This window comes from Branchiostoma belcheri, unplaced genomic scaffold (assembly GCF_001625305.1).
Source record: "Branchiostoma belcheri isolate BF01 breed outbred unplaced genomic scaffold, Haploidv18h27 scaffold29, whole genome shotgun sequence".
Lineage (NCBI taxonomy): Eukaryota > Metazoa > Chordata > Leptocardii > Amphioxiformes > Branchiostomatidae > Branchiostoma > Branchiostoma belcheri.
In genome coordinates, this window is record NW_017803898.1 from 1,720,748 (window position 1) to 1,863,230 (window position 142,483).

Here is a 142,483-nt window from a genome sequence, read left to right on the forward strand (position 1 = left end):
CTTCACCCGTCACCATGGCAACTTCCTGGTGGACAACATGGAGTGGTACGAGCTGATCGAGGAGCTGGCAGGGGTCATGTGTAAACAGGACCTCTTCACTAAACCTAAGGTCAAGGCTTTCAGGTCAGGTCAAGATCAAATTCTTCCTGAAATTCCCATACTTCTATATCTGTATCTGTCTGTATCGGTATAGCCGGTATAACAGCCCTTTGGGGTAACACACCAGCTTCTTACTTAATATCCTCTTCATCCCTTGTGAGACATAAGGCCAAGACGTTTCCCTTCATCTGGGTCCATCCTTGGCCACCTTTACTGATAGCCAAGACAGTCCCATAGATTCCTGGTCATCTGACAAAGTTCAGTCTTCCGCAACTTTCAAACTCTTTCTGACATGCTGAAGTGCTAAGCAGACAGAAGTATTCTTTTAACATTTGCAGGGATCTATAGTGTTTATACTATACTCAATGAAAGTTTTAATTTACATCATATGCTGTTCAATTTCTTTTTTCCAGAGAGACAAAGTATGCCATCAGTCTGTCAGATAAAGCCTTCCAGTACCTACTGAGGTACCTACAGAGTGATGACAACCTCATTTTACTCAGACTGTTCAACACCTACTTACATGTAAATGGTAAGTTTCAAAGATTTCATTTGGTAGAATTCAAGAGCTGTTAAGTCCCCTTATAATCTTGTATGGCTAGTAATGAAAGTGCAGTTTCATCAAAAGCTGAAAGGGGGCTCTTTTGTACTATGCAGGTACCAGTACTTGCAATTGGTTGCAAGTATCTGTCAGTTACAGAAATGTCATACAGTATTTCATTTTTCTAAAATCTGTTGAAGTCACTTCTATTTAAATTCATTATTAAAGCAACTTGTACATTATATTTTTCTTCAAATATTTATAAATGTTCTAAAAGTATTGTCAGTGTTATTTTCTAATCACAACTTATAATAACTGTTACTGTACTTTTTTTTCAGTGAAACCGACACAGAATGGAGACCTTGACCTGTATAGCGACAAGCGGGGAGGGGGACACGATGTTACCATGGCAACCCCGCCGCACACGCCCGACAACAAGGCGACGCCCGGCGACGTGACCCAGGTGTCTCTACAGGACTGTATCCGGCGAGTTCGGGAGGGAACGCCATACCTGTCGTCTGTGTGTCTCTACAGCTTCCATAATACTTTCCAGGGGTGGGTCTTCATTATCTTCATTAGATAAATAAAGAATGAAATTATTTTCACTTTTATCATTCAAGTAGTTTTAAGATCAAAACCACTTGCTAAAGTTACAAGAAATAGAATTCTTTGTTGTCAGTTTGCACACCTTCCATATTATAACACATTCCAAGGATAGAGGTCTTGTAGCCATATTTGTATGACAGAAGGTCAAAAAGGATGTTGTAACAGTTACAATTTTTGGTTTAGGGATTCCAAATTTTGGCACATTTCGCATTGAAATGTGTGTTTTCTCGGGTAGATATGATATAGATAATATACAACACAGTGTATTCTGCATCACTCTCAGTCCCAGCCCTTCCACGGGCTTGTGCCATAATTGCAACTACTTACATTGTATTTTTACCTCCCACCTTAAAGATTAAACACGGCATCAGTGTCAGATGACTCCAGGTTTGTATGTGGAGGTTTTGATGACTCCACAGTGAAAGTCTGGAGCGGCTTGTCCCGGAGACTGAAGGCAGCGCATCACACAGTCAACGTCTCACGGATCAACCTGGCTGGAGACGTGTTAGACGACAAAGCCAGAGAAGACAAGTATGTACGGTTTAAAATGTCTAAGACAACCACCCAGGGGACTGATAAAAAGTGGTCTTCTTAGACAAGTGGTCTTTTTATACAAAGCATGGCAACAAACAGAGAATCCATTGTTTCCTTAAAGTGTAATACAGACTGTTAAATAAACAGATATCAAACATGTAACATATGTGCTAAACAAAATATGGAACCCTAACTACGCTGTATTCATTTAGCACCTACATGTATTAGCATAACAACACTGCAAATGCTAGGAGTGCTAACTTAAAGATATATCATAGTGCTCCTAAAATTTGCATACATATAGGATATAGATCCTATATAGAATCTGTTTGAAAATTATTACATAAATCATAACAATTTTTGCTGGCTCATTTCAATAATCTGAGAACCAATGAATCAAATTGGTGGTGCCTTAAGTAACCAATCTTCATTTCTTGTATATTTGCCAGTGTTGGCCAAGAGGTGAAACACATGCGAGGTCACAGTGGTCCAGTCTACGGAACTTCCTTCCTCCCTAACAACACCTTCTTACTCACCTGCTCAGAGGACACCACAGGTAAGAGTCTAAGTCTGCCCTTAAGAATATGACTTGAAACCAATGAAATTCCTTCCTTCTATCAACAATAACTTGCCAACCAAAAATCATGAACATTCATTTACAGAGTCACAAGAAAAATGACAAAAACAAAAGGTCCACTGCAGTGATGCAGGGACCTCCCATGAAGCCCGTTGTTGAACTTAACCTTGGTCTCGCCAACGGTAACCTGTCTACCAAAAATCATGAACATTGATCCAGGCCTTATCCTTTTGAGTTATACCGCATAAATACAAAGTCTCAAACCCAAACCGTCTTCAAATGGTAATAACTTGCAATTGTATGAAGTCACGTCAATGTGTTGTTTGCTCTCAAAAGAGTGTTATATACCAGTTTCTGAAATGGCTGTCGGTGGATAGTGGTAAAAAAAGTCTGTATATCCATTAAACCAAGATTTTCAGATATAATTAGTCTGACTTGATTGTATTTTCTGATTGTGTTGTGTTACTTTCCAGTACGACTATGGAACCTGTCCACCTTCACAAATGATGTAAATTACAAAGGCCACAGTTATCCAGTATGGGACATCGACACTAGGTCAGTAGTACATGTTTACAGTACTTAAAAATCTCATATATTATAATTGATGTCACATGTAATTGCATAATTCTTTTAAAGTCTTTAATTCTTTGAGAAATCTGCTGTACACTGTAAATCAGCGATTATTTAGATCATTAACTAAGTCTGCCAATCGCTATGAGTTCTATAATCCAGTGGGAGACGTAGGGTGGGACAACTACATAAGTACTACACTTTTTTCTGTTATAGAAAGACACTGGTCTCGCAGGGACTGCTCTAGTGTCCGTCATGAGGGACAGGGTGTATTGGAGTAACTTTACCAAGTGTAATCTGGAGGCATGATTATGATAAGTTCTTATAATGATGTAAAGAAAGGTGACATGATGATGTTCTTCTCCTATGTTCTGACCACAATCTTACCCTGACATATACACCCACAATGATGTATTTATGTTGAAAATTTGTTCTTCCCCTATATCCTCTGTAGTCCATTGGGTGCGTATTTTGTGAGCTGTTCCCAGGACAGAACGGCCAGACTCTGGGCGCTGGACAGAACCTTTCCACTCAGGATATTCGCTGGACATTCTCAAGATGTTGATGTGAGTTAAATTTTTTTTTCCTTTTAGATTTATTTTTTTACAAATGTGGTGTTGCAATTGTTAGATCTGTGATGCTTGTATTTCTCATGTATGTTTGAATAATTTAGAGGAATTTCCTGCAATTTTATTCTGGTAGTATTTTTCTTGCTTTTTTCTGTTACTTTGTAAACCCCAGATGTTGTATTTGTAAACATAAAGTAGGACTTACTATATGGTACTAAATTAAAAGTTTAATAATAACACAATCATCCAGGAGAAAACATAGCCTGGTACGAAACCTATTTTATCTCCCTTTCATCCTCTCTGCAAGTATGAGCCAAAATAGGTCTGGTAACCAGGCTAGAGAGAATAAACATTTTAATTTAACATGTTGGTTTTTCAGTGTGTGAAATTCCACCCCAACTGTAACTACATCGCCACTGGCTCTTCTGACCGCACGGTTCGACTCTGGAGTGTTCAGGACGGGAAATTTGTACGCATCTTTCACGGAAAGGATGGACACAAGGTAAGTACTAAGGTCACAAAGGAAAATTTTGTTATCTTTGCATGCAGTCCTTCAATAGAGTGGTTATGATATAACTGTGATAGTTCCATGTGTAATTGTTACAGATTCATGTAATACATGTACTATAAAATTTGGGAGAAGGAACATGCTTCAGGGCTGTACAGTGACTAAAAAAATTGTGATGCAGGGCCATTTTCAGATTGCACTTATTGTACCTATTGTAGTATATTATTAGATTATATCTAACATGTATTTTGTACTTGTATATTGTGCCTTCATGTACTATATTTTATCTCTTACAGGGCACCATATTCTCCCTTGCCTTCTCACCAGATGGGAAACACTTGGCCTCTGCAGGTGAGTTAGGACAAGTTACAATTCCTAATATTTGCATCATAAGGCTTCTGATTGTGCTCTGATGTCAAAAGGCAGCCTCTCAATTTCAACACGTTTTGATGATGATTATTTATTTGCAAAGGTACCAGCCACATGCAGAACTACTGTACATCCTTGTCCTGACTTGTCTAAATTTGTTTCCTTTTGGACTTTCAAATTTATCTTCAGTTATTTGCATATCAATCAATAGTTCGTGCTTATAAACCTGCATTTCTCCTGCAGTCTCTTAGTGTTTGTCACCGACGAAAGGTAGTGGATACTAGCTGAAACGTCTGACCGTTTCCAAAATCATATCCAGTTGCTTGAGTAACTGCTTTTTGGTGTATCGTATTACCTGGATGTCTAACCTTTACTGATGAATCCTCCATTGTTCAGGAGAAGACAAGTGTGTGCGTGTGTGGGATCTGACATCAGGAGACATGTTGAAAGAACTACGAGCCCACACAGAAAGCATCTACAGTATAAGCTACAGCCGGGACGGTACTATGTTGGCCTCGGCGGGGGGGGACAGCATCATCCGGGTGTGGGACATGAGACCCAACATACCAGACAAAGAGTAAGTTATGCAACAACCTGCATTATATAATATAGGGTCTAGGAAAGAAAATTGTTGTTTCCTGTTTCCCGATCAACCCTAGAAAAAACTGACGCCTGCAAGGAACATAAATTTTTAGAGCTTATCAACTTTTTCTAGTTCCATGATCCTTAGTGATAAAATGATGTTCGTTGTACAATCGGTTTCCCAACATTGACATTGAAAACATGACTTTTTAAGTGCTCTCATGCAGGTATTAATTTGTTGAACTGTATTGTGTAAGTTGGATCACTTGAGATTGCCAAGTCTAAAAAAGAGAAAGAAAAAAAACATCATCCTTTCCTAGGCTTCATGTCACCATCCAAAATGACAATTTCACTCCCTCAGAACATGTACAAGTTATAGTGCCAACACTGGAATCGAACCACCAACCACTCATCCACCTTCAACAATTTTTTCTCTACCATTGTCACCCAGGTCAGATGGACAACCACCAGAGCTACTCCACAGTTACCCTACCAAGACCTCCTCCCTCCACATGCTGAAATTCGCCCCCTCGGATTTACTGATAGCTGCAGGCACCGCCAAGGGGGACTCTGTCTGATTGGTGCAGGGCCGTGCACCTATCAGTGAAAAATACTGAGGGGAGGGGTGGGGCAAGTTTTAAAACACAAACACCTATGACACATAGTATGACGTCTATACTGTACATACAACATACATACATGTATATCTGAACTGCTACTAGTATTTCCTCATGTGTCAAGGGAGACATCTAGTGACATTGCCGATAACTGCAGGTTCCTCATTGTGTCAGGAGAGACACCTAGTGACATTTCTTATAATTGCAGGATGCATCGACGTAGATGTGTAAGGTTCTTATGGCAGAGGAGAAAGATTTCTCCCAAACTGGGCTTCCTATGACTGCCACGTGGAAACAATCTATTCTGAATCAGTCTCTTAGGGACATCATTGTATTGTTTAACCATTTACCTGCTACCTAACCCAGTACCTAGTACTCAACTTTTGTGCCCAAAACTTTACTTAACATGGGGAAAGTTAAAGTCTGGACTGGAGCTAAAAACAGTCTGAAATCAACAGATTGACTGTCAACTTAAGTTACAGTAACTGTACATATTTGTAAATACTAACTTCACTTACACCAGTTTTGATACATTTTTGTATACAAAATAAAACCTGTGAAATGTATTATGGCAGAGGCTGATTTCTTAAAAACTTGGCTTCCTATGAAACATATTGAAAAGCATAAGTATATTAGAATTGCAAATGTTACAATGCAATGGGATACCCAGGCAGCAATGATCATTGTTGCTTTACCAATACTCAGAGAAAATAATGACAAAGTGGAGAAAAATTTCAGCAAATTCTATATCTTTATTTTCTTGTCTTTAACTCATTCTGATATTTGTGGCTATCAGAATCTTCTTACATTCTGGAGTTTAAGTATTTATTTCTTAATTAACAAGACACCACATTGTAGCTGTATACATACAATAAGACACTGAAGACACAAATACACATACAAACAAGCACCACTATTTGGTATACATGTACATGTGTATGGTTGAGATATATTGTAACACCACGACTTTGAGAAGATCTTCTAAACCTCCAGTTCTCTTGTATTTGTGAGGGCAATATATTCCTTTCCAAAACTTTGCATAAATATGCAACTATTTTAATAGTATGTCAAGCAGAAAAAGATTTCTTAAGACTCATATGATGAATATCTCTCTCTATTGGTTAAAAAAATGGTTATGAAAAATCTCTTGAATGGTCATGCAACAAAATCAAAATACAAAAATAGTAAACAAAAAACTATGTTTTTTCTCTAGATTAAATACTAAGCAAAGACTTGTAGCCTGTATATAGTGCAACAGATAATACAAAATATGGCAAGCATTGGCACAATAAAGGTATGACAAAATAAAAGTTAGTGAGAATATGATGCAACTACACAATCATGTAAGACTTACTAATACTGACAATACTAAGTATTCATGTAGTATTGGTATATATCGTAATAATTTCCCAAACACAAAACTTGTTTTACATGGCAAAGTATTACGATAAAAGAAACGTTAAGCAACATTTTCTAGCACAAATAACATTCAGAATGCCAGCAAAAATAATAGAAGAGAGCAACAAATTTTCTTCTAAGTTTCACTAGAATCAGGTTAAGTTGAGCTCAGTCTACCAAGACTATTGCATATCACAATTCACATTATTGCTATTTTATAATAGCTTAAATTCTCTCCCATTTGTAGTATTTTAAACCAACATTTTGCACAGAAGTTCTACCCAGTTTTGTGCACTAGTAACTCTTCACAATACAGCATGAATAGCCCTACTTTATTAGGCTAAGCTTTGTGGCACTTTACATCAAATTCACCCCATCAAGTTTTATATATCCATTCAGTAGGACACACACCCATTACCATTTCTATCATCAAGTGCACATACAAACATTCAACAGTTTAAATTTTATCCCTCTCTAACATTGACCAATCAAAACAGACAACACTATGATCGTAAGTCAACAGGATGCTAGCCCTAAATGTATCAGTAGCCCTGATTGGATGAACTACAACAAGTTCTTTTAGCATTAAGTTTTTGGAAAAAAAAAGCGGAAATTTCTGCAAGAAAAAAAAATTCCACTTAGCATCAAGTTACTTTGAAGAAAATTTTGCTGACACAAATTTCGAGTTTGTCACAATCTGTAATGCTCTAACCAATCTTGACAGTGCAATTCTCAATACAAATCAATGGGGAAGGGGGGTGTCAGATTTAAAAATGGGTGAGAACATAATTATACATTGTGTAATCATATATCCTTTTAAAATGGTTTTTGCATTCGCTAAAGAAGGGGAGGGGTCAAATTTCTATCATGTTTCCATCTAGTACCCCTTTCAGCTTAACATTCATTTAATAACTTCGTATTTTCACCATTGACATCAAAACTGCACCGAAACTGACTGCATACACTATACACTGTATATATAAATGTGCTCTATATAAAGTCCTGCACAAAGTTTGCATACCATAAAATACATCACAGAAATTCTCCATTAAAAAAGCTGGACCCTAGAAAACGGGGACAGTTCACTATACATGTTTACGAAAGCGCACAAAATACATGTTACATTACATATTACATGTGTACACGGCTAGGCCACACCAATTTTATTTGTTGGTTCTCGGATTCGCCTCTTCACTTTTTTCTGATTTGCAAAAAAAAAAAAAAGATTCTGGTTCTTAATCAACTCAAAAATGCTCATATTTCCCCCAACAGTTGAGGAAAGTCATTTTCTTCCTAGTTGTTACAGTTTTTCCATCTATCAATGCAGTGATTTGATTAAAAGTTTATACTTTAAATTTTAACCCAGGGTTTTGTGTTGACATCATGGATTGTACTGTCGCATTTGGGGCTATAATAGGATGCCTGGACCTGTTTTTTTTTTCGCCCTGTCGCTTCATATTTTTCCTTAAAAAATCCGAGAACCAACAAATTAAATTGGTGTGGCCTTAGGAACCTTTTTCAACAACTTTGGTCCATTTTAACACCACATTGACTTTAAGGTAGCAGTGAGCCACACAATTGACGTTTGTAAACAGCTAACAGCATTGGGACAGACTTACAACTTGTCGCTATAATCTTGAGTCAAAACGTGTTAGAGAAAGTTTAACATCAACTTTTGAATTTAATACTTATGCAAGGTACCCTAAGACTTTGACAATGACATTAAGAAAAAAAGTGTTATGAATTCTTCAAAAGAATTTGTTCAAAGCCTGGATATCTTAAGTATGCATTCCCAAATCGATGTTACCAAAAAAATCTAATAAACATTAGTTGATCTCTTTAAATTCAATTTATCTTTGATGTAATGTCTTTGGGTACCTGTCAGAACTATGATGACAGTTCAGATGCTACAATGAAACTTCAGCCCTAAAAACTGTTTGCTATGCAGTGACACAATGTATTCAAATGTTCACCGAAACAGAAAGTAGCTTGTGACAAAATTGTGTATAAATATTGACCGAAAAGAGATTTGTCAATCCAAAGTCTAGACTTGTCAATTCTTACATGGATGTGAACTTGAAAAACAACTTATGAGACACACAGCAACACAGCAAGTCACACAAATTTAAGCTGTCTATAGTTACAATACTCCATAGAAATACCCTCAATATTCTCACTTATAAGCCATACATGTAGGTACATGAATGGCTGTACATGTACCTAAAATTTAAACCCTACTTTAAATTTCCAGACATGTTTTCTTTGATTTTTGACAACTGCAAATCTCACAGTATGCCCTTAAAATACCTTCAATCATTAGAGATGTATTCTCAAATACAATGTACATGTAGGTACATGAAGACCAACAAACCTACATGTATGTAACTATGTGTAATACTAAACTTTCAATGGACAATGACAGTAATTTTCTCTGAGAAGTAACCACTGTACAATCACAGGATTTCTAAGTTTCGATTTCACTCAACTGTTAACAGTTAATTTCCTATTAATAGCATCATACATGTAAATATATGCACATTAAGACCTACACTTGTCTGAAAAAATTAGTAAGCAAAATTTAATGATCTATCAATTAAGCCATTGATAACAATTAACATTCATGGATATATATAAGCATCTACTGGTATACAGTACAACTATATGTAAGTTAATACTGCTTTTCTTAGAGTTAGATTTAAAACAAAGGACAACACTTAATTCTATTAGTAAATAAATCGTTATGATTTTTTTGTCTACTAGTAGATCAAAATTTTTAGGAGAAAAATACATAATCATGATTTTGTGCTTTAAGCTAAAAGATGACATTTTCTTCATATTTGTTTAATATGATAATCAACTATCCTTTCACAGCAGCATATTATGGTCTATAGCATTCTTTCAGTAGTTTAGACCACGTGATGCTCTTAACAACATTTTAACAACTTTTTTTCAGGACACAAAATTGTACTTTTTTTTTGACGTTTCAACACTTGGGGCATCCCAACATACTGTACACATTTCACAGACTGGTAGCTTGTAATGTGTAGTACGAATGTGCCACTACCTTTACTTCCAGATCTGAACACCCACTAAAACTTGCAATCACACACATCTGCTATTGCCATCTAGTGATTGAACAATTCGTGCATCTTTCTTACAAAGTATGCTAGAAAACTGTTACTCAAACAACTGACTTTGAAAACTGTCAGACATTTCAAGCTGGTGTGTTACGCCGAAAGGCTGTTATACCGGCTATACTGATACAGAAGCTGGTGTGTTACACCAAAAGGCTGTTATAATACCAGCTATACAGATACAGAAGCTGGTGTGTTACGCCGAAGGGCGGTTATACCGGCTAAACAGGTACAGAAGCTGGTGTGTTACACCAAAAGGCTGTTATACCAGCAATACTGATACAGATACAGAAGTACAGTAGCATCCACCATAATGCACTTTCTCCACTGACGAAAGGTAGTACATGCTACCTGAAATGCCTTAACAGTTCCCAAAATCTACCCAGTTGCTTGAGTAACAGTCTTCTTGCATCTCTCAATACCTGGATGTCTAACCTTCATCGACCGCCTTTAAAAGGATATTCTGAAGCTTGACTGCAACCGGTTTATATAGCGTTGGGGTTGATAGCAGAATCATAGGGGGGAGGGGAGCCCTGTTCGAAGTCGGGGGAACCGGCCGCAGCTTGAGCTTCGAGTTTCGCTATCCGGACTTTTTCCTGGCCCTCCTTCCAAAGCTTCCATGTCACGTAAGCTCCAGCGATGAAGGAGATGGTGGCAAGGAATCCAAAAGCCTGGAAAATGGAAAAACATCAAGTACAAAACTTTAAACCTTTACGATGTAGTCTGTTTAAATGTATGTTAAAGTTATTTTGTGTACTTAGTACTAAACTACTTGTATTTGAACCCTGTAAGATAATTGATTAGGCTAAAGGCCAGTAAAGGGTATTGAAATAAATACCATAATTATTATCATTGGTTTATTGAAACACACAATACTACATGTATAACAGCACACCAATACAATACACAATGCCATCACTTCTCATGATCAGCCATTAAGGCTGAATTGTGTGTGTGTGTGTGAGAGAGAGAGAAAAACCTGCCACACTGCTATTTCAAGGGAAAAATGACAAATTATCCGATCATTTCTTGTGAGCCTGTCTACAGTGCTTCTGTGGATTGCTAGGTGTTGCACATACATTCGTACAGTAAGAAGGGACTAAAATACAAAATGCAATTTCCCAACTAGGTCAGTGTTACTCACCGCGGCGGCACTCCCGGTGCCATCGTAGGCCTGGGCTGCCAGGATGATGGAGGCCAGCAGGTTCAGACCAATCACCACGCACGTACCAATGAAGTCCTGGGGGGAAAACAAGTAGAGCAGAGATGTGATCATTACTAAGCTGAAGCTACCTAAACCTGGGTAAAATTCCCTCTGTTGAGGCTCTAGCAAGATGTACATGTATGTCCATAGCAAGATGTACAATGTATGTAGTAGAGCTGTATAGTACACTGTTACACACTGTCAGTAACTTTTCAAGATCAAGACCTTACCACTTTCTCCCAGCAGACTCTGCTGATCTTCATGTAGCCATGTGTGAGGTACCAGAGGAACGTCCACAGCTCATACAGGAGCGACGTGATGGTGACGAAGCTGAAGAAGTTGTACTATACAGCTCTACTACATGTACATACATGTACACCTTGCTACATACATTTTGCTAGTAGAGAACCTTACCACTTGAGTAGACTCTAAGACTCTACTATCTTCATGTATCCATGTGTGAGGTGCTGCTGGTTAGTACAGGTCCAGACCTGTACCTACATTTTTGTAAACCTGGGTACCTGTACCTGCAACTAAAAATTATGTACACAGCTCTAAAACATCTTGCGACAGAACCTTACCACTTTCTCCCAGCAGACTCTGCTGATTTTCATGTATCCATGTGTGAGGTACCAGAGGAAGGTCCACAGCTCGTACAGGAGGGACGTGATCGTCACAAAGCTGAAGAAGTTGTACGCTCCACAGGTCCAGAAACACACACCGATCTCTGATAGCAGGAACGCCATGAAACACAGGAACTGGGGAGAAATTTAAACATCAGAATCTGTTAAGGGAGCCATGTGACAAGCCTCACTGGGTCAGTCTACTGAGGAAGACCAGAGTGACTGGTCAAAAGCTCTAGGTGAGAGAACTTCTTTTAGTTGGATCTAAAGTTTTAACTTTAAACATGTAACTACCAACACAGATGAACTTTCATGATAGTATCAGAATCTGTTATTTACAAGTTTGAATAAATGAATGCATGGATGGATGGGTGGATAGATGGATGTCATGATGAATGAAGAAAGGAACAAATGACAGGAGGGACGCCATGAAACAGGAACTGGGGAATGAAATAATCTGTTAAAGAAGTTTGAATATGAATGAATGAACTAATGAATTACAGGAAGAACATGGGTGTGTGGGTGAATGGATGGATGAATGGATGGGGTGAGTCCATTTCATCAATGACCAAGGTTGTCTCCTGTTACCAATGCATGTGAGTAACTGGGTTTTTTTTTTTTTTGCCTCCAGGATGAACTCACCATCTGCACCAGTTTAAGGACTCCAGGTACAGACTTGACAAACTCCTTGTCCACAGTGAGCCCCATGCGACTGCGCACAGTCTGTGTTGTGCTCTGACTTCCATCTGGGAAGGTGGTAGTGGTAGTAGACGTCTCCCTAAAAATGACAAAATGGCCAAAAAAAACAACAAAATTTTAAATTCTAGGATTTAGAAATATGTCATATCCCCATGGTGTAATTCAGGTAATGCAATCCTGCTAGTAGTAGTTGTAGTAGATGTCTCCTTGAAAATGACAACAAAAAAATGGCATGAGAAGAAAATTTGTAGCAATATTCAAAACTGTAGACTGTGTCTCGATGGCTGTTGCTGTAGGGGGTTATGTTCTTTTGTGTTTTCTTGTATACAACACAACGAGATAGCAGTGAGTGGAGTCCAGCTTTGTTAGCTTTGGTCCACTCCCTGAAATTGTTGGCTGGGTAGTGGATCTAACAAGGCAGCTGGACTAGTACTCAAGGTTGAACTCAAGAAGAAGTGGATGGTTGTTATATTTAGTGGATGGTTACTAGTAGTGGCAGAAAAAATGAAGATCTGTGCAATATGCAGCATAAGGAGATGGCTAACAAAGTCTTCCTCTCAACCTGATGTAACCGTAGTTAAGTATTTAGAAGATGGGGATGATAAAGCTTGACACTTCAGTTCAAGTTGACTACAGAAAGTGTTGGACGATGATTCAAAATTGGTCTGAACAACCATGAACTGTCACTAGTGTCAGCTGCCATACTAGACATAATATAAGCATATGAACACATACACATTTATAACTACTGTCACAACTGTGAAATGAACTGAACTAATAAAATTTATCCAGGCCAATGATAATGAGGATTACAATAGAAAAGTAACAATAATCTATATCTCAGTGCTTGAAATACTGGGTTACTTATTAATAATTTAAGCACTTTTGTACACCCCAAAAAAGGCAGCTGACCTCGATATTTTGCTATATTCAGAAATTTCCACACATGAAAAATTTTCAACCACACGTTGAACCAGATAGTTCAGTACATGCGAGTATGAACGAGAGCCAAATTCGTTATCGTCCAGTCAATTAACGACCTAATTTCCAAAGCAGGCACAATCTGTATTACGTCAATTCTTGCTCACTGGTCTGACGAAAAACACGTTCTTTAAGCCTTAGTGGAGTGAAAAGCTTTTTCAACACTACGTATGTAGGATGTCGATCAATTTCGATTTAGCGTGAGTCCTAAAACGATTGAGGTGTACATCTTCGCACTGCCTGTCCTGACTGTGTAATTGAGTACACAATTATGCAATCATTTAGCACAGTTTTAGCACTGGGTTAGAATACATTCAAAGACTGTGACTTGTAACGTAACAGAATATTTTAACGAGTTAAGAGGGTTGCCGTTTTCAGAAGACTACCAGAATTTTTTGACAACAGTACCCTAGCCAGAAAATTCAAGACAAATGTATGTAAGGTCAACTCAACTAAGAAATGAACCCCTATATTATAAGACTGGTAAAATAAATAAAACCACTGCAGATATTCCAAGATTTACAGTATTTGAGTGAACAGCAGCAGCTAAATGAAGAGGAAAATATTTCTTACAAATAATATTAGAACTTAGAAGCACGATATGTTATTTCAATTTTGTGCGGCACATCTGGGCAAAACACCATTGAACCCCTATACTATAGCCTTATTTTTTCAATCTGCAAAATTGCATATGCATGTTGCTTAATTTTTCTTCTAATATATTAAAAATGTCTCCACAAAATGCAGACTGCAGGTGGGTATTCCTAACACTGATTGTATAACTGCCATGGTAAACTAGCCATCAATCATACACCTACACACTGACAGACTGACAGTGACAATACCGCACCACACCGACAATGCTACAAGTACAACTGTACCTATTGAAGGCATCATGAGATCGTGAATGACTTTTAAAAAAAGAAGAAAAAGGAAGATAATGATCATAATCCTTATCAATCGACCCTAATTTTTTTCAGGACTGAAACAGGATACAACATTTTTTTCCTAGTTACCTTATTTCAATTTGCTCCATGATTGTACATTGACAGAACGACAGTGTAGGATACAATTGTACAAAAATGTAGCAACCTGCTTGTCCTCAAATTCAAAATGGATGCCTAAAAATAACTGGTTGCTCAAGTAGTGTCAAATATATAGACTGCACTGAGCAGTCTTGAAACATAAAACTGTAACCTATCTGTCATACGCCTGCGAGCTGACAGACGACAGTGACAATACCGCGCCGCGTCGATTGTTCCTTTATCAGCTCTCAAACACACGTTGTACCTGCCGCTAGCGCTCGCCTACACAACGACCTCGTTACAAAACCCAAGGTCACTCCAACAAGCTGCTGTATTGCAGGGAAGATCCCCCGGGACAAGCTTAACAAACCCGGCCACATCTCAACAATTGTGTGTGCACGCTACTGTAAATCCTTTAAAAATACCCACAGGAGTAACACAGTAGCAGTATAAATAGAAATGCTTACACAGTTACATTTAAGAGCAACATGTCTTTTACACAATTACAGTCTTGTATATAGTAATAATTATTATTATAATGATTTAGTATTTCAGAGAAACAGTTTAAACTGGTGCACTATTTCTGTATTTATTTAAATCTAGACCTTGTGTGTAAATCTTTTAAAAATATCCTCAGGAATACACTGTAGCAATATAAATAGAAATGCTTACAGTTACACTGTTACAAAGAGCAACATGTCTTTTACACAATTTACAGTCCTGTATATAGTAATAATTATTATTATAATAATTCAGTATTTCAGAAATGTTTTAAAAACTGGAGCATTATTTTTTTACTTCTTTAAATCTAGACTTTGTGTGTAAAGCTTTTAAAAATATCCTCAAGACTACACGGTAGCAATATAGATAGAAATACAGAGCAACACGTCTTTTACACAATTACAGTCTTGCATATACTGCTATGGGAGAGAGTGAGTGATATACTGCCACAGGGACATAATAATTAATATGACTACAAATTCTGTAGCCGGTCAAAGATATGATTCTAAATTCTGTGAGTTTGCTGAATTATGGATTTTACTGTTGAGTTTCACTATGACTATGAGCAGGCACCGAAACTATGAGTAATTCACCAGAAATCCACTGGAATCCAGTCTAGGGTGTGACACAGGAAATCAGGGCTAGTTCAACATGCTAGTACAGTACTTACAGTAAAACCTGAAATCATCGCATTGATTTTATTTTCATAGCAAATTCGTGACACCAGAAAAATGTGTTCCTAAATAAATAAAATGTACTACTTGAATAAGTCTTGCTGCACTAACAATCTGTCTCAACTGCAAAAATTCCTTTGACTACTAATTTCTACTGCAAAATTAATTAATACAAAGCAAAAATTCATGCAATCTACAGTTATACAATACTGTAAATTCATACATATGCTCAAAAACTCCAGATAAAAGAAATGTTTTCAGTCCTGAACTAAACAAGGTCTTGGCCTTTTTTTTACCCTGACTGGGGCACTAGTGATAAATTTATAGACTAATGGACCTCCAGTTATGTCAATATTGTCCCCAATGTTGACACACCATGTTTACTCAGTAAACAAAGATACGTTTACTTGGTAAATCACTACATGGTCCTTAGATAAACAACATAAAGACCATAGCTGGTATTAGTTTGAGGTCTTTTTGAAATAAGATGGTAGCTTTTGTTGAAATTGTTCAATATGGCAGATAATACTTGAAATCTAGATCTGTGATAGTTGTATTGAAATTCTAGAAAAAAAAGGTTAAAATAAATGAGTTTAAGTTATTTCATACTGTTTCCCATTCAGTGACTGTGTAAGAAACAGGAGGAGCGAGTAGAAACAGATAAAAACACGGGCCGGGGTTCGAACCCATGACCTCCCGAGCACCAGCTTCAAACTCCAACGCTCTAACCACTCGGCTAAAAGGTCTAGACCCATCGGCCGGGTCAGTTGGTAGCACTTACAACTGTGTTTTCTGGAAAGGTCAGTATGACAAATAAAACATGCATAAATAGCTGTAACTTGGTAAGCTCAATTAACCCTTATAATTCATCAATGTCATACAGCACATTATAATTATATATAGGTGTGACCTGCACCTGACAAATATAATTATGGTAATATCAAGAATATGAAACAGAATATATTTCACTTCTAGCACAAATTGCAAAAACGATTTCACGTAATTTCTCTCCAATATGATCAGTACAAATTTCAATTTTTAACAAAAATGAAATTAATTGCCTAAGTCTCGTATCAAACTTCACAAATTTTTTTTTCTGGGCGTGATATATATGATATTTTCACCATCTTTTAACCTTAAAATGTGGAAAATTAAAAGAATAATATAACCAAAAAAACGGGCAAGCCCTTAGCAATATGGTAGCCTCCATAACAGGCCAAAAACTGGGGGTTTTGGGGGTCTTCAGGGTCTTTTATGTGCTATTTTCTGAAATTGCATATAGACAACATAGCCGGGCTGGTTGAATTACCACCGTTTTTAGAACTGGGCTAATCAGAAAACAGCCGAAGGCCACCAAACCCCCAGTTCTACGGAAGCTAACAATATGGCCCTTAAAACATCCCTGCAGAGATATTGAAAATGATAACACCATATCGTCAACGCCCCCCACCCCTCCACCAAAAACCGGCGACAGAGAAAATTATCCTTCCACAAAATATTGACAAACCAGCGAAATAAAAACACACAATAACCATTACCTGTCCTCGACGACGGCCGGAAACCACCACAGTAGTATCGGCATGGTTGTTCTCGTTTTTTAGAGCAAAAAAGAGCCGAAAATTTGAAAGGTGAGTTGAAGAAGACAGGTTCGGAATACAGGAATGTCTTCTGCTCGCGATCACGAGTGAAAGTAGAAGTGAACTTCCGGAACGGTGCATTGTGGGTGCTTTATAGGAAACACCTTCTTCCTTTTTTCCGCGAACTATTTTTTGGCAACGCCACAGGAAAGTTTCGAAATTTTGGAACCGCTTTCTTCACTAACTATATCTACATGTAGGTATGTCACAATTAGGTTTTGGGGTGTCTATAAGGTAAACGTGAAGGTGAACGTGAACTTCCGGTACAATGCATTGTGGGTGTTTAATAGGAAACAGACGACACTTTATTTTTCTGCGAACTATTTTTTGGCAGCGCCGCAGGAACGGTTCGAAATTTTGGAACCGCTTATTTCACTTGTTGTAACCATATCTACATGTATGTATGTCACAATTACGTTTTGGGGTGTCTAAAAATGATATTTTTCAAAATTTTTCATAAATCGTGATTTATTCTAATTCAAAGTAACTAAATACTTTTAATAATTGCTGTTTTTAACTGTTTTAATAATTGCTTTTAATATCTGTTCCAACCGTTTTTAATAACCTGTGTAATGCAGCAGACTGTACCGTACAGTCTGAAAGAAATAAACCAGTATTATTGTAAATGTTTTTTTTTTACAATTTTTGTATTGCCATTGCTTTCCTATATCAATTCAAAGTAACTTTGGAAAATCATGAATTATTCTAATTTGATGACGTCAAAATTCATATGAAGGTTTTTAATAGTCCAGGGGGGGGGGCTCACCTTATAAATATTATATATAAACCTTTATAGATATTATATATAAACCTTATATATATCTTCTGATCAAACGTAGGTCACACGTGGATTTACCCTATCTAGACGGGGGGGGGGGGGCTAAAAGTGCCCGCGCCAACGACTTGCGCTAGGGCCACCAAACTTGGTTACTTTTCCTAAACCATTGTTGGCAACAATTATGTATCAGTGGAATAAGATAATGTTTTTTTGTGTTGCCATGGTTTCTGATGGGCATTTTTGACTAAATTTAGTAATTTTCGTTTCAAGAATAGAATTTTAATTTTTTGTCAAGTTACACATGACTAATATTATCAATAATATCTCATGTAATTTAATGTAAATTTCATTATTAATAATGCATAATTTATGCTAATTTGATAACGTCATTGGCCAAAATCCAAGATGGCGAACCACATCATTAGATCGGGTTTACCTCTATGATATAATCAGGTTATTTTCCTTAAAATTTCATCATTACTTCCATTTCTTTTTACGTAAAAGGTCCATATGAACGTCTTTAGTCCATCTTAAATGTACGTGTGTTTAGTCCTTATCTTAAAAAAATATTAAAAATTCAAGATTGATGATCCAAGATGGCAGATCGCTTAAATATGCATGACGTCATTTTACGACGTCACTAGTATTGCTATGGGCAACAGAAGTCTTAGTAGACCATGCTTCTATTATACAGACTTTTTGTTAAATTTACGTTATATATCATTGAGTTTTAGGGAATAACCTATCTACACGGTTTTGGCCCATAAAACAACATTAATGACGCCATAATGACGTCATATTATGTCATAACGACATTGAAATTCTTGTGATTATTTTTTACTACTAGTCCATCCGAAGAAAATTTGGTGGTCATGCGATATACCCTTCGCGAGTTCTGAGGGGGGTACCTAGTTATTCAGGCTATTTTTGCATTTCACCGTGAACTATATCATTATAGCATAAGCATATAAAATACATTACGTATTATGTAAGTACTAAATTATGTGAGTACTAAATTATACCATATGTTCACTAAATTATGTCATATATTCCATAGGAGATATCTGTATACTAAATTATACCACATATTCACTAAATTATACCATATATTCCATAGGAGATATCTGTATACTGAATTATACCATATATCCCATAGACAATATCTGTATATTAATAATACCATATATTCCATAGGAGATATCTGAATACTAAATTACACCATATATTCCATAGGAGATATCTGAATACTAAATCATACCATATCTTCACTAAATTATACCATATATTCCATAGGAGATATCTGTATACTAAATTATACCATATCTTCACTAAATTATCTGTATACTAAATTATACCATATTACCCAAAGACAATATCTGTATACTAAATTATACCGTATATTCCATAGAAGATATCTCTATAAAACACTCACCAATTAGTAATTGTACTACAAAAACTTAAATGTTGTTGATCCAATGAAATAGGAATAATCAATAAGTAATCATGGGATCTATACATCATCAAACTAACGTCACGTTGGAACTATTAAAAAGTGAATAGAGGAAAATAGCTGGGGGGAGAAACAACAGTTAAGTGTTGTTTGTATCGACTAAATTTAACAGAAAAATATAACATTTATGCAATTTAAACGTACACTTATGTAAGTTCATCTGTGTTGGTACAAGTCATTATGAAATAAAGACTCTTGGGACGTTCCAGGAGTAGACAAGTCCATTCCGTGAACAAGGTTGATGGAATCAACCAAAAAAATTGGGGTAAGTCCCAATTCATTGCTCAGTCTTTATTTCATAACGTTTATACCTTATTGTTTGTAAAAGCTATAGACTAAAACATTTGTTGAAATATTCTCAGTAGCATGCTAGGAAAATAAAAGATTCACATCACAGATAACTAGGAAAAATAGCCACAGAATGATTATCATAATCAGTCACTATAAGCTGCCCTTCCAGTCTCACGGCCACGCCTTGTATCCTATGTTTTATAACGCTTATAGCTAATTGTTTGTAAAAGCTATAGACTGTAAAATATTGCTTTTGAAATATTTTCAGCAATATGCTACGAAAAACAGAACATTAACATCACAGATAACTAGGAAAAATACTCACTTTAACCACAGATAACTAGGAAAAATAGTCACTGAATGGCTGTCAAGCTCAGTCACTACCAGCTGTCCTTCCGGTCCCAAGGCCACGCCATGTGGCTGAAACCTAGTCTCAAAGGTCCGGACATACTCGCCGTGACGTGTGAACATCTGTACCCTGTGGTTCCCAGTGTCCGCCACGATGATGTGACCCGAGTTGTCTGTACAGATGCCGTGGGGATACCATAGTTGACCTTCACCTTTTCGCTGACCTCCAAACTTCAGCAGGAACTTCCCGGACTCGTCATACAAGTAGACAGAATGACTGGCCCAGTCCGACACAAGAATGTTTCCTTCCCCGTCCACAGTGATGTACTGCGGGTTTCTCATCTCACCCTGTGGATGTCCGAACCTCCGCACCAGAGAGCCGTCCGGACGGAACACCTCAACTTCCTCACGGTCTGCATCAGTCACCAGGATGTGGTTATTGCGCATGTCCACTACAATCCCGCGGTAATACCCGGTCTTCTGAAGGTGAAACTGTGCCATGGCGGTCCCGTCCGCGCTGTACTGTACAACATGATCAGCTGATTTACCACGCCCCACTACCCACAGTGTGCCGTTACCGTCCATAGAAACATCAGATGGCTTCATGTCCTTGTCCTCTGTACCCGGTACGACTGTTGGGAAGTGGCGGAGGTAAACCCCCTTTGTGGTGTGGACTTGGACTCGCCTGTTGTCTTCATCAGCCACAAATATCTCGTTACTAGATACCACAACGCCGCGTGGGTACTTAAATTTCCCTGGTTCTGATCCGAACCCGCCATAAGTGATCTTACCCTGTCTGAAGTCTTCAGTAGTACGAGGTGCCGCTCCCTCTGCCCCTACTAACGTGGGTCGCTCTTGCTCTGCTAGTTTGTCCACATTTTCGTCACTTTCCGTGCTCTTCTCTGCGTCCTTTGCAGTTGATTCCTCTCTTGCGGTTTCACCCGAATCTACTTCCTCCCCTGCAGTGCCCTCCCGAGCCGCTAGGTGTGTCTGTGTAGCTTCATCTGCCTTCTCGACCTGTGGCCAGCCACCAGGAGGCTTCTCTCCCCTGTACTCCTGTAACCAGCCGCCAGGTGGCTTCTCTCCCCTGTACTCCATCACGTGAGAGGTGACCGTCTTAGCGGCTTTCTCGGCGAATTCTCGAGCCTGCTGGAGCTTCTTTTCAAGAACTTCTTTTGCCTCAAGAGCTTCCTTCAACCTGTTCTCTGAAATGGTCAGCTTGGAGCGCAAGGTCATGATCGTGTTGGAATCCACTTCTGCCTTTTGGATGAGCCGCTTCATCTCTTGTTCTCTGAGATGATCCTTCTTCTTTATCTCTTGTTCTCTGAGCTGATCCTTCTGCACCAGAGCCTGGACCAGGCTATAGGAGAAGCCCTGGTACTCCAGACTCGCGGCTACCTGCAGATGGAGGGGCAGGGCGTCCGAGAACAGGTTCAGAGCGGACAGGCGGGTCCAGTTCCTGGGCGCCCTCTGCTGCTTGGTTCGGGTTCTGCAGCCCATCTCGATATCATCGACGGTCTGCTGTCTCTTTACATCTGTGATGTAAAATCGCATTGAACGTTATTTCACACAGTAAAGTAATTATTATACTAAATGAAACCAAATAAACTTTTAGATCGAGGACGACATTTCAGGACCGCTCAATTTATAACTGAGTATTTATAGTAATATATTGAGCGTATGTGAAATTTGAAAGGTCTAACTGCTAATCCCAAAAAGCAGTTACTCAAGCAACTGGATTCGATTTTGGATCCAGTTGCTTGAGTAACTGCTTTTTGGCCTACCTTATTACCTGGATGTCTAACCTTTATCGACGTACCTTACAGCTTTTCATTTTGATATCTTTAGATTTGTACAGGACTACCGAAGGATTCGTTCTACATACCCTTAAAAAGCGCCCCCTGTGCGACTTCCAACGGTGCTTCAGCGTCGATCTGCAGTGTCTTGACGCCCATGAATACAAGTCTTGGGTCAGAGATATTCGCCATGAGCCTCAGCACCGCTGTGCTCTCCCGCGGTATGGTGTAGTGCATCAGGATACTTCTGCCTTTCTTGTAGCCTCTGAACTTGACCCGTGACCTCCCTGTGCCACAAAGCGATCGTAGATTGTATCTATAACGATCTACGGTTTCCTGGATCATGTGTCTTTGGCCGTGAACGACTAAGTAAGCATTTGCTGTTTCTCCTGGAAAATGTACATTTGAGTTAATATCAATTTTTGAGCAGGACAAAAATGGTAAATTTTTCAGAATAGATAATGATGACTATTACTGGGGCAATAACATTTTCTAGATGAAGACAAACATCAAAAAGTCATTTAAAATGATAATAACTATAATACAACAACTTTGTCCATCTTATCATTAAAAGCAAACATCTTTCTAAATCGATGCCTTACATCAATTTCAGTGGGAGCTGTTTAAAGAGAACGTTTTGTTTTTTCTTACCATCTGCGCTTGCACCATCAGTGCTTGCACCATCAGTGCTTGCACCATCAGTGCTTGCACCATCAGTGCTTGCACCATCAGTGCTTGCACCATCAGTGCTTGCACCATCAGTGCTTGCACCATCAGTGCTTGCACCATCAGTGCTTGCACCATCAGTGCTTGCACCATCAGTGCTTGTTCCCGGTTCTAGTTCGGGGTTTTCCGGAACTTCTCGGTCAGGTGGTTGGAACGGCCTCAGAACGTCCCTCACCAGGTCTGGTCTCCCCATTCTTTCCAAGATCTCTTCAAGAAAGTCCAAGTTCTCCTGGTCTATCTTGTCCAGTTCTATCAACTTGTGGAAAACCTCAAGTGCTTGATTAAGTCTTTCTGCAATGCCCTTTGGAATCAAATGACTACAGTACAACTTCAGGAGATTCGTTTCATCCATTATTAGCTCATCGGATATACGTTGTAGCATTTGCACGAAATCAAAATGGCGCCTGTCAGCCTCTGTCACTCTGCTACGGATCGGAGCTGCCATTCTGAAATAAATTTAAACGGTTAAGTAATTTGCATACGCACTAACACAATGTGTTAACAGTAAGTACGTTTTTTACTGTTAGTATGTTTTTATAATTATTTTGTAAGTTAGTTGGTCTTTAGGTCACCACAGAAGATCTACAATACTAGATCTAAAAGGGTTTCTGCATAATGTTTCACCAGCTCTAGGCACCATCTTTACCAACCAACTGTGGAGGTCCTGTGTATCACGCTCATGTTTTGTTACTATGTGCACATCTTGTGTAAGTTGATAAATATACTTAACACAAATATGAATTGTGATGTACATCTAAAGATCATTTGAAGATTAGTAGTGATTAAGTATTATGGTGGAAATCTATCAAAGGATAGGACTTTCACACATACAATATATGGAGTCTATCCGTATCCTAAATAAGAAAGAAAGTCGCAAGGAAACAAAAAATTAAAAAAAAACTCTTTCAACTATATTTTTGTCGAATTGTAATTTGAAGAAGGACTTTTTTTCTACATGTACTTAGCCTTGATTTTTTCCAACAGGTTAACTTTACAGTCAGCCTTAAGCTGTCCCCGGCCAGTACAAAGGGGTAAGGTAACCTGATACTATCTCGGATTTCTGCATGTCATTGTTAGCTCCAGGCTCCCCTGGCGCGAGCGCGTGGCGTCGGTAACCCAATACCTCCCTAGTTATAGGCACTTAATAGCAACCGGTTTCCATGTAACATCGAACTTGTCCTTTGTTTTGTCAACACCTATCCACAAACCACATTTCATAACGATTGATAGCTTCTTAAGTTATGCTTTTAGCCAGAATCAAACGCTACCGAAAACATAATGAAGACATAGGTATGGAGAGTTAGACGTGTGCATGTACTTAGCCTTGAATTTTTCCAACAGGTTAACTTTACAGTCAGCCTTAAGCTGTCCCGGGCCAGTACAAAGAGCTAGGGTAACCTGATACTATCTCGGATTTCTGCAGGTTATTGTTACCGCCAGGCTCCCTGAACCGAGCACGTGGCGCCGGTAACCCAATACCTCCCTAGGTATGGATACTTAACATAAGGTAGCAACCGCCTGCCGTGTATACTCAAACTAGTTATGGTTTTGTCAACACCAACCCACAAAGTACATCTCATAACAATCCATTAATAGCTTCTTAAGTTATGCTTTTAACCACGAACAGACAAACGCTACCGAAAACATAATGAAAACATAGCTATGGAGAGCAAGACGTCAACATGTATATGTGAAGTATGCATACTATACAATTGAACTTTTAAAAATTTTTAGAGTGGGTTTTTCTCTAGATATGACAATATCTCTATTGAATTAATCTGCTTAGTGAGTTTTTACAGTAAGCCCTAGGCAGGCCTAGTGTTGGCCGTGGGTGGTGGTAACCAAATACCCTCCTTAACAATGGCAACGTGAAAGGAGTAGCCCACCATTCAGATTTTTTTGTGCCAAGTTAACTGCCTTGTACCCCTCCCCATTAAGAATTAGGGACACATTTCTTAAGTTTTGTGCCAACTTACAACCAATTACACAAACTGTTCTTGGTTTCCCAGCATTGTAAGAAGAAAGGCCGTCTTAAGTTGGAGACAATGATACATTGTAACTTCAAGTCGTTGCCCTACAGTTGCCACTCTTCTGTACCGCCACGTCTAAAATATAGCTCACCTGTAGTCGTACTGAAGCTCGTTTGAAGACTTCTATCTGCTTGACGCGATCTTCTATGAGGAAAGTAACCCTTACCTGGATCAAGTACAGACGCTGCGTTATCCACAACAGAATACGTCAAACAAAGTCGCTGGTCTGACTGCTGACGTCACAGTAAATATGGAGGACCGAGAACAACAGTGCGTTACCTGTTGAACTTTGACACGGCTGACCTTGGGGATGACGTGTTTGTTTTTCTTCCACCTGTCGTGTTTTTATGTGACGTCACCGGCACCCTGCTCAGGTTGCTGGTTGTAGGTAACCAGTAGAGTCGTTCCAACATCACTGAATATGGATGCCGTTGTTAACTGTATATGACCACTTGTATAGAACAAAACTCCATTGGCAATTAATCAAAGACAAACAGCTTTGCTAAAGTTGCTGTTTTTTTTACCTTGTGGTGTGATTCCAATATCGCTGACTATGCATGCCATTGTTAACTGTATATGACCACTTCTATAGCAAAAGGCTCATTGGCAATTAATCAAAGACAAAAAAAAGCTTTGCTTAAGTTGCTGTTTTTTTTTACCTTGTAGTGTGATTCCAACATCACTGAATATGCATGCCAATGTTAACTGTATATGACAACCTGTATAGAACAAAACTCCGTTGGCAATTTATCAAAGACAAACAGCTTTGCTAAAGTTGTTTTTTTACCTTGTAGCGCGATTCCAACATCACTGACTACGCATGCTATTGTATTGTTAACTGTATATGACCATCTGTATAGATTCAAAGTCCATTTTTCAAAGACAAACATTTTTAGCTGTAAAAAGTGTTCAGATTTAAGTACCACCGTGACGATAAACAGTTTTCTTCACATTTATGATTCAACATAGTGAATAAAACCAAATAAAATCAACTGAATCAATAACTTACAAGAAATCATATTATCCATGCAGCTAATAGTTAAACATGGGCACAATGAAATCAGTTTGTTTTATTAGGATCTCCAACAGTTGTATTTTACTGTACAATATGGTTTTGCAGCTTAGTAAAATGCAGTTACAGTCATTATGCAATACCTTTTTATAAGAAAAACACATTGCTCTGGATTTTCTTATTCTTCTTCAAGCAAATAAGCTCAGTGACCTGAACCAGGCGTCTGTCACCATGGTAACTGGTGCTGTAGCAGACACCGTGTGGTTATGAATTACATTGTCATTATGTGGCAAGTTAGAGGTGCTACATGTGGTCATCATATACATGTGTGCGGTAGTTTGTACAATAGTTTGTTAGGCTGGACCGTGTGAAGATAAACTTAATACCTTATGATTTGCTTACCTTTCTACTTACATGCAGCTATTATTTTCGGTATTTCAATGTGAATATATCATTATAATGCTACAAGTACGTAAAAAATACACCACTAATTTATACAAGTACTACATTATACCATATTCCATAGCCGATATCTGTACGAAACCCTTACCAAACAATTAGTAGTTGTACTGCAGATACTAATTAATCGTTGATCCAATTAAACAGCAATAAGTAATAATATGATCTAGACATCAGCAAGCTAACGTCGAGCTGGTACTAACTTTAAAAAAAAGGCAGAGAAATAGCTGGGGAAGAAACAACAATGTAATATTTGTTTAAAGTTAAAACTTTTGATCCAACACAACAAAGTTCTCTCACCCATGTACGATTGTCGAGCAATAAAGTTCATTCATTCATTCATAGAACTTTCGACCAGTCACTGGTCTTCTTCAATAGACTGACCCAGCTAAGCTTGTGACGTAGCTTCTTTGAAGTGTGACGTCAACGCTGGGTCAAAGGTATCTGGTAGAGTGTAATATTGATTGTATCGACTAAATGTAACATGGTTTATGCAAATCAAACACGCTTATAGCTTATTGTTTGTAAAAGCTATAGACTGTGAACATTTCTGTTGAAATATTCTCATCAGCATGCTACGAAAACAAAGCATTAAAATCACAGATAACTGGGGAAAATTATCACTGAATCGTTATGCCAATTAGTCACTACCAGCTGTCTTTCCGGTCCCACGGCCACGCCTTCTGGCTGAAACCCAGTCTCAAAGCTCCGGACATACTCGCCGTGACGTGTGAACATCTGTACCCTCTTGTGCCCATAGTCCGCCACGATGATGTGACCCGAGCTGTCCGTACAGATGCCGTGGGGATACCGCAGTTGACCTTCACCACTTCCCTCACCTCCAAACTTCAGCAGGAACTTCCCGGACTCGTCATACATGTAGACAAAGTCAGAGTCCCAGTCCGACACAAGGATATTCCCTTCCCCGTCCACAGTGATGCACCGCGGGTATCTCATCTCATCCCTTGGATGTCCGAACCTCCGCACCAGAGATCCGTCCGCACGGAACACCTCAACTTCACCACGGTCTCCATCAGTCACCAGGATGTGGTTATTGCGCATGTCAACCGCAATCCCGCGGATATACACGCTTTTCTGAAGGTGAAACTGTGTCATGGCGGTCCCGTCCGTGCTGTATTGTACAACATGACCAGCTGATTCACCCTCCCCCACTACCCACAGTGTGCCGTTACCGTCCATTGAAACATCTTCTGGCGCCATGTCCTTGTCCTCTGTACCCGGTACGACTGTTGGGAAGTGGCGGAGGTAAACCCCCCTTGTGGTGTGGACTTGGTCTCGCCTGTTGTGCATATCAGCCACAAATATCTCGTTACTAGACGACACCACAACGCCGCGTGGGTACTTAAATTTTCCGGGTTCTGATCCCTGCCCGCCGTAAGTGATCTTACCCTGTCTGAAGTTTCCAGCAGTACGAGGTGCCGCTCCTTCTGCCCCTGCTGACGTGGGTCGCTTTTGCTCTGCTGGTTTGTCCACATTTTCATCTCTTTCCGCGCTCTTGTCTGTGTCCGTTGCAGTCAATTCTTCTCGTACGGTTTCACCCAAATCTTCTTCCTCCCCTGCAGTGGCCTCGTGAGCCGCTAGGTGTGTCTGTGTGGCTACATCTGCCTTCTCAACATGTGCAGACCAGCCGCCAGGTGGCTTCTCTCCCCTGTACTCCTGTGACCAGCCGCCAGGTGGTTTCTCTCCCCTGTACTCCGTCACGTGAGAGGTGACCTGCTTAGCGGCTTTCTCGGCGTATTCACGGGCCTGCTGGAGCTTCTTTTCAAGAACTGCATTCGCCTCAAGGGCTTCCTTCAACCTGTTCTCTGAAATGATCAGCTTGGAGCGCAAGGTCATGATCGTGTTGGAATCCACTTCTGCCTTTTGGATGAGCTTCTTCATCTCTTGTTCTCTGAGCTGATCCTTCTTCTTTATTTCTTGTTCTCTGAGCTGATCCTTCTTCTTCATCTCTTGTTCTCTGAGCTGATCCTTCTGCACCAGAGCCTGGACCAGGCTATAGGAGAAGCCCTGGTACTCCAGACTCGCCGCTACCTGCAGATGGAGGGGCAGGGCGTCCGAGAACAGGTTCAGAGCGGACAGGCGGGTCCAGTTCCTGGGCGCCCTCTGCTGCTTGGTGCGGGTACTGCAGCCCACCTCGATGTCATCGACGGTTCGCCGTCTTTTGATATCTATAACAAACGTTTTTTTGGACATTATCAAACTCGTTATATCATAATTAAACAAGACATTATGGGAAAGAAGACTAGATAGTTAGAAACTGAATGTCAAGGAAATGTAAATTGATTTCTAAAATGCACAACGTCATGCTTTTTTAAAAATCTTCAAACAAGTTTGTAAGGGAATAGCAAGGGTTCAGTTTAATATATATAATTATAATTGGTTTATTTCAAGTTAGCAGCTGGCAGCTGGCATGTAACTGTGTGTTCGTACAGTTACATGGAGAGGTAAACGTGCACAATATTATTGCCTAAAACCGCAATCAACATATTGAATTAGTTAGGGCTAAGGTAATAAAAACTCTGAACAATATAAATTCAGTATTACAATCACAGTCACATACATCATTCAAAGTCATAATTGAGTAACAGATTACCGTTGAAAAGCGCCCCCTGTGCGACTTTGATTGGTGCTTCAGCGTCGATCTGCAGTGACGTGACGCCCATAAATGCAAGTCTTGGGTCGGAGTTACTCGCCATGAGCCTCAGCACCGCAGTGCTCTCTCGCGGAATGGTGAAGTGCATCAGAATGCTCTTATGTTTCTTCCAATCTTTGAACTTTACCCTTGACCTCTTGATGCGAGATAACTTCGCAAGTTTGTTTCTTACACGATCTAGATTTTCCTGTATCATGCGAACTTCGCCGTCCAGGGCCACGTAGACGTTTGCAGTTGAACTTCCTGCAAGTATTAAAATCATTGTTCAACCATAATGCATTGCTGTAAAATACTCACAAACATTAGAAGGGCACGAAACACGTTCTTATGTTCTAACTTTTATGTAAAATACCATAATGTTTCGAGTGTTAGTAATGATTTCCTTGTTACTTGCCTTCCTCGTCGGTACCTTCGCTGCTTGTTCCCGGTTCAAGTTCGGGATTTTCCGGAATCTCTCGGTCGGGCCGTTGAAACGGTCGCAAAATATCCATGACCAGATCCTGTCGTCCGATTCTTTCCAGAATCTCTTCAACAAAGACCAGATTCTCTCGGTCTATTTTCCGACGCTTTTGGAGCGTAAGAAACACATCAACTGCTTGCGATCCTTGGAGGTCTCTATTTGGAACAAGGTGCATGCAATACAACCTCACCTCTTTTGTTTCCTGGTCAGTAAGGGCTTTAGAGATCTTTAGTAAAACGTCTATAAAATCAAAATGGCTTCTGTCTTCCTCTGTGATTCGGTCGACGTCCCCGGTTGGACCCGCCATGCTGAAACGAAAAGAAAGCAATTTTAGGTCAGTATTACTTGTACAATTTTATTCTTTATAACACTTGGTTTAAACTTAACAGTTTTATATTACCTAACTTTGTACACTCACATTCAAGCTGATGTAGATGCATTTTTGCATAAATACCATGTGATTCCTTAGTGGTAAAAGATGGACATTCTCATATCAAACTTGCCTCTTTTTGTAATGTGTGTGTATAATTTGTCCATATTTGTGAACTTTAATGAAGTCCAGCTTTTAATGAATTCCACCTTTTAGTGAATTCCTTATTTTGAAATGTAAATTGGTTTTAATTCAGTGGCAACACTGCGATTTCCAATAAAGAGATCTTGTATCTTGTATATGTGTAAGGCAATAAAAACTAAACACCAATATGCATTTTTTTATGTAAATGTGAAGGTCACTTCTATAATTTTTTATGATGGAAATTTGCCATTGTATCGGTATAACCGTTAAAACCGCCCTTCGGCGCAACACACTAGCTTCCGGCAGGCACGTAGCGCGGCGGCTGTTGCTATGTTACGCTGAACGACCTGTTACACCCAATCTTTGTGCGTTTAACTGCAGTTGTTGTTATTATTAGTGCCACCTGGTTATTTGATACCTCTATAGAAATGCAAATTTCATGATTCGACATAAACCAAAAATAGCTTCTTGAGTTATAATAATACACCACAAAATCGCAAACACTTCCAAAATATTATTGAGACGATACAATGATATATATATTGCTGCACAATGCTTTCATTTGACATGACAGCCCTTGGCCCTCCCTGTACTGAACGCGGTATGCTGGTAATCCGATTTGCTGGTAATCCCCCTATGTACCGTCCCAACCAACTGTGGAGGCTCTTTGTGTCACGTTCATGCTTTGCAACTACAGTATGTACACCTCTTCGTTGCAAACGTTTTTAAAATGTGTCTCCGGTAACCCAATACCTCATCCTTAGTTGCTGATGCGTTACCAAACGTCCGCAGTACTAGTATATAATTGAACTAGTCATTTGTTTTGTTACGGTCACTTTTCCACATACCATCTTTAATCATTAAAAAGCTTAAGTCCCTAAAATCATGCAACTAAACGACAAAAAAGCTACTAGTAAAACAAAATCAAGACAAGGTTTTGCACAGTAACGAGTATAAGCTAGCTCCCTTTGGTTTTTTGAATGGTTGTCTTTCTATGTGTATTACTACATGTACTGCATGATTGAATAGCTATTCAGTTGTTTAACAACCTGATGAAATAACTTACGTTGTTACAGTCAACAATAGACCAGCCATGTACTGTTAGCCTGGTGTCTAACCTTGTCAGCTTTGGTCCGCTCCCCAAGATCCGCTGGTAGTTGATGAATGTACTTTATGCAGTGCCATGGTTACTCGATACCCTCCCTACGTACAGGAATGTTGCATTACTATTCAACTGTAGAGGTCTTAAGTGCCCCGTTCACGCTTTGTGACTTCACCTCCTTGATTTTGGTCGATTTTTGAAATGTTATAAACTTCTTACAGTCCTACTGAGTACGTTTGGTTTCCTAGCATGGTAAGTAGAAGGCCTGGAAGTCTTAGGTCTGAGACCATGATTATAACTTTTGACGAATTGTTTGCACTACAATGGCGGCTCTTTTGTGACGCCAGGTTTTACAACATACCTCACCTGTAGTCGTACTGAAGCTCGTTTGAAGACTTCTATCTGCTTTAAGCGATCTTCTGTGGGTAAAGTAACCCTTACCTGGATCATGAACAGTCGCTGCGTTATCCACAACAGAATACGTTAAACAAAGTCGCTGGTCTGACTACTGACGTCACAGTAAATATGGCGGACCGAGAACAACAGTGCGTTACCTGCTGAACTTTGACACGGCTGACCTTGGGGACGGCGTGTTTGTTTTTCTTCCACCTGTCGTGTTTTTATATGACGTCACCGGCACCCTGCTCAGGTTGCTGGTTGTAGGTACCCAGTAGAGTCGTTCCAACATCACTGAATATGCATGTCGTTGTTAACTGTATAAAACCACTTATATACAACAAAACTCCATTGGCAAAGGCAAACAGCTGTGCTTAAGTCTCTTTTTTTCCTTGTAGTGTGATTCAATTGTCACGAATATGCATGCCGTTGTTAACTGTATATGACCACTTGTATAGAACAAATCTACATTGGCAATGAATCAAAGACAAAGATCTTCGTTCAAGTTGCTGTTTTTTTTTAATACCTTGTAGTGTGATTCCAATATCACTGAATATGCATGCCATTGTTAATTACATTGTTAGCTACATTGTTAACTCCATTGGAAATTAATCGAAGCCAAACAGCTTTGCTAAAGTTGCTGTTATTTTACCTTGTACAATGATTCCAATATCACTGACTATGCATGCCATTGTTAACTGCATATGACCACTTGTATAGAACAAATCTACATTGGCAATTAATCAAAGACAAACAGCTTTGCTCAAGTTGCTTGTATTTTTACCTTGCAGTGTGATTCCAATACTACTGAATATGCATGCTATTGTTAACTGTATATGGCCACTTGTATAGAACAAATCTACATTGGCAAAGGCAAACAGCTTTGCTTAAATCTCTTTTTTTCCTTGTAGTGTGATTCCAATATCACTGACTATGCATGCCATTGTTAACTGTATATGACAACCTGTATGGAACAAAACTCCATTGGCAAAGACAAACAGCTTTGCTAAAGGTGCTGTTTTTTTACATTGTAGTGTGATTCCAATATCACTGACTATGCATGCCATTGTTAACTGTATATGACCACTTGTATAGAACAAATCTACATTGGCAATTAAAGACAAACAGCTTTGCTCAAGTTGCTTTTTTTTTACCTTGTAGTGTGATTCCAATATCATGGACTATTGCATGCCATTGTTAATTGAATATGACCACTTGTATAGAACAAAACTCCATTGGCGATTAATCAAAGACAAACAACTTTGTTAAAGTTGCTTTTTTTTTACCTTGTAGTGTGATTCCAATATCACTGAATATGCATGCTTAGCATGAAAGTTCATCTGTGTTGGTACAAATCATTATGACTATGCATGCTGTTGTTAACTGAATATGACCATCTGTATAGATTCAAATTCCATATTTTAAAGACAAACATTTTTAACTGTCAGAAGTGTTCAGATTTAAGTACCACGATAAACAGTTTTCTTCACATATATCATTCAACATAGTTTAGAAAACCAAATAAAATCAACTGATTCAATGCCTCTGAAGTAATCATATTATCCATGCAGCTAATAGTTAAACATGGGCACAATGAAATCAGTTTATTTTATTAGGACCTCCAGAAGTTGGATATTACTGTACAATATGGTTTTGCAGCTTAGTTCAATGCAGTTACAGTCATTATGCAATACCTTTTTATAAGGAAAACACATTGCTCTGGATTTTCTTATTCTTCTTCAAGCAAATAAGCTCAATGACCAGAACCAGGCGTCTGTCACCATGGTAACTGGTGCTGTTGCAGACACCGTGTGGTGATGGATTACATTGTCATTATGTGGCAAGTTAGATTGGTTACATTTGGTCATCATACACATGTGTGCGGTAGTTTGTACAATAGTTTGTTAGGCTAGACCGTGTGAAGATAAACTTTATACCTAAGTCCTTATGCTTTCCTTACCTGTCTAGTTACATGCAGCTATTAATTTCGGCATTTCAATGTGAATATATCATTATAATGGTACAAGTACGTAAAAAATACACCACTAATTTATACAAGTACTAAATTATACCATATTCCATAGCCGATATCTGTATAAAACATCCACCAAACAATTAGTAGTTGTACTGCAGATACTAATTAATCGTTGATCCAATTAAACAGCAATAAGTACTAATGGGATCTATACATCAGCAAGCTAACGTTGAGCTGGTACTAACTTTTAAAAAAGTGAAGGAAGAAAATAGCTGGGGAAACAACAATGTAATATTGTCTGTATCGACTAAATCTAACATGGTTTATGTAAATCAAACACCCTTATAGATTATTGTTTGCAAAAGCTATAGACTGTAAAAGATTTGTTGAAATATTCTCAGCAGCATGCTACAAAAAGATATTAAAATTACAGATAACTAGGATAAATAGTCACTGAATGATTATCAATATTAGTCACCACCAGCTGCCCTCCCGGTCCCACGGCCACGCCTTCTGGCATAAACCCAGTCTCAAAGCTCCGGACATACTCGCCGTGACGTGTGAACATCTGTACCCTCTCGTTCCCACGGTCCGCCACGATGATGTGACCCGAGCTGTCTGTACAGATGCCGCGGGGAGACTGCAGTTGACCTTTACCACTTCCCTCACCTCCAAACTTCAGCATGAACTTCCCGGACTCGTCATACATGTAGACAGAATCAGTGTTCCAGTGCGACACAAGGATGTTCCCTTCCCCGTCCACAGTGATGTACAGTGGGGTTCTCATCTCACCCTGTGGATGTCCGAACCTCCGCACCAGAGAGCCGTCCGGACGGAACACCTCAACTTCACCACGGTCTGCATCAGTCACCAGGATGTTGTTATTGCGCATGTCTACCGCAATACCGCGGTATGGTCCGATCTTCTGAAGGTGAAACTGTGTCATGGCGGTCCCGTCCGTGCTGTACTGTACAACATGCTCGCCTGATTCACCATGCCCCACTACCCACAGTGTGCCGTTACCGTCCATAGAAACATCATGTGGCCCCATGTCGCTGTCCTCTGTACCCGGTACGACTGTTGGGAAGTGGCGGAGGTAAACCCCCTCTTGGGTGTGGACTTGAACTCGCCTGTTGTCTGTATCAGCCACAAATATCTCGTTACTAGACGACAACACAACGCCGCGTGGGTACTCAAATTTCCCAGGTTCTGATCCCTCCCCGCCGTAAGTGATCTTACCCTGTCTAGAGTCTCCAGTAGTACGAGGTGCCGCTCCCTCTGCCCCTACTAACGTGGGTCGCTCTTGCTCTGCTAGTTTGTCCACATTTTCGTCACTTTCCGTGCTCTTCTCTGCGTCTTTTGCAGTCGATTCTTCCTTTGTGGTGTAACCCGGATCTACTCCTACTCCTGCAGTTCCCTCCCGAGCCGCTAGGTGTGTCTGTGTAGGTACATTTGCCTCCTCAACATGTGCAGACCAGCCGCCAGGTGGCTTCTCTCCCCTGTACTCCTGTGACCAGCCGCCAGGAGGCTTCTCTCCCCTGTACTCTTGTGACCAGCCGCCAGGTGGCTTCTCTCCCCTGTACTCCGTCACGTGAGAGGTGACCTGCTTGGCGGCTTTCTCGGCGTATTCACGGGCCTGCTGGAGTTTCTTTTCAAGAACTGCGTTCGCCTCAAGAGCTTCCTTCAACCTGTTCTCTGAAATGGTCAGCTTGGAGCGCAAGGTCATGAACGTGTTGGAATCCACTTCTGCCTTTTGGCTAAGCTGCTTCATCTCTTGTTCTCTGAGCTGATCCATCTTCTTCATCTCTTGTTCTCTGACCTGATCCTTCTTCTTCATCTCTTGTTCTCTGACCTGATCCTTCTGCACTAGAGCCTGGACCAGGCCATAGGATAAGCCCTGGTACTCCAGACTCGCGGCTACCTGCAGATGGAGGGGCAGGGCGTCCGAGAACAGGTTCAGAGCGGACAGGCGGGTCCAGTTCTTGGGCGCCCTCTGCTGCTTGGTTCGGGTACTACAGCCCACCTTGATGTCATCGACGGTACACGTTCTCTTGATATCTATAAGAAACGTTTTTTTACACTTTTAAACTTGTTATTTCATAATTAAACCAGGCATCATTTCAAAGACGCCTATAGTTAGAAACTGTGTCCATGAATTGTAAATTGATTTGTAAAATGCCAAATTTTGTGCTCTTTTTTCAAATGCTTATCATAGTAAATCTTTAAACAAATTCTGGAGGTTTAGTTTCACTTACCGTTCAAAAGCGCCCCCTGTCCGACTTTGATTGGTGGTTCAGCGCCGATCTGCAGTGACGTGACGCCCATGAATACAAGTCTCGGGTCGGGGTAACTCGCCATGAGCCTCAGCACCGCTGTGCTCTCCCGCGGTATAGTGTAGTGCATCAGGATGCTCTTGTGTTTCTTGTAACCTCTGAACTTGACCTGTGACCTCCTTGTGCCACAAAGTGATGCCAGGTTGTGCCTGTGACGATCTACGGTTTCCTGGATCATGTTTCTTTGACCGTGAATGACTAAGTATGCATCAGACGTGGAAGCTGTAGTGAGGATAAGACCATTGAATTTGAGGCAAGTATCCATTATATTTACATCATTTAACAGTCTGTAAAACTCACGTTGAATAAACTTATTATTTTCTCAATTTCTCGGGAAACAAAATTTTTTTGCAAAGAATTCGTTATTTGATCTGAAAAAGCAGTCACTTAAATATGACGGAAAGAATTTCTGCACAACTCTTCTCTATAAAACAGCGATAAAACATTCACCCAATTGTACCAACTCTACTTACCATCAGTACTTGCACCATCAGGACTTGCACCATCAGTGCTTGTTCCCGGTTCTAGTTCGGGGTTTTCCGGAACTTCTCGGTCAGGTGGTTGGAACGGCCTCAGAATGTCCCTCACCAGGTCTGGTCTCCCCATTCTTTCCAAGATCTCTTCAAGAAAGTCCAAGTTCTCCTGGTCTATCTTATCCAGTTCTATCAGCTTGTGAAATACGTCAAACGCTTGAGGGAGTCTTTCTGCAATGCCTTTTGGAATCACATGACTACAATACAACTTCAAGAGCCTCGTTTCTGTCTTTGTCAGGGCCTCAGATATACGCTGTAACATTTGCACGAATTCAAAATGGCGCCTGTCAGCCTCTGTCACTCTGCTACGGATTGGAGCGGCCATTCTGAAATAAATTTAAACGGTTAAGTCATTTTCATACGCACTAACCCAATGTGAAATGTTGTTAAGTATGTTTTTTTTAATAATTTTGTAAGTTAGTTGGTCTTTACGACAGAAGATCTACAAACCGAGATCTAAAAGGGTTCCTGCATAATGTTTACAGTCGATTCACCAGCTCTAGGCTCCATTTTTACCAACCAACAGTGGAGGTCCTGTGTATCACGCTCATGTTTTGTTACTATGTGCACATCTTGTGTAAGTTGATAAATATACTTAACACAAATATGAATTGTGATATACATCTAAAGATCACTTGAAGATTAGTAGTGATTAAGTATTATGGTGGAAATCTATCAAAGGATAGGACTTTCACACATACAATATATGGAGTCTATCCGTATCCTAAATAAGAAAGAAAGTCGCAAGGAAACAAAAAATTAAAAAAAAAACTCTTTCAACTATATTTTTGTCGAATTGTAATTTGAAGAAGGACTCTTTTTCTACATGTACTTAGCCTTGATTTTTTCCAACAGGTTAACTTTACAGTCAGCCTTAAGCTGTCCCCGGCCAGTACAAAGGGGTAAGGTAACCTGATACTATCTCGGATTTCTGCAGATTATTGTTACCGCCAGGGTCCCCTGGCGCGAGCGTGTGGCGTCGGTAACCCAATACCTCCCTAGTTATAGGCACTTAATAGCAACCGGTTTCCATGTAACATCGAACTTGTCCTTTGTTTTGTCAACACCTATCCACAAACCACATTTCATAACGATTGATAGCTTCTTAAGTTATGCTTTTAGCCAGAATCAAACGCTACCGAAAACATAATGAAGACATAGGTATGGAGAGTTAGACGTGTGCATGTACTTAGCCTTGAATTTTTCCAACAGGTTAACTTTACAGTCAGCCTTAAGCTGTCCCGGGCCAGTACAAAGAGCTAGGGTAACCTGATACTATCTCGGATTTCTGCAGGTTATTGTTACCGCCAGGCTCCCTGAACCGAGCACGTGGCGCCGGTAACCCAATACCTCCCTAGGTATGGATACTTAACATAAGGTAGCAACCGCCTGCCGTGTATACTCAAACTAGTTATGGTTTTGTCAACACCTACCCACAAAGTACATCTCATAACAATCCATTAATAGCTTCTTAAGTTATGCTTTTAACCACGAACAGACAAACGCTACCGAAAACATAATGAAAACATAGCTATGGAGAGCAAGACGTCAACATGTATATGTGAAGTATGCATACTATACAATTGAACTTTTTAAAAATTTTTTAGAGTGGGTTTTTCTCTAGATATGACAATATCTCTATTGAATTAATCTGCTTAGTGAGTTTTTACAGTAAGCCCTAGGCAGGCCTAGTGTTGGCCGTGGGTGGTGGTAACCAAATACCCTCCTTAACAATGGCAACGTGAAAGGAGTAGCCCACCATTCAGATTTTTTTGTGCCAAGTTAACTGCCTTGTACCCCTCCCCATTAAAAATTAGGGACACATTTCTTAAGTTTTGTGCCAACTTACAACCAATTACACAAACTGTTCTTGGTTTCCCAGCATTGTAAGAAGAAAGGCCGTCTTAAGTTGGAGACAATGATACATTGTAACTTCAAGTCGTTGCCCTACAGTTGCCACTCTTCTGTACCGCCAAGTCTAAAATATAGCTCACCCGTAGTCGTACTGAAGCTCGTTTGGAGACTTCTATCTGCTTGACGCGATCTTCTATGAGGAAAGTAACCCTTACCTGGATCAAGTACAGACGCCGCGTTATCCACAACAGAATACGTCAAACAAAGTCGCTGGTCTGACTGCTGACGTCACAGTAAATATGGAGGACCGAGAACAACAGTGCGTTACCTGTTGAACTTTGACACGGCTGACCTTGGGGATGACGTGTTTGTTTTCTTCCACCTGTCGTGTTTTTATGTGACGTCACCGGCACCCTGCTCAGGTTGCTGGTTGTAGGTAACCAGTAGAGTCGTTCCAACATCACTGAATATGGATGCCGTTGTTAACTGTATATGACCACTTGTATAGAACAAAACTCCATTGGCAATTAATCAAAGACAAACAGCTTTGCTAAAGTTGCTGTTTTTTTTACCTTGTGGTGTGATTCCAATATCGCTGACTATGCATGCCATTGTTAACTGTATATGACCACTTCTATAGCAAAAGGCTCCATTGGCAATTAATCAAAGACAAAAAAAAGCTTTGCTTAAGTTGCTGTTTTTTTTTTACCTTGTAGTGTGATTCCAACATCACTGAATATGCATGCCAATGTTAACTGTATATGACAACCTGTATAGAACAAAACTCCGTTGGCAATTTATCAAAGACAAACAGCTTTGCTAAAGTTGTTTTTTTACCTTGTAGCGCGATTCCAACATCACTGACTACGCATGCTATTGTATTGTTAACTGTATATGACCATCTGTATAGATTCAAAGTCCATTTTTCAAAGACAAACATTTTTAGCTGTAAAAAGTGTTCAGATTTAAGTACCACCGTGACGATAAACAGTTTTATTCACATTTATCATTCAACATAGTGAATAAAACCAAATAAAATCAACTGAATCAATAACTTACAAGAAATCATATTATCCATGCAGCTAATAGTTAAACATGGGCACAATGAAATCAGTTTGTTTTATTAGGATCTCCAACAGTTGTATTTTACTGTACAATATGGTTTTGCAGCTTAGTAAAATGCAGTTACAGTCATTATGCAATACCTTTTTATAAGAAAAACACATTGCTATGGATTTTCTTATTCTTCTTCAAGCAAATAAGCTCAGTGACCTGAACCAGGCGTCTGTCACCATGGTAACTGGTGCTGTAGCAGACACCGTGTGGTTATGAATTACATTGTCATTATGTGGCAAGTTAGAGGTGCTACATGTGGTCATCATACACATCATGTGTGCGGTAGTTTGTACAATAGTTTGTTAGGCTAGACCGTGTGAAGATAAACTTTATACCTTATGCTTTGCTTACCTTCCTAGTTACATACAGCTATTAATTTCGGCATTTCAACGTGAATATATCATTAGAATGGTACAAGTACGTAAAAAATACATCACTAAATTATACAAGTACTAAATTATACCATATTCCGTAGCCGATATATATCTGTATGAAACACTCACCAAACAATTAGTAGTTGTACTGCAGATACTAAAATGTCGTTGATCCAATGAAACAGCAATAAGTAATAATGAGATCTATACATCATGAGGCTAACGTCGAGTTGGTACTTACTTTTAAGTGCAGTGCAGGAAGGGAAATAGCTGGGGAAAAACAACAATGTAACATGTGTTAAACTTAAAACTTTTGATCCAACACAACAAAATTCACATGGAACTTTCGACCAGCCACTCTGGTCTTCCTCTGTCAATAGACTGACCCAGTGAAGCTTGTCACGTAGCTTCTTTGAAGTGTGACGTCAACACTGGGTCAAAGGTATCCAATAGTGTGTAATATTGATTGTGTCGACTAAATGTAACATAGTTTATGCAAATCAAACACGCTTTTAGCTTATTGTTTGTACAAGATATTGACTGTGAACATTTCTGTTGAAATATTCTCAGTAGCATGCTACGAAAACAAAGCATTAAAATCACAGATAACTGGGGAAAATTATCACTGAATCGTTATGCCAATTAGTCACTACCAGCTGTCCTTCCGGTCCCACGGCCACGCCTTGTGGCTCAAACCCAGTCTCAATGGTCCGGACATACTCGCCGTGACGTGTGAACATCAGTACCGTCTTGTTCCAAAAGTTCGCCACGATGATGTGACCAGAGCTGTCTGTACAGATGCCGTGGGGATCCTGTAGCTGACCTTCACCTCTTCCCGGACCTCCAAACTTCAGCAGGAACTTCCCGGACTCGTCATACATGTAGACAAAATTAGTGCCCAAGTCCGACACAAGGATGTTCCCTTCCCCGTCCATAGTGACGTACAGCGGGTAACTCATCTCACCCCGTTGATGTCCGAACCTCCGCACCAGAGAGCCGTCCGGACGGAACACCTCAACTTCACCACGGACTGCATCAGTCACCAGGATGTGGTTATTGCGCATGTTCACTGCAATCCCGCGGTATGGTCGGATTTTTTTAAGGTGAAACTGTGTCATGGCGGTCCCGTCCGTGCTGTACTGTACAACATGATCAGCTGATTCACCACGCCCCACTACCCACAGTGTGCCGTTAACGTCCATAGAAACATCATCTGGCCCCATGTCCTTGTCCTCTGTACATGGTACGACTGTTGGGAAGTGGCGGAGGTAAACCCCCTCTGTGGTGTGGACTTGGACTCGCCTGTGGCCTTTATCAGCCACAAATATCTCGTTACTAGGCGACACCACAACGCCGCGCGGGTACTGAAATTTCCCAGGTTCTGATCCGAACCCGCCGTAAGTGATCTTACCCTGTCTGAAGTCTTCAGTAGTACGAGGTGTCGCTCCCTCTGCCTCTGCTGACGTGGGTCGGTTTTGCTCTGCTAGTTTGTCCACATTTTCATCTCTTTCCTTGTTCTTGTTTGTGTCCTTTGCAGCCGATTCTTCCTTTGCAGTGTCACCTGAATCTACTGCAACCCCTGTAGTGCCTGCGCCACTCGCTAGGTGTGTCTGTGTAGCTACATCTGCCTTCTCGACCTGTGACCAGCCGCCAGGTGGCTTCTCTCCCCTGTACTCCTCTGACCAGCCGCCAGGAGGCTTCTCTCCCCTGTACTCCTTTGACCAGCCGCCAGGAGGCTTCTCTCCCCTGTACTCCTGTGACCAGCCGCCAGGTGGCTTCTCTCCCCTGTACTCCTGTGACCAGCCGCCAGGAGGCTTCTCTCCCCTGTTCTCCGTCACGTGAGAAGTGACCTGCTTTGCGGCTTTTTCGGCGTATTCTCTGGCCTGCTGGAGCTTCTTTTCTAGAACTGCGTTCGCCTCAAGGACTTCCTTCAACCTGTTCTCTGAAATGGTCAGCTTGGAGCGCAAGGTCATGAACGTGTTGGAATCCACTTCTGCCTTTTGGATGAGCTTCTTCATCTCTTGTTCTCTGAGCTGATCCTTCTTCTTCATCTCTTGTTCTCTGAGCTGATCCTTCTGCACCAGAGCCTGGACCAGGCTATAGGAGAAGCCCTGGTACTCCAGACTCGCAGCTACCTGCAGATGGAGAGGCAGGGCGTCCGAGAACAGGTTCAGAGCGGACAGGCGGGTCCAGTTCCTGGGCGCCCTCTGCTGCTTGGTGCGGGTACTGCAGCCCACTTTGATGTCATCGACAGTGTGCTGTCTCTTGATACCTGCCAAGCAAAAGATTTTTGCAGAATATTAGATTAATATTTTGTATATGCTACGCAAACCAAATATAGTTGCAACTTGAAGCCCGAATAATTGTTTGCAGAAAATGATTTTAAATGCTGACCTCTAAATGCAGACTTTTAGAACTTCGATCCTTTTAAATTTTAATATCTTTGAATTATGGTTTCAAGAACATCTAAAGGTATAGTTTAATATACCGTTGAAAAGCGCCCCCTGTGCGACTTTGATTGGTGCTTCAGCGTCGATCTGCAGTGACGTGACGCCCATGAATACAAGTCTTGGGTCGGGGTAACTCGCCATGAGCCTCAGCACCTCTGTGCTCTCCCGCGGTATGGTGTAGTGCACCAGGATGCTTCTTCCCTTCTTGTAACCTCTGAACTTGATCTGTGACCTACTAGCCCCACACATCGACGCCAGATTGTGTCTGTGACGATCTATGGTTTCCTGGATCATGTGTCTTTGGCCGTGAACCACCAAGAAGGCGTCGGACGTGTCAGTTACTGGAAGTTTGAAAAAGGAAAGTTAACAATCTTATTTCACTTCAATTATAAAAAAAAGAAGGAATACTCGTAAGTTTTTATCACAGTTATCTAAAGCCTTTAAATTTTAAATTGCTTGTTTCTTTGGATTACAGTTTTGAAACAAGAAAGTAGAACTACATTATACTTTTTCACGTCAAGGTTTTGTTGCCATTGTTGCCAAAGACTTTGCTTTTACTTACCATCAGCACTTGCACCATCAGCACTTGCACCATCAGTACTTGCACCATCAGTACTTGCACCATCAATACTTGTTCCCGGTTCTAGGTCGGGATTTTCCGGAATACGTCGGCCAGGCGGTTGGAACGGCCTCAGAACGTTCCTCACCAGATCTGGTCGCCCCATTCTTTCTAAGATCTCTTCAAGAAAGTCCAGGTTCTCCTGGTCTATCTTATCCAGTTCTATCAGCTTGCGGAAAACGTCAAGCGCCTTTTTAAGTCTTTCTGCAATACCTTTTGGAATGAGATGGCTACAATACAATTTCAAGAGCCTCGTTTCGTTCTTTGTCAGCTCATCCGATATACGCTGTAACATTTGCACGAAATCAAAATGGCGTCTGTCAGCCTCTGTCACTCTAGATCTTCTTGGGATTGGAGCTGCCATTCTGAAACGAAGTGACAAACTTTCAGTGTACAAAGATTTCCAGTCCCTCATTGTGGACAATGTAGGATAACTTTCTTACTATGATTAATACCTCAAATCAAATTTAACTGCATGCTATTGGGTTTGACCAACTAACATGGCGTGCAATACGTCTTAGTTACATGAGATGAAACACAAATGTCTACCGCCAAAATGAGGAATCCCTAGTAAAAATTTTCAGTCTCTACCAGACTAACTGCGCTGGCTATATAGGAGAATATTGTATGTTTGACTGTGGGAAAGAACCCTTGTCCAATTTTACTCTCTTTTGTTGCCAAATTCTACGATCCGTATTCCCGTAGAAAGGCCTGATGGAGGCTAAGAAATCTGTGCACGGCACCTTTCTACACCCACGGTGAACCTAGAACCCTTTATCTCAGCCGCCATGCTCCCGTGCTTGTTTAAAACACAACCTTTGCTCTTGTTTGTACCAATCAAACAGTGGGTCAGAGTGCAACTTGACGTCAGGTTGCCAACTTCTGTTCGTTTGTTCAAACCAACAATGATTAACAAGTCATGCGGACGTGCCGAGGGGGTGTGGCGTTAGATGTTGCCACTGATAGGTGCCTTCTACGAGGGGGTTTAACCGTGGATAATTACACTGATAGGTGCCTTATATGACGTTATGTGGCCATAGGTTATGACACTGATTGGTGCCTACTACAAGGGGGCGTGTCCTTAGATAACGACACTAGTAGGTGCCTGGGACAAATATTCTACTCATAGTAACAGGAGAGGGTATGATGATTCTAACCAGCAATTTTCTTACGACAACAACAATTAGAAAAATGATATCCTTCAGTGTATTTTAGCCTTTAGGCCATACCATCTTTTTACCACCTACTGCTTGCTGAACTACATGTAATCTTTGTCGTGTTAATAGATAAAATCATGGGGTCAGCCTTTTAGTCAAATTTACAAGCAGCACACTCTTTAAAAACTCCCCAACCAAATAGGAAAAAAGTTAAGTTTGACTAGCATCAACGTTCAACTTAACTTACTTGTAACTTACTAGTAACTTACTAGTAACTTACTAGTAGCTTACTACAAAGTATTACTAGTTTTGCAGCACACAAAGTAGATGACGTTTCTCAATAGCGGTTTTAGCAAATAAAAAACATGGCGGCCTGGCTGTGCCACGTCTACAACATTCCTCACCTGTAGTGTAAACTCTAACAGCAGTGAAACGTGTTGGAAAACTCACCTGAGTGAAGCAACCGGAAGACTCACACCTTAAGATGGTACAACTAACAAAAAGCCATCATATCCAAACCGGACTCCCTCAGCTGTTACTGGTCTGATGACGATTGTGGTACCAGACGTCAGGCAATATGGCGGCTGGGGAACAATGCCTGTCGGTCTGTCTGTTGGGTGTTGAACTTTGATCACTGCTGACCGATAGACTGGTGGCGTGACGCAGTTTGTTTTCACTCAACGCTGCTCATATATGGTTATCGCGATCAACCCAAATAATAATGTCTTGTCAAATGCGGTAGGTAGTATATAGGTAAAATAATGAAGTATAAAAAATGTATTGAAGTTTGTTGGAGTTCCTACACATGGGATCTATTCTATAGTGAGATTAAAAGTGGCATTAAAATTACGTTTGTTCATATATTGTTATCACGATCAACCCAAATATAATGTCTTGTCAAATGCGGTAGGTAGTATATATGAACTCAAGTTAAAACTATGAAGTATAAGAAAGGTGTATTGAGGTTTGTTGGAGTTCCTACACATTGGATCTAGTCTATAGTGAGATGTGGCATTAAAATTACGTTTGTATGCAGATCATATGTTTAGATTCGAAGAGGGAAGACATACTGTTTGTTTACACTCAACGCTGCTCATAGATTGGTTAATGACCACCCCAAACACTCTAGTACCTCTAGGTCTATGCCTAGAAGTGGTCAAAAATAATTGGCCCTGCATTGAGCAACACCGTTACAAAAAGGGGTATGTAGTATGAAGGTACTAAGTATAAACAAAATATACTGAAGTTTATTATTGTTCGTACGCACCACTTTTTTTGCATTTTAAGATGTGGTATTGTTACGTTTGCATTTAGCCATTACGTTTATACCTAGTACCTTCAAAGAAGAAAGGCAAGATTTTTGACAAGACATTACTATTTGGGTTGATCGCGATAAGTATATATGATCAAACGTAATTTTAATGCCACATCTCACTATAGAATAGATCCAATGTGCAGGAACTCCAACAAACTACAATACATCTTTTTTATACTTCATAGTTTTACCTTCATATATACTAACTACCGCATTTGACAAGACATTACTATTTGGGTTGATCGAGATAACCAATCTATAAGCAGGGGTGAGCGAAAACAAACTGCGTCACGCCACCAGCCTATATTAAACGGTGATCAAAGTTCAACACCCAACAGACGGACCGACAGGCATTGTTCCCCAGCCGCCATATTGCCTGACGTCTGGTACCACAATCGTCAGCAGACCAGTAACAACTGAGGGAATCCGCTTTGGATATTCTGGCTTTTTGTTCCTTGTACCATCTTAAGGTGTGAGTCTCCCGTTTGCTTCACTCATGTGAGTTTTCCAACACGCTTCGCTGCTGTTAGAGTTTACACTACAGGTGAGGAATGTTGTAAACGTGGCACAGCCAGGCCGCCATTTTTGTAAACCACTCTTAAGAATGTCTATAGCTTTACGGCTGAACTCTAGAGATAGCTCATTTTATGACAGAGGCATATTAATAACATTCGACAAGTAAATTTTCATGGTTGGTGAGGAAAATTACAGGCACAGTACTGCTTGTAAACTTGGCAAAACTAGTCAATGTGATTTTATGGCTTCTGTTTAACACACAGATTCGCGGAAAGGGATTTTGTGCACAAAAAGCTTGAATTGCATAGAATGGACTAAAGGAGTTTTTTCCTAAATTCTCTGTTTAAGATACATAATAAAGCTTAAAATCACCATCTTTTCACGAACTGTTATCAATAGATTACTTGTAGAAGGGGCCTATCAGCGTTTTGATCTAGCGCCACACCCCGTCAGCACGTCCGCATGACTCGTTAATCTTTGTTAATTAGGGCAACGCCGGCACGCTGACGTCAAGGCGCTATTCAACCCACTGTTTGTTTGATACAAACAAGAGCAAATGTTGTAAATTTAGACAAGAGGGGGTGATGGTTATAAAATGTGTTCTAACAAGATTTACCGCGGAGGAAGGTGTAGTGCACAAATTTTCACTTTGGATTCCTCGTTTTGTCGGTAGAAATTTGTTTCATGCCAAGTGAGAACGACGTAGTGTTGTCCTCCGAGTTAATTAGTAAAACTAGCAGCATGAAGTTAAATTTGTAGGTATAAATTACACTTGGAAAACAATCCTATAGTGTCCTCAAGGTGTAACTGAACATTTTTGTACACTGCACTGAAAGTTTGGTACTTCGTTTCAGAATGGCAGCACCAGTGCGACGATCTAGAGTGACAGAGGCTGACAGGCGCCATTTTGATTTCGTGCAGATTTTACAGCGTATATCTGATGAACTGACAATAGAAGAAACAAATCTCGTCAAATTGTACTGCAGACATGTGATTCCAAGACGTATTGCAGAGAGACTTACTGAAGCGGTTGACGTTTTCGACAAGCTGATAGAACTGGACAAAATCGATCAGGAAAACTTGGACTTTATTGAAGAAATATTGGAAAGAATGGGACGAGTTGACATAATAGTAACCGTCCTAAGACCGTTTCAACCGCCTGACCGAGAGATTCCGGAAAATCCCGAACTGCAACCGGGAACAAGCAGTGATGCTTCAAGTGATGGTAAGTAAAAGTATATTTTACGACGCCTTAAAAAAAGCGAACATATTTGCTATCATGACATCGTCCTATCAGTCAGTTTTAACAATGTACTGTAATATAGTTGACATTTTCATTGCTTGCGTTATACGTTAAATACTTCCCACTAAAATTGCTAAGGGTTCTCTGATCAATATATATATTTACATGCAGTTTTACAGTATATGTATATGCATATGTAATTGTAGGAAAATATTGTCACCCCATTAAAAAAATCAAAATTGTTAAGTTTAGGGATTTTACAATTAGTTTTATTTTGCTCTACTAAAAAGCTAACATTTAAAATGTTTTACTAAAAATCTCCAGGTGATCGAGCCAACGCGCGGATCACTTTAGTGAAAACTGTAGTCCTGAATTTCATATGTGTAAAAGAATTAACAATGTTAGAAATTTGTCTGATCATAACGTAATACTGTATAAACAATGTTTACTATTTTTAAATATTTTCAGGAGAAACAGCCGAAGCCTACTTCGTTATTCAAGGCCAGAGACGCATGATCCAGGAGACCGTTAACCACCATAGATACAATCTACGATCGCTGGGTCCCGTTCCGGCCTCGGATGTCATGTTCAGGGGATACAGAGCAGGCAACAGCATCCTTGTGCACTACACCATACCGCGGAAGATCACAGCGGTGCTGAGGCTCATGGCGAGTTACTCCGATCCAAGACTTGTATTCATGGGCGTCACGTCACTGCAGATCGACGCTGAAGCACCAATCGAAGTCGCACAGGGGGCGCTTTTCAAAGGTATGCTGAACTGAACCTAAAGTAGTCCTTCACACATTAATTTGACGAAATTCAATGTTTGAAAAGACCAATACGTTGAGTATGTGCATTTCAAGTGTCAATTCACATTTTTTGGACAGATATCAAGACACGGCGCACTGCAGATGATATCAAGGTGGGCTGCAGTACCCGCACCAAGCAGCAGAGGGCGTCCAGGAACTGGACCCGCCTGTCCGCTCTGAACCTGTTCTCGGACGCCCTGCCCTTCCATCTGCAGGTAGCCGCGAGTCTGGAGTACCAGGGCTTCTCCTATAGCCTGGTCCAGGCTCTGGTGCAGAAGGATCAGCTCAGAGAACAAGAGATGAAGAAGAAGGATCAGCTCAGAGAACAAGAGATGAAGCAGCTCATCCAAAAGGCAGAAGTGGATTCCAACACGTTCATGACCTTGCGCTCCAAGCTGACCATTTCAGAGAACAGGTTGAAGGAAGCTCTTGAGGCAAACGCAGTTCTTGAAAAGAACCTCCAGCAGGCCCGTGAATACGCCGAGAAAGCCGCTAAGCAGGTCACCTCTCACGTGACGGAGTACAGGGGAGAGAAGCCTCCTGGCGGCTGGTCACAGGAGTACAGGGGAGAGATGCCACCTGGCGGCTGGTCTGCACATGTTGAGAAGGCAGATGTAGCCACACAGACACACCTAGCGGCTCACGAGGGCACTGCAGGGGAAGTAGATTCGGGTGAAACCGCAAGAGAAGAATCGACTGCAAAGGACACGGAAGACAAGAGCAGGGAAAGGGATGAAAAGGAGGATAAACTAGCAGAGCAAGAGCGACCCACGTCAGCAGGGGCAGAGGGAGCGGCACCTCGGACTACTGAAGACTTCAAACAGGGTGAGATCACCTGCGGCGGGGAGGGATCAGAACCCGGGAAATTTCGGGGTCCGCGCGGAGTTGTGGTGTCTTCTAGTAACGAGATATTTGTGGCTGATACAGACAACAGGCGAGTTCAAGTCCACACCACAGAGGGGGTTTACCTCCGCCACTTCCCAACAGTTGTACTGGGTACAGGGGTCATGGACATGGCGCCATATGATGTTTCTATGGACGGTAACGGCACACTGTGGGTTGTGGGGAGTGGTGAATCAGGCGATCATGTTGTACAATACAGCACGGACGGGACCGCCATGACAAAGTTTCACCTTCAGAAGAGCTGGTATACCCGTGGGATTGCGGTGGACATGCGCAATAACCATATCTTGGTGACTGATGCATCCCGTGGTAAAGTTGAGGTGTTCCGTCCGGACGGCTCTCTGGTGCGGAGGTTCGGACATCCACAGGGTGAGATGAGACACCCGCTGTACATCACTGTGGACGGGGAAGGAAACATCTTTGTGTCCGACGCACTCACCTATTCTGTCTACATGTATGACGAGTCCGGGGAGTTCCTGCTGAAGTTTGGAGGTAAGGGAAGTGGTGAATGTCAACTACGGTATCCCCGCGGCATCTGTACAGACAACTCGGGTCACATCATCGTGGCGGACTCACGGAACAGGAGGGTTAAGATGTTCACACGTCACGGCGAGTATGCCCGGACTATTGAGACCGGGTTTGAGCCACATGGCGTGGCCGTGGGACCGAAAGGGCAGCTGGTAATGGCTGATTATGAAAATCATTCAGTGACGATATTTCCTAGTTATCTGTGATTTTAATGCTTTGATATTCCTTGCATGTTTGTGAGCACATTTTGAGTCACTTGTTTTTACAATCTATAACTTGTAAAGATAACATCATGGTTACCTGTATTCTGAAAGTCATAGTTTGTTAGCTCCTCAGCAGCGCGGCCTTGCGGGTATACTTGGAAGTGCACAGCATTTTGTTTCCGAGGGCGTGACATGAATGTCAATGAATTTCACTGAATTGGACATTGAAAAAATCAGCATTTCTTTTCCTGCTTGCTTAATCCAAGCCAGCTTATTTAATTTGATGTCATTTTGAGACATAGCTATATATAGGCTGATCAATTTCTGCATATTTTAGGAACAATTGTCATTGTTGAAACATGACCGAATTCCCTGCCATGTCAATCGAGGTATTTAACTATGGCGTTTCCTTATAGTTAAAGCAGTCTTTTTTTGGTTGCCAATGAAATTCGAATCTATACAGATAGCCATCATTCTTATAACCTACAGAGATAACCAGTCACCTCAAGTTAATTAACAATGGCATGCATATTCAGTGATGTTGGAACGACTCTACTGGGTAAATACAACCAGCAACCTGAGCAGGCTAGGGGGCCAGTGACAACACATAAATACACGACAGGTGGAAGAAAAACAAACACGTCATCCCCAAGGTCAGCCGTGTCAAAGTTCACCAGGTAACGCCCTGTTGTTCTCGGTCCGCCATATTTACTGTGACGTCAGTAGCCAGACCAGCGACTTTGTTTAATGTATTCTGTTGTGGATAAAGCAGCGTCAGTACTTGATCCAGGTAAGGGTTGCTTTCCTCATAGAAGATCGCTTAAAGCAGATAGAAGTCTTCAAACGTGCTTCAGTACGACTACAGGTGAGACATGTTGTAAACCTGGCGGTACAGAAGGGTGGCGAGTGTAGGGCAAACTATTCGTCAAAAGTTGGTCTCAGACTTGAGACTTCCAGGCCTTCTACTTACCATGTTAGGGAACCAAACGTACTCAGTAAGACTGTAAGAAGTTTATAACATTTAAAAATTGACAGGTTTTCAGTTAGGAGGTGTAGTCACAAAGCTTTAATGGGACACAAAAGACCTCCACAGTTGAATGGTTCGGTAACATTCCTGTACGTGGGGAGGGTATCAAGTAAACAGCACGCCGCATACAGTACCTGACTAGCCTATTGTTGACTGTAAACATCATGTAGTACATGCATATGTAGTAATGCACATAGAAAGATAACCACAGTCTATAAAAAGCAATTTGTAGCGGCTTATGCTTAAGATGTTACCGTGCAAAAAATTGTCTTGATTATGGTTTACTAGTGGTAGCTTTATGTTGAAAGTTCATCTGTGTTGGTAGAAATCATTATGAAGCAAGTTTAAGCTGTAATTTCCAACACAAGAAATTGGACTCACCGAAAATTTGGGTGAGTCCAATTTCTTGTGTTGGAAATTACAGCTTAAACTTGGTTCATAGTGGTAGCTTTCTTGGTGTTTTATTTGCATCATTCAAGAGGGTATGGATTGTTAAATGATAAAAGTTGGTATGTGGAAAGCAACAGTGACAAAACAAATAACTAGTTCAATTATGCACGGCGGACGTTTGGTACCTAAAGGTGACGCATCAGTAACTAAGTAGGAGGTATTGGGTTACCAGAGACACATTTTAAAAATACGCACGCACGTTGTCAACGAAGAGGTATACATAGTTACAAAGCATGAACGAGACACAAAGGAGCTCCGCAGTTGGTTGGGACGGTAAATAGGGGGATATCGGGTTACCAGCATACCTCGTTCAGTACAGTGAGAGCCCAGGGCTGGTGAGTCAACTGGAAACGTTATGCAGGAATTCCGTATGCATGTTGTAGTAAACATGAAAAGAGAATTCCTCAACAACAAATGCATCTTACAGAAATACTAGGTTGTATTAAGTTACCTAAATACTGCACGCAGCACCTTTTAGAGTTCCGCAACCTTATACCCTCGCCAAATGAAAGAACAGTTTCTTTTTGATCTTCTGTGGTGCCCTAAAGATCAAATGGCTAAAAAAGGACTCGAAAATATACTTTACAACATTTTAACTTTGTGGTAGCTCCGCTACTCCCATGCGAATTCAAATGACTTAACTTTGTTTCAGAATGGCCGCTCCAATCCGTAGCAGAGTGACAGAGGCTGACAGGCGTCATTTTGATTTCGTGCAAATGTTACAACGTATATCTGATGAGCTGACACAGGATGACACGAGGCTCTTGAAATTGTACTGTAGCCATCTCATTCCAAAAGGTATTGCAGAGGGACTGAAAAAGGCGCTTGAGGTTTTCCGCAAGCTGATAGAACTGGACAAGATAGACCAGGAGAACTTGGACTTTCTTGAAGAGATTTTGGAAAGAATGGGGCGACCAGACCTGGTTATGAACGTTCTGAGGCCGTTCCAACCGCCTGGCCGAGAGATTCCGGAAAACCCCGAACTAGAACCGGGAACAAGCGCTGATGATGCAAGGACTGATGGTGCAAGTACTGATGGTGGGTAAACACGTATATATTTATCATTAAGTGGTGAAGTTAAATTAAATGTATTCATGTGGGAGTTTTAAGCTTGAGTCCTTTTGATACAAATTCCCTTGGCATTGTCGAACATAAGTGTCAACCAAACTTTTTTCAGGCTGAATGAATAGTAGAAATCGGCCTAAAAGGGAATTATGATTTATAAGACATGTAGATCTAGAGTTGATGAGATTACTTCTTTTTAGGTATACATCTTTTAGATATTTATTAGGTCTTAATTTCTCATGTTATATTTCCAGATTCATCGTCGAACGTCTACTTGGTCGTTCACGGCCTGACACGCATGATCCAAGAAACCATCGATCGTTATAGACACAACCTGGCATCGATGTGTGGCACGAGAAGGTCACAGGTCAAGTTCAGAGGTTACAAGAAAACAAGAAGCATCCTGATGCACTACACCATACCGCGGGAGAGCACAGCGGTGATGAGGCTCATGGCGAAACTCTCTGACCAACGACTTGTATTCATGGGCGTCACGTCACTGCAGATCGACGCTGAAACACCAATCGAAGTCGCACAGGGGGCGCTTTTAAACGGTAAGTTAAACTAAACCTCAAGAATTTGTTAAAAGATTTACTATGATAAGCATTTGAAAAAAGAGCACAAAATTTGGCATTTTACAAGACAATTTACAATTCATGGACAAAGATTCTAACTATACGCGTTTATATAATGATGCCTGGTTTAATTATGAACTTTAAACGAGTTTAAAAGTATACAAAAACGTTTCTTATAGATTTCAAGAGAAAGTGTACCGTCGATGACATCAAGGTGGGCTGCATTTCCCGCACCAAGCAGCAAAGGGCGCCCAGGAACTGGACCCGCCTGTCCGCTCTGAACCTGTTCTCGGACGCCCTGCCCCTCCATCTGCAGGTAGCCGCGAGTCTGGAGTACCAGGGCTTCTCCTATACCCTGGTCCAGGCTCTGGTGCAGAAGGATCAGCTCAGAGAACAAGACATGAAGAAGAAGGATCAGCTCAGAGAACAAGAGATGAAGAAACTCATCCAAAAGGCGGAAGTGGATTCCAACACGATCATGACCTTGCGCTCCAAGCTGACCATTTCAGAGAACAGGTTGAAGGAAGCCCTTGAGGAGAACGAAGTTCTGGAAAAGGAGCTCCAGCAGGCCCGTGAATACGCCGAGAAAGTCGCAAAGCAGGTCACCTCTCCGTGACGGAGTACAGGGGAGAGAAGCCACCTGGCGGCTGGTCACAGGAGTACAGGGGAGAGAAGCCACCTGGCGGCTGGTCACAGGAGTACAGGGGAGAGAAGCCACCTGGCGGCTGGTCACTGCAGGGCGAGAAGGCAGATGTAGCTACACAGACACACCTAGCGGCTCACGAGGGCACTGCAGGGGTGGAAGTTGATTCGGGTGAAACCGCAAGAGAAGAATCGACTGCAAAGGACACGGAAGACAAGAGCAGGGAACGGAATGAAAAGGAGGATAAACTAGGAGTGCAAGAGCGACACACGTCAGCAGGGGCAGAGGGAGCGGCACCTCGTACTACTGAAGACTTCAAACAGGGTAAGATCACTTACGGCGGGGAGGGATCAGAACCCGGGAAATTTAGGTACCCGCGCGGCGTTGTGGTGTCGTCTAGCAACGAAATATTTGTGGCTGATACGGACAACAGGCGAGTCCAAGTCCACAGCACACAGGGGGTTTACCTCCGCCACTTCCCAACAGTCGTACTGGGTACAGGGGTCATGGACATGGTGCCATATGATGTTTCTATGGACGGTAACGGCACACTGTGGGTTGTGGGGAGTGGTGAATCAGGCGATCATGTTGTACAATACAGCAAGGACGGGACCGCCATGACACAGTTTCACCTTCAGAAGAGGGAGGTTTGGCACCGTCGGATTGTTGTGGACATGCGCAATAACCACATCCTGGTGACTGATGCAGCCCGTGGTGAAGTTGAGATGTTCCGTCCGGACGGCTCTCTGGTGCGGAGGTTCGGACATCCACAGGGTGAGATGAGATGCCCGCAGTACATCACTGTGGACGGGGAAGGAAACATCCTTGTGGCGGACTCGAGCGCTAGCTTTGTCTACCTGTATGACGAGTCCGGGAAGTTCCTGCTGAAGTTTGGAGATGAGGGAAGTGGTGAAGGTCAACTACGGTATCCCCGCGGCATCTGTACAGACAACTCGGGTCACATCATCGTGGCGGACTCACGGAACAGGAGGGTACAGATGTTCACACGTCACGGCGAGTATGTCCGGAGCTTTGAGACTGGGTGTCAGCCAGAAGGCGTGGCCTTGGGACCGGAAGGGCAGCTGGTAGTGACTGATTTACATAAACATTCAGTGACAATTTTTCCTAGTTATCTGTGATTTTAATGCTTTAATGTTCTTGGCATGTTGATGAACATATTATACATTTACAATCTATAGCTTGTAAAAGGAACTTCGTGGCTACATGTATTTTGAAAGTCATAGTTTGTTAGCTACTCAGCAGCCACCCCTTGCGGCAATACTTGGAAGTGCACAAAATTAAGTCCCTGAGGGCGTGACCAATTGTAAATCTTATACACTGGAATGGACATGAAAAATTAACATTTATTTTCAACCCAGCTTAATTAATGATTTATTTCTTGACATGAAAACATTTGACATAAACTCTGCATATTTTAGAAATCATAGTCGTTGTCAGAGTATGGTTCTGCAATGGATAAATCCCGGTTCTGGATACACGAGGATTATCCAGAACCGGTCTGAGCATGGTTCTGAATAAAACAGGGTTCTAGATACATATGGACTATCAATACTCACATCTGTGTATGATTCCCGACAAAGCCCCTTTCTAGATAGAACAGTAAAGGTCTTAAAGGCATCCAGTGCAGTTTTTAGGGCTTGGAAGCCAGAATTTTCAAAAGCCAACATTCTAGTCTTCATTGATTTACATACTGAGTTGAAACCACACTGTCCCAATGTATATTGCCCCTTGTGGAGCAAAAATTCCAAAAATTCTGACTGAAAATGGTTACAGGAAAAGCCCTGGGCTGATTTTTAGAGTACCACCCAGAAACTAAAGGACTCATCTCGGGGCTTGTTTCTACAGTATTAAAAGCCTAAAGTATGAAATACTGACTCAAATGTGCTAATGTGAAGCAGTATGTGTCAATATCACAAAGATTGCCTTATTCAGAGAGATGAGGAGACCTACTCAAGTACAAGTACAAGTATTCAGAATATTTCCAGTTTTGCTGCCCTGAATTCGTTTTGGATGCCTTTAAGGCAAAATGGTCGTTGGGAACACACCCGTCTTTCAAAATATGAACCACCGCCACGGTTCCTAGCCTGTATTCCTCCGTTCCGGGCGGCCGGACGCCTTAGGCCACCTCTCAGCACCCTTAAGCCACAAGCCAACATAGCCTCACGGTCCAGGCGCGGTAGGAATGCGGTATGTGCAGGATTACCAATCTCCAAGCAGATACACTACAAGGGGCCACCCCCTCCGATATATAACACTCAGCTGTAGAACCAACATATTCAGATCTAGCTTCTTTCCAAGAACCATCACAGAATGAAACGCACTACCCGAACATCTAGTGACACAACAATCTGTTGACACATTCAAGACGGGGTTGGCCCTGCACTTGGGCCACCCCGTCTCACAGATGTAAGTTGGGTATTGCTAGTTGCGGCTATGCACGAAACGCACAAATTTATGTTCTGTTTTGTTTTGTTTTCAGCACATTTTTATTCACCGCACCCCACCGGCCGCAATAGCTGTGCACCCTGGGCGGGATGCCCTAGTCAGGGTTTTGCCCAGTATCAAATAGACTAGACTAGAATAGAATAGAATACGTGGAGACGGAAACTGTTCCACATGATGGTCATAAACGACTTGTATCAGTGCCATCTGTGTAGTGACAGCAACCCTAACCCAAACATAACCCTTACCACTCACTAACCTAACCTTAACCCCAACCCCTAATGCTACACCTACCCCTAACCCCAACACCAAACCCTAACCTTAACCATATCCCCAACCTCACCCCCTAACCCTAACCCCAATATTCAACCTCACCCCCTAACCCTAACCCCAACAGCGAACCCCAATACTGAACCCTAACCCTAACCCTAACCCAAATACCTAACCCTAACATCAACCAGCAACGAAATAATACGTTTGTGTATTATTGCTCAAGAGGTACATACAGGAAGAAATTAGTCTAGACAAAGGTAAACTCAAAGTTACCCTCTTAATTCCCTGTTTCCTGTACAGAGCACTATTGGCTAGACTTGGGTAAATTCAACAACAAAAACCAAACGCAGGAACAGGAAACCGATATTTGAAGATTCTGAAGTAAGAAAAACAACAATGGTCTGATAAGGGATGCTTATGTCATGGGGAAATGTTATGCACACTTGAAATGTGACCAACTATCATCTTGAAGGCCTATGTATATTTTCCAAGTGTTATTATTCATAACACGTATGATTAAATTGACAATCATATGCACCTCAAGCACGTTAACGATCCCATTAAATTTATCGGGAAAGAGCATGGGTCCTTCCCCGTATGAGTGGTTCAAACCTCGCAGTCTGTTCTCGAGGTTGATCTCTTGAAAAGGTGATAGTCACCAGTTATGTCAACCCTTCCACAAATGTGGCAAATCTTGATAAATAGAGAAAATTCAATCTACCATTGAGCAGCAAGATTTAAGAGTAAATAGAAAAGCCAGCCCAGCTAGCTTCACTGAATCAGCTCTATCCGTTGAATAAAACAACGGTCCCTGAAGTCTGGGTTTCCAAGAAGCTGACCAGTAAGATTTGAACCTGTCTACTCTGACCCCGAACCGACTGGACTCTCCGATTTGCAAGTTTTCATGACAAGAAGAGGGTATTTGACATATTTCACCAAATCTGCTCCATCCGTTGTAAAACAACGGTACCCGAAGTCAGGGTTTCCAAGAAGCTGGCCAGTTATATTTAAACCTGTCTACTCTGACCCCAAGCCGATTTTCAAGTTTTTACGACAAGAAGAGGATATTTGACATTTTACACCTGGTATTGTCTTCTTCTTTTACACCTTAATTCGGTGTTTGCCATGACTTAAATGTACGCCGGCCGTGACTAAACCTACGAAACCTTATCGCTCCTGAACTGCTAAGCTACTATTAGAGGAATGGTGCGAAAGGCAAGCTCAAACAAACTAATACCACTGAAAGGGCCAACATTTTTGAGTGAAAGTATTCCCGGGCCCCTTCTTAGTGGCACTATTAAAAACTCTTTTGGAAAATCACGCTTACAAGTAGGTCAAATTTTGGTATATGTGTCATTACACAAAGAACAAAAAATGTATGTGAAATAAAAGAGTTAGAAAAAAAAAAAGTTGTTTAATCTTTGAAACAACAATGCGTTCACTCGTACGAGGCTGAAAAATTAGCACGCATAAACCATACTAATTTGTTAGTTGGTAAATAAGTACAGTGGTTTGCGATTTGCATTTTGGGGTGGGTAGCATAGAAACAAAGAAGTACATGTATATGTCAACGGTCGTACAATCCAAAAACTACCCCAATAAAGAACAACGAGTTTGCGTAAAGTATGCAGTTACCTCCTTGCTTTGTTTCTATATGATGATATTTTAGGACTGTAGAAAGATTCAAGTGGTCAAACCGAGATTGGGAATTTTTCAAGATGTTCGATTCACTTGAGCAAGAAAGCTGTGAGAAGATCTAAGACTTTGACTCGATCGTTAATCTTCACCTGTCCGTCAGCAACAATGAGGGGCGGAGCGTTGAGAAAGCCGCCAGTGGCCCGAATTGTAAAGCCGATACGCCCCACCTTGCGTGTGGGCCCGCATGGCCTTTTCCGTGGAGCGTAATCGGCCGTTTTAATTCTACGTAGAGCGTAGACGGACCGCTCTAATTCAACGTAGAGGCGCATTTTGCGTTGAGGTGTATTTGCCATTTTAACTCAACGTAATGCGTTGCGGCCACTTGGAATTCATCGTAAAGCGTAATCGAGAGGTTTCAGCGTAATACGTAGCCGGCTCTCAAAATTTAGCTTGAGAGCGTTGTCGGGACCCCCCCATGCAGGCCCTCTTGTGTGTGCCCTGAGGTCGCACTGAGCAAACACAAACAGGAAGACACCGTTATACCGGGTACACCTAACCCGGCGTACGGTCGCACAGGTGTTCAGGCAACACACCGGGACTTCGGACTGCAATCCTACGGGGAAACGCCGCTATGGGCCCGAAGAAACTTCTGCATTTGCTCCTGGTTGTTCTAGCTGTTGCCTATGCCGGTAGGTGTAACACGTTCTTAGTATTCTATCACCTTTTCACACCTTGTCTTTGTGTCGCAACGCGTCTTTACAGGTAGGGACATTCCTAGAGCAGACCATGCGTTCGCTAGGGCGGTTTTGCTTGATTTGAGACCGCTTTATTACTTTATGTTTGTAAACTTGTGAAGTACTTAGTATAGCGCTAGGATCTCTGTTGATATAATCGTTTCGTTTATGGTTTTAACAGGTTGATAAGTCAAGAACTATAGACCATGCTAGAATTTGAACAATGCTAATATGCATTACAACGTGTTTACTGTAAAGGAACCACTTTGTTGTCACTAATCCAAAACATGTTTGAAAAACGGATGGAGAATGTTCCGTAACAAGGATATGGGAAACGGTGATTGCGGAAACTATGTGAGGAACTACACACTCGATTGAAGCTATGGCCGTTTTTCAACGATGACCTGTTCTTTGATTAGTTTACTCCTTTGACCAATGGTGTGCAAATATGATCCCAAAGCTACAAGTATAAAACTCAGTGAGTGCATGGTACGATATCTGAATGGAAGAACCGACCGTTTCAAAGAAACCACTAGAAAAATCTCTGTTACAAGAAAAATTTCAAACGACACATCCCAAGAATATGTCCCATTTTCGAACATAACGTCATTTACGTATTGTCGTATCTATAACCATGCCTACCTAGTTCTATGCCTGGATGGGTTAGGGTTAGGATCAGACACGGTTCTGGATAGTCTCCGCGTATCCAAGAACGTAGATTTGCCCCATACACGTTCAGTGTTCGCGTATAATATCCAGAACCATGCCTGAGCAAGGTATAACGCTCGGTTCTGGATGCGAGTGGTGTGTGCTATCCAGAATATGGTTTTGGATAAAACACGATTCTGGATACAAGTACAGATATCTTAGGACGAATATGACCGGTACTCTAGTTGCAGGCTTACAGAACTGGGGTTTTGGTGGTCTTCGGCTGTTTTCTGATTAGCTCAGTTCTAAAAAATCGTGGGTAATTCAACCAGGCCAGCTATGTTGTCTATATGCAATCAGAAAATATCATAAAAGATCCCAAAGACCCCCAAACCCCAGTTTTTGGCATGCTATGGAGGCTAGCGGCGCTCAGTGGGTGGCCAGCGGGTTATATGCTCAATCTATCCTCCACACTGCGCCCTAATTCAGGACAATGGTAGTGGCTGGATCAGCAAACAAACCTCATAGAGCAATTAACCAAGTACTTAAACCTCCACAGAACATTAAATACGCATACCCTTTCATTAACTCTAAGGCACACGTTGTATATGCTGTATATGAACTGTGCAAGTGTAGAGGATGAATTTTGGGGCAATTTTAGGTCAGGAAAAATGAAAACATCGTAAAAAGACGGAACGTGAGAAATGACCCCTATAGCGGTATCTGTCGTTCCGCAAACAGACAATTCACCGTCGCTAAGCTAACAGCTGATGGGCGCCGCAAGAAACGGGTCAACTGATCTGAAACGATCGCTTGTCGTCGCTCTCAGATAAAGAGGTGGTTCAGTTCAGTTCAGGGCTCGAAATTTAATTAAAGGTGGTCCAGTTACCATTGACCACTAAAAGTTAGGCCGGGACAACTAAGAAGACACTTTGGGACATTTTTTGAGAATTGGGACGATAAAAAAAATCAACAACAGAATGTCAGCCCTTGTTTTGTTTATCAGGTACACATCCCGGGTTTTAGATCCGGAACAGTCCTGTCTACTCTGCAATAGTGTAAAGCAAAATAAAGTTGACTTCGCGTCATACAATACTTAACGAAATACAGGTTGGGACATTTCATCATTAGTTTGGGATACTTTTTGGTGCTGAGATGATAGGAAGAAAAGTTATTTTAGTTTTTAGGGTCAACTGATCTGAAACGGTCGTTTGTCATCGCTCTCAGGTGAAGAGGCATGCCCGTAGGTTCGCCCCCCCCCCCACAAGGCTCAATGGTCCACTTTTTAAACCACTTTTTATCTAGAGGTCCAAGATTTTTCTTTAAACGATGGACTGATTCGATATCACCAGCGGGGCTGGAATCGTAGAAAAACTTGTCACTTTGTCATTGAATAAAAAATCTCTGATTTCTCTTTGAAATCCTCTCATCAAAAACGCAAGAAATGCCAGAAGGTTATTTTTTTTTACTTTTCCGGGGGAGCATATACCCCTGCACCCCCTAGGAACCTCGCGCCTACGGCGCTCGCTGGTCCCTCAAGCAGTGGGGAGAACCTCCCATCCCCATTCCAAATCCTGGCTACGAACATGGGAAGTGGTTCAGTTCAGATATGGGAGATAAAGGGACGTGATACCATCAGTAGAAATCCTTGTTTTCTCGATGATGCGGTACATAAAAGGTCAAGAGAGTAAACAAATGCGATGAACTCTTGTTAAGGGTTATATGAAAATGGCAACGAACTTAAAGCATGAATGGCAAACGCAGGTCCACAAATATGTTACGTTTTTATCTTTGTAGAGGAGTGTTTAGCTTGTTGTGTGACTTCAAACAAACTTAGAATTGTATTTGAAGAGGATGAAAGAGAATTCACTCTCACAGTATGGTACAGGTGAGAAAATCTGACTAAGCACATTTACAAAAAGTTCAAATGTGTAACGTATAACGTAATTTTTATACACGGACAAGCATACGTTGTTAAATGATTAGGTAATAAAACGAGTTAGGGTTTGATTTAAGAAAATTGCCAGTAACTTAAACAAACAACAATTTGGTACGACCCACTTGGATGTTTTTCCCGCGTTCAGTTGAAGAGAATTCAAGTATTTCTTTTCACTCCTTTGAGCGATGGAATACCGTAACAGTACAAACAAGTCCTATATAAAAGCTATCTATCGTCACCTATCAGAACCGTGCCTATCTAGTTCTATGCCTGAATGGGTTAGGGTTTGGATCAGAAACGGTTCTGGATGGTCGCTATCGTATCCACAACCGTGCCTACCTCGTTCTATATACTAGTATGCAGATTTTAGCCCCATCTTCCTGCAACGTTGTAAGTAGATTGGCAGTCTTTAGAAATTTTCACCACTTCTGAAACTTGCCTATCTAGTTAAGAAGCCTGAATGGGTAGGGTTAAGATCAGAAACGGTTCTGGATGGTCTCTATCGTATCCATGTTGAGAACAGTGCCTATGTATGAGGGCCTGCATGGGGGTTGGGGGTAGGGATTACTAATTACGCAAAATGTTCACCGCCAATTACGAATTACGTTAAATTCTCACACCCGATTACGACTTTACGATTTGCGGCTAATGTCCAATTACGGATTACGTTGATTTTTCGGGAGGCTGACTACGGATTACGACGTCTAAAAGGCCTGATTACGCCTTACGATAAAGGGCATGCAGGACCTCATGTAGTTCTATCAGATTCTACCCCCCTTTCAGTGGCAATGTTGTATGAAGATTGGCAGTCTCCTGAAACTTTCACCACGTCTTTAAACAATACTGCGGTGAAAGTAAAGCCAATGCAAACGTAAGCATGGGCCCTCCACGACGACTTTTAAAAACATGTAAAGAAAAGGCATTATTTTCCAGCTTGACTGTATTACGTCAAAGTTCACTAGGTCAGTTTGATTAATGTCAACAGACACTCAATCACTGCCAGAAACTATTGATCTTGAAATAGAGGACTAGAAAGGAAAAACAAACAATGCGCTGTAACAAACCGCAACGCTTTGTTTTAAATTCTGTGGAAAACTACTGCTGGATAGGATACCGATTACAACTGTATATGGGTAACGTCAGTTTAGTTCAGTGTTTTAGATGCCATTTGGGAGAAAATCTTAAGAGTTTTTAAGACAGGAAGAATTTTTCAGGGGGAAGGGAAACCCAAAGATTGTTCATCAAATAGACGAATTTGCAAGAGCCTAATATAGAATAACATTTACGCAAAGCAGGGTGCTCAACATTTTAATGGCAGTATTAAGGTTTTAAACAATGGGATATTAGACTCGAATACAGCCCTTGTTCAGGGCATCAGCCTCACCATTTTGTTCCCTCTTAGACACCTGCCATTTTCTAGTTGCTGAGATTTTCTAATGGTCTGCCACCGTGGAAACAATATCCAGTAAACTGCAGCTAAAACAGCAGCAACTACAGGAAAAATGGTAAACTTTTGCCGGCCCTTGCCGGAGCCTGCTACCTAGGCTACGTTTTGTTTGTCATGACCCCTGGTAGAGGAATCGGTCTCTTTATATATATTATAGATACCTGCCATTTTCTAGTTGCTGAGATTTTCTAACAAGTTGCAACCGTGGAAACAATATCCAGCAAACTGCTTCAAAAACAGCAGCAACTACAGGAAAAATGGCGAACTTTAGTGGCCCTTACCGGAGCCTGCTACCTAGGCTACGTTTTGTTTGTCATGACTCCTGGTAGGGGTATCAGCTTCACCGTTTTTCCTCTTAGCTACTTGCCATTTTCTAGTTGCTGAGATTTTCTACAGTTTGCAACCATTGAAAACTGCTGATAAAGTCACCAGCAACTAGAGGAAAATTTGGACTTTTTCTGCCTTGCCGGAGCCTGCTACCTAGGCTACGTTTGTTTGTTGTGGCAGACAAGAGGCCTGAATGTCCTCACAGCTGTGCACACGGCAGATAGCCCGATAAGCGGGGTTATTTGACAGTACCTCTTGTTCTAACAGGCTAATAGAAAGATAACGCCGAACCCATTGTAAGTAGCTATATAGACAGTTACAGGTTACTTGGGGCCTATAAGGGGTTCCCGGCTGCACCTTGAGCTAAACTTAGAGTCTTTAATATGCTTCCAGGCTTGAGAGGCGGATGGAAAGAGTAGAAATTGGCCGAATAGTAGCTATATAGACAGTTACAGGTTACCTGGGGCTTACAAGGGGCCCCCTGCTATACTTTGCACTAAATTTGATAGAGCCGTCTAGGGTTCAGAGGCGGCTGGAAAGAGTTGGTCAAATGACATGACTTTCCTCAGGTGAAAATGAGTATTGTGTTGTCCTCTGGGTTGGTGGTGGCATTAATATAAGTTGGAAAAAAAACTTGAGTGTGCCGTCACCACGTCTTGTGATTACATGTTGAAATATTTAAAAAATTATAGACGGATAGCATACCAGGGGAGACGGTCCGCTGACGGGTTAAAACATCACCGTACTTCTATAGCGTACCAACTCTCCTGGCAAGTTACCCGCCTATTTGGCCACCTCTGAAGCCTGGAAGAGGCTAAAATTTAAATCTCTTTATCCATTTTTGCCAAACTTGTCGGTCCACACAAACGAGTGAAAGTGGCTATAAAGGCTTAACAATCAAGAGAGGGATGAGTATCGTGTTTGCAGCTGTAAGTTATCCTTATGTTTTAATTCGGTTAATCCTAACAGTACATAAAAACTCATGATCTGATAAGCTAGGGAGTAGGAATGTTCAAACCAGTACGTTTGCTCAGCATTTTCGGCTAACTCGTTTGTTTGTTTGATGATCTTAATTTTCTTTCACTGCTCGCGTCGGCGCGAGGTTTGTAATTTGAGAATACCAGAGCTATTGTATGCAGAACGGTGCAGTACCTAGTTCTATACTTAGACTATACCCGGCTAGGGTAACTAAGGATCAGGTGCGGTTCTGAATTCCAAGTACGTAGACTTGCCTTCGCACGATTTTGGATACGGGTAGACTTTCCAGAAACGCGTCTGAGTGTGGCTCTGGATAAACCACAGTTCTGGATACGCGTGGACTATCCAGACCGTGCCTAAGTATGGCTCTACATGCAGATTAAGGAATTAAGCACAGTTCCTGATATAACATCCTCTGATCTGTAGTTAGTGCAAATTCATTAGAATAAAAAAAATCAAACTGGCTGCAGCTGTTTTAGTTACATACTATGTAAATACACTGCAACACAGATGAACTTCCATGATGAGCCAAAACGCTGTTGTGATATTCCTGGCCTTTTTTTCTACCGGTTCTATTTAAAATTTCTCTTAATCCGTTACCTGCACCACGCATGACCTGTAGCTAGACAGCCCCGCCCTTCTTTATTTATACATTCCAACATGTAATCACAAAACGTGGTGACGGCACATTTTTTTACAACTTATATTAATACCGCCACTCATTTTCATCTGAGCGAAAGAATGTCGTGAAAAGTACCTTTGCTAAGGGCGCAAGATCGGTGGCATGTCAGGACTTGAACCTTGGGTTCCGAGTCGAGCACTCTGCCGCTACGCCACACGACCCCACACCCCGCCCTTCGTACACGTCTGCCACATACCGGAACTAATCGGTGTAGGATTGAGCTACTTAGTGTTCCGCTCTAGATGGCCTGGAGTGGACCCGTACAATAAGGGTATTTACAGATTTCGGGAAGATTTTTGCTGTCTTGGCAGAATGCAGTGTAGACTACCTTACTGACAATCACGGCAATAACAACGGACTTTTTTGTAGCAAATAAGTCTATGTCTACAACTTCCATTCAAAGACCATTTATACATGATACAGTACTAATATATTTCTGGGAAAATCACTTTGCAGTTTATAGAAATACTATACTATATATTTGTTGTTGTTTCAGAGTCACAGCGGAGTGATCTCGGAAATGGTGCCGCGGTTGGAAATGTGAGTAAATCGGTTCAGAGACTCATAAAAGTATGGTTTGGTAAAGATGATATTATAAGCTTAACTTTCAATTAACTTAACTTTACATAAAAGTAGTACGGTAGAGTACAGATGATAGAACTTGAATTCAAATTTCAGTATATGAATGTGGAATCTACATATTAAAAGAACTGTTTGTATGAGAAGAAAAATGCTTAATAATTTAGACTTTTGTGTTCCCATATTTTCTGCAGCCCGATAGCAAGAACTGCCAGGGAAACAATTGTGGAGGCGGCTGCGCTGGACAACCTGGGCCGAGGGTAAGGAACACTAGGCCATAACATATGCATGATGTTCCCTGACAGGTTCTAGTTTCTTCGTCTCCTCTTATCCTCTACGAGGCTTCAAAGGCGTGATGGTCGCATAGACAGATAAAAACATGCCAGGGTGTTAGTATAGGAGTACAATCTACCAAGTTACTAGTGTTATCTGTCTCTGGCCAGTTTCTTCTCTTTCCAACTGCCAATGAAGCCTGGGTATGATAGAGGCTACCCCTCTTCCAATGACCTGGACCAGACAGCTTCCACCATGGTAACTGGTGCTGTAGCTGACACCCTACCCTTTGGTGTTTGATCAGATTATGTAGTAAGTTGTAGTGGCTGGTCACCACATATATGAATGTGTTGAAATAAACAGAGCAGTAGTTCTGAAGGTAATCATGCATTTTTGTATCGGTATAGCCGGTATGACCACCATTCGGCGTAACACACCAGCTTCGCAGGCACGTGGCCTGGCGGCAAATTTACCTCGCAAATTTTACCCTTTTTATCGTCTTTTTTTTTCCGTACTAGGGTTACCCAGGGCCCCGAGGGCCTCCAGGCTTCCCCGGGCCGGAGGGTATACAGGGGGAAACGGGAGCCGCGGGACAGCCTGGCTTTCCCGGTGATGCTGGGCCAAAGGGTGACAGGGTACGTATGGAATAAACTGTCAAACACTACAAATGCAATGTCCATGTGTAGAAAATAACAGCGTCTAGCGATCTCGAATTACAAAGCTTAGTCTGTGCATCAGGTTTAAAGAAACTTAAGGCCCATCACTTAATCTGTAGACGAAAGGGATCTCGACGGCCTCTATATACTCTAGATGTATATGCCTTTTCGTCTTGGAAGAGGAGTATACATAATTTTATATAGCCTGGTATAATTACTAACTTTATAATTCTTATTTTACAGGGAGATGTAGGACCAATGGGCCCACAGGTAAGGGCAAAATACCTCTTTCAAACTGGAATCGTTGCAACTATACAATTGTCTACATTAGATATTATAAGATATATTATTGGAGAACTGTTCCTGTCCTGTGTAGCTTCCCTAATAATATCATTGTATAAGGATGATGAGAGAATACTTTATGATAACATAGAAAAAGTGTGGTTACTTTTGCATTGCATATCTCGTTGGTTCACGTTTCTGACCACGTGACCTGTGTCGATCCCAGGGTGTTTTAGGACCCGCCGGACCGTTAGGACCACGTGGCAGCCAAGGCGCGAAAGGCATGAAGGGAAACAACGGTTCTCCTGGCCTCAGGGGAGAAAAGGGTTTGCGGGTAACTATTCTAACTTTAATTATGCCTAATTTATGTATTATCTTAATCTATTTTCTGTGTTCCTAAACCGGAGTAGCACTACTCAATGGCTTAGGACTGCTTTACAGAGTGGCCCTGGAGACATAGATACAAGACAATATATACCAGGCATATGTATTAAAAAAGTCAATGTGAAAATCGTAAGCCATAAGCTTAATGTTTAAGACAATCTTCAAGGACTTCCTATGATGGGCTTTCGCGCATTGTCCATCAGTAAAAACTCACATTTACAATATCATGGGGTCTGAGGCAGTATGACACTACGGAAATTAATTCATGTTTGTCTTTATTTCATGTATACATAGTGAATTTTTCTCATTTAATTGATCTAAAATACTCAAATAGTGTAAAATATGTCAGCATAGCTAAGTGAATGAAACAAAATATCTACTAAAGCACTAAATATCTGTTTACTAAATGTTGTTGTTTACCCCGTACATAGGGCACCCAAGGTGTTCCCGGCATGCCTGGCGATGTGGTAAGCAAAACCCCTTCTTCTTTTCTACCTCAACTAGCTCTATAAAAACAATTCCCCTTTTTTGTTTTGCAATATAGGCTGAATTATCTGCTGCATTTTTTCCATAAGATTCAAACATTTCTTTTTGATATTTGTTGTTGTAGGGTAACCCAGGTGATAACGGACCAATGGGAATGCCCGGACTATGCGTGAGTATGACGTCATTTCTTAATCGCTAGTGGCCTTTGATTTTGGTCGTCCTTTTAAAGGCATCGAGGTTTAAGCCGTACATTTTTAACTTCATTTGAACTTGCTATTTAGTTAACGATGAAGAGAAAATTTGTAACAACTTGTCTTTCTTCTGTTTTAGGGTCCTAAAGGAGAACCAGGTAAGTAATTTTTTTTTTTGGTTATAAGACATTTTGTCAAACGCCAATTTCTTCCTCGACGCTTGGTATTGAAATGTTGCCTGACCTTGCAATATACATGTACGTCTTTTTGTATTTATGAGACTACGATTTCTGACATACCATTTATTTCATTATCAACTGTTCAGGTGCACCAGGAGTACCTGGGAGACGTAAGTATTCAGATGTTCTAAAACTATCAGATCCTAACTCTAACCCATTCAGGCATAGAACTAGAAAGGCACGATTATGGATACATTAGAGACTAACCAGAACCATCACTGATCCTAACCATAGTGCATTGACACATAAAATTAGATACAGGCGCGGTTCTGGCCGATACCTTACAAACTATACAGAGCCATGCCTGATCCTAACCATAACCCATTCAGGCATAAAACTAGATAGGCACGGTTCTGGATATGAATACGATAAACCATAATTGCGTTTCCATGGTCTACAGCTACCAGTGCTTCACCCGGTCCCCCCGGTAGACTCGGTCCTCAGGGCCCGCCGGGGCCACCTGGTCTACCCGGCCCGCCCGGAGCACCGCCCAGCATCGGCGTCAAGGGAGAGCCTGGCCTGCCTGGGAGCCCAGGCTTAGACGGTAAGGAAAATCAACATGTGCAACACATACTAGAGATTAACCATACAGATGTAGACAAAATTTGGCATAAAATGTCCAGGCTTAGACGGTATGGAAAAAAAATCAACATCTACAACTAGATACGCCGAGTATCTAGCTTCAAGATAAGAAGACACAAACAATCGTTTATTGCTAGATCTCTCAAAATCATGCAGCACTGAAATAACACTTTACATATAAACTCACGACTTTTACCTCTGCAGAGTACTTGTATTTTTTACTTGTCTTGTTCCTTATGTTAATGCAAGCGTAAACTCAATGATTAATGACATTATCGACCTGAAAAGATATTCTGAGTAATTGTGTTAATTTTAACATTTAATCTTTGAATGCTGAAATGTTCTGAGATGATTTTTAAAATTCTTTATGTTTTGAATATATCATTACAGGCCAACCCGGACGTCTTGGGTCGCCGGGCAGTCCAGGTGTGAATGGAATACCTGGAGGACCTGGACCAAAGGGTTAGTGTTTTCTATGTTTACAATTACTACATTCTGTTTTCTTGCATATTTCCATTGTAGGTATTTTAATATTTTCAGTAGTGCATTGTAGATACTCTTTATATGTCTTTATAATGATGCGTATTAGATTATTGGTTAAGCTTTTCATATCAGCTGTTCCTAGAAACAATACACACACACCCCCCATCTAACATTATAATTACCATACAGGTGAACAAGGCGGGCCCGGACTTCCTGGGTCACCAGGTACGATACATAAATTTTGTTTCAATTTCTTAACCTTGATCGTTAACTCTGCTTGATCAGACTCTTCAATTGAAATATGCACAAAATGGGTCCACAGTGACACAAAGACGGATATTATCTTTTCTGTTTAGGTCAACAAGGCCAGAGAGGAGTTATTGGATTCCCAGGCAAAAAGGGTAAGTCATACCTTTTCAGCTAAATACTTTTATTTGTACAAAAAGGAGACCAAAGTTTTGTTTCCACGTTTAGTCACTCTTTGTAAACAGAGAGAAAGCTATAGATAATTATATTGATAGCTAGAGTGTGTGTGCTTGTGTGTGTGCGCGCTCGTGTCTGTGTTTGTTTGTGCGTGTGTTTGTGACTCTTTTTTTTACTGTTTGAAACTATTTTTTGTAAATCTGACAATACATCTCGTCTCCAGGAGAACCGGGCACCACGAGAGGCATCCCCGGGCCACCCGGCACCTTGGGCCCACAAGGGCCACCCGGAGCAGCCGGTAAAACATTCACCTACATGATAGTCTTACATGTACAGGAACGGTAACCGGAATTTTTGCCACTTTTAAAAGATGCTGTCGAAAAGTGTTGCATGAAGTAAGGTCACACGCACTTCATGACATCAGGTATCCATTTCTTAAGTCATTCGTTAATACGTAGGTACCTACAATAGAAGCGGCCAGTAAAACGTGCGGTTAGCCGGTAGGACTACATGATGACTTTGAAAGCACCTTAATCTTACTATATAGCATAGATGCTTTTGCAGTTTCATGAGATCACATGTACTGCATAAAATCCAGTATCTATTCATTTCTTAAATCATCAATATCTTAACCACGTAGTTACCTACAAATGCTGTAACGAAATGTTTCTTTAACTATGCTGATACCGACTTTTTTTATGATTGTAGGTTTTCCTGGACCAAAAGGAGACCCCGGTGTGGCTGGAGCACCTGGTAAGTAAAAGTTATGATAATATATTGCTTCATTTGTTTACATAGTAAGTTCTCTGAAGCCCCAAAGACGATGCGGACCCATGTACATATGAAACAATGAAAATTGTGCTGGAAAGTCTGTAGCGACCCCCGTCTTGATTTAATGAATTGTTATTACCATCAACCCCCTGAGTATTGCATTTTACGATCTCTGAACCCCAAAAGCTTTTATGCAGCACTAATGATTTTAATGTGTGCTAACTTTTTATGAATCAATCAATTATGTAATTGTCAGAGCAATTCAGGTCCCAGTTACATGGAACCTGCCATTCTGTACAAATGCATGACGAATAAACCATTATTATTATCATTATTACTAACCCGGGCCGTGTACATCTGAAACGATTAAAATTTTGCTGGGAAGACTGTAGCGTCCCCCGTCTTGATTCAGTAGATTCTAAGCTTATTCTAATATACTCATTTTCTCATTGTTCCAGGTTTACCTGGCCGACCGTCGGCAGGACAACCTGGAGGCCCGGGTCCACAAGGCCCCACTGGTCCGCGAGGAACGCAGGGTGCCCCTGGATTCCCAGGTGAGAAACACACAGAACATGGATATAATTGTGGTATCTTATACAAGTAATTAAGAGTAAAATGTAATGTAATCAGCAAAAAGTTTAAGAATGATTTCATGCCCTGGTTATCATTTACTGCCAACCTAATAGTCAAAATTGGAACATCGTTACAGATGCATGCAAAGCTGTTTTGCTTCTTTCCCCAGCATAATGCATTTTCAAGATGTTTCTTTAAATATGTGAAATTTGACCCATGTTTTGCCTCATTCTAGGACAAAAGGGAGAAGCTGGAGTTGGTTTTCCCGGAGCTCCTGGAGTTAGAGGTAACTGAAATTGTTTTATTCATTGTGGAAATCCGGATATTTTGCACTTTTACGTGTTTAAGTAGAAACCACAGCCGTAAGAATCATTTACAACTATGTAACTCCTTGTATTATGTAGAACAAAATTATGATTTTTAATACTTTCTTATTTCAAGGATCTATTGGCCCTCCCGGTCCACCTGGCCCTCAAGGTTTACAAGGTAAGAAAACACATCATCACTTCCGGGTAGGGAAGTATTGTTTTGGGTGGCTGAGTTGTGGGTTTGTGTACCTGTTTGTTAGTTGTGGAGTAGGTTGACAGCACTTGGGTTGGGACGGTCGATAGGCAGAACGACAGGAGGTCAAAAGGACAGAAGCAGGAAATGGGTTGAATAAGAATTTTAGGTCGGGAGCCAGCAGGAATTGGGGGAGACATGGTGGGAATTCAGGAGGCAAGACAGAGTTGGAGATGTTGGTCACCATATACTAGTATATTTGGATGTGATAAGAGCAGTAGTTTGTTAGGCTAAACCATGTAACATGATGTAAACGTTAACACATGCATGCTCCTTTTCTTTATCTTATCTCTATTTACTCAATTAAAAACAAAGAAATAACAAAGAATGTTTGACGTGTTCTGTTTTAAGCTGGAGGTTCCGGAACGTTCCACATGCTGACTCGCCACAGCCAGACCACCGCCATACCGCAATGCCCCCTGGGATCAACTGTGATGTGGCAGGGGTACAGTCTGCTGCATGGGGAGGGCAATGAACGAGCGCATGGGCAGGACTTGGGTAAGAAATTTCACATTTTTTAAAATGTCTAAGCCCTGGTCCTCAGCTTAGCTTAGGGCATTGGGTAGGCTGACGGGATCTCAAGGGTCTGAAGCTACTGCCTTTAAGCACAAAAGTGGCAGGTTTGGTAATTTTTCAGCAGTGGTACCCTTTCCAGAGTCACGTGCTTGAGATCAAGTTTCAAAGTCAATGGGTCATTCTGTCCGACGATGGTTAGAGACATCCAGGAAACATGACTATGGGTCCTACACTCCAAGCAGAGGTTTAACGCTTGGGCTTATTTTGACAGTTAACGTTTGAGGCATATTACACCTGGAATATTGAAAAATCCTGCTGATAGTTAATCACACAACTCTAGCAGTTGACAAACGTACTGCTGTGGTGATTGTGTGACCGAAGGGCTACAGAAACGGAGATTAGTGCACCATGTATAGTGGTGGGAAGGGCTTTCACTGTCTTTAACTAAATACTGATGAGTGTTTTATGTGAATCGTACTCGGAGCGACCGATTCGTGCCTATAGCGTTTCGCTCCCATGCCCTTTATATTCTAAGACATCAATTAATAAATAGAGAATCTTGAGATGGAGGGGTGGCGTTCTCTATTCATTTTTTATTCATTGATAAGTGTTTTGCGGACATCTTAATTGCAGGAGCGGCCGGGTCTTGTCTCCAGCGTTTCGCTCCCATGCCCTTCATGTTCTGTGACATCAACTTTCACTGCCACTACGCGACGCGCGACGACAAAACCTACTGGCTCTCTACCGTGACCAACGAACAGGACATACCGGATAGCACAGTGAACGGTGCCGCAATACTGCCCTTCATATCAAGGTGTATTGTGTGCGAGGTGTGTAATGTGTAATTTTATTTCAAATTCTTGTTCAAAGTCCTTCTACATCAACAGTTTCTTTCCCGAACTGCAAAATTATGGAATTCCCTGCTAAACACATGCTTCGTTCTTGAATATAATCCCTAAGCTTTCAAAATAAACTTTCCCTGCCATTTTTTGGCAAAGTCTTATTTGTTGACCCTTACCTCTTCCTCTCATGACCTAAAAAGAGTCCTGCAGGCGGAATTAAGCGTTTTGTGAATACAGAATGGCTCAAATACATTGTTACAACTGTATTGCTGTTCTAATTTAAACTCAATGATGCCTCAGTATTTTACTAATTCTGAGCAAGACTTAGACTTGTAATATTCGCATCCCAAAGCAGCCTATGGGATGCATGCTACAAGTGTCGTGACATGCATGTAAATGTTATTTATACGTTGTAAATAAATAAACCTTTACCACTACTACTTTACTACTAGGTGCCTTCCACGGTGATGGCCTTCCACAGTCAGTCCGCCCAGGTGCCCGACTGCCCCGCCCCCACCCCCGAACACTCGTGGTTCAGCATATGGGAAGGCTTCAGCTTCTTCATGGTGAGGAACCAATTCTTGAGAAATTCCTAACGTTCGTTACTTTAAATTTGCAGTATTTAAAGACACATTGTAAAACTTAAAGCTTTGCTTCAATAAAACAACAGCAGCGACAAATTTTAGCATTTATCCGATCCATCTGCCCTATTAAAAAGACAAAGCAATGTCCACATGAGATGTTCTAAGCGACCGATTGTATACATGTACGGGTTAGGGTAGAATCTAGAAGTTAGCCAAAGGAGCCTGGGCGTTTGCAGAGGTTTTTAATCATGTAGAGAAAGAAGCATAAAAGAAAATTGTTGTTTGTTTACAGCACACGGCAGCAGGTGAGGGAAGTGGCCAGGTTTTCTCCAGCCCAGGCAGCTGTCTGGAGAAGTTCCGCCCGGCCACTTTTATTGAGTGTCACGGAGCCCAGAGGACATGCGGCTTCTTCGCCAATAAGTTCAGCTTCTGGCTGACAACTTTGCCAAGGTAAGGGAATCAATAATGAGTTATAGATAAGTAACAACAGATCTAGACACACAGACGAACGCTACTGAAAACATAACTTCTTGGCCAAGTGGCTTCTTCGTCAACAACTTCAGCTACTGGTTGACAACTTTGCCAAGGTAAAGAAGCCAATAATGACTTATAAGTAAGCAACGAATTAAGCTTTTGGCTGACAACTTTGCCAAGGTAAGGACAGCAGTGATGACTAACAACATCATTAAATAAAGAGTTATCAACCAAGGATTGAGGTGTTCAAGAATTCATTCTTTCCTAGAACTATCGCAGAGTGGAACTCACTGTCACCAAGTACAGTAGGGGCATTGTCAATAAATAGCTTTAAACAATGTCTAGAGCTAGAACTTCAAGGATTAGGTGTAACAAGTCGATCGTTGTATTATAGCCAGCTGCCGCCGCGCCGCGTGCCTGCGAAGCTGATGTGTTACGCCGAAAGGCGGTTATACCGGCTATACAGATACAGAAGCTGGTGTGTTACGCCGAAAGGCGGTTATACCGGCTATACAGATACAGAAGCTGGTGTGTTACGCCGAAAGGCGGTTATACCGGCTATACAGATACAGATAAATAGTGGGGATTCATAAAACAACAACCTTCCCAGACAAGGGGGCCACAATCTAATGATATTGAGGTCTATCCATCTCTTAAGTTAGGTTTTAGAGTTATCGTGTTAACTGATCTAACATTCTTGAGATTTTTTTCAAACAATCTTGAGATTTTTCAAAAAAAATCTTGAGATTTCCCCCCCAAAAAATCTTGAGATTTTCCAAAAACAAATTTTGAAATTTAAAACAAAAATCTTGAGATTTTCGATTCTCAGCGCCGGGGTCATAATGATCCGTACGGAATAGTAACTTTGTGAGTATAAGCTGAAAACAGTTAAAAGCATTTGTCCAAAGTGCTCGGGATTGTCCATATTAAAAATGGACTACAATTTTATAGCAGGGGAGATTTTGACTCTTGTCACCATATATATGACTGTGTTTTTACTTACCTTTTCATTCCAAACTTTAGTGACTACGATCCCGTGAGGAACGCCCAGGCCTACGAGCCCAGAGACGGTGAGGTCAATGACCTGGTTGCCGGGCAACAGCCGCCAACAACTGAGATGGAGCGCATGATTGGTCGGTGCCGTGTGTGCATGATGGTGACGCCATCCATACGGGCACAGATAGAGCGGGCACGGCAACAAGGGTGAAAAGGGTACCACCATGAGGCGTCGCCAAAAAAGAACGCGTCGAGGGTAAAGCTAAAAAGTATTGTGTGCTAATGCAAAGGTGCGCCAAAAACAGTTAGTCATGACAAGCAAATGGATAACATTTTGGAAACGCTATATTTTGAAATCTACTATCTTTCGTCAGTGACAATAAGAGACGGGAGAAATGCAGGTTTATAAGCACGAACTCCTGCAGTCTTAGTGTCACTGACGAAAGTTAGTGGATGCTACCTGAAACGTCTGACCGTTAACAAAATCATATCTAGTCGTTTGAGTAACTGTCGTTTGGAATATGAAATCTAATTTTGGTGAAATCTATGTTTGGTTTATTACAGGTATTTCCGTTAGCAAGTTTGACAACCTCCCACTAACTGCTAACGAAAATACGTATTTAACCTTACATGATCAGTTCGTAAGGTTAAACTGATATTTGGCATAAAACATCGCCATAAAAGTAACTTGCTTAAAAAAGTCGTCATGTAGCCGGTTTTTTCCTGAATGCATTATACAAATTGTCAATGGGTTAAGTCGTGAAATATGCTCCACCCTAGCAATAGCACACACGTTTTTTAGGTTTACATCCATTGAGCAGCTACCTAATCAAAAGGTGCTTGTTTTCAATTCAAGACTTCTAGAACTATCCATTCTCCAACCACATTTTGGTACTACCCTGTAATAAACACATCATAGCCTTGTATCACAGTGTATGTAATATCCTGTAGTATATACATGTACTACAATTCGGTATCTCATAGTGAATGTGGTGTATGTATGTGTCTCTTTTAGCTTTTTTATTGTTTTCTTTTTTTCTCTGTGCTGCAACATTTATCGATGTATAATCTAGTACAAACCAACATGTTCAATGGTATATCATACAGCAAATATATGTTAAACTTGCCAGCTTTACAAATTTGTGTAGTAAGAATAACAACAATACAGTAACTACCTTCAGTTTGACATCGTTTCACATGGTGCTACAGGAATAAGTTCATCAAATAGCCAACGTCTGTTCTAGTTATTTCTTTAATCATTTCTAAGACACAAGCTTAGACTTAATTGCGATGTCTTTGCTGCCATTATATTTCAACGATTGTTTAGGTTGATAATAACTACACTAAGTATATGCAGTACTAAGGAATAGTCGGAAGAAATAGGAGTACAGGGTTGTTTTGTATCGTAGTTGTGTTGTTTTTCCACATTGTATTTGGACTCTCAGGGCTTAAAAGTCGTGTGTGAAGTTTAACGTGGTTCTAAATAAAATATACTGCATCTAATTATTGTGTTCAAGATTTATTCGTAACAATTTCTAATGTTTTAAGAACAAAGGGACATGTTTCAGATGGTAGTCAGCACTAGTGACACTTGTTTGTGTGCAGATGGCATTCAGCGAAATGTATACATGTACGTATGCATATGGTGTTGAGCACAGGTTCTGTATGCATATGGTGTTGAGCATAGGTCCTGTATGCATATGGTGTTCAGAACAAGTCCTGTATATATATGGTGTTGAGCACATGTCCTGTGTGCATATGGTGCTAAGCACAATGTACAACTAAGTATGTTTGTATGCTGATTGTGTGTGCAGCAACAGGGGAAGGCACTGTTCTCTTTTTGACACATCATTCAGTACCAAGGACAGGCATGTTTTGTACATGTGTGCAGCTGATGTGTTCAGCACCAAGGACAGCTCTCTTCTTGATAAGTGTATTGGGTTCTTTTGGGTGTAGATACAGGCTTGGCTCTTGTGGTTAACGCTTGGAGCTCTCTCATACTGGGGCCACCAGCTTTATATCACTGTCCAAAATGACTGCATGCAATCCCTCACAACATATCCAAGCTGAGCTGGCCCTGGAATCGAACTCGCACTCTTGGGTCTACAAAAAAGACCCATATGCTCGCACTCTTGGGTCTAAAAAAAAAGACCCATATTCTCGCACTCTTGGGTCCACAAAAAAAAGACCCATATGCTCGCACTCTTGGGTCCACAAAAAAAAGACACATATGCTCGCACTCTTGGGTCCACAAAAAAAAAAGACCCATATGCTCACACTCTTGGGTCCACAAAAAAAAGACCCATATGCTCGCACTCTTGGGTCCACAAAAAAAAGACCCATATGCTCGCACTCTTGGGTCCACAAAAAAAGACCCATATGCTCGCACTCTTGGGTCCACAAAAAAAAAGACCCATATGACCAACCGGCAACATTGCAATTTACCGTTTGTGCCAATGGCCATGTCAGCAAGATATAGCCGATAACAATTTTCAGAGTATATTGTACAATCAACTTTTACTTAATAGATAAAGATCTATTTGTAACATTTAGCTTCTGATTAACAAGTACAAACAAGTAACAAAACCAACCAACGAACCAACGATAACCAACAAAGGCCAGTGTGAACGTAACAATTCTGGCCGAGATACGTTGGACATACCTGTGCCTATCGAAAGGCTCTGTTCTGCACCTATAGCTGCTGCTTTGTATGTGCTGCACTTTAAGTTTGGGCCACTAGGTGTCTCACCTACAGCATACAGCATTAAACATTACAACTACTGCAACTGTTACAGTACTACTCATTACATTCCTCACATATTCATAAATATTTGCATTAATTAATATTTGCATTACATCACATTGAACATATATACAATATCCAACTTTTGCACATATTTATGTTTACCGAAGGAAAACATATTGTTTTTGCTCAGTTTCCTCTTCTTCTCCAAACACTAAATTCTGACCTGGCCAATGACCTGATTTGTTGACGTCTGGTACCATGGTAACTGGTGTTGGGTTACATGATGTTGCAATTTTATAGCAGGAGGGATTTATACTTCTGACCATATATATGAATGTATTTGAGTAAGAATTAGCAGAGCAGACCATGTGTGAAGGTAAACATTATGCATTTGCTTTGCATATATTACCTTTCTAGTTCTCTTTTTGAGAAGCATAGTGAGCTCTTTCACACGCATGGTGTGTCTTCCCTAATACTAGTATATGAGACAGTCCACTTAAATTTTTCCTCTTAACAACTATCATATAATATTATTATCTAATGGTAGCTTGAATATGTATATGGGGCCTCTGTTGGTCAATATATATTATACTGACCATGGGCAAATCTTATCTTATTCTTCAAGAAGATTCGCATCTCTTGCTTCTCTCTGCAACTCCTCTAGTTGTCTGGAACATAGAAAAAATCATTTTTGTTAGAACTGCAAAAGGTACTTTATATTGTTACTATGCCAGATTCTGTGTTAAGTTCTATGACTACATGTGACAAAGTAGGTTACAAAAACTGTATGTCAATGTCTTGTTCTATTCCATTTGACTTTGTTTAACATCTATGGATTTTCCCTTGCCTATGGCCAAATTCCCACTGGCTCTTCTGGAACCCCATTTCCTGTCTCTGACCTTAAATGGCTAGCAATGACGTGCCCATTCAAATATGGATGGACGCAAACAAACACACAAAAACACATACACACACACACACACACACACACACAGACACAAATACTCACACACACACACACATACACACACACACACACACACACACACACACACACACACACACACACACACACACACACACACATAAACACACAACACACTCAAACACATACACACACACACACACACAACACACACACACACACACATGCACACAGGTGCCATTTCTTACCGCCTAAGTTTGGTGACTTTTAGACTTGAGCTCCTTGTTGTGATGTTTATGTTAAAACAAACATGCACACACACACGCGCACACACACAAAGTGTACACATTGAAAACACACACACAGTCCTTTCTTACCTCCTAAGTTTGGTGACTTTAGACTTGAGTTCCTTGTTGTGATGTCTGATATGGATAACCTCCTGCCATGCTGCGTCTTCAGCTGACTTGTTGGTCTCCCAACGTAGGAACAGGCCAGACCACAGTTGCTGCAGATACCACAAAAAAAGTAGAAGGTTTGGAACAAACAGATCTGTAAGTATTGAAATGGAAGAAAGAGACCTGTGGAAACCTGGCACTACATTCCACATGCTTTAACAAGGATTCGATGCAAAGCAGTCATCCTAAACTGAGGTGAAGCTTGATGCTTCTTCAAGTAGCTACCAGTGCGATACAGCTTTGCCATACACCTAGCATTTAGAACTACACTGTGTCACCCCTGATCTACACTTTAACGTTGAGGTGGCCATTTACAAAGGCCACTATGATAGCACTGATTGTACTCACGAGACTCTGTGGTGCTACAGATGGCCAGACCACACCATTGTTGGGCTCATAGAGGGGGTTCAGGTAGGTTCTTAACATCTCAGGGCTGTTCACATATGACCTGGAGGGTCAAAAACAAAACAACTTCACTACTAAGTATTAGTTCACATCATTCTCTGTGTTCAAGACTTTATAGGATGAGATATCTATTGGGAAGGCCATGCAAAACTTGTGGCACAGCTACATGTCATCTGTTGCAGGTAGTTTTCAGAAAACAGCATTTTGAGACCTTGACATCTAAGGAATTGATCAGTCTAATTGCTGCTGAGAGTGTAGTTTACCCAGACTGTTCTGATTATACTATTTAAGTTCATTTAACCAGGCTATTCTGGACATGTACATGTACTTACCACAGGGAAACTGTTTTGGTCTGGAGCTTGACTTTCTTTCTGTCGGATTCATTGTTGCACAAGAATGTACCTGTGTGAAAACAAAACTCTTTCACTTTGTGTAATACAATATACATGTATACATGGAGGGTCCAAACCCTCGTGGTCGCCCAAAGAAGAAATGGTTTGACAACATAAGGGAGGACCTCCACCACTAAAACTTAGACAACATCAACCCACAGAACAGAGGCAAGTGGCGGGCTGCCATCAAGCCTCAGTATTGCTGTGCAACCACGTCTAACCCTCGGAAGACGGGGAACAACAGACGATATACCAGACAGTGAGTGAGTGATTGACATGCAGCAAATGACTTATACCCTGAGAACATTTATGCGAAGATAAAATTGCTTTACCCTTTCTTTAAGGAGAAAGAAAGACTTACCAAACTGTGAGGCGTAGGAGTGTTCAAACAGCAGAACCAGGAACTGTTCATTAAACTCAAAGGAACATGGGAACTGCTGGTACACCTGGAGGGAAGGTACATTATACATGTCAGCAGGGGGACATTTGTAGGGGAGGTACGTTATACATGTCAGCAGGAGGCCAGTGGTAGGGAAGGTACATTATACATGTACATGTCATCAGGGGAATCATCTTGGATGTCATTACTGAACTTCTTTTCTTTATCCAGACGAATTGTTTTTACCCCAAAACTTAAAATCTGGCTGGTTTACATGACTTTGATTTGTACTGGGTGAGTGATTTTTCTTTGCTGCATTGAGTGTTACCACCTACATCTATGATGTGAAAAGGAACAATGGCAATGGTTTTTGAACAGTTTTAGTAAAATCCTTGCTTCCAAAATTCTGAGAGGTGCGGGTACATGTACAGGTGAAACTGGTCTGGTGCAGGAAATAATAATTTTCAATGACATCTGCACCAGTGCAGGTATGCAGAAAAAAAAGGATTTTGAGCCAGAACATGTGTGCCTGACCTGTAAGACACAGTCTAGGAAGAGTAAGAAGACGGGAGCCTCAAACTTCTGCTTGCTTGTGGAGTGGGCAGACTTCGCGCACCTATCTGCAAACGGGTGGCCTGCCTGCAACCACTCACGTTCTACCAGAGCTTCAAACCTGCAGAGAAGGTAAGGATCAACTACATGAAGTAACATTTGCATAATGTTTACCTTCACATGGTCTACATGTAGTCTAACAAAGTACTGCCATATCTATTCTTTTTATACATTCATACATATGGTGACCAGCCCCTCCAACTCTGTCCTGCCACTTGCAGGGTGGCCTGTGTGTAACCACTCACATTTAACCAGAGCTTCAAACCTGCACAGAACAAAGAATAAACTTTGAATCTACTAAAAGATAATACTAGTATTTGCAAAGCAAATGCATAATGTTTACCTTTACACAGTGTGTAGCCTAACAAACTACTGCCCTGTTTACTCTTACTCAAACACATTCATATGTACCTGACCAGCCCCTCCAACTCTGTCCTGCCACTTGCTACATAATGTAACTTAACCACCACAGGGTGTATGCTACAGACCAGTTAGTCACAATGTTAACAGCCATCTTGCCTATGGCTACACCATAGAATTCATAGTTTACATGTACATTTAAACCCATAAAGGTTAAATCTTACCCTCTGACAGTGCGACAGTCTGGGTTCAGGATGATCTGAGTGAGAGACGTGACTTGAAGCGTGGTGTCAATGCCCTCTGACCCATGGACCAGCACAGAAGCTCCCTCTCGGTCAATACACTGTGCGGCCAGGCAGGCTGTGGTCAGGATGTCCTTAACATGGGTGAGCCAGTTGCTGGCTTCAAGCTTGGACAGCCACTTGTCCATGCTGGAGTTGGGGTCCTGGCAAGCTGTGGTAGTACAAAGATGAAGATTCTTTATTGACTCAACAAAAAGAACATGGACTTTTGTATGGTTGTATATAATGATTGTAATTCTTTACCTGGACATTCTGTTTCAATGGACACTATAATTATATATGACACAGTACAAGACTATTTCCTGAAAGGGGTGAAAGAGGCTATTTACATCAGAGCCCATCACCATTCACTCAACAGCGACGGGGGCTGACATTGTCTACATGTATCTTAGATCCAGTGGGGACGTCACACTTCAAAGAAGCCACATGACAAGTCTCACTGGGTCAGTCTACTGAGGAAGACCAGAGTGAAAGCTCTAGGTGAGAGAACTTTATTATGTTAAGTTTTCACTTGAAACATGTAATTACCGACACAGATGAACTTTCATGATATGATTGTAATTCTTGTTTACGCAAGTATCAATAACCTCTTCCCCTTGTCCATGTGGCATGACATGCATGCAAACAAAATTATTTTTATTCCCAAGTTGTTCTTGGGAATAAAATGTGCTGGAAAAAACATGTTTTTACCTTCCACGAGTCTGACCAGACTATCCTGCAGGGCGTTCCACCTCTCGATGGGTTTGTGGATCCGTCTCCACTGGGGATAGTGCACCTCTGGCTCAACACCCCCACCTAGCAGAGACAAGCAGAATTGCAGGCACAAAAACTCAAAATTACAATCAAACCGCCACCTAGCAGAGATGAGCAGAATTGCAGGTATAGAAACTCTAGCCTGTACCATCCAGATTTTGCTCTGCTACACAAATCATGAATGGTGTTTTTTTTTTAGAGTAAGGCAGCAAAATCCGAATGGTACCCAGGCTATAAAACCTCTTTTAAAAGCAAAAATTGCAACCAATGAAAAGTATAGTAGTTATAGTTAATAAATATAATGATAAAAAAATTTGTTAATCATACTGGTCAAGCCAAAATTCAGAAGACATTTCAAACTCTGAGATTTATTATAATTTCTAGAACTATAGTTTCAATGTTATTCAGGCTTTAAGACATAAAGTTCTTTTCAAATAAATCAATGATAGACATAGGAATGTATGAGCAGTTAAAATCTCTAACCTCGAGCTTTAGCGTTGGCGGCCACGTTTGGAGCGCGAGTATCGATGATGTAACCTCGCTTGCCGGGTCGTAGCGTCGCGTTCAGGAGTTGCTCGTCTGATTTGCAGCGTCGACCGTTTGGACCAGTCAGGGGCTGGCTACTCCGTAATATTGATGTCTGCAGCAGAGGAAAAATTATAATTATTGAGTACTGCAAAAAACATACTACATTTTTGTGGGGATCTCGTTTAGCAGATGGCAGGACTTTCACCATCTCAACTTATATCTCTATATATGACTTATAACATGACCTAAAATGATAGAAATAAATGGCAGGCTGCCATCAAGCCTCAGCAATCAGTGTGCAAGCATGTAAGTGTGCAATCCTTGTTGACACCCCGAACAAGAGATGTTGAACAGGATAGTGAGTGAGTGTGTGAGTAAAAGAGGAAGAAGGGGTTTCAAAGAATTCTGTAAGGACAGTAGTGTACATGTACGTACATGTATATGAACATTGGAAACAGATAACTTTTACACACATCAAAATCTGCGAAAATAGAAATGGCTGTGTCTCATAATTATTTTCCATTAATTGAAGACTAACTATACTTAGAATAAGGTATCCTAAGACCATATACACTATCATACACCTGATAGTGATATTATCAAATATACATAGAATATTTACCCCATTTGCAGCGTGGAAGTAGCTCAGCACAGGAAACCTGCCCCCCTGTCTGAATGCAGCAGACTTGGCCAGTGTGGTGTCATCTATGGACTTGGGTACAACCACTGCAGAGGGGTAGGATGGGCACACCTGGGGGTAAAGAGAAAAAAAATCTAATACCTGTATTCATAAAAGCAACCTGGATATAATTTTGAAACATTTTTGGTATCTGTTGTCTGTATCTGTATTGCTAGTACACTCACGCTTTGGCGTAACACACAGGGGTTAAAATACTTTTTTTTTCCAGGTTGCCCGGGCGGCAACCTGGGTCAAAAGCCAGGTTGCCCCATCAGGTTTTCAGGTTGCCCCATTTGAAAGGACCTGGATTCTTCAAATCTGCTACCCAATATCCATTATCCTTTCTTTTTATCAATTAATAGGTTTGTTTATCAAGTAGCAAACACAACAGCTGTCAAACATCATCGTTTATTCAAAAATTCTACCTTCACATCTCCGACTCTGAGCCGGAAGAACTGCTGGTTTCATCATCTGCCTCATCCTGCCTGGGCCTTTTTCCATAAGGTCTGGTCTTGGGTCTCCTGGGGGCCTTCCCAGCTGACCACCACTTAGCAATAGCACTGTCTGGGTTGAAGGTGTCAACCGTTGTCGGTGATAGAGAAATTGCCATCAAGGCAGTGACAGTGTCTGAGGTGAGTCTGCTGCGCCAGTCAGACTTGATCCGTTTCATTAAACTAAACCCTCTCTCACACTCTGCAGTTGACAGTGGGAAGAGCAAGACTATCTGTACTAGTGCAAGGATGTCCCTGAACCTTTCCAGGTGGTGCCTCATAACTTCCTGCCACAGGTCAAGGTACTTGATATGCCCAGCAGTCAACTTTCTCTTCACCAGCCTCTTTAACTCAGCCCACTGCAGGAGGCAGTCCTCCAGGGAGTGCCCTGTCCTCTCAAGGGTTTCCTTGTAATGGGCAAAAATGGTGGACACCTCTTCCTCTCCATAGCTGTCCAGCTCTCCATCACCTGGGGGCCATAGTGTGGGATCAAATATCAGACCTGCATACAGTACAGCATTGTTAAGCAGAGTGTCCTTGAACCTACCATCCAGATGAAAGCTAAGAGACGACACAACAGACTCTGCCACATCCACCACAGACTCCTCTTGTCCTCTTCCCCTTGTGTGTGTCAGACCAACAGTTTTGTATCTTGCAGGTCGCTGATTATCATCAGTCTCTATTCCTTCCATCATCTTCTTTCTCAGCTTCCTCTTGTCTCCACTCAACTCCTCCATCTTTGCCTTTACAGTCTCAACTTTCGTCCTCACCATTTCTAGACTTACTTCCCGCTGCTGAAAACAGCTGCTGAGAGATGACAAGAACTTGATGATGTACAGCAAGAACTTGAGGAACATCACAAACTTTGCAGATTTCACAGTCTGCAGGATTCCTCTTGCCTTGCTTTTGCTGTCCCCAGTTCCAGCTTCAGCGACTTGTTCTAGATGTGTGACCAGAGCTTGGTAGCTTTTGTCTACTACACCTAGAGCTCTGTCAACATGACCAATCCACCTTGTACCCACAGTATTCACAGGCTTCAGTGCAGGACAGTTCAGGGTATCCCCTGTGGCCTTCAAACTAGCCAAGTTCAGTGGACTGTTCTTGTAGAACTTATAGATGGTCTGTAGGGTGTCAGACACATGCTTAAAGTACGGAACATCGTTCAATGTATTTTTGTATGCCAGCTCAAGTTTATGCCCAGAACAATGAATTCCAAGCACCTGATGCCCAGAGGACAGATTCTTCAACCGAGTAACAACCCCAGAAACATGTCCCATCATGACATTGGCACCGTCAACCCCTGCCGCTACCAACTTGTGCCGCCAATCAACCTGGCCCAGATCCTGTTCAAGGGCTTCCACTACAACATTGGTGATGGATTCGGCATCTGCTTTGTGAATTGGCTTTAAAGCGACAAATTTTGTTACTGGTCTGAAGTCTTCTAGAATATTTACATAAATGATTTCCTCCTGCACATTGGCAATATCTGTGCTGCCATCAGATAGAACAGCGAAGAAACTTGCATTATCTACAACCGTCTTCAGCTCTTCAAACATGGTGTCATGAATATACATAGCAAAGTTTTTTGCATTCATGTTGTTTAGGTATGTTTCACCTATGTGAATACCGTTGCACTTCTGTAGCTCCATCAAGCCTTTAAAATCTGTAAAAGGCCTACCATTTTTGGCCAGATAGAAAGCAGTGCGGAACAACGTTTGCAACTGTGACATATCTTGTTTTTCCATCCTACGCACTGCTTGTGGCAGGGGTCTTTCCTGTAGATAAAAAAAAGGAACAAAAGCATCTAGTCAATATGCTATTTCTACAATGGGCAAAAAAGACCAACAAACAATAAGAACATTGAAACAGTTTTATCATTGAAAAAATGCACATAAAATAAAACCATTGCCTACAGCCTCGCCTTATAATTCTAGCTAAGGCAAAGGGAACAGAAATATCTAGGCAGTATGTTACAATGTACTTTTATATTTGGCACAAAAAAAATACAAAAACATTGAAATGATTTCATCACTGAAAAAATGCACACAAAAAAATAAAATCATTGCCCACAGCCTCGCCTTGTAATTCCTGGCCTGATCGTATTTTAGCTAATGCAAACATGTGGCAAAAGGAACAAAAAATATCTAGTCAATATGTAGTCAATATGTGCTTTAATGTGCTTCTATATTTGGCAAAAAAAAATAAGCAGAATTACACGATATCATCGTTAAACAAATGCACAAAAAATAAAGCCCTTGCCCACAGCATTATAATTTCTGGCTCCATAGTATTTCAGCTATGATCATTTAAAAACTAACACCATGTTAAATGTGGCAAAAAATCCACTGGTACTTTTAACTCTACAACCCTCGTGGCGGCACTAATTAGTCAAGTTAGGGACGGGGTTATTTTTTTCTTAAGCATGTAGTGAAGACGGCTTTTGTAAGATTTATCGGAGAACATCAAAACTAACAAACCTGGCGAGGTATCAACGAGAGCCTCCTCTTTTCTTGCACTGCTTTGTGCGTCGCAGAATTCTCGTGTGCCGTTACACTGGAGATCTTCATGGTGGTACAGCCAGTCACGAATGAATTTCTGCCCCCGGACTTGTCAAACTCCTTGCACCAGTCACACACCATAGTCTCAACGTCTCCTTCGGTGACGTGGCGAAGCCATGGACGGTCGCTTTTCCATGCTTCTACAAACACGTATTTACGAATACGTTTCTGTGTTTTCCCCGCTGCGGTCGGCCCACCGGTCGAGTCCTCTCCTCGAGTCTCCGCCGCTGCGTTCGGCCCGCCGCCGGTCAAACCCTCCCCTCGAGTCTCCGCCGCTACGTTCGGCCCGCCGCCGGTCAAACCCTCTCCTCGAGTCTCCGCGGCCGAATCTTGATCCCCGACCTCCGGATCTGTAGACGCAGTTTCCGTGTCCTCGTCGTCAGGTTCATGACTTGTTGACGCCCTACGGGCGAAGTACTTAAACAACGTGTTTTTACCCGCCATGTTCAGTGAAAAAACTTTCCAAAAATGATAGCGAGGCAAGGAAGTTACGTTTCACTTCCGTACAACCAATCGTGTGGCTCTCCGTAGTTCATTTGCATACTTTGAGCTGAAGATCCCATATCGAATGGCAGCAACAGGCGCCGCGCACGTGAGCGAGTTTGGAGGACAAGGGATGTCCCGCCCCCTTCCTAGTGTCGGCTTTCTCTTTGGGACGCCGGCTCCATATATGGGCTGGCCTATTTAAATTCCCACGATGCCTAATAGAAGTAAACACAAATATGTTTCCTCGCCTCCCGTGTTCAACAGATCCCTCCATGTAACTCTGAACATTAACACCTTCCACTAAATTGCATTAATTCTATATCTTGCCAAGTTGAAAAAATACAAAGAGTTACTAAGTCACCAGCCTTATAATTATTATTTAGCGTGCTTTACAGGTAACGTCACGCATGCAAGGACTCGAGCCAGCGATTTCGCTAACAGAACCTTTATTCCAGAAAAGGCGTGGCAGACCAATGGTCTTCCAGACCAATAGGAACAAGTATGATACTGATCTTTGTTATAAATGTTGTATCCAACTGGAAAGCTTCTGTCTTCATTCTTTGAAGTAACAAAACTAGTCAACTACTGGTAGCACATGCCCATATAGCAAAGTACATGTTGGCAACTGGTATAAGTTGATTATACAATAAACTACTGGTACCACAAAAATACTACTGTTTAACTTCTGGTACAACAACACTATAACTTTATACTAAGTGCTGGCTAACTTGAAATTCAACAAAATATACGTTATATAATAACAGTTTTTACTAAATTCGGTACTGTGGTCGGTGACTCTGACTAAGCCGGAAGAGCTACAACGACAGTCTTATCTTTTCTGTCACTGCTTTGTGCGTTGCAGAATTTTCGTGCGCCGTTAAAGTTGTGAGCCTCATGGTGGTACAGCCAGTCACGAATGGATTTCTGCGCCCGGACTCGTCAAACTCTTGGCACCAGTCACACACCATAGTCTCAACGTCTCCTTCGGTGACATGGCGAAGCCATGGACGGCCACTTTTCCATGCTTCCATGAACACGTATTTTCGTGCACGTTTCTGTCTTTTCCCCGCTGCGGTCGGCAGATCGTCGGTCAGGCCCTCTCCTCGAGTCTCCGCCGCTGCGTTCGGCAGGCCCTCTCCTCGAGTCTCCGCCGCTGCGTTCGGCAGGCCCTCTCCTCGAGTCTCCGCCGCTGCGTTCGGCAGGCCCTCTCCTCGAGTCTCCGCCGCAGTTTTCCCGTCTTCTTCGTCAGGTTCATGACTTGTTGACGCCCGGCGGGCGAAGTACTTAAACAACGTGTTTTTACCCGCCATATTGAGAAAACTTTCCAAGAAAACTGATAGCGACGCATGGAATTTACGTTTCACTTCCGCACAACCAATCGTGTGGCTCGTAGTGTTTTCTGTGGATATCGACGTCTCCAGTTTAGTTCGTAAACTTGCGCCCATTGTAGCGATTGGCTCTCCGTAATTCATTTGCATACTTTGAGCTGAAGGTCCCATATAGAATGACATCGAAAGAGGCGCCGCGCACGTGCTCAGGGAGGCGAAACGTCAATCAACACCCACTGTTATTTGAGAAGCCGCGGAGCGGCCGCTGTAGAGGCCTAGAGGGACTGCTCACGTGCAGGCCGAGGCCGGCTAAAGCCGCGGCACTGTTTATTTCAGAAGCCGCTGGCCGTAAACCCAGCCGCTGTAAAAATAACTTGCGCTCCGGGCAACCTGGCTTTCCGAATAAGTCTCGCACAGAAAAAATTACTTGCGCGGCGAGACTGCGAGACCGGGTATTTTAACCCCTGAACACACCAGCTTTTTTGGAACTAGGTTACCCCAAACCCTATTCAATCTAACACATATCTTAATGATAGTTGTATCTTCACCAATGTATGTACTAAGTACATGTATCTACCCGCAACTCTACAATGATCATACAATTATGCTGCAATCAACAACTACATGTAGGTACATGTATATTGTAGCCTAAGAGTGTCGCCTTGCCAGTGTGAACCTGCTGGACAGAGCCACTTGAAGATGTGGTATGAAGATTGCTGTCCACCTCTGTATGTGTCAGGGACCTGTAGCAGTATAATCAAATACTGGATACATGTACTACTACCAGTAACTATTACTACATTGTATACATTGCACAGCATTGTTAACAATTGATTAACCTGTGGTTGCAACTGAAGGCTGGGCAACCCTGATTTAGAACACTGACCTTGTACTCTTTATTGACATAGCTGATTCTCCAGTCTTCCCCGGACAGTCTGCCGAACTCCGTCTCCGTCGGGAAGGCCTGCCAGCCATCCTCGATCACTTGGTTAACTAATGTTTTTGCAAAGGCTGGGCTACCCCAAGGAGACCCAGGGCAACACTAATATAAAACACTGACCTTGTATTCTTTGTTGACTTAGCTGATCCTCCAGTAACTTTTTATTGGCGTATCTTATTACATGGAGTGGATGTCTAACTTTCACCGTAGTACAATGTGTCTAGCCTGGTTACGAAACCTATTATAGCTCCCGAGTCCTACAGCCTCTAGCAGAGAGGCTATAATAGGTTTCGTAACCAGGCTACAATGTATCATGAAGACTAAAGTCAACCTGTTTTCAAGTACTGACCTTGTACTCTTTGTTGACGTAGCTGATCCTCCAGTCTTCCCCGGACAGTCTGCCGAACTCCGTCTCAGGCGGGAATTCTTGCCTGCCAGCCATCCTCGATCACTTGGTTAACTAATGTTTTTGCAAAGGCTAGGCTGAGCCAAGGAGGCTTGGGGCAACCCTTGTTTCAAGCACTAACCTTGTATTCCTTGTTGACGTAGCTGATCCTCCAGTCTTCCCCGGACAGTCTGCCAAACTCCGTCTCGGGCGGGAAAGCCTGCCAGCCGTCCTCGATCACATCAAACATCGGGCGGAAGAAGAACGGATACGTCAGCGTGATGGTGTCTGTGGGGGAGGAGAGTTTTCATTGGCTGTTAAAAATGGTGTCTGGAGAAAGGAGAGTTTTAATTGGCTGTTGGTCTCTTTCAAAAATGGTGTTTGGGAGAAGGAGGGTTTTGATTGGCTGTTGTTCTCTTTCAAAAATGGTTTCTGGAGAAAGTAGAGTTTTCATTGGCTGTTGGTCTCTTTCAAAAATGGTGTCCACTGTTTGACATGCAACAAATATCTTATAGCAAAGATAGAAATACATGTTGACAGATCCTGCAAACAAAGTACAACAGCTTTTTATTAGTGACCAAAATGAAAATGAGACCCTAGAGTTGAATTTTTGCTGTGACCTCTCCACTCTGAAACCAAGAATGGCTACTGTATGACAATTACTACTGAACTTAAAATTCCATTTTTTTCTCTACCCTGAATTAAACCATTGCGACCATTTCACAATTCAAAGCACCCACAGTTGTGTGTTTCCTTACCCAGAGAAGACAGGACCTCAATAGAACTTGCGATGTTGAGACATTCCTCCATCCCAGGGATGTCCAGTCTGATAATCCTGAAGTCCTTACACTTCACAGTCAGGTAACCCATGGAGCCAACAAACTTCTTCTCTATACTGTCCACTCCACTGTGCAGCAACTGGATATTATATAGGATTAAGACTTATTGAATACAATGTAACAGACTGAACACAATTAGAGCTTGAAATACCACCTGCATATGCAGATAAGTGCAAGCACATGGATATCAATGGAGGATTATTGCAGTTGTGCACAAATTTCTACTACTAATGTCTAGTACCTTACATGTACCTCACCAAGGTGACTCTTGAATCAGGCATGTTGCCCTCAACTCTGGAATTGAATTGGGTATATAGCATTACCCTCTTATAATGCAATATGCTACGACTACGAGTACCAGTGTACCTACATGTGTAACACAGTACTACAGTACAAGCTTTGTATTGGGTATAGAAGTGTGTATGGATTTTGTTCATTGTACATGTATTCATAGACTACTGAACTGTACAACTGGAAGATATCTAGACTTAAACTTACCCAGAGCTCCTCAGCATTTTTCTGCCGTGATGACAGGATGAGGTGATGTCCGGTGACACAAAGAGTTCCCTCGATCCGGGGGCAGAGCGGGCGATGCAACACCACTCCGTCCACCTTGGGGGTCTTGATCAGCTCAACAAACTCCATCTCGTGAAATTCAACAACTGAAACATGAAGATAGGAGTAAAACATTGAACTTTATTCCAACACAAGGGTTACAGAGCGATCAAATTTTCGATGACCACTAGTACTGTCGCCTTCATCAGGATAATTAATGACCAATCACTTCACAACGTGATCTCGCAAGAGTTACGGTTTACAAACACGTGACCTTATTCACACAAGAAGATAGGAGATTTTTGTACAGGGTGTCTTGTGTGCCTGGACTGAAATGAAGAGGTAATGGTGTATGGAGCCTTATGTTAAGTTGTGTGTTAGTATTTTGCCATTGTTGTCAATGTATGCATGTTTTGTATAGTCCCTGTATGTGTGCTGTACTGTATGTGTGTTAGAATGGACCATAGGAATGATAGTTACATGTCATCTTGCATTCTAAATGTGAATCCAAATAAAGTCAAAGTCTATTTTTCTTCAATAAGTAAGATGCGTCGTATTATGTTGCTACTTTGCTATTGATGAATTACTAGTAGGTAGTATAGTATACATGAGAAATTATCTTTGAGTCGACAGAAAATTTTAGTTTTGAGGACGTAACGTTTATACTCATATCATATAGACGGTTTTTAACCTAAATGCAACATTTTGAGGAGATAAAACTTACCTCAACAAATCACAAGAACTGGTAAATTATCTGCTGGGCTCTAATATAGTCAGATATTTCTTCAGTATCGAAATATCTTGATTTAGAAACGTTCTGTCATGATTCTTAGGTCAGTCGACCACCATTTTCTTTTTGCCTATTCCATTACAAAACCGGGACCGAACAAGAGATTTAGAAATTGTATTTTGACAATGTATTTACTCATAGTATTGACAAAAGCTGATAAATATATATCAATTATATTAAAGAGAATGTATTAATATGTATTTATATTCCAATATATCAACAAAAAATATTCTATTATTTTCCAAAATACCCCCTTTCCGAACTGTTATTAGTATAAGCCTATCTCGTGTAACGCGAGAAAAGGCGAGATCATGACGTCATGCACTGCTTGGGGGCAACCCCATAGCAACAAAACGCAATATACTAATATTCATATATGAAAATTATATACTACTTGATCATTAAATTAGAGTAATAATTCACATATCAGACATATTATATTTTATCTAAGTAATAAGCATATGGCAGTTTCTAATTTAATTGCTTTTGGTAAGTTTGAATTTTTCTATTAAGTTGTTTACATTTTGATGCACTCCTCAGCAACAGAGCTATACAACATGGCGGACCAATATGAAGGTATGTGAAAACGATACTCTTTATTTTCGTATCAAAAAGTATTATATGACAATGTCCTCCTTACAAACCATTAATGGCATGAACTTAAGATGTCAGAGCTCTTTTTTACGTAGACAGGTACTGTTTCTAATGCTGTACTGTTCTTAGATATAAAGTTGAACTTGGTTGACACAACGAAATTCTTTTTATGTGCACCATTCATAAATTCCTAAATCGTAAATGTATGCTTAGGTGTTCTTTACTTCTTTAGCACCTACAACCTAAGTGCAAGGAGTGATATATTTTATTACAATAGTTAGAATCGCAAGATATTTTGATTATAAAAGAAGAGAAAATCAGTAGTATAATGTTGTTATTTTCTTTTAATCAAAATCAATTTTGTTACTTGTTAATTGCTCAATAATTTTTGTCTTGTCTCTTCCAAGTATTAAGTTTGTCATGTCTTGTTATGTCAATGAATTATATCATTTTGAGTAGCACTCATTTTTGCGTGTGGAAGAAGAAGCTTTGAAAGGTCTTTCTTCGTTTTTCTCTGTTTTTTGTCAAGTAAATTTAACATCTCAACACAGTGACTGTAGTATCAGACATTTGGTTAAGTGGCACTCCAGTGATTTTTATTAACAGTGAAAAGAAGCATTAAAGTATATCATTATGGAATGTGGCATTCAATGAAGCAAATATGTCTTTGCTAAAGTTAGCAGAAAATTATCTCCAATTTTAAACAAATTACTGGAATACGTTTGATTTTACCTTTAAGCTGATTAAATCCTTTGAATTAAATCTTTCATTTAATAGTGTTTAGTGTTTAAGTGAAAAATTTGTGAGCCACTTGTTGCAAAAACAAAGCATTTTCCCTCAAAATTCCTATCAAAAAGGTGTAATTTTATTTTTGAAGTGAGAAGGAGGCCAGGTTGCATGACTCATATACTCACTGACAGAATCAAAAATCAGTCATAAATAATAGATTAGATAAGTCCACTATAATTTTACTCTTTGCTTTGGCATTGTTTATTAGCAACGATCATTCATTATGCTAAACGGTACAGGAGTGGTTCTTCTTTTATCTTTTCATAGTAAGTTTCTTTATCAGGTAGGAACGGTTTGTTGTATTACTTTTGCCAATGATTGTATTTTTCTTCTTGTTTTGTCTGTGTACTGTTTTACACAATCATGTAATTGTCTACTACATAGGCACATCCTGTTTGTTGCTGTAAATCTGACTGGACAGAAAATCAATAATGTCATGACAGGGTAGACAGTTCTTTTGCAGAAACCATGTACAGGTATATTTAAGATTGCACTAGCATCAAATTAGGGATGTCATCGTTAATAATATGTCCTTAAAATGTTCTTAAAATCATGTTATATTTGGTAAGTACTGTAGGCAGTGAATATTAATTAGACATCTTTCCCCTTAGTTTAGAAAGGTATTACATAGGACATTTTATAATTGTGAGTAATATACACAAACTAAGCCTCAATTTTTCCAAGATATCCAGTAAGTACGGTCCGTTAACATGGTAATAGAAATATATGAGCTTGTTGACTTATCAGTTAAGTGGCTAAAATTTGATATGCATTACCAGTAACAGTACTCTCCAAACATGGTGGAAAATTGTAATTTTGTGGCAAATTTTCTTTGCCATATTATTTTGTTTGAAATAGTACAACACTGTTCTTTGTTTAGTATGCTAGCCATGCACATAATTTTGTAATTGCATGTACTATTTCCAATTTTACGGTATGCTGTGAGTCAGTGGTAACTAATCCCCATGTAATTCCAAATAATTTCCAATATTTTACGGTAGATAGGATACAAGTCACATGTGACTAGTATTCAGAAGCTCCCTCCACTAACAGCTGACTTAGTTGCTATTGGTTGAAACATCATCATTTGCTGGGCACGCATGTTTTTCTTTCTGTTTAAGCTGAAATCTTAAGTTGTTAGACCTATTTCCCACAATTTAGAAAATTACACATGCTATATTGCCACATCCATGTAAAATATGATATTTACAGTAAATGTTTATGAATAATCATAATAACATTTTTTTTTACCTTAGGCATTACGTATTAGTCATGCTATCATTGAAAGGCATTTCCTGTATGGGTTTGCAATTTAATACCCATTGCCGACGGAACTGATCATTGAGCATTTATATAAGCTATTTACCATATGAATACAGCAAAAATCTCCTCTCAAAATAGAATGGTTTCCAAAATGTAACAGGTGGTGCTAGTATACGATGTGTTCAAAGCACCAAGATTACCCCATAAGGCACAAATAGTATGCGAAATGTTGTTAAAATCCAACATCAAGCCCTGACTTACACCAAGGCTAAAACCCTCACCCCTCACAAAATAGGTGACAGCGAATGATTAACAAAATCGTGACTCTATTTACTGTTATAGTAAATAGTGTCACGATTCTGTATTTATTCATCCCTGGTCAGTAACCAACCTATTTGTATGTATAAATTTGCTAGTAGCTGCACTATATACTCTACTAATTGCCCTACATTGTGTGAAGCCACACACACTATGGAAATCATGCAATTAAAAAGCATTGGCATTCAACATAGTATATTTTTAGCACAATTCATATTCAACATAGTGTATTTTTTAGCTTAACGAGTATGTAACGTAAAACCTACCTTTGGTATGACTAGTATTCATATTGGGACCACCTACTAGTATAGCATGTATGGAAATCATCCAATTAAAATAAAAAGCATTGGCATTGAACATACTATATTTTTAGGACAATTGATATTCAAAAATGTGTATATTTTTTAGCTTAACAAGTATGTAACATACAACCTTACCTTCAGTATGACTAGTGTTCATATCTGGACCACCTATACTATAGCATGTATGGTGTGGAAACCATCCAATTAAAATAAAAAGCATTGGCATTCAACATAGTATATTTTTAGCACAATTGATATTCAACATAGTGTGTTTTTTAGCTTAACGAGTAAGGTACATACAACCTACCTTTCGTATGACTACTAGAAGTAGTGTTCATATCGACACCACCTGTTGCAATGGATATGGTGTGGGATATTTGCCCATAGTACATGTATATTTTCAGCGCAATTGATATTCACAATAGTGTATTTTTTTAGCTTATATTTTAGCTTAACGAGTAACATAGTGTATTACATGCAACTTACCTTCCGTATGACTAGTGTTCATATCTGGACCACCTATAGCACTTATGGTGTGAAGTATATTTTTAGCACAATTGATATTCAAAATAGTGTACTTTTTTTAGCTTGGAGAGAATATATGAGTAACATACATACAACCAAGAGATTTTAAACCTCTTTAATACAACTTACCTTCAGTATGACTAGTGCTCATATCGGAACCACCTGTTGCATAGGATATGGTGTGGGATACCTGTCGGCTGACTTGAGGTTCACCTGTGGTTTTGGCTCAGGTGACATGTACCTGTAGGATATTGAGTGTCTAGAGTTGGGTCTGATATTCAAAATAGTGCATTTTATAGCTTCAAGAGAATATACCAAAAACATACCTACCTTCAGTACCTTCTGTGTTCATATCTGTTCCACCTGTTGCATTGAATACCTGTCCGCTGACGTGAGGTTTACCTGTACCTGTGGTTTGGGATCAGGTGACATGTACCTGTACCTGTAGGATCTCAGGTGTTTAGGGTTAGGTACGATGTGAATCACCATGTGGACTGGGTTAATCTTGTTGACATATTTGCATTCGATGACGGAATTGCCCACTTACGGAAGAGGGGGATTTAATAGCTGGAGCATTTAATTTGGTTTCTTTGAAATAAGATACTATCATTACAGCACGTATATTTCACAGTTATACTAAATCGATTTCTGTATATTTTTTTAAATCATAGTAAATGAGTATTAAAATGTGCTTAAAACTGTATTCTAAAATCAGGTAGAAAAATAAATACATGTACAAGTATGAATTATAAAACATGATTATGGCACATAATTTTTTTAATACTTAGGTCTTGATTTTTGTCATACCATGCTTTTTTCAGCATTCATTAGATTTAATATAGAATTTCTGTGGCAATTATGATTGTTATTATCTTCAAAAGGTTTCTGAATAAAAGACAAGCACCTAAAAACAAACATACACTGTAACTGATTAACTCTGAGCATATTTAACTTTTATCAAATACATACATAGTACTACAAATGTAGTCAAACATGTCAATCCAAAATGTTTCTCAATTCAAGTGTGATTTAAATACCAAGTTTTATTCAGTCCACCCCCATGAAGAAGTGGGAGCACCCAACATTGTGGCATGTTAGTATCTAAAGCTGTTGTCCTTACATTCTGTGTAGCCAATGTACCGTGCTATTGTGGAGAGGTCGTATGTAGTTTATATAATAACAAGAGCCGGATCTCTGCCATTGTCAGCCATGCAAAACACATGTTACAGGTGATGCATATGGTGTTGTTGTTGTAGGGTTGTTGACTCAGAATCTGAAGGTTCTGGGTTCAAATCCCAGTGGCAGGCCCCACTGTAACAGTTGTTTCCTTGGAAAAGGCACTTACATGTACATGTAATACCAAATTTCCTCACTTTATAGTGAACATGAGAAACAAAAAGTAAACACATGATATGAACATGCCTGCAGGTATTGAAAATGAAAATATGAACATGCTGCAGCCATACAAAGAAATAGCTAACATGTACATGTACACATTCTCAAAAGCAAGTCAGACTGTAAAAATGAAAACAATAACTGTACAGTTTACTCATCCATAGACAACTTGAAAGAAAGTGTACACCAAATAGAACAGTAAATAATATTCACAGTAAAGGCTGCTTTTGTGATATGGTACAGTTTCATCCATGAACGAAATACAAAGCGAAGATCAGCTTACAGCCTTCTACCTTGAAATTACATCCCTGAAAATAAACAAATTTACAGAATGCCAAGCTCATGTTTTTTCTTCTGTCTTCATTTCCAGCATTCCGTGCTTCGTCCATGGATAATTTGCAGCCCTGTTCAACATGTGGGCGAACTTTTGTTCCTGAAGTTTTAGTAAGTATATTACCATCATTTCTTCCTTTATTTCTGTTTCTACAATGTACTAATTTTACCTAGAACATTTTATTAATTTTGAAATAGTGTTCAAATTTGGCAGAGGCACTACACCCCCAGAAGGGGCATGTGGAGTGAGTAGTGAGTGAGTGAGTGAGTGAGTGAGTGAGTGAGTGAGTGAGTGAGTGAGTGAGTGAGTGAGTGAGTGAGTGCGTGAGTGAGTGAATGAGGTCAAATGTTGGATTTTTTCTGTTCTGAGAAGGATCTGAGTGAGTGAGTGAGTGAGTGAGTGAGTGAGTGGGTGTGTACATGAGTGGGTGAGTGAGTGAGTGAGTGAGTGAGTGAGTGAGTGAGTGAGTGGGTGTGTACATGAGTGGGTGAGTGAGTGAGTGAGTGAGTGAGTGAGTGAGTGAGTGAGTGAGTGAGTGAGTGAGAGATGTCAAAAGTTGGACTTTTTGTTGAAGCCAAGTTCTGAGAAGGCTCTGTTTTCACTCCAACAGGTGAAGCACACCAGAATCTGCCAGAAGAATGCACAGAAGAAGAGGAAAGTGTTTGACTCTGGTCGGATGAGAGCTCAGGGGACAGACATCCCTGTTAACAAGACACAACGGACACAGCCACTAGGCACACAGCCTAAGGTATTAACATACTAGAGTTAGATTTAATGCATTAAATTTACTCCAAGACTGCATCTAAAAGCATACACATTTTGAGCAGTTATCACCGCTGGGCATACAGCCATAGTGTTCTAGCCAGGCCTTTTTAGCATAGGGGCCGCCTATATGCTATGATTTTATGATTTTGACCCCCTATGTTATAATTTTGACCCCTATGCTGTCTTTCAACCAGCATAGGGGAGGGAGAACCTCCATAAAATTTGCAAATATGAAAATGAAGCTATAGCAAAGGGAAAGCCTTAACTTCACAAAATCTGTTCCTCATTAAAGTTTTAAACAAGAAATAGTGTCTCATTGGGTTGAGTTTCAAAATATTTCAGCTCAATGCGTGATTTGTGCCACAAAAGTTGCTCTGCTGTACCTGACCCCTATACTATGAAAAAATCCTGGTGAGAACCCTGACCATGATCCTGTTTTCTACCAGACGACCCCGACAAACTCAAAGCAGTCCAAGTGGAGGCAGCAGCATGAAGACTTCATCCGCAGCATCCGCGCTGCCAAGGAGACAGACGTCGCAATCAAGACAGGGAAACCGCTGCCACCGCCCCCTCCTCCTGCTATTAACCCTGGTTAGTAGTACATATATCTTATATATATAATATCTATCTATCTAATAAAAGTATCTATTTGACTATCCATCCATCCATCCATCCATCCATCCATCTCTCTCTCTCTCTCTCTCTCTATTAGATAGATAATACATGTATATTATTACATATGATAGATGGATAGATGACCTGGACCAGATTGCTGTCACCATGGTAACTGGTGCAGTAGCAGTCACCCTGTGGTGTTGGGTTACATTATGTAGCAAGTGGCAGGGCAGAGTTGGAGGGACTGAATAATCAACCATGGTCAACACATTTTAGGACACCATTGATGCTTATTTACTTTTTAATTGGTGGTGTTAAAGAAATCTTTTACCATCCTACAATGTATTACTGACCTGATGACACAGTTTGCATGCTCCCAGAGCAAATTTTGTAACCTCTGTATTGTAGACTACGTCCAGTGCCCGCACTGTGAGAAGAGATTTAATGAGACAGCTGCAGAGAGACATATTCCCTGGTGTGCAGAGCAGACCAAGAGAATACCTAACAAGAAAAACCAAGATGCAAAATCAAGGATGAATGCAAGAACACAGGTATGAGAAGCCCTCTAATTTATCATACAATCATACACTTAATTCTACATGTACAGCTATAATAATACGCCCCACCAATTTAATTCCCTTACTACTACTAACTACTACCGTCTGGTTTATCTTCTGTTGTTCCCCATCTTCCGAGGGTTAGACGTGCTTGCACTGCAATACTGAGGCTTGATGGCAGCCCGCCACTAATGCCTCTGTTCTGTGGGTTGACGTTTAAGTTCAAGTGGTGGAAGTCCTCCCTTATGTTGTCAAATCATTTCTTCTTTGGTCGACCACAAGGGTTTGGACCTTCCACATCCAGTATGAGGATCTTATTGTTGGAATCTGTCAGACTGAGTATATACAGGAAGGAATGTCTTCTTTTTTTTGTTTGATTCTCTGGAAATAATATTTCATTTTCCTGAATGGTAGACATGATAATGTTTGGAATTGTTACAGACTAAATTTTTTTTCTTTTCAAATCACAATTAATACAAAATGAATAATTAACAATACTAGCTATAGTACAAAGGATTTGATGAACAAACTTTCTGTGCTTGTTTCCCTACAGTACCGTGCCCCCCTCCCTGGGAAGAAAAAAGCAGCAGCCAATTCGACATCACGGATGACATCCACTGCCAACAGTGCCCAGAGCAGGGGAGTGTCCAGTGGGTACGGTGCACAGAATGGGGCAAGGAGAATGCCAGGTACATTGTACATTCCGTATCTGTATCAGTAAAGCCGGTATAAGCACCTTCGGCGTAACACACCAGCTTCTGTATCTGTATAGCCGGAATAACCGCCCTTCGGCATAACACACCACCTTCTGTATTTATATAGCCGGTATAACCACCCTTGGGCATAGCACACCTGCTTTGCAGGCACACAGCATGGTGGCAGCTAGCTACATTACACCGAACAAACTTCCTTTGAACATCTAACTTCTATGATCCCATTATGATCCCTATTATCCCATTGTTTCCAGGTGCCACCTCCTTGTCCAATGGCAGCTCAGCAGCCACAGCCAGATCTGCAGCAAACAGAGGGCCTGCGGCTGGAGGAAAAGGAAGGTACGTATTGTATCTAGAACCCTGCCCTGGTAACCAGACCGCAGTGAGCTCAGCGTTATCCCTTCGGCGCCGAGAGCGTTTTGGGCCGCTAACCCGGCCTCAAGTACCGCGCTTGGGGGGGGGGCTTAGGTTTCTTCGGTCTGCGGCAAAAGAAGACTAAGCGTAATACAGGAAGTCAGTGGATACAGGGAAACCAGCTGGAGAGAGGTCCATGGTATAACTCGCCTGTGCTTGGTAAAGGCGGGGCTGAAAAATTACCGCCAAGCCGACCAAAGGTTTGGTACCCAGGCTACCAGAACCCTACCTATCTAACAGAAAAAATTCATCAGGTAGGTAGAGAAGTGCTGGTTGTTAAAGAAATCCTAATATTCTGTTCCTATCTATTTATTCACTTTCATGCCTGAATGGTTAGTCCAATTTTAGTAGAATTGAACCTAGAAAATAGAAAATTTAGTATCTTGAAAGTCATTTTGAAGCAGTTTTTCAAACTGTACTTTCCAACACAAAGGATTTGACTCACCCAAACTTTCGATCATTGTGCAACTCCACTCTTTGTCAAGGAATTTGGGTCCAAATGTCAAGTCCAATCCTTTGTGTGTAAACTGCTTCATAGAAAATTTATTGTTCTAACCTTAAATTCATGGTTATCCACAGATCACAGTATGGGTACCAGAACTATGACAATGACAGTGACAATGATGACAGCTATGACAGGAGAGAATCAAGTCCCTTGGACCACGGGCGTGGCGTCATGCTCAGGACAGGCCGGGTCAACAACTCACCCCCTGTGCGACAGGCCAATCAGAGACCTGCTAACAGATCATCACCAGCCAATGCTGCCAGAAGGTATTGTGTGCTTGATTCTGATTGGTTAGCCCAGAAGGTGTCATGATATTTGATGATAGCAATACATTTTGACATACTAGTAACTGTATCATTTACTGTATAACTGGTATATCTGCCCTTCGGCATAACACACCAGCTTTGCTGCGCTGGTTGTAGTGCCTGGGCATACATGTACATGTAGCTGCTCAAAACAGAAGCATCTCGAGTTAGTCTCAACATTTGAAGCTGGGAGAGAAACTACTGCCGAGGCAAAAAGAAGAGCCAAGAAATGAATGTATGAATGAAAGAAGGAAGGAAGGAATGAAGGAAGGAATGAACGATCGAATGAATCTTGCCAACAAAAGAACTGACTGAGAACCAGTAGATGCAGAGTGGCTGTGAACACAATACTTCAAGCAAAAAAAAGTTTTGGGCCCCCTCAATCCTTACTTGATAATGTATTTAATTCCAAGTGTATACATGTATTGGTTCTGCCCACAGAGGCAACAGTGGGTTGATGGGTGGGATGAACTCTCGTACACCGACTCCGCCGTCGGTCAACCGCGGGCGCCCCCCCTCCGGTCCGTCTTCTGCGACACGGAGAAAGAATCCTGCAGCCAACCACATGTCTGCAAACTCTAGGTGAGAACTTTGCAATAAGGTAAAAGGTAAAACAGTCAACTGAGGTGATGAGGTGATGCTTGTAGTGCACAAATATGCTGCTTTGCTGCACACACTAGTTTGGGGGTCTTCAGAGGATGCCATTTATAAAATCAAGTCAGTGTGACCATACTGTCATTTTGCCAAGTAGTACTTAAGATATGCAACCTGTTATCCACCTTAAACAAATTCACGTGAAGGCCACTGTGTCAAGCCTCCTCACTCAGGTGTAGGGACTGGCACAGCTACATGTGTATCATGCTTGGAAAATCTGTATCTGTATATCTGTACATGAATATGTACTTGAATATGTATCTGTACATGAATCTGTATCTTAATGCAAATACAGACTTCAAGTGATTGCCATAGACGTAATGCCAGCTTATTGAATCTCAAATTTAAACCATCCTGTTGCAGATATGATGACTATGATGAGTATGACTACCAGTCTACAGGAGATCTGCCGGAGAGACTGACACAGGCCATGCGGCTGGGAAGCACAGAAAACATCGCTGGGAAGACGGCTTCCAAGTTTTGTCATGAGTGTGGGACACGATATCCGGTCCCAAACGCTAAATTCTGCTGCGAATGTGGAACTCGTAGGATATGGCTGATGTAAATGAAAGAAATGTAATGCAAATCTAATGTAAAGGAAAGAAACATTCCAATATAATGATTAAAAGTACAATGTAGAGTAAAAAAGAAGACCACCTAGGGGACTGATAGAATCCGGTCTATGACAACATCCAAGTTTTGCCACGAGTGCGGGACACGATATCCGGTCCCTAACGCCAAGTTTTGCTGTGAATGTGGAACACGTAGGATATGGCTAATGTAAAGATAAAATTCAAATATAAAGATTAAAGGTAGAGTCAAAACTCCCCAAAAAGGCCACCTAGGGGACCAACAAAATCTGGTTCTGCCACGAGTGCGAGACACGATTCTTAATTTCTAAATTCTGCTGCAAATGTGGAACGCAAAGGATATGGCTAATGTAAAGAAACGTTCCAAGAATATAGCGATTAAAAGTATAAACTTCCAAGAAGACCACGGGACCAAAAAAATCTAGTCTATGTGGACAGGTGGTTTTAATGCTTGTATCAATGGAAATGATCTTCTAAGAGCCCAGCAAAAAGTGGTCACAATGGCTAGGAGGTCCTGATGTAGAGGTGGTCACTTGTACAGGTTAGACTGTAGTCGCTTATATAGGGACTAAGAATTTTAAAAGTTTTAACTAAAAAGACCAATAAATAAGACAACAATGCTTCTCATAGGGACACATCCACATTTGAGATACACAAGTACTGGGTTGAAAGAGCTCATATTAGAATTAGGATTACTATAGGATGTTGGTCAGAATGATCCTTGTATTAGGTCACAGATAGATTTTCACAGCATGTAATTTCATGTATAGAAATACATACATGACATTCCAATGTTTAAACTAGAAATGCAAATGATTTATCTATAAAGCATTCCATACACGCTGTACAATGATATACTATGCAGCTAAGCCTAGCTTACAACAGTGCAATTCTTGTGCTTACACATTCCAGATATTTTGACTCTAACACATCTATATTTTGTAGCACCATGTCTATTACATGTACAATGTAGCATCTGTAAATAAATAAATAAAAAAGCAACATGTTCATCTAACATTTAGCTGGAAGATATGATTTTGTTAATTGATGATGTTAATTGATTTATTTGAACATAATGCTTATTATACATGTATAGTTTTCATCATTAAAAAACATTTGTGTGTAAAATTGTGCTCTTAAGCAAGAATGTGTCATTATTTTTTCAATCTGTTTCACATGGAATTAGCTTGATACTCAGGCAACGGCTGAGATTAAAACTTGTTGAAGAGAAGAAAATGTTTTGTAATTAATTCTTTTGTGCAGTTGAAAGACAGCGTTCTAGGGATGTGCTCAAAGGTAAAAAAAAAGTAATCATAATATTATAATTATTGAAAACGTACTTCAGCCAAAATAAGTAAAGGGACAATCAGTGTTTATTAATGGCTTCCTCTACTTAGTTTAGCATGAGGAAACGGTTCTCAGTGGATGAATAAAGATTCTGAAGAATCTGATATATACTTATTCCCACCATTGAGGCTAAATTTACAGCAATGTTGACGTAAGTATATTTATAACCAAAGTAACTTACTTCTTCCTGGCGCCATTATTGCATAAAGAAAGATCACTTGGCAACAAGCCAACAGGCACCGTTACTTGACTGGAAACAACATAAACATTACAAGATTATTTTCAACGTGATTGCAGGTGTGTGAAAGATCTTTTGGAGTCTTTATTTGACGAATTAGGGTCCCGTTCGACTCGTGTAAGTCATTAATAAGCACACTATTTGCCACCAAGACCTGAAGAAATGCATTATGTTTACCCTACGTCCATTAAGGTTACAGGTGGGGGTGGTCTTACATGACTAACTGACCAAAGAAATGTCAATCAAAAGATCCTTGTCATGGTGAGCTTTGCGTCATGTCTACATACACAATTAGTTACCAAAGCCACAGCCTAAGGTAACGCCCACTGCTGCCATCCAGACTCGCACAGAAACAGCCAGAAGCTTGCTTGTGCGACCTTTGCGACTCTCTAACGTTGGCGTCTTGCATCTGAGTGTTTCTCGCCTAGACCGTCATCAACAGAACGATGGCCGATTCTAAGATGAGGTACTGCCGACTTTGCAACGGACCCTGTGAAGGCCGAAGTATTTGCCTGCAGACCCCTGACCGGGTTAGTGTTACAAATATTTTTTTAATTTTTTTTTGTCAGGAAATTTAGAGCATGTCTGGTTGTGACGACGTGCCTTAAAAGTGGGATTGGGCGATGGTAAGAACTCTTCCCTCTGAAACAATTTCACACGGATCCGTTTTTCTCTGTTCGGTGTTAAAAAGACATTGCAGAAGTGCAAAACTAGTTTACAAGACTAAACTGGAAAACAAACTTGTCTGGTTGTAATGATGGCCCACACAAGTGAAACTTGGTCCTATAAAGCTCTCGTCTTGAACTTTTCCACATATCCCTATTCTATTCAGCCAGATCCATGATAAGCCTGGCCCAGAGTTTATAGCTATAACCAGCGTGCATGGATCAGGGCCTAACTTTAGGGGACTGTGGTATAATTTCCTTGGGGGCATGTTGGTCCTGGAGCTGAGGAACTGGTCTGTGTAGGCATTGGAAACAGTCTGGTATCCAGGCTCATTTCTATTACGATTGGTGTTCTAAGTTTACCAGTCAGACATGGGCGGCAGGAAGACAAGTTGGAAAATTTTACTTCATTGCCCTGTCGTCTGAGATGACTTTTGGATCCCCTATCTCTATACGATTTTTCCATGAATAAAAACTAACTAACTGTATAAGAGCGAAACCATGTGGTTATCTTTATACCAAAAGCGGTACGAAATTTACGCGCGTAAATCTATTGTTATGATTATCTAAAATTCCTTTCCTTCTTTTCACTAAGTCCTCACAGGTGCTTTAGAGTGTTTGTTTTGCAAGCAACTACACCACAGTCTTTGTTATAAGTGCAGTCATGGCGGTAAATAGATACCCCCACCTTTGTGTTCAGAGTTTGTTCTGTCAGGTGCATTTATAAATAACTTGGTATCGGGTTCCTTGTATGAAGGCCTTTCATTGTTTTACCTAGCTGAGGTGAGATCGACTTTCACACAAGTCGATTGTCAAGTGTGTTTACCTTCGTGGTATTGGTGGTTACTGAGAAGGCACTGGCCTCGGGCTGCCTTTACCTGGCTGAAAAAAGGGCACAACGATTACGTTAGATGTGTGCTGTAAATCAAATAATAAGGCCATTTCGAAATTTTGAGCGGGCTGCCTGACACAAAAGATCACACACAGAGGCTTATGGTCTTACTATTGCGAACATTCTACGTTTTACTCATAGGAAATTCAAACTCTAGTACTGGATACATTACGGAGATAATATCCGGACATTTCGAGTGACATCCACCACTCTTCTTCAGCGTCACTAACAAACTAACAGAACTCGATAAAGCATATATGAGCAACTGGAAAAACCGGTTGAACATAACAAAGGTCCATAAGGTCATTAATATCATCTTCGTAATTTATCCAGTACTAGAGTTTGAATTTCCTATGAGTATTGTTTACCTATATGCCTAACCTTCATCAACGTTTTCTACGTTTTACTAACAGTTCAATCTGCCATCATTATCTTTATGGTAACAATTTTTTCTTTGCTTTTAGTTCAAACCGTCAGCTAATATGATCAAGACGGCACTGGTGAAGCAAGGTGCTTTCAAAAGCCATGCATTCCTACACTACCTACAGTTTCATCAGCCGTCAGCCATTTGGTCAGATTCCGACATTTCATCAGACATGCCGGATCCGGAGTTTTCCGTCATCTACCCAGCCGATGGCGGCTGCGAAGTGTCAGTGAGGCTGAAATGGATGCACTTTCTCCCCGAATACCGCGATCCCCGGTCACCGGAGCGCAGGGAGCTCGAGAAAGCTGCCCGGGAGGAGATCATCAGGTCTTTAAGCTTGCCAAGGAGTAGGGTGAGGGATGGGGATATTGAAGTTGTCATAAGGGAGGGAACAGTAGGGTTCCTTTTCATATTTATCGACAAAATCATCGAGCTTGCCGGAAAACAAATGGATGCTCTGGTTACCGCCGGTGGAGATGCAGAGATTCAGGCCCGTAATATTAGGAAGGTGGGGTTTGCGGCAGCTTCGGCGATTTTCGGAGCTGCTGTCGGAGCAGGTGTAAATCTCATGGCGATGGGTGTAGGTGGAGCGATTGGCTATGTTGTGGGGACAGTGTTTGCTGATAAGTATTTGACGTAAACCACTGCAATATCGCAAACGGCCTCAGCTAGCTCTCACTGTAAAGGGAATGAAACAAGATGTGTACAATTGCTATTGGTGACATAGGTGTACGTGTATTAGTGCAAGACTAGGTGTAAGTAATTGATATATGCTACTTACTATATATATATATATATATATATAGTGTCTAATTGTTATTCTTTGAAAAAGACGCTTTTGCCACTGATGAATTATGAAATATCATGTTCAATGCACGTGTGGCTTGTGTGATATGCCTTGCGTATGATTTCCAAATACATACACTATTGAAGATGTTTCTGTCAACTATATATATGCAAGTTACAACAGTAATTCTAATATTTCTGAAATGGTTATTGTATTATTGCCATTGATTTTGTGTGTTGTGTCAATACGACAAAATAATCTGATCCACCTGTCTCATGTTGTTCTTGTTTGCTGTGAGTTAAAAGTACATCGCTGTACTTCTTGGCACTAGTTACACCAGGTACCTCCCCATTTCCATCCAAAATTTTAAAAGTAAAACTAGGCCTCTACTGTAGTTCACATTAAATAGATTTCTTTTTTGACGGCAAACGTAATTGAAGTGAGAGGGAAGGTTGGTTCGATGAATCCTTCATCAATCAATGAACGGGCTATGCCATAGCATTGCAGACATGCTGGCATGTCGCTAGATGTCGTTGTTGGTGACATTGCAAACCACTGCCTACTTTCCATTGTTGTATACTAAGTTTGTACCTGCTGTGGCACAACATTCCAGATGGGCCAGTAATAGTGCCTGGTACATGTTTTGTAGCACTTCCTTTGTAACAAATAAAGGGTCTAGCACGTCCCATGGTTCCAATGTGCTTCCCACTTGGGTGATGGGTCGAGAATAATGCCCAGGTAAGTGAACGAATCGATACGTTCACACCGTCTGCATGTTATGTTGACGGATGAATGACATCATATAGGCGAGATGACGCTATACAAGACAACAGATGAAATGTCGATCAAAACGGCCGTTGTTATGGTGATCTTTGTGCCACGCATGCCTAGTAGACAACTGATCCACTGCGCATAGAGCCAACGCCCAAATCCCCCAAGACTGTTCCAGACCATTTCCCCCTCAACACCTTGGCACCTTGCATCTGAGTGATTCTCACCGAGACCATCATCAACAGAACCATGGCCGACTCTAAGTTGAGGTACTGCCGACTTTGCAACGGACCCTGTGACGGCTGCAGCACTTGCCTGCGGAACTCTGATCGGGTAAGTGTTACAGAAAATTTGATCTTTGTCTGATTGCTAAAGTGAAACTGGTTCCAAGTAAGAATCCCTGCCTTCCGAACTCTTCCACCTATTCGTATATCTCTGTTTGGATATTGAAGAAATAGGAGACGAGCTAAAAGTAAATTGGGATATTGGAAAATCTTCAGTTGGTGACGACATCCCACAAGAGTCAAACCAGGCCTTATAGCTATATAGTAAGAACTCCAACTTCTGAACCTATCCCGGGGAAGCGTATTTCCATGCATGGTCTGTGGCTGAAACAAATTGCCTCATTAGAATACGGACAGAAACAAAAATTCAGAAGAAGCTCAAATCAGCAAGCAATAGGGAGGGGTACATACGATTATGAACAAAATGGCTCCGAAATTGCCACGAAAAGATTCGAGATCCGGGACTTCTCACGAAAGCTTGTTGTTCATAATACAGCGTATTGCGCAACATGTGTTGCCCAAAATGATCGCACTGGTAACTGTGGACGAAAAAAACACCATCGCTACAGGTGGCGGTGGAAGCTGTTTTGTGACACTTTGTTTTGCGCATAAACCAACCTTCGTGGTACATGTATCTATTATTTCTGCACAGCTGAGACTAAGTGCGTCACACAATTAATGCGATTTTGCGAATGGATGTGTGGCTTCAATTACAAGTGTGACAGAGGCGTCTTTCGTTTTCCTTTTCTATCGTGGAATCACGTCTGTGCATTGCCCATATATCGACGATTTTTTGTTTGTTTTCAGTTCAACCCGTCCACTAATACGATCTCCACTAATACGATCAAGACGGCCTTGGAGAAGAAGGGCGCTTTCACCAGCTCCGAGTTCCAAACCATTTCATCGGACCCGCCGGAGATCTCCGTCCGCGATGGCGACAGGGGTACCAAGGTGGATGTGAGGCTGAAATCTATGCGCTTCATCCCCGAGTACCGTGATCCCTCATCACCACAGCGCAAGAGGCTCGAGAAAGCTGCCAGGGACGAGATCATCAGGTCCTTTAGTTTGCCAAGGGGTAGGGTGAGGGATACTGATATTGAAGTTGACATAAGGGAGGGATCAGTACAGATCCTCATAGTATTGAATGCCTCAATTATCGCCATTGCCGCTATTACAATTGGTGGCTTGTGTTATGCCGACGCTACAGAAAAAGAGGCAACAAAACAGGAATTGAAAACTGACCAGGATGACCTGGATGACCCGCCGTATTATAAATGCAGATACAATACAATACATGTACAATATGAGAGGCCAGTTCCAGTTGTTCGCTATGCCCCCTCTAATAGTAACACGGCACAGGATATAAAAACCGTGGGGTCAGGGGCAACTGGGGCGGTTATGGGAGCCACCGCTGGTTCGGTGCTTGGCCCAGTGGGAATGGGCATAGGAGCCGCAATTGGCTTCGTTGGTGGGGCACTTTTTGGAAAGCATGGTCTTTAATAACTCTGTGTATTGCACAACGTAATCTCCATTGAAAATTAATTTTACTTCAAAGAGGGAGATTATTAGGCTCTCTGCATCTGATTTTAGCCAATGAAAGTATTGGAATTCAACTGGTACCTCCGATGGAATCATTATGCTTAATAGCCAGGAGGAATTTAAAATGTGATATATCAGACTTAGTCTTCTTTTTTTTTTAATTGAAGTTCTATGGTAAAGCTATGGACTGGCATGTTTACCTACTATGTAGCACTGATCCAATGGAACATGTACCAATGCAGTAACATGTTGTGTGCGCACTGCTTAGCTGTGTTTGAATTTGCAGTATCATGGACATAATCAGTTTGGGGTTTGAGGTTATGTATTATTCAGATTATATACACATAGAGTTGGTTTTATTGTTATGAATCTACTTCCTTGCATTTAATTCAGCACAGTCAACCGTTGTTCTCCATAGTAATTGATTTAGTTGATTGATTTTGATTTGTACACCAGCTCATTATATAGCTTTGTCCTTTCTTATTATAATCACTATTATTACTTTGTTTTATTGTTTCCTTTTATGTGTGAGGAGAGGGCTGACATAAGTTTCATAACTTTTTGCCCAATCCTCGAAAAATAAATTCGAATAGAATAATAATTGATATTTAATTTAAATGTACAATTGCTGTATGTGATATACATGGGATGCGGTGTAAGTAATTGGTATAAACTACTTAGTGTGTAATTGTTAATTATGCTTTTGCCATTTATGAATTATGTGTGTGTGTGTGTGTGTGTGTGTGTGTGTGTGTGTGTGTGTGTTCAATGCTTGTAGCTTGCGTCTGATTTCCAAATACGTGTACTATTGAGCATGCTTCTGTGAACTATCAAGTTATAACAGTAAGTCATATTTCCTGAAATGGTTGATGTACTATTGCCATTGTTTTCTGTGTGTTCTGTCAATACAAAAAAAATTAGTTGATCCATGTTGCACTTGTTTGCTGTGTACTCCTTGGTACTAGTTACACTAGGTACCTCCCTATTTCCATACAGAATTAACAAAGTAGATTAAAAGAAGCCTCTATACTGTAGTTCACAAATACTAATTGATAAACATTTTACCTGGTTTAGTCCAGTACTGTAGTTTTTGGTAAATTTTCAGCAGGTCAAAATTCTGAGTCAAAACACTTTTTTACACCCTTATGAGTTTTGTCAGCCATCTTGTGCCAAAGGTCAATGGTGGTTTTATGGCGAGAATTGGTCTAATATATTAAGATGAATACGTGTGTCAACATGAATACGTGCTGTACGTGACTACATAGGTAGATCAAGTGTGATCGTACAAAATAGAAGTCAAAGTAATTTAGAGAAGTCTTTCTAATTACTACCATTGTTTAATTTTGTCTCGTTTTGTCTGTGAATCGTATTTTTGCAATAGGAACATGTTACACTTACATTGCGGGTTTTAGTTGTTATGTGTGATAGGTACATGTATATCTATTATGGGCAAAATCACATCTTGAGACTAATATACCTCCCAAGGGAGAACTCCGCTAACTTCTTTATGTTCATGGTAGGTATGCCTAGCTGAAGTATGGCATCATGATCACAGGCCTTACATTACCTGTACAAGCGATGTTGACTCCCATTGGTTATACAAAATCACCCCATCCCTTACCAACAAAGGAGATATCGATCAAAACGGTCGTTGTCATGGCGAGCTTTTAGCTGCGTCATTTTCCCGAGGCAGAGGGGCTTCCCCGGCTTAATACAGCAATACGTAATCACTATTACGCCGGGGAAGCCCCTCTCAGGCCTTGAGAGAATGAGCTACGCATATGCCTACACAACGCCCAAAGTCATCCAGACTGTTTCACAAACAGCCAGGAGCTGAGCGACGTCTGCTTTTCTCCTTGACTTTGGCACCTTTCTTCTGAGTGTTTCTCGCCCAGACCATCATCAACAGAACCATGGCCGACTCTAGGATGAGGTACTGCCGACTTTGCCATGGACCCTGTGACGACTGTGAGGTCTGCCTGCGGAACCCTGATCGAGTAGGTGTTCTTAAAATGTTTTGTCAGAAAAGTAATATTTTATATGGGTGTGACGACGTCCCGCAACCGTGCAACTTGGTCATAGCAAGAAGTATATTTTTTTTAGCAATTCCACGGATTTGTATTTATATGCATGGCTGACGTAAAGAGTAAAGAGACTATTGCCTACGCCCCGTCTGTTGTTTTCTCGATGCTTCTACAGCAGCGAACTGGGCAAACTATTATGTACTGCTTGAAACAAATTAAGAAGGTTTGCTTATATCCTACCAAGCACGTGATTAAGTTAAATACGGGTTGATGATGATGTCTGGCATATTGCTGCCATTGAAAATGTGTGCTTCAGAATTTCGTAAAATCATGGAGTACCGTATGGATTACGAAAGAAAGAGAGGTAACTGCCAACGCCTTACAAAGAATGAAACAACCAATTACGCTTTACGGCTAATGTACTAATTACGAATTACGTTGATTCTTGTGACAGCCTACAGACCTAAAAGCCATGATTACACCATATAATTACGGAAAAGGGCACGCAGGCGCTCAATAAATAATGCAAACGCCGGTGGCTACATTGCCAAAGTTCCTTGTATATACAGATGATAAATTGTACCGAGAATGCGTCAGTAACAAAAACGAAAATGAAAACGAAACTATTTTGCTTTAGAAAGACTCCTGTATCAAAATACAGTATCTGAGATAACAGATGTAGCTTAGTATTTTGATATTAATTTGTAAGACAAGACGGCCTTAAATCACATTTTATGGTATTATATATGCCATACTCTTACCATATGCAATGAGAACATTTACGGGTTACAGCAAGCTGTCCCTCTGACGATGACAATGTTTTTCTCTTTCCAATTACCAACCATCGTGGTATTTATTGTTTCTGCCCGGCAGAGTGTGGCGCAGAAGTGTCAAAGACGCGTCTGCCCTTACGTTTACCATCGAGATATCCTCCCAGTGTACTGCCCATATATATAATACATCGATGATTTCCCTTGTTTTCAGTTCAAGCCGTCAACTGATATGATCAAGATAGCACTGGAGAAAAAAGGGGCATTTACTAGTTCCACATTCTGCACAACTTCGTCGGACCCCCCGGAGATTTTGGTCAGCGACGGTGAAAATGGCGGCACCAAGGTGGACGTGAGGCTGAAATCCATGCTCTTCATCTCCGAGTACCGTAATCCCAAGTCACTGAAGCACAGGGAGCTCGCGGAAGCTGCCAGGGAGGAGATCATCAGGTCCTTTGACTTGCCAAGGGATAGGGTGGGCGATGGGGATATTGAAATCGACATAAGGGAGGGATCAATAAAGATCCTTATGGTATTGAATGCCTCAATCATAACCATTGCTGCTGTTACAATTGCTGGCTTGTGTAGTGTTGACAGAGCTGGAGGTGCAAGGGCACCTGGCGCAAATGTGTCAGAGAATGGAATGCCAGTTGGCCCCCCTGGTATGCTTGCTCGTGAACTTTTTGATGGCGTAAGGGAGGATATTGCACGTAAAGTTAAACAAGCGGGATCAGCGGCGGGTGGGGCGGTTCTCGGAGCTACCGCTGGTGCACCTGCAGGTCCTGTAGGGATGGCCGTAGGCGGCGCAGTTGGTGGAATAGTTGGGGGGTTGTTTGGCTAAGCAACTGTTTGTTTACACATATCTCAAATTTGCTAAAAAGTGAATCCTGAACTTTTACCACCTACGACAGGCGAACTCTTAACGCTCAATAAGATACGCAATGAACTCTGAGAAGTTAAAAACTATTAAATGCAGGACCAACAGATATACATGTAAGAATTCTCCAGTACCATATCTAGTCCACTTAATTACTGAATGTACAGTCCAGTTAGTTGTAGTTTCAGATAATCTCACCTTTCTACAGAGCCTTGGTGAAATATCTTTCGCACAATTACAAAAACTTATATCATAAAGACACTCACGTGACTGTAATTTTCAATATTTATCACCATTTTGTGTAACTGTAAATACTTTTGACATGCTGTGCAGTTGTTCCAAATTTCTGACATTCGTTGGCGAATCATAGCAGGCCACTAAGTCAACAAATCTGTGTTTTTTAAGCGTATGTAGAGTGCTATGGTTTCGCATCTCCACTTCCTGGATGGTGTTGATCTACAGTGTGGTAGTGTTGATTCAATTCGTTTTGTAATGTAGTATCAGGAGGGTTGACTTTTTGTATCGTCCTGGAGGTACATTGTACAGATTAAGTCAATCTGTGATTTATGTAAATGTGATTTTGATGTTCTACAATATTTCTCTTTTAAAGGCATTATGTGTGTTGTTGATTATTGCACTATTGTAAATAGTACGTAATTCAGCCTATGTATTCAGCTTGTGGCTGCAATGTACTTTAAAAAACATTCATTCATTCAAGGATTTATTAAGTTCCTAGTTTCAGAATCGGAGAAAAAAGAAAGGAAAAAGAAGACAAGCGTTGACACCTCAGTCATAATAGAACATTCGTTGTTCCTCCGTTGTTGTGGATGATGCTGATGATATATTGCATTCCGTAGCCCGTATTTTAAGCTGAATCTAATTGGCTGACTTAAAAAGGAATTGTAATTGCCATTGGTGAATCTTATGGATGTGGCCTGTGTCAATTATTCTGTCAACTTTTAAGTTCAGGTAATAACAGAAATGAGATGCACTGTGTATTTCCAAAATGGTCCGTATTACTGCCATTGTGTGCTGTGTCAATACAAAAATCATTTGATTTGATTCACCTGTCTCGTGCTTGTTGCACCTGTTTGCTGCGGCTTAAAAGTACATAACTGTACTTCTTGGTACTAGTTACACCAGGTACCTCCCTATTTCAATCCAGAATTAACAAAGTAAGCCTCTACTGTAGTTCACAAATACAAAGAGATATCTTTTACCTGCATTTATTGAATTAGTCCAGTTCTGTATTATACTTAAATCTTTAGTAGGTCAAATTTCTAACAGAAGTATGCCCAAATGCGATTTCTTTGTCAGCCATCTTTTTTTGCAAAGGTCAAAATTGTCATGAATGTTAATCTGATTTGGCGAATTAATGAAAATCAAACTAATCTCAGATTTAAACAGTATCCAATGCCCTTGGGGAGGCTTAATGGTTACAGGGGGCCAAAATTACAGGGGACTCCGTTAAGTGGAACGTGGTCTAAACCGGTTGAGCAACTGCCATGAGTCATGTTTGGGGGATCAACTGTAATGCGCTGCAGGCACGAGAGGTAAAAGGTCATCTGACTATACCTTTACTATATGTAGAAAAACGCAAACACAACAAATAACTGTTTAACTAGGATAGTCATGATGGTTTGTGATTACGTCCTTTGTTTTGAGCAAAGGATCCTTGTAAGCACATTATGTGATTTCTGTCCAATGCTCTTAAATCTATGTAAATAAAATAATACGATAAAATTAACTAGCAATGTCACAAAAAATATTTCAGCTGGCTTTCCAGAAAGGACGAAAAAGACTTGGCAACTAAAAATAGTTTTGGTCAGAGTAAAAAATGATCCCTCGTTCCTTAAAGTTGTGTTTCGCATCTTTTAGAGTGCGGAAGATTTGCAAGGGGCGGTAGCATGAAATGAGATAATCATGGGTTATGCCATTGTTAATTATAATTAAGACGTTTGTCCGAATTCCTTCCTTTGTTGACAGAAGGAAATAGCGATTCCCCTCAAGCGATAACCTAAATATGTCAACTTTGAAAGCTTACAGAAACAAAGAAGACGTATAAATAGAACAAAAAGACCAAAAATGTGTGTCTCAAAAGGAATAAGCTTGGCAGATTAGTGGGAGAGTTACTATCTTAAACGTTTTTTTTTTCAAAGTCAGCAATGTTTGTATAGCGTAACCTAAGGACTCTATTTATCATTTTAGATCAAGACATTAACCTACCTATAAAGATCACCCCCTTACCACAATGGTTTCTCCCTGCAACCCCAATTTTCCACATGACAGTTACTTACTATGAGAAGACGCCCATCCGCCATAGAGAGTGGGCCTACATGTTATCCAGTCTTCATGTTCGGCATTTCCACACCACCTTAGCCGCTACCTAGGCCTGTGGATAGAACTTAGCCATGGAGAGATATTACAACCACGGAGGTAGGTCTAAACTTATCAACTTTATTATACAAATGTTACAGATCTATTTATTTATTAATATATCGGTTTTACTATACAAGACATGCAGTCAGGTCAGCCTACCTAGTTGAAGGCTTGGCTTGTTGACAAAGACAATGCAGTCTAAGACAAAGACAATCTACAATCTACAGGGTTTCAAATCAAACGTTCACCGCCATTTCTTGACATACATGTAGCCATATTTCTCTCATATTTCTAGTTCAATGCCGAGAAGTGGTCGTATAGGTCTTGTATTGAACCACTCCGTTAAAATAAAAGACTTGGGATTCAACTTAAACCTTTAGAATATGTTACTGTTTATCTTACGATGCACAGTCGTTTCTATAGTCATCTTTGAATTCTTAGGGGGTCTTCCAAAGAAACAGGTATCTGTGTCCCTCATATGAAGCCATGCTGATGACCTTGATAGATATGGTGTGATTGTCAGTCATTGTAATAAGACGTTATAGAATAATGTTCTTTGTAGTATGGTATACACCTTATTGAAGAAGAAGGAAGAGACATGTAAACGATAGATTTATTTCTTAGCATAATCTTGTATTTTTTTACTGTTTGTGAACGATAGTGTACCATAGCATACCTCTAGTTGTTTTGTTTTGTTCCTCTGACTGTTGAGGTAGGCTACAAGTTAGTATTGATTCTTTACGTAAATATTCCATGTGTAACTATACTGCATTCAGCCCACATGGGTAAGAACATGTAAACAAAAATCCTACAGTCATTATGTAATGAGAATAGTATTGTGTAAGGACGTTGTGCAAGGGCCCCACGTGCAACTTGAAGAAAACCTGTACACATTCAGGTCATTTTAGAAACGTGGGCCAAGTAATATGTTACAACAGTGTCCACCCATTGAATGTAGTTAGAAACCATATAATAGTTACATGTAATTCGTTAAACGTGTTGTAGTCGATTTTGCTGCAGAAATATAGTCACGTTTTTCTTCACGAGGTATTTTAAGATACCCCAAAGCGTATATAATTATGAACACCACCTGGGTGGTAAGATTAATGGACTAAAATGCCTCTGCAAGGCGTTGTACGCAACCTACACCCATCCCTGCATTGCTTCGGCTACTGTGGTGGAAGTAATCTCCAACCTCAAGCAGAGCAAATGCAGAACTATGAACGGACAAAAGCAGGACACAAGCTTCAGTTCGCCCATCCTTGATCCTGTGAATTGGGCTGGATCTAATGCGGTAACGTCTACTTAGTAATTATGTGATCACCTTTCCTGCTTGAGGCTATAGATCGGAGCGTGGCACAAAAACAAACACAGCACTCTCCACTAAACAGTTGCGTGTACAGCTCTCTCTCTCTCTCTCTTTATTTCTCTCTTTCTCTCTCTCTGTCTGCCTCTCTCTGTCTCTCTGTCTCTTACTATCTTTCCCTCCCTCCCCTACTCTCTATCTCCCTCCCTCTCTCATTTGTTTGTTTGTTTGTTTGTTTCTCCCTCCCTCTCACTCTCGCCCCCCTCTCTCTCTCTTCTCTCTCTCTCTCTCTCTTACCTGAATGTAAAACTCATGAAATAAATGATAAAGAGTAAGCTATAATAAGGGCCAAGAGAAAGCACAAAACTTGGTTTGGACAGACTGTGACATAACTCAGGCCTTAGTAATAGTGTAAGGCATGCCACTCTAATCTTCGCCACAAGGCATGTCAATGTTTATAAGTAGGTACTTTGAGTCCCATTGTTCTGTGCTTTTCTATAGCGAGAAACCTTCGTTATTTATAGACAAATCAGAATGATATGCTAGTAATGAATGGTTAGTGCTTAACCAATGAAACATGTAATTTTATGACACGTAATGGAACAGAAGATTGAATGCGGTAAGTTAAAGCAGGTAGCGATAGGATAAGCAAAAGAGCGCAAACAAAGGACTAGAAGAAGGTGATAATTTATTTGTCCCATCAGTTATGATAATAACAACTTCTTACCTATGATGTAGCCACTAACCCACCCACCCCCATTCCTCTAGTCTCCACCAGACTCCTTTGCAAGCAGAATAAATAGCAGAAATCGGCCTAAAAGGGGGGGATATCATTGGCGAGAGGAGTTGGCCGGCCAGAGAGGGTCCAATTTGCCTCCAACTCCTCTGGCCAATGACATCCCCCTTTTAGGCCGATTACTACTATTTTTCAGCCTGCAAAGGAGTCTAGTGGAGACTACCACCCCTCTACAATTACACAAAACTGTAATTATGACCACTTCGCAGCCGAGTGAATAATAACAGTCATGAATAATTAAATAGCGCAGCCACCGACCCAGAACTTACCCATCGGTATCTAAACACATGTATGACCTTTGTAAACCAGTCCAACAGCTGCCTTGGCTCGTGTTTTGGGGATCAACTGTAATGCAGTGTAGGCACGAGAGGGGGAAGGTCAAACTGATCATGAAGTTATATGTGTTCAACTTTAGTGGTGATATTTACGCTGTCTTTGACTTGACTTTGACTTTATTGGGATCCACACTTACTGTAGCTTACAACAAATGTAGCTATTCTTCCTGTGGTCCTTCAAACACACACGACACATTTACAAAACATAAATACATTGGCAATTACAACATATTAACACAGCTTAAAATAAGGCTATATAATAACGCTGTGCTAGTATATAGATGAGAAGAGCCTAAGTTTGCCAGTTCACGCTAGTTGCTGCTTCTGCAATGTAAGCTCCATATCACTGCATGGAATCTAATGCCTAAGAGTTTGCGTAAAGCTCCTTGCGTAAAGGTACCGTTTGTTTGACAAACGGTCTTCTTCATCATCATCATCATGAAGATCATGATGATGATGATGATGAACGGTCTTCCTCCTCCTCCTCATCATCATCATGCAGACCGTTCTTCATCATCATCATCATCATCATCATGACCGTTTGTCAGTCAACTGTAAACGTAACCTTTACGCAAACTTTAGGACATCCTTAAATATGCTTCGCTTCTGCTTTAGATAAACCAGGCAGCACATATGGCTCGCCCACACTCTCATTTAAGCCTGCCTCAAAGTATGCGTAAAGGTTCCCTTTTTCAGTTGCCTGTAAACGCAACCTTTACGCAAACTTTAAGACGCACTTAAATATGCTTCGCTTCTGCTTTAGATATGTTTAGTGAACCAGGCAGGCAGCAACTATTGTTCCTCCACACTCTCCAATATCAAAGCATGCCTCAACCTATGATAAAGCTTTACGCAAACGTCAAGGCCTTCTTAAATATTCTTCGCTTCTGCTTTAGATAAACCAGGCAGTACCTATGGCTCGTCCACACTCTCATTTAAACATGCCTCAAAGTATGCGTAAATGTTTCCTTTACCAGTAAACTGAAACGCGATCTTTACGCAAACTTTAAGACATGCTTAAATAGGCTTCGCTTCTTGCTTTAGATAAACCGGGCAGCACGTATGGCTCGCCCACGCTCTCATTTAAGCCTGCATCAAAGTATGCGTAAAGGTACCGTTTACAGACAACTGAAAACGAAATCTTTACGCAAACTTTACGGCGTGCTTAGATATGCTTCGCTTCTGCTTTAGACAAACCAGGCAGCACGTATGGCTCAGGCAGCAGCTTCGGCGCTTCCACACTCTCCAGCGACAGTTCCAATGACTCCTGGGACGCTTGCACGGCTGTCATCTCATTCAGATCACGTCAAGACAAAAGAATATTCATCGAGCCCAGGCTAGCTAGCGCCCGTAAGTCGCTTTCTGCTTTTTCTTGCTCTTAGCGATTCTTGGGGGTACTGCAGCCTTTAAAGAGATATTTTTTCACAGGATAGAGCCACCAAATAATTATTGGTGATTGAGATGCTTGAAATGTCATTGAGAGACTATTAGGAAGGCATTGAACATGATTGGGAGCTCACTGAAAGAACGTTGAGAGATCTGCTATTTTTTTTTAGGATGCTCAAAAGTCTTACAGCGGTCTCATCTCTGTGTTCATGACACGCTCCACCACATTACAAACATACAGTATGACTACCCAGCTACACAACGTAGACAATTAATCAGCAATGTGAATTGGGTTTATCAGTTTGGGCATTACACTACACCTAATTACACTTAATTACAGGGCGTTGCACTATACCTGATTACACAAAATTAGATGTATTATATACATCATTTGTTCCAGTTATGTCAGCAGCGTCATCTGACGAGAAGAAAGTGCTCAGCAACCTCGCGGGCTTGTCACAGTCAGTACGGAAGGCACAACTTAAAGGTACATGACATTGCAACATTTTCATTGCAAGAATAGATACTGAATCATAATTATAGCAAAAGAGTTGGCATAAATTAAGTAATAGCTCCTGGCCTGGCCTTACACAGGTTTTTCACTCTCTGAATATAAAAAATATAGGCGAGAGAGAAAAAAAGAATTTTGGGAAATGCTCAGCCACCTGTGAGGATCGAACTCACGACCCCTGGTTTACGAGACCAGTGCTCTACCTCTGAGCTAAGGTGGCTGATGCCACGTCTGTATTTTCGCATGTTGAGAAACTGAAAGATGCTGATGGGGTAAAATGCATGACAGTCAAACATTCGTTATCACATCAGAATACCAACAACCTGCCAATTATGGCCACTTTTGGTTGCCTCTTCTTTTTTTCTTATCTAAGTATTCAGAAGTTTGTGTGTTACGCCGAGGGGCGATTATATCGGCTAGAAAGATCCAGATACAGAAGAGGGAATGAAGAAAAACGTAATGCAAGAGCAGCACCTTTCAATGAATGCGGCTGCCAACCACGATGATCAACTTAGAATGCATTGAGATTGTACCCAGTTGTCAATGAGGCATTGCCACATGTCAACTGTCACCAACAAAAGTTGCAATTTCTCCCTGAAGTGTATTGATACAAACGTTGTTGTGATGACGTAGGTAAGATGACGGGAGGAATGATCCCAGGAAAGATCATGTCGAAGGTGCAGGCCCTAGCGACTCCTGACAGTATTGCAACGCTCGACAAACTGGGTATGCTGAACAAGCTTGGACCTCTCGCTTCGGTAAGGTCCTAGTTTTACTTATTTCAGGGCTGAAGAATAGGTTGCTACGAGACAAAACTTTCACGAACTATTTTGATAAGTTTATCAGCTTTATGGCGTAAAATCTTCGCTGGCATGCGAGACAACTGGAATGGACTAAAACTGTAGTATCATTGATAAATCAAGCTAACGAATTATCCATTGGCTGACGAACCTTAAAATCATCTTCGGGAATACATCTAGAACGTGAATTTCATACTATTTTCTTGGACTAAAATTATGCCATTTTGCAAGTGTAACTGAACCTCTAGAAAGCAATTATTTTTCAAAGCCATAACGATAATGAGAGAGGGAGAGAAGGGGGAGCGAGAGCGAGCCAGAGAGAGAGAGAGTAAAGTAAGGATATTTGATCTTCCTTAACTTATTTTTCTTTCCAATCTACTCTCCAGGTCTTGATCGGCATGTCAGGACTCAACAAAGGCGGCAAGAAAGGAGGGAAGAAGGGCGGCGGCTTCCTGAAGGGTCTGGGGAGTAAAGACAAAGGCAACAACATCGACCTGGGAGCGCTGCAGAGCCTTGGCAGTATGCTAGGCGGCGGGTCCAAGATGGCGGCGATGGCGGGCATGGCCGGGATGGTGGGCTCAAAGATGCCGCCACTGGTAAACACTGTTTTATTACCTTCGCAAAGTAGGTTATGTTGTCGTAGGCGTTCGTCTATGTTTGTGTCTGTGTTTGTGTGTGTGTGTGTCTGTCTGTAAACAACTCAAGAAGGCTTGTATGGATTGTCTTGATATTTGGTAGGTGGGTTGGCCTTGATGAGACATAGAAATGATTAGATTTTGATTGTTGTCGATTCTTTATTTTCATGTTACATGTACATTCACTTACAATTAGCCTAACGTCAGAAACGTGCAATAAACTTTCTTTACCTTTCTATCTTGGTAAAGGGAGGAGGAGGCCGCGGTGGATTCGACCCCACAGACGGGCTAGACATGCAAGACGCCCGAGCACTGGCCGGGATGGCCTCTCGATCAGGAAACGCGCCGCGAGGGCCACCACAGGGGCACCGTTTCGACCCCTCGGATGGTCTAGATTTGGACGATGCACGCGGAGCGTATGATATGTACCGAGGACAGTCCGCGGGTTATAGAGGCCAGCCGGACCCGAGGGTCATTCGTGGCGCGCCCTCGGGTTACGAGGGCCGCGGGGGACCGAGGTTAGATATGGGGGATGGAATGGATATTGAGGATATGCAAGCAGTAGCGGGGAGGGTCGGGGGCAGGTATTAGAATACAACAAGCTACATACGTCGATGAAGACATCCAGGTAATAAGATACGCCAAAAACAGTTACTCAAGCAACTGGATATGATTTTGGAAACGGTCACTGACGGATGTTTCAGGTAGCATCCACTGACGAAAGGTAGTGGATGCTACAGGAATGTATGACTGTTTCCAAAATCATATCCAGTTGCTTGAGTAGCTGTTTTTGGCGTAACAAGCTACATAGCTTGGCAGATGTGTATTTCTGTAATAACACGGTCACATTGATATGGATAGATTGTTTTATAAGCCTTAGTATTAATCGTATCAGCAAATTAACAAAAAACAAAACACCAAGTGAGCCGTGTTCGTATTCATTCATCGTGAAAGAACAAATTAAACGTTGCAGCTTTTGATGTCCGAAATAAGTCTTTTTATTACCTACGAGAATATAAGTAGAAAAGGACATCTTGAACAATATATTGCCCCGAAAACGACTTTTTTATATCTATTCAATATGTAATAGTGAGCAATCACGTTAATTAGTGTAGGAATATATGTTATGTCGTATTTATTCAAAGATATACAAGAAGTATATAGTCTATATTTCATCAGCTTCATGTAGACCTTTTAAAATGGTACGATGCTGTAAAAATTACATAATCTTGAAGAATACTGTAGGATACTATGTAATAGTATGTGTAATGTATACTTACTGTACGTGGAGAATTATATTAAATACATAAAACTATCAATATATACCGTATCATTTCTTATGTTTACCGAAGGAAAACATATTGTTTTTGCTCAGCTTCCTCTTCTTCTTCTTCTTTAAACCAAAAAGATCAATGACCTGGCGCCAGACATGTCACCATGGTAACTGGTGTTGCAATTTTTTAGTAGGAGGGATTTAGACTCCTGTCTGGCCCTATATATGAATGTGTGTGGGTACGAATTAACAGAGCAGACCATATGCGAAGGTAAACATTATGCATTTGCTTTGTAAATGCTACCTCTCTAGTTTATCTTCTGTGTTCTTTAACGAGGGTAGCACTACTTAGTGGCGTAACACTGCTTTATCGGTATATCACTAAGGGCGCAGGTGGTTTAAGATCATGAACAGGGATGATAACACAGATTGACCTTGTCATCCCAATCACATCAGCCAACAGTTCCGTGAAGAAAAGCGCGGCTCCGATGTCCACATCGATTTGATTGATGGATCTTTTGTATCATCATTATGTACAGGGCACATGCGGGTAGGGATGGGGCTGGTACTGTTGTATGTAATGCTCAATACGTCGGGACGGTTGATTTTGAATTATTAATTACCTAACAACGTAACCCTCTAAGCAGGCTTCTTGGGTAGAGTTTTTTTGCCAATTAGTGTGCTTTTATGTAATTCTATTTTCAGCTTTCTATTCTGTAACCGGTGTCCAGCCTTAGGCTGGTCCTCGGTAAAATCAGTTGACTGATGTAGAAACAGAAAACAGCACCTTGTAAACCCTGTGAGCCTTGCCAAGTAGCCTGATAGCGAGGCTAGGGCTATTGTATGTGGTGTAGCTCAGACAAGCACGCTTTTTGGAATGTGAGGGTAAAATGTAATTTTTCTGTTGGCGTTCGGAGCGAGACATTGTGGTTTATACGGCGGTGAACTGAAGATTCAGCAAGAAGACGATTTGTTTATTTATCAACAATTCCAGGTGAGGCATTTGGTTTTGCTTACAAAACATAATGATGAATATAATTTATATTTCTATTATTTCGTATAACGTAAGCGGCCGGAAATTGTATATTGTACGTAAAGTAATTTGTAATCCGAACAAATAATGCAGTCCTCTAATGAAAAAGAGCAAGGAATTCCATCAAGGTGCATCATACTTAACTCTATTCTTTATTGTTTCAAAGACCTCCATTAATGATAGTACATAAATATACACATGCCTTCATTACTCTTCCTGGAGTCTTAAATAACATATACACACACGTAACATACACATAAGATCAAAAATTATGACATACACACTACATTAAATTTGAGTACACAATATATATATCATTCTTCAATGATTTAAGTTTTGATGAACACAAGTGATTTTATTCTAAAAGAACGGAAGGTTATCGTAAAAGTGACAGGGTGACCACAGCATTGACAGCGTTGACCTAATACCTCAAGGATCACACTAGGACTGATACAGTCACGCAAATACAGCATAGTCGCGTTTTGTAGCATCTTCAAATTCATTAATGTATATTGATATTATAAAAAAAACTTGTCACTTTTTAAGCAGTTTGGTCGTCAGATGAGTGCCAACCAAAGTGAAGTTTTCAATGTATTTTTTATAATAAAATACTATAACGTGTTCATATTGATTTGAAAACGTAAAAGTAATTTACATTTTCCAGCTTAATTCTTCCAGAAACAAAAATGGTGAAGATAACATTTATATATAATTTCCTACATAAATATCCTATTGTACAAATATGGTGAAGATAACATATGTATTTATAATAGTACATTGCATAGTATAGTTTGCAGAATGGTGTATACTGACAGCAACTGTATCATAACAATCGCAGCCCGAATGTTCTCTCTCTCTCTCTCTTTATATATGCATATATAGATATAGATATAGATAGATAGATAGATAGATAGATAGATAGATAGATAGATAGATATAGATATAGATAGATAGATAGAGAGTATATATTAGTTTAGTCGTAAAACAGTCATTATAAAGATCATGTTTCGTATCGTTTGATAATGACGTAATATGTCGCGACGTGGACCTTTTTTGTTATCAACGAAACAGTGCGTGAGCCGTCTTAGAGCCGAGATCAAACGATAATACCAAAAGAAACAAAGAAGAAGATAAGATAGGAGATGTGGAATTAAGCTGAGTGACAGAGCTACAAATGGCCAGCGAAGAAGGAATTAAGCATTAAAAAGATTAGACGATTTGTAGATGGGAATTCCTAATCTTATATGAAAGCCTGGACAGCATTTAATGTCAATTTCTCACACGAATGACGTGGGCTGGTTAGTATTTTCGTGACTGGCAGAGGAGGATTTCGGTCTGGTTGAAACGTTGTGTCAATGATAGTAAATCTCCCCTATTGTAGGAAATGCCATGTTAATTTTCATGAGAACACAACATAGCTTTTGATTCTGCTTTAGAAGTGGGATTCACCAATGAGAATAGATGCCAGCTTTGTCACACTTCAAAATCTTACGGAATTCGTTTGACGATATGGCGGAGATACAATAAGGTAATACTAGTAGCTTAGGTAACACCTGGAATTCAATACGCTGCGTTTACTTCGCCCCACAGCGGCATTTACCAAAAGAAATAAATTACAGGTAAGTCTTTTTGTTATGTCCGGTCATGTCTGTCTAAACAATAGTGATATGTACCAGGTAGGTCTAAATAATCTTTGGCTGAAGCAGCAAATACCAAAACTGACCATCACCAGACTTAACTGGTTTTTATCGTCATTGTAAAATCCTACAGTTCTTGTATGGTGTATTGTTTCTTCTGGAATTCTTCAGGTAATTTATTTCTATTTCATTTTTACAGCATTGTTAAATCCTACAATTCGTGCATTGTGTATTGTTTCTTCTGGCATTGTTCAGGTAATATATTTTTCTGTATATTTTCAAGACCGTGCATGGCATCTCTCAGATCACACACCATTCCCACTTCACTGTCAGTTTAAAAGGTCCATTCTCCTAAAAAGTCATTGCATATTCAACGAAACGTACGAAGGCTGTTCCATCCTAAGGTTATGTTGTCTAAAGCGCTACAATATTTTATGCTCTAGGAAAATTCTTTGTACGACGAGACCGGAGCAACGTCAACATCCCGCTCTCCCAGACAAAGCAGCTAGCTGAAGACAAGGCAAGATGGCAGGTCCTGGCGAAACGCACCGAGTGAGTGAGTGAGTGAGTGAGTGAGTGAGGAAAATTCTGATCCCTCATAAGACTTCTTAAGAGAAGCCGAAGTCTACAGACATGTTCGTCATTGGGAACGTTGTTATCATCCTCATCCTGGCGCCAGTCATCTCATCCCAGGCCTCCTCCACGTCACCTGGGTTCTCGCTGGCTCTCAGACTGACTTCAGCAACATCTGCTGGACACTCGGGAACTTCTGGTCAGGCTACAAACCCTGGGCAAACTCAGACTACTACCCAGTCCTCATATACAGCACCTAGACTGACCAATGCAGGTCAATCTCAACCTACTGGTCAGCCTACGACCATGGGACGATCGCTGATTTCTATTCTATCGTCCAGTACAAGACATACTGGAGATCAGATTACGAAGTCTGGACAATCTCCAGCTACCGTTAACCCCATTTCCACTGCTACAGAATCGGCTATCGCAGGACAGTCGCCCACTGTTAGAACGCCTTTACCAACCAGTGCACGATCACTAACGTCTATTCTATCCAGAACAATACCACATTCGTCAATTGCTGGGCAGTCCTTGTCTGCCGATAAATCAACAACTACAAGAACGTTGACTTCAGTTCTGACTAACAGAATGCAACAGACGTCAACCGTGGCTGCCGGTGGGCCCATCACAGTACGACAGGCTATTACTACTGGGTCTCCTATTCCGGAATATTCCCCAACTACAGGTGAGTTTAGAGCTGTTAAAGACAATGTGTGAAGTTGGTTTGTGTCCGGACAGCCAAATGACAATTTTGTTGTTACTTTTCATTTTGTTTGTCTACCTTTGATTCTCTCTCTCTCTCTCTCTCTGTTTCTCTCCCTCTCTCCGTGTATGTGTGTGTGTGTGTGTGTGTGTGTGTGTGTGTGTGTATCTTAAATATTTAGCTATACGTGTAAAGAGTTACGTCTGCCATCTCCGGTTTCTTGCTTACATTGTAAAAAAGGAACGTTGAACTTAATATTCGAAGTTATCTCTTCAAGAATCAAAATGTATTCAGACATCTAAAAGATGTATGGATGTTGTCAATGAAAAAAAAAACAACACATGTCCTCTTTTCTATGCCGGTCTATTTAGATAAGTGGTAACGGATGTTGACGGTAATCTTATTCTACATACACTTTCCATTGTGCTTTGTCTCTGGGCGAAAAGGTCAATAAGTACTGACAACTCTTAAGGCGAGAGTTCTACTGTGATAAGATCTCATGCCTAGGGCCTCCGTGTCACGCTATATACAAATTACTAGACAATGGAGAGGGTCAAAGGCAATTCTAAATGCCGGTGGATAAAATCATCTTTGCTTCACTGAAAAACAGCGTGTAATATAAGAAAAATCCAAGTTTGGTGTGAAATACCACTGTGCTCAGACTATCGATGGAAACGAAATCATCATCTAACACAATTCATGTTCATATACAGTTTCAGCTCGAACTCTCGAGGCATACCTTAAGATCTGTCATGAGTACAGATACGTTTATTGGCAAGAGTCCCTGCTTGCAGACTTCCAAATGCAATGAAATGCAATAAAATAACTTTTAATCAACGCTTAAAGTCACGTATGCTAATAAAGATTTGGACATTTTGTTCTCTAGTCGATCCTTCAATTCCATATCTTGTCACCTACGAGAGCTAGAGATAAACACAAAACTGTTGTTGATGGTTTCGACAGTTTTGGCGACGTCTCAGGGAGGAGCATAATGGTGCAGTATTGTGTGCAATTCGCAAGAATTCTAGACTTAACAGCTACAAAGTCTTCCTCAAAATCATGAAATGATGGCAGTGCCAAACAATAACCCTAACAGCAACCACCGTCGCCATGGCAATGTATGTTTTCATTGCCAGTCTTGTTTATGTTCCAGCCGACCCGTTCAGAGAGTGTTATGACGGGTTCGGGGAGACCTACCGCGGAACAATCAACACCACCACCTCAGACATAGAATGCCTGCCGTGGAGCTCCCCTCTGGTCGAAGTGTTCTTCAGTCCCAGAGCCTTTGAACGGTACCACCTGGAAGATAACTACTGCCGGAATCCCTCCCCGGAGACGGATCTAAAGCCGTACTGCTTCATCATAAACCCGTACAATGACGACCAACTGTCCTTTCACGACTGCCCAGTCCCAAACTGCGGTAATCCTGAGTTTCATGTTCAAGCTCTTATTGCCTGGGCTCGGGTACTCTTCAAGCAGTCTCAGGTTTAGGCTTCGGCTTTTTTGGGACGTGTTTTAGGCGTTCAAATCGGGTTTTCTTTTTGGATGGTTTTGTTACGCCAGCCACACAAAATTCCCGGAAAAAGAAAACCTGATGAAAACGCCTAAAACACGCCAAAAATAAGCTGAAGCCTAAGTTCTGCTTGGAGAGTAGTGTTAGACAATCTCTTGCTGTTTGGGGCTGATTGAGTCTCCATATTCCTAGCGTTCTCCATGCATGCAGCATAAGTAACATTCTGCAACTGCAGAAATAGTAGTAGTAGTAGTAGTAGTAGTAGTAAAAACTAGTCAACCTACAGCCGTAGTACTTTAGCAGTTTAACTGTAGTTAAATTCGACAGCCGTATCAATAGTTGTAACAATGTGCGACTTCAACTGTATTATACTATACTACAGAATAGAATTAATGCATAATGGGGTTAGCTCTGTGCCATTTATATAATTTATCTCTCCGTTAAAACATATCTAGATTTGAAAGGGGTGGGGTGTTTAATTGTATTTCTCACAATTCCTGTATCTTTAGATCCAACGACAACGCTGCCAACGACAACACTGACAACGACAACGATTACAACCACTCCCGAGACCACAACCGCGATCCCTACAACGCTCGTGACAACAGCGATGTCCACCACGTACCTACAAACCACGATACAACTTGGGTCATCGTCTGGCGGCCAACAGTTGACCGGTTCGCCTGGGAACGGCGGTGGCGCAAACGGTGGTGATTCTACAACCACGGAATCCACGGACGATCACACTGCTGTCACAGACTACACTGTGGAAGGAACAACTGGGAACGGTGGAGGTGCCGGTGGAGGTACCGGTGGAGGTACGGGTACCAGTGGAGGTGGGGGTACTGGCTCCGGTAGCGGTACCGGTGGAAGTACTGGCACTGGTGGAGGTACTAGTGGAGGCGACGGTACAAGCGGCAGTGGAGGCACGGGTACTGGAGGTACCGATGGAGGTACAAGTAGTGGTGGAGGTGGAGGCACAGGTACCAGTGGAGGTACCGGTGAAGGCGACGGTACAAGCGGCAGTGGAGGTACGGGCACCGGTGGAGGTACTGGTGGAGGTACAGGTACTGGTGCAGGTGGGGGTACAGGAACTGGTGGAGGTGGAAGTACCGATGGGGGCACCAGTGGAGGTACTGGCACTGGTACCGGTGGAGGAACCGGTGGGAGTACGGGTACTGGGACAGGTGGCAGTACCGATGGTGGTGGCAGTGGAGGCGATGGCGGTGGAGGTGACGGTACAAGCGGTGGAGGTACTGGTACCGGTGGAGGTACCGGTACAGATGGCAGTGGAGGCGACGATACAAGCAGTAGTGGAGGCGTCTGGTACCGGTGGAGGTACCGGTGGAGGCTCTGGTACCGGTGGAGGTACCGGTGGAGGCTCTGGTACCGGTGGAGGCTCTGGTACCGGTGGAGGAACAGGAGTTGGCGGAGGCGACGGCGGAACTGGTGGCAGTGGGAGCGGAGGCAACGGCGGCGATGGTACCGTGGGAGGCGACAATGGTGCCGGCATTGGTAACAGCACCGGGTCAGGTGCTGGCAACAATACCGGTGGCAGCAACGGCGGTACCGACGGAGACGGCTCGGGATCAGATGGTAGTTACGACAACAAACCAGGTGAGCCAGTTTTTTTTTTCATTCACATATTGAAGACAGTAGTGATACATCACAAAGTGGAAGCGCAGTCAACTAGCAAGGACTTCTGTTAACGTTACCAATTACACATATAAATGAAGTGCAAATGGTGATTGTATGAAAAACAGAGACTCGCATCAGAACGCAAAACCAAGCGCAAAACCAAAAATAAGTCCATGGTGTAGATGGAGTACTTTCATGGTCTTGTAAGACCGACGAAATGCCTACTAATCATACGACTGGTGCTCCTCTTTCTTTCAGGCTGTCGAGAGGACCAGTTTCTAGTGCGAGCTAACCCTTATATGCATATCTCACAATTCTGTGTGTGACACAATTTACGACTGTGAAGATTTCAGTGAGGAACAAGACTGCCGTAAGTTCGCCAGAAAGGCCCATATTTGCGGTGGTCTGGTGCTTCGCAGGGTGCTTTTAAAAATCGTTCTAATTGCTTGAGTAACTGTCAACTTTTCTTCTTGTGTACCTGGGTGTCTAACCTTCATCGATGCACATGGTGTTAAATATGAAAGTATCAATGGCATCATCTTCACCTCTTTGCTTTTGCTCTTCGAGAAAGTTAAAATTACAACATGGCTTTTCGATAAATTAAGAAGAAGTGGGCGTGAAAGTATATTTCACACACATACAGCCTCACAGCTTGATAACTTTAATTAAGCAAAGCGGTGAGACTAAACGTACCACGCCAAAGCAAATTGTTGAGATCACAAGAAGGTGCATAACTCACAACAATGCACTAGAGTTAAATATTCTTGACCACCAATTAGTTAAAACCATTTGGTGAATGGTGTGGTGCAAGCACTAAAGCAGGAGACTAGCCTGTTAATGTCTGTAAGTCTTGCTCACCAGAAAAGCTACATTCATACAAGTCTATATTCGATGAGCTTATGCAGCTATGATGTAGTCATTCGACTACTAAAAGTGCAGGAGTACAGGCAGCAACTCTTTAGATTTTATCTATCACTGATTATGGGGGGCCTGCTTGGGGGGGGGGTCCGACAACGCTCTACGCTGAATTCGGAAATCTCTCGATTACGCTTTACGATAAATTCCAAGTGGCTACAACGCATTACGTGGAATTAAAACGGCGAATACGCTCTACGTAGATTAAACGGCCGATTACGCTCTACGGAAAGGCATGCGGGCCCCCATTATGGACAAGCATTTACGTTTTTACAAGTACTGCTGTCTGTGCTTTAGCCTTGCACCAGTCTGATTAAAGAACGTATTTTTCAGGATGCCCAGGGGACGACTTTGAATGTAATGACGGAATCTGCATACCTTTGGGCTTTCTTTGCGACCAGTATCACGACTGTCCAGACTCAAGTGACGAGAACATCAACTTCTGCGGTAAGCTAACGTTCTTCCTACTTGTTTGCATCTCAGCCATTTGTGTGTTTTCTGTATTTGCATATAAATTCAACTACCTATTTATGTACATATACAAGTGTCTTTGGACTCATTCTTTGTCAATGATGAAAGATGGTGGATGCAGTTCCTGTACACTCCACTAGGAGGTGCTTATAATATCTCTGATTGCCTTACAGTGCCTTAGTGTTACATCTAACAAGAGGTGGAGCATGGTGAAATGATAGACTTTGTAATACCAGATGATTAAGTGGAAACTCATAATGTCACTACTGTGCTTGTCTGAGAGCAATAAACTTGATCAAAACCAGAAAACCGGCCGTCAGAACTGGCAGCAGTCTTGTTGAACATAAATGGCAATAGCTTTAAAACTTTTTAAACCCATATCCAAACCTAATAAATCATTGTACGTTTTCAATTGCAGCTCCCCTTTTCCCATCGAGGTACCCAGACTGGGTTCCCCCGACTCCGACGGCGGCGGCCGGCTCGAGTGGGGCATCTTCCGGATCCGGAGGTGGGCCATACGGAAACGGAACGTACCCATCTTGGTGGAGCCCCACAGGCGGGCCATACGGAAATGGCACGTATCCGGATTGGTGGAGGCCCGATGGAGGTCCATACGGAAACGGGACGTATCCGGATTGGTGGAGGCCCGATGGAGGTCCATACGGAAACGGGACGTATCCGGATTGGTGGAGGCCCGATGGTGGGCCATACGGAAACGGGACGTATCCGGATTGGTGGAGCCCTACAGGCGGGCCGTACGGAAACGGGACGTATCCAGATTGGTGGAGGCCCGGTGGTGGGCCATACGGAAACGGGACGTATCCTTCTTGGTGGAAACCGGATGGTGGTCCATACGGAAACGGGACGTATCCGGATTGGTGGAGTCCTACAGGTGGGCCATACGGAAACGGGACGTATCCGGATTGGTGGAGTCCTACAGGCGGGCCATACGGAAACGGGACGTATCCGGATTGGTGGAGCCCTACAGGGGGGCCATACGGAAACGGAATATACCCATCTTGGTGGAGCCCTACAGGCGGGCCTTACGGAAATGGGACATATCCAGATTGGTGGAGTCCTACAGGCGGGCCATACGGAAACGGGACATATCCGGATTGGTGGGGCCCAAACGACGGGCCTTATGGCAACGGAACGTATCCTTCTTGGTGGAAACCGGATGGTGGGCCATACGGAAACGGTACGTATCCGGATTGGTGGAGTCCTACAGGTGGGCCATACGGAAATGGGACGTATCCGTCTTGGTGGAAGCCGGATGGTGGGCCATACGGAAACGGGACTTATCCGGATTGGTGGAGCCCTACAGGGGGGCCATACGGAAACGGGACATATCCGTCTTGGTGGGGCCCAAACGACGGGCCATATGGAAACGGGACGTATCCGGCTTGGTGGAGGCCTGATGGAGGGCCGTACGGAAACGGGACGTATCCGGATTGGTGGAGCCCTACAGGCGGGCCGTACGGAAACGGGACGTATCCGGATTGGTGGACCTCAGACAGTGGCCCGTACGGCAACGGGACGTATCCGGATTGGTGGAGGCCCGATGGTGGACCATACGGCAACGGAACATACCCATCTTGGTGGAGCCCTACAGGCGGGCCATACGGAAACGGGACGTATCCGGATTGGTGGAAGCCGGACGGCGGCCCGTACGGAAACGGAATATATCCGTCTTGGTGGAGGCCGGATGGTGGGCCATACGGAAACGGGACGTATCCGGATTGGTGGAGCCCTACAGGTGGGCCATACGGAAACGGGACGTATCCGGATTGGTGGGGCCCAAACGACGGACCTTATGGAAACGGGACGTATCCGTCTTGGTGGAGCCCTACAGGGGGGCCATACGGAAACGGGACGTACCCATCTTGGTGGAGCCCTACAGGTGGGCCGTACGGAAACGGGACGTATCCGGACTGGTGGAGGCCCGATGGTGGGCCGTATGGAAACGGGACGTACCCGGATTGGTGGAGGCCCGATGGAGGGCCATTCGGAAACGGGACCTATCCGCCCGGTTGGCGACCTGGATCCGGCGTTGGTGGGCCAAACAGTAACGGCTCGTTCCCAGGGGGTGGTGGCCCACGCGGCACGGCTCGTACCAGGAAGCGGTGGGCCATACGGCAATGGCACATATCCGTCCAACGGTGGTCCCTATGGCAACGGAACATACCCTTCCTGGTGGAGGCCTGGAAGCGGCGAAACTGGCCAGGATGGTGAGAAAGGCTCTTCCGGGGGCGACGGTTCTCTTAGTGTTGAGGAACTCTGGCGAAGGTTTAATCTGACGTACACGCTGAACTTGACGAAAACCCCATGCCCACCCTTCAAATTCCGACATTTCGTAGGAGCGGCTTCTTCGTTTAGTCACAGTCATAACCTGATGTTAATGATAGTTTTGTACTCTACATATGTCATAGTAACGCAACTGTGTCAACGGTCCTCTCTGACAATTCTACGAGTCTACGATCCTTTGTAACAGACATTGAACTGGTATCATGATGCATTTAGACGTCTTTGTCCAAATCCAGGCCCGTCATACGCTAAAGCCCCGATGACTATAGCCTGGTGGCTTTCAAGTGGATAAATCTAACGAACTGTCCGTTTAAGTGCAATGGACTCAAATATCATTAGAGCAATCCATGGTTAAGCGCTGAGAAGGGGCATCTTTGCTGTTTGTTTAATGCGTTAATGGACCCTTATGATGTACGCCCTTTCTATACGTCAGGCATCTGTCACAACGATGTTCCTCTTACTAGATAGTAACAACTACTACTAACAAGTGGTAGTAAAACTGTACATCGTGAAATAACAAGAAGACAGTCGCGGACGGCCTGCATGTGGCGCTCAGTTAAAGAATAAGAATACCATCTTTAAAAGATCCCCACTCAAAATCAAAGGTACTAACATGAAAAGGGGCAAAGCTTCTTCGGTCTTGAAATATCAGAATTTTATCACATTGTTGCATTTGCAAAAATAAGATTACATTCAGAAAAAAGAAGACTATGCGTTGGCCGGGAATCGAACCCGGATCTACTGCTTGGAAGGTAACAATGTTGACCATTACACCACCAACGCCTTGTAATTCAAGCCGCAATATGTGAATAGCTTTGTATTCGTATCGATAGGATTAAACAGTTCTTAAGATCTTCAACCAAAACTTGGACTCACCGGAATTTCAGACTGACTAGTTACCTACTATTCTCCTGTAAACTTCTGTAATAAGATTTTGTAACCATAGATTAACAGGAAGGTCTGACCCCACGTATAGTTACCTCGTTTCACTGGGGTACTTCTTACAGCAAGTTACGATCGAGTTATTTCTCAGTCTGTCGTAAGGCTGTAATATACATCTTTGTAAAAATGCTCTTGAATTAATAAATTGATATAGACCTTGAAGTTCAACTGGATTATTATTAGATTGAACGTAATGGAAAGCTGTAATTTCATAACATAACCACTAGAGGTCCTCACTCAAGAAACAGAGATCGAATGGTGGGATCATTGCACTTTAATTGCTCTTAAATATACGTACTTTTCAATAAAGCTATCATTTATACATGTATTACACACACCCATATATATTGGTTAAAGATTAATTCTCAAACACGTTATCACCAGATTTTTTTTGTTCTAACACTTCTTAACAATGGTTACATTATATATAGTGCAATTCATATTACATATGTAAAGGCAACATTTATTTTACAAATGTTCATCAGTAATGCTGAATATTTCAAAATATAGCGGATCCTTAGGCGGTGTTCCGACACATTCACACATAGGATTTGGCTTAAAGCAGTGTGTTTTGTGCAAAAACGTGTAGATATTGAATGTAAGCCTGAGACTGACCCTGCCTTGCCTGATCATGAATAATTTTCAATATATTTACACTGGTGATCATCACCACTGGTTATTACAGTAACTGTGGTGTTTGTGTTGGATTCAGTGATGGTCTGACACTGACCCTGCCCTGTCTGATCATGACCACTGGTCATTACAGTAGCTGTTGTGTTTGTGTTGGATTCAGTGATGGTCTGAGACTGACCCTGCCCTGTCTGATCATGATGGTCACTATTTTCATACTGGTGAGCACCACCACTGGCCACTACAGTAGCTGTGGTTTGTGTGGTGGATGCAGTGTTGGTCTGAGACTGACCCTGTCCTGTCTGATCATGCTGGTCACTATTTTCATACTGGTGAGCACCACAACTGGCCATTACAGTAGCTGTGGTTTGTGTGGTGGATGCATTGTTGACCTGAGACTGACCCTGTCCCTTGTACAATATATTTGGTATCAAAGCAGCTAGGATCGCGTCCTTTGTTAGATTTCCAACTATCGGAGATCCAGGGTCAGTCTTATTTTGACCATTCTCTGTCTTACCACGACGGTTGTCAATGTCTTCATACTGGTGATAATCAGCACTGGTCATCACAGTAGCTGTTGTGTTTGTGTTTAATTCAGTAATGGCCTGAGACCCACCCTTACCTGCACGCGTAGTATTTGACTTTAAGACACCTGGATTTGCAGATTGAATAGTTGCCTGGTCATATTTGTCAATATCTTCATACTGGTTGTCACCTACTATATTGGGACTTATAGGAGGATGCCTCGTCCTTTTCTTGTACCAAAGTATGACCAAGATGGTACCCATAAGAAGAACACCACAAAGGCAATGATAACAGGTACGAGGAAGTTGTTAGTACTCTCTAATGGTTTAAGAAGTGGCCGAGTAGTAACTGTTGAGCCTCCATTATATGCTGACGGGCTAGCAGAAGAGGTTTGGTTGCCAAACAGTGTTGGTATGGTTTGCCCTTCACATATCAGGTCTTCAAGTTTAACATCTGCCAGATTCTCTCCTTGTAATTTGGCTGGTTGGGAACATATTATCTGGTCTGTATATGAAGGGATTTTACTGATATCCAGTTTAAAGGGGGCCATGTTACAATCACACCGCCAGGGATTATGGGTAAGTCTTATGGTACTAACAGATGGTAAGAAGACAAAAGCTGAGGGGAGAATGGCAGATATTTTGTTCTCCCGAAGGTCCAAATTTTGGAGATTTTGTAGATTTTCAAACGCTTTTGAAGGGATGTTCGTTATATAGTTGGAGTACAGGTTTAAATCTTGTAGCTGGGGTACATTTTTGAATGCACTTGACTTAATCTCGTATATACAGTTGTAGGACAGGCGTAACACTTGCAGTTGTTGCTGTACGTTGTAAAATGTAGGGATGGTATCAATCCGGTTGTTAGACAGGGACAACTGTTTTAGTCGCGGTAGGTGTGTAAACGTGAATGTATATGTTTCGTTATTTAACTCATGGAGGCTTATTCTGTTGAATGAGAGGCACAACTGTTCTAGTGCGGGTAGGTGTCGAAATGTATAAACCCATGCAATCACTGTTAACTGGTTGTCGTTCAGATACAACTGCTGTAGTTGGCGTAGGGAAGAAAATGCACGAACCTGAATCGATGTTATTTGGTTGCTGTGCAGGTACAAATTGCACTAGTCGGGGCAGATTTTCAAATAATTGTTTCTCAATCTTTATCATCTTGTTGCTGTGCAGGTCCAACGTTCGTAGTTGGGATACATTCTGAAATACGCCTTTCCTTATCATTGTTATTTGGTTGCTGTCAAGGTATAACTGTTCTAGTCGAGGCATGTTTACAAATGTACCTGCCTTCATCATTGTAATTTGGTTGCCACTCAGGGACAATACTTTTAGTTGGTGTAGTTTTTGAAAAGTACCTACTTCGATCATTTTTATCTTGTTGCGATCCAGGAACAACCGTTTTAATCGGGGTAGATTTGTAAGTGTATCAGCCTTAATAGTTCTTATCTTGTTGTTATTCAGGTTTAAATGTGCTAGTCGCGGTAGATTTCGAAATGTATCTGCCTGAACAATTGAAATTTGGTTGTGATTCAGGTACAACCGTTCTAGCCGGGGTAGGTTTGTAAATGTACCAGCCTTAATCGTTGTTATCTTGTTGTTATTCAGGTTTAAATGTGCTAGTCGCGGTAAGTTTTTAAATGTACCTGCCTGAACAATTGAAATTTGGTTGTGATTCAGGTACAACCGTTCTAAACTTGTTAGATTTGTAAGTGTACCCGACTGAATCATTGATATCTTGTTTTTACTCAGGTTCAGATTGGCTAGTCGGGGTAATTTTTGAAATGTGCCGGACCGAATATCTGCTAAATTCTTGTTCATCCGCAAGTCCAACTGGTAAAGTAGGGGTAAATCGTTAAACATGTCACTGTGCAATGTTGTTATAGGGCTAAGGCGCACTTTCAACGTTTCTAATTGGCGTAGATTCTGAATTTGTGTCATGTTGTTCCTGTCAAGGATCAACACTCGCACTGGAAATATATCTTCAAATGTTTCTCTCTTAATTATTCCTATAGGGTTGCTCTTCAGGTGAAGTTCCAGTTTGGAAACGTTTTGAAATATGCCAGGTTTGATCTCAGTTATGTTGTTGTGAGATAGGCACAACTTTACTAGTCGGGGCAGATTCTGAAACGCGCCTAACTCAATCAATGTTATCTGGTTGCGATCCAGGTACAACCGTTCTAGCCGGGGTAGGTTTGTAAATGTACCTGCCTTAATCGTTGTTATCTGGTTGTCATTCAGGTTGAAATATGTCAGTCGGGGTAAGTTTTTAAATGTACCCGCCATAATAATTGAAATCTGGTTTTGATTCAGGTACAACCGTTCTAAACTGGTTAGATTTTGAAATATGCCAGGCTGAAGCAGTGTTATCTTGTTTTATANCTGTCTGATGATGACCACTTGTCATTACAGTAGCTGTGGTGTTTGTGTTGGATTCAGTGATGGTCTGAGACTGACCCTGCCCTGTCTGATCATGACCACTGGCCATTGCAGTAGCTGTGGTGTTTGTGTTGGATTCAGTGTTGGTCTGAGACTGACCCTGCCCTGTCTGATCATGACCACTGGTCATTGCAATAGCTGTGGTGTTTGTGTTGGATTCAATGATGGCCTGAGACTGACCCTGCCCTGTCTGATCATGAATAATTTTCAATATCTTTACACTGATGACCATCACCACTGGTCATTACAGTAGCTGTAGTGTTTGTGCTGGATTCAGTGATGGTCTGAGACTGACCCTGCCCTGCCAGATCATGACTGTTGTTCATTACAATAGCTGTGGTGTTTGTGTTGGATTCAGTGATGGTCTGAGACTGACCCTGCCCTGTCTGATCATGACCACTGGTCATTACAGTATCTGTGGTGTTTGTGTTGGATCCAGTGATGGTCTGAGACTGACCCTGTCCTGTCTGATCATGGCCACTGGCCATTGCAGTAGCTGTGGTGTTTGTGTTGGATTCAGTGTTGGTCTGAGACTGACCCTGCCCTGTCTGATCATGACCACTGGTCATTACAGTGGCTGTCGTGTTTGTGTTGGATTCAGTGTTGGTCTGAGACTGACCCTGCCCTGTCTGATCATGACCACTGGTCATTACAGTAGCTGTCGTGTTTGTGTTGGATTCAGTGTTGGTCTGAGACTGACCCTGTCCTGTCTGATCACGACCACTGGTCATTACATTTTCTTTTTTGTACAGAGAATTTAGCTTTGAGGCAGCCAGCCCTGTGTCATAAGACAGATTTGTAGCAAACAAGGAATTAGCGATAGCCTGAGACTGACTCTGCCCTGTCTGATCATGACCACTGGTCATTACAGTAGCTGTGGTGTTTCTGTTGGATTCAGTGATGGTATGAGACTGACCCTGTCCTGTCTGATTATGACCACTGGTCATTACAGTAGCTGTTGTGTTTGTGTTGGATTCAGTGTTGGCCCGAGACTGACCATGCCCTGTTCTAACATGATGGCTGTCGATATCTTCATACTTGTGATCATCACCACTGGCCATTGCAGTAGCAGTGATGTTTTTGTTGGATTTAGCAGTCGACTGATACTGACCCTGCCCTGTTTTAACATGATTGTTGTCGATATCTTCATACTGGTGATTGCCACCACTGGCTACTTCTATAGATGCTGGGCCCTTTGGATGTGTTTTCATATCTGCATATGTAGGATTTGACTTCAAGACAGCTAGCATTTTGTTACGTGACAGCTTTGCTATTGTCGGAGATTGAGTTGTAGCCTTAGACTGACCCTGTCCTGCCTTAACATGACAGTTGTCAATATCTTCATACTTGTGATCATCACCACTGGCCATTACAGTAGCAGTGATGTTTGTGTTGGATTTAGTGATGGCCTGAGACTGCCCCTGCCCTGTCTGATCATGCTGGTCACTATTTTCATACTGGTGAGCACCACCACTGGCCACTACAGTAGCTGTGGTTTGTGTGGTGGATGCAGTGTTGGTCTGAGACTGACCCTGTCCTGTCTGATCATGCTGGTCACTATTTTCATACTGGTGAGCACCACAACTGGCCATTACAGTAGCTGTGGTTTGTGTGGTGGATGCATTGTTGACCTGAGACTGACCCTGTCCCTTGTACAATATATTTGGTATCAAAGCAGCTAGGATCGCGTCCTTTGTTAGATTTCCAACTATCGGAGATCCAGGGTCAGTCTTATTTTGACCATTCTCTGTCTTACCACGACGGTTGTCAATGTCTTCATACTGGTGATAATCAGCACTGGTCATCACAGTAGCTGTTGTGTTTGTGTTTAATTCAGTAATGGCCTGAGACCCACCCTTACCTGCACGCGTAGTATTTGACTTTAAGACACCTGGATTTGCAGATTGAATAGTTGCCTGGTCATATTTGTCAATATCTTCATACTGGTTGTCACCTACTATATTGGGACTTATAGGAGGATGCCTCGTCCTTTTCTTGTACCAAAGTATGACCAAGATGGTACCCATAAGAAGAACACCAACAAAGGCAATGATAACAGGTACGAGGAAGTTGTTAGTACTCTCTAATGGTTTAAGAAGTGGCCGAGTAGTAACTGTTGAGCCTCCATTATATGCTGACGGGCTAGCAGAAGAGGTTTGGTTGCCAAACAGTGTTGGTATGGTTTGCCCTTCACATATCAGGTCTTCAAGTTTAACATCTGCCAGATTCTTTCCTTGTAATTTGGCTGGTTGGGAACATATTATCTGGTCTGTATATGAAGGGATTTTACTGATATCGAGTTTAAAGGGAGCCATGTTACAATCACACCGCCAGGGATTATGGGTAAGTCTTATGGTACTAACAGATGGTAAGAAGACAAAAGCTGAGGGGAGAATGGCAGATATTTTGTTCTCCCGAAGGTCCAAATTTTGGAGATTTTGTAGACTTTCAAACGCTTTTGAAGGGATGTTCGTTATATAGTTGGAGTAAAGGTTTAAATCTTGTAGCTGGGGTACATTTTTGAATGCACTTGACTTAATCTCGTATATACAGTTGTAGGACAGGCGTAACACTTGCAGTTGTTGCTGTACGTTGCAAAATGTAGGGATGGTATCAATCCGGTTGTTAGACAGGGACAACTGTTTTAGTCGCGGTAGGTGTATAAACGTGAATGTATATGTATCGTTATTTAACTCATGGAGGCTTATTCTGTTGAATGAGAGGCACAACTGTTCTAGTGCGGGTAGGTGTCGAAATGTATAAACCCATGCAATCACTGTTAACTGGTTGTCGTTCAGATACAACTGCTGTAGTTGGCGTAGGGAAGAAAATGCACGAACCTGAATCGATGTTATTTGGTTGCTGTGCAGGTACAAATGCACTAGTCGGGGCAGATTTTCAAATAATTGTTTCTCAATCTTTATCATCTTGTTGCTGTGCAGGTCCAACGTTTGTAGTTTGGATACATTCTGAAATGCGTCTTTCTTAATCATTGTTATTTGGTTGCTGTCAAGGTATAACTGTTCTAGTCGCGGCATGTTTACAAATGTACCTGCCTTCATCATTGTAATTTGGTTGCCACTCAGGGACAATACTTTTAGTTGGTGTAGTTTTTGAAAAGTACCTACTTCGATCATTTTTATCTTGTTGCGATCCAGGTACAACCGTTCTAACCGGGGTAGGTTTGTAAGTGTACCAGCCTTAAACGTTGTTATCTTGTTGTTATTCAGGTTTAAATGTGCTAGTCGCGGTAAGTTTTTAAATGTATCTGCCTGAACAATTGAAATTTGGTTGTGATTCAGGTACAACCGTTCTAAACTTGTTAGATTTGTAAGTGTACCCGGCTGAATCATTGATATCTTGTTTTTACTCAGGTTCAGATTAGCTAGTCGGGGTAATTTTTGAAATGTGCCGGACCGAATATCTGCTAAATTCTTGTTCATCCGCAAGTCCAACTGGTAAAGTAGGGGTAAATCGTTAAACATGTCACTCTGCAATGTTGTTAACGGGCTAAAGCGCACTTTCAACGTTTCTAATTGGCTTGATTCTGAATTTGTGTCATGTTAGCTAGTCGGGGTAATTTTTGAAATGTGCCGGACCGAATATCTGCTAAATTCTTGTTCATCCGCAAGTCCAACTGGTAAAGTAGGGGTAAATCGTTAAACATGTCACTCTGCAATGTTGTTAACGGGCTAAAGCGCACTTTCAACGTTTCTAATTGGCGTAGATTCTGAATTTGTGTCATGTTGTTCTTGTCAAGGAACAACACTCGCACTGGAAATATATCTTCAAATGTTTCTCTCTTAAGTATTGTTATCGGGTTGCTCGTCAGGTAAAGTTCCAGTTTGGAAACGTTTTGAAATATGCCAGGTTTGATCTCAGTTATGTTGTTGTGAGACAGGCACAACTTTACTAGTCGTGGCAGATTCTGAAACGCGCCTAACTCAATCAATATTATCTGGTTGCGATCCAGGTACAACCGTTCTAGCCGGGGTAGGTTTGTAAATGTACCAGCCTTAATCGTTATTATCTTGTTGTCATTCAGGTTTAAATGTGCCAGTCGGGGTAAGTTTTTAAATGTACCTGCCTGAACAATTGAAATCTGGTTTTGATTCAGGTACAACCGTTCTAAACTGGTTAGATTTTGAAATATGCCAGGCTGAAGCAGTGTTATCTTGTTTTTATGCAAGTACAAAACTGCCAGTCGGGGTAGATTTTGAAATGGGTGGGACAGAATATCTGTTAAATTCTTGTTCCTATATAAGTCCAACTTGTAAAGTAGGGGTAAATCTTTGAACATGTCACTCTGCAATGTTGTTATCGGGCTAAAGCGTACTGTCAACTTTTCTAGTTGGCGTAGATTCTGAATTTGTGTCATGTTGTTCCTGTCAAGGATCAACACTCGTACTGGAAATATATCTTCAAATGTTTCTCTCTTAATTATTCCTATAGGGTTGCTCTTCAGGTGAAGTTCCAGTTTGGAAACGTTTTGAAATATGCCAGGTTTGATCTCAGTTATGTTGTTGTGAGATAGGCACAACTTTACTAGTCGGGGCAGATTCTGAAACGCGCCTAACTCAATCAAGGTTATCTGGTTGCGATCCAGGTACAAATTTTCTAGCCGTGGTAGGTTTTTAAATGTACCAGTGTGAATCACTTGAATTCTGTTACATTCCATGTACAACAATCGTAGTTGGAGCATGATTTGAAATGTGTTTGGCTCAATCTTCGCTATCCCGTTACTATGAAGGTTCAGCACTGTCAAATTCCTATATCTCATCATTGCGGACTGACTAATGGTGATTCTGTTATTGCCCAAATGCAATTGAGAGATGGATGTTGGGAGGTTCTGGGGGATGCTGATGAGGTTCATTTCGTCACACACACAGACTGATGACGGTTTACAGCTACAGGTAGCTTCTGGCATGTTGGGCTCCTTCAGGATGATGAGAAGGAAAATCAGCACGTGTCGCAGCTTTCTCCACATGGTGTCCTGCCAACTAAACAGAACAGCAAGCTCCTCAGTATGGCCACACCATGCGTATGTTTTTGGGGCTTAAATTTTAAAGAAAAGATGTGTTCAAGCTGCTGGAGTATAAACATAAACAGGGTCTAAGGGAAAATATTGGTTTATACACTGTGAAGAGAAAGATAAGCTTAGATTCGACCTGCAATGTGATGCTGCACGTAAACAGCCTATACAGGCAGAGTCGGGCATGCTGAGCTGAGGAATCTAAAAAAGAATCTTTGTAAAAATCAGGAAAATTAAAAAATCAAATGATGAAATACTTGAAAAATTAAAGAAAAAAATTGA

The 142,483-nt window shown here is 41.5% G+C and overlaps 14 protein-coding genes, 2 non-coding genes and 1 pseudogene across 16 annotated transcripts in view; 8 read left to right on the top strand and 9 right to left on the bottom strand.

Annotated features, from left to right (window-relative positions):
• The window catches only part of LOC109473092 (TAF5-like RNA polymerase II p300/CBP-associated factor-associated factor 65 kDa subunit 5L), an 8,201-nt gene extending 1,919 nt beyond the window's left edge, over window positions 1-6,282 (top strand). Inside the window, exons 6-16 of the mRNA XM_019773002.1 lie at window positions 1-123; window positions 513-631; window positions 979-1,195; window positions 1,601-1,777; window positions 2,230-2,336; window positions 2,831-2,912; window positions 3,382-3,493; window positions 3,876-3,998; window positions 4,301-4,355; window positions 4,770-4,950; window positions 5,407-6,282. The exon at window positions 1-123 is cut by the window's left edge and continues 10 nt beyond it. Coding sequence (XP_019628561.1) covers window positions 1-123; window positions 513-631; window positions 979-1,195; window positions 1,601-1,777; window positions 2,230-2,336; window positions 2,831-2,912; window positions 3,382-3,493; window positions 3,876-3,998; window positions 4,301-4,355; window positions 4,770-4,950; window positions 5,407-5,533 — 1,423 coding nt within the window. The 3' untranslated portion in view covers window positions 5,534-6,282. The remainder of the gene's footprint in view (window positions 124-512; window positions 632-978; window positions 1,196-1,600; window positions 1,778-2,229; window positions 2,337-2,830; window positions 2,913-3,381; window positions 3,494-3,875; window positions 3,999-4,300; window positions 4,356-4,769; window positions 4,951-5,406) is intronic.
• Window positions 6,283-10,589: 4,307 nt separating this feature from the next.
• On the bottom strand, window positions 10,590-12,061 carry LOC109472936 (CKLF-like MARVEL transmembrane domain-containing protein 3). The gene is made up of 3 exons (XM_019772802.1): window positions 11,890-12,061; window positions 11,249-11,344; window positions 10,590-10,775 (listed from the first exon to the last, which is right to left on the bottom strand). The coding sequence occupies exons 1-3, from the start codon at window positions 12,052-12,054 to the stop codon at window positions 10,590-10,592; spliced, it is 447 nt and encodes a 148-aa protein (XP_019628361.1). The 5' UTR covers window positions 12,055-12,061.
• Window positions 12,062-20,348: 8,287 nt separating this feature from the next.
• On the bottom strand, window positions 20,349-29,839 carry LOC109472937. Its single transcript, XM_019772803.1, has 6 exons — window positions 29,463-29,839; window positions 29,013-29,311; window positions 27,000-28,587; window positions 22,832-23,343; window positions 22,261-22,557; window positions 20,349-21,910 (listed from the first exon to the last, which is right to left on the bottom strand). The coding sequence occupies exons 1-6, from the start codon at window positions 29,837-29,839 to the stop codon at window positions 20,349-20,351; spliced, it is 4,635 nt and encodes a 1,544-aa protein (XP_019628362.1).
• A 4,107-nt stretch (window positions 29,840-33,946) lies between these two features.
• On the bottom strand, window positions 33,947-43,162 carry LOC109472938. Its single transcript, XM_019772804.1, has 6 exons — window positions 42,742-43,162; window positions 42,218-42,520; window positions 40,333-42,001; window positions 36,335-36,711; window positions 35,775-36,074; window positions 33,947-35,577 (listed from the first exon to the last, which is right to left on the bottom strand). The coding sequence occupies exons 1-6, from the start codon at window positions 43,160-43,162 to the stop codon at window positions 33,947-33,949; spliced, it is 4,701 nt and encodes a 1,566-aa protein (XP_019628363.1).
• A 3,479-nt stretch (window positions 43,163-46,641) lies between these two features.
• On the top strand, window positions 46,642-54,713 carry LOC109473000 (annotated as a pseudogene).
• A 3,396-nt stretch (window positions 54,714-58,109) lies between these two features.
• LOC109473114 (collagen alpha-4(IV) chain-like) lies at window positions 58,110-74,498 on the top strand. Its single transcript, XM_019773021.1, has 16 exons — window positions 58,110-58,295; window positions 64,858-64,901; window positions 65,135-65,200; window positions 65,732-65,848; window positions 66,378-66,485; window positions 66,967-67,006; window positions 67,852-67,995; window positions 68,424-68,495; window positions 68,706-68,741; window positions 68,873-68,917; window positions 69,163-69,237; window positions 71,196-71,342; window positions 71,994-72,190; window positions 72,655-72,768; window positions 73,079-73,236; window positions 74,284-74,498. The coding sequence occupies exons 1-16, from the start codon at window positions 58,238-58,240 to the stop codon at window positions 74,465-74,467; spliced, it is 1,605 nt and encodes a 534-aa protein (XP_019628580.1). The 5' UTR covers window positions 58,110-58,237; the 3' UTR covers window positions 74,468-74,498.
• A 3,026-nt stretch (window positions 74,499-77,524) lies between these two features.
• Window positions 77,525-90,480, bottom strand: LOC109473097 (myotubularin-related protein 9-like). The gene is made up of 13 exons (XM_019773007.1): window positions 90,318-90,480; window positions 89,739-89,898; window positions 89,123-89,268; window positions 82,736-82,864; window positions 82,069-82,225; window positions 81,523-81,627; window positions 80,755-80,983; window positions 80,093-80,231; window positions 79,541-79,625; window positions 79,120-79,189; window positions 78,731-78,830; window positions 78,305-78,432; window positions 77,525-77,670 (listed from the first exon to the last, which is right to left on the bottom strand). The coding sequence occupies exons 1-13, from the start codon at window positions 90,462-90,464 to the stop codon at window positions 77,616-77,618; spliced, it is 1,650 nt and encodes a 549-aa protein (XP_019628566.1). The 5' UTR covers window positions 90,465-90,480; the 3' UTR covers window positions 77,525-77,615.
• Window positions 90,481-91,702: 1,222 nt separating this feature from the next.
• LOC109473031 (zinc finger C2HC domain-containing protein 1A-like) lies at window positions 91,703-101,812 on the top strand. Its single transcript, XM_019772924.1, has 10 exons — window positions 91,703-91,740; window positions 96,721-96,794; window positions 97,295-97,432; window positions 97,896-98,040; window positions 98,473-98,615; window positions 99,175-99,310; window positions 99,589-99,673; window positions 100,328-100,519; window positions 101,000-101,140; window positions 101,576-101,812. The coding sequence occupies exons 1-10, from the start codon at window positions 91,722-91,724 to the stop codon at window positions 101,775-101,777; spliced, it is 1,275 nt and encodes a 424-aa protein (XP_019628483.1). The 5' UTR covers window positions 91,703-91,721; the 3' UTR covers window positions 101,778-101,812.
• A 1,918-nt stretch (window positions 101,813-103,730) lies between these two features.
• LOC109472940 lies at window positions 103,731-106,008 on the top strand. Its single transcript, XM_019772805.1, has 2 exons — window positions 103,731-103,917; window positions 105,409-106,008. The coding sequence occupies exons 1-2, from the start codon at window positions 103,834-103,836 to the stop codon at window positions 106,006-106,008; spliced, it is 684 nt and encodes a 227-aa protein (XP_019628364.1). The 5' UTR covers window positions 103,731-103,833.
• Window positions 106,009-107,175: 1,167 nt separating this feature from the next.
• LOC109472941 lies at window positions 107,176-108,710 on the top strand. The gene is made up of 2 exons (XM_019772806.1): window positions 107,176-107,259; window positions 108,018-108,710. The coding sequence occupies exons 1-2, from the start codon at window positions 107,176-107,178 to the stop codon at window positions 108,708-108,710; spliced, it is 777 nt and encodes a 258-aa protein (XP_019628365.1).
• A 1,856-nt stretch (window positions 108,711-110,566) lies between these two features.
• Window positions 110,567-112,384, top strand: LOC109472942. Its single transcript, XM_019772807.1, has 2 exons — window positions 110,567-110,746; window positions 111,758-112,384. Exons 1-2 carry the CDS (start codon window positions 110,663-110,665, stop codon window positions 112,382-112,384), a joined length of 711 nt encoding a protein of 236 aa, XP_019628366.1. The 5' UTR covers window positions 110,567-110,662.
• A 3,196-nt stretch (window positions 112,385-115,580) lies between these two features.
• Window positions 115,581-121,159, top strand: LOC109472943. The gene is made up of 5 exons (XM_019772809.1): window positions 115,581-115,584; window positions 118,428-118,586; window positions 119,767-119,891; window positions 120,320-120,529; window positions 120,818-121,159. The coding sequence occupies exons 1-5, from the start codon at window positions 115,581-115,583 to the stop codon at window positions 121,157-121,159; spliced, it is 840 nt and encodes a 279-aa protein (XP_019628368.1).
• Trnat-cgu lies at window positions 119,282-119,353 on the bottom strand. Its single transcript has one exon. It is a non-coding gene; the product is annotated as a tRNA-Thr (tRNA).
• A 6,903-nt stretch (window positions 121,160-128,062) lies between the features above and the next one.
• On the bottom strand, window positions 128,063-128,482 carry LOC109472944 (leucine-rich repeat extensin-like protein 3; the record flags this gene model as incomplete). The annotated part of the gene is made up of 1 exon (XM_019772810.1): window positions 128,063-128,482. A coding segment is annotated over one exon (420 nt), but the record flags the coding sequence as incomplete, so codon positions are not given.
• Window positions 128,483-133,342: 4,860 nt separating this feature from the next.
• On the bottom strand, window positions 133,343-133,414 carry Trnag-ucc. Its single transcript has one exon. It is a non-coding gene; the product is annotated as a tRNA-Gly (tRNA).
• Window positions 133,415-137,807: 4,393 nt separating this feature from the next.
• On the bottom strand, window positions 137,808-138,704 carry LOC109473084 (filaggrin-2-like; the record flags this gene model as incomplete). The annotated part of the gene is made up of 2 exons (XM_019772994.1): window positions 137,808-138,346; window positions 138,428-138,704. Coding segments are annotated over 2 exons (816 nt in total), but the record flags the coding sequence as incomplete, so codon positions are not given.
• Window positions 138,705-138,865: 161 nt separating this feature from the next.
• On the bottom strand, window positions 138,866-140,522 carry LOC109472945 (leucine-rich repeat-containing protein 24-like). Its single transcript, XM_019772811.1, has 3 exons — window positions 140,298-140,522; window positions 139,533-139,676; window positions 138,866-138,877 (listed from the first exon to the last, which is right to left on the bottom strand). Exons 1-3 carry the CDS (start codon window positions 140,520-140,522, stop codon window positions 138,866-138,868), a joined length of 381 nt encoding a protein of 126 aa, XP_019628370.1.
• Window positions 140,523-142,483: the final 1,961 nt, after the last annotated feature.

Bases quoted from the DNA above. Each gene is read 5' to 3' on its own strand.
- LOC109472938 (XM_019772804.1), bottom strand. From the start codon at position 43,162: ATGGCAGCTCCAATCCCAAGAAGATCTAGAGTGACAGAGGCTGACAGA. The intron at 42,002-42,217 runs GTATATTAAACT...TTTGCTTGGCAG, and splicing joins ACAGGGGGCGCTTTTCAACG to GTATCAAGAGACAGCACACT. The intron at 35,578-35,774 runs GTAAGTGAAACT...CGTTTCTTATAG, and splicing joins ACAGGGGGCGCTTTTGAACG to ATATCAAGAGAACGTGTACC.
- LOC109473031 (XM_019772924.1), top strand. The intron at 96,795-97,294 runs GTAAGTATATTA...TCACTCCAACAG, and splicing joins CTTTTGTTCCTGAAGTTTTA to GTGAAGCACACCAGAATCTG. The intron at 99,674-100,327 runs GTACGTATTGTA...GGTTATCCACAG, and splicing joins GCGGCTGGAGGAAAAGGAAG to ATCACAGTATGGGTACCAGA.
- LOC109472945 (XM_019772811.1), bottom strand. From the start codon at position 140,522: ATGATTCAGCCGGGTACACTTACAAATCTAACAAGTTTAGAACGGTTG. The intron at 139,677-140,297 runs GTAGGTACTTTT...AATGTACCCCAG, and splicing joins ACAAGATAAAAATGATCGAA to CTACAAGATTTAAACCTTTA.
- LOC109472942 (XM_019772807.1), top strand. From the start codon at position 110,663: ATGGCCGACTCTAGGATGAGGTACTGCCGACTTTGCCATGGACCCTGT. The intron at 110,747-111,757 runs GTAGGTGTTCTT...CCTTGTTTTCAG, and splicing joins GCCTGCGGAACCCTGATCGA to TTCAAGCCGTCAACTGATAT.
- LOC109472940 (XM_019772805.1), top strand. From the start codon at position 103,834: ATGGCCGATTCTAAGATGAGGTACTGCCGACTTTGCAACGGACCCTGT. The intron at 103,918-105,408 runs GTTAGTGTTACA...CTTTGCTTTTAG, and splicing joins GCCTGCAGACCCCTGACCGG to TTCAAACCGTCAGCTAATAT.
- LOC109473114 (XM_019773021.1), top strand. From the start codon at position 58,238: ATGGGCCCGAAGAAACTTCTGCATTTGCTCCTGGTTGTTCTAGCTGTT. The intron at 66,486-66,966 runs GTAACTATTCTA...CCCCGTACATAG, and splicing joins GGGGAGAAAAGGGTTTGCGG to GGCACCCAAGGTGTTCCCGG. The intron at 72,191-72,654 runs GTGTGTAATGTG...CTTTACTACTAG, and splicing joins CAAGGTGTATTGTGTGCGAG to GTGCCTTCCACGGTGATGGC.
- LOC109472937 (XM_019772803.1), bottom strand. From the start codon at position 29,839: ATGGCGGGTCCAACCGGGGACGTCGACCGAATCACAGAGGAAGACAGA. The intron at 23,344-26,999 runs GTGATTTTAATG...AATTTATTTCAG, and splicing joins ATAATTTTCCCCAGTTATCT to AATGGCAGCTCCGATCCGTA. The intron at 22,558-22,831 runs GCGCAGATGGTA...ATTTTCCAGGAG, and splicing joins TGCAAGCACTGATGGTGCAA to AAACAGCAAATGCTTACTTA.
- LOC109472943 (XM_019772809.1), top strand. The intron at 118,587-119,766 runs GTAAGTCGCTTT...GTGATGACGTAG, and splicing joins GCCCAGGCTAGCTAGCGCCC to GTAAGATGACGGGAGGAATG. The intron at 119,892-120,319 runs GTAAGGTCCTAG...TCTACTCTCCAG, and splicing joins AGCTTGGACCTCTCGCTTCG to GTCTTGATCGGCATGTCAGG.
- LOC109472941 (XM_019772806.1), top strand. From the start codon at position 107,176: ATGGCCGACTCTAAGTTGAGGTACTGCCGACTTTGCAACGGACCCTGT. The intron at 107,260-108,017 runs GTAAGTGTTACA...GTTTGTTTTCAG, and splicing joins GCCTGCGGAACTCTGATCGG to TTCAACCCGTCCACTAATAC.
- LOC109473097 (XM_019773007.1), bottom strand. From the start codon at position 90,464: ATGGAGTTTGTTGAGCTGATCAAGACCCCCAAGGTGGACGGAGTGGTG. The intron at 81,628-82,068 runs GTTAGAGATTTT...TGTCTCTGCTAG, and splicing joins CGCCAACGCTAAAGCTCGAG to GTGGGGGTGTTGAGCCAGAG. The intron at 78,831-79,119 runs GTAAGTACATGT...TTGACCCTCCAG, and splicing joins ACCAAAACAGTTTCCCTGTG to GTCATATGTGAACAGCCCTG.
- LOC109472936 (XM_019772802.1), bottom strand. From the start codon at position 12,054: ATGGCGTTCCTGCTATCAGAGATCGGTGTGTGTTTCTGGACCTGTGGA. The intron at 11,345-11,889 runs GTAAGGTTCTGT...TTTTCCCCCCAG, and splicing joins GAGTCTGCTGGGAGAAAGTG to GACTTCATTGGTACGTGCGT. The intron at 10,776-11,248 runs GTGAGTAACACT...TCCATTTTCCAG, and splicing joins GCACCGGGAGTGCCGCCGCG to GCTTTTGGATTCCTTGCCAC.